The 110,478-nt window shown below is 41.0% G+C and overlaps 1 protein-coding gene and 1 long non-coding RNA gene across 2 annotated transcripts; both read left to right on the top strand.

Moving 5' to 3' along the window:
- Window positions 1–2,581: 2,581 nt before the first annotated feature.
- Window positions 2,582–83,189, top strand: arhgap35a (Rho GTPase activating protein 35a). Its single transcript, XM_086035029.1, has 7 exons — window positions 2,582–3,266; window positions 49,467–53,316; window positions 60,949–61,090; window positions 70,706–70,783; window positions 73,009–73,140; window positions 76,140–76,245; window positions 78,507–83,189. The coding sequence occupies exons 2-7, from the start codon at window positions 49,579–49,581 to the stop codon at window positions 78,982–78,984; spliced, it is 4,674 nt and encodes a 1,557-aa protein (XP_085891155.1). The 5' UTR covers window positions 2,582–3,266; window positions 49,467–49,578; the 3' UTR covers window positions 78,985–83,189.
- A 2,877-nt stretch (window positions 83,190–86,066) lies between these two features.
- Window positions 86,067–94,682, top strand: LOC147144985 (uncharacterized). Its single transcript, XR_015087372.1, has 3 exons — window positions 86,067–86,247; window positions 93,297–93,422; window positions 94,598–94,682. It is a non-coding gene; the product is annotated as an uncharacterized LOC147144985 (long non-coding RNA).
- Window positions 94,683–110,478: the final 15,796 nt, after the last annotated feature.

Here is a 110,478-nt window from a genome sequence, read left to right as displayed (position 1 = left end):
CTGCTTTGCAGCAGATTTGTTAGCAGGTCCATGACTAGTGTCAAGGGGTCATTCCTGGCTGTTGGTGACTTAACATTTTATCAGACAGATGACATGTTAAACCTCAAGGAACTGGTATTGGTTGGGCTCAAGCACCCCAAAAAAGATAAAAATAACCAAAACAAGGGACCAAACAGACATGGGTGGGGGGTCCCCCCTACATTAAGATTGTGTGTTTTTTAAAATTGTAGTTTACTTTCATCATAATTTAGCCTAACATGGGGAGATTTAAGAATAGAACGTACAATACCAGTCCAATCCATCTTTATTTATAGAGAGCAAAAACAACAACATGGTTTATTGAGTGTTTATCACAATGTAACAAAGAAAATAAACACACAGCAATGCACGAACAATACATACATTAACATAGATAAACAATACATTAAAATAGATACAATATATCATAAATAAGAATTACAAACAACATTTCAAACAGAAGTATGAGGAAAAAAGAGAGGAAAAAAGGTTAAGATCCTACATTTACACACACACGCCCCCCCCCCACACACAAAAGGCAGACAGAAAGTTTACACTCAAGTCACATACATATGATGTCACATACACAATATGGATTCATGGGAATTTGTTTTTTTTTGCTATAGAGGGCAAAACCACCACAGACAAACACGTTGGAAAGCAATATTGGACATACAAAGTAAATTATATTCAAATAAATAAATCAATAAAAATGACTGTTTCCTTTGACATACATTTATATTTAGAGAAACATTAGGTAAATCCGTCAATAATAATGATGGTGCATTTCTATTCATTTACATTTAAATTGCAAGTATGTCTCTTCGGTCATATGCGCCCAAAAAACAAGTCAAGTACTGAGATATTATATAGGCCTTATTTTTCTGTGTGTTCATGTTTGAAGTAAGACCACAATCTATGATTAAATGTTTTCACAATGAATAATTTTATGATCTTTAAGCAAAATATTAAAAGTGGGACAGAAAAGCCACAAATACCTAGAAATGACCCATAAGTGTAAGTGGTAAAGGTACTACTTACTTTAATTCAATAATCATTGTAACCGTGAACCATTTTCGATAGCGATTGTCCTTATATTTGGCTCACGGGTGAGGTGGAACCTATCCCAGTTGGGCGAGAGGATTCACAAGATCATGCAAACTCTACAAAGAAGGACCCCAAGCCAAGATTTGATTACAGAACCTATCTATTGTGAGGCAGATGTTTAACCGCTTCCATACTGTGCTGCTCGCCTGATTATTTTGCAAATCTTCCAGAATTTGATTAGATGAATACTCATAGATGGTTAGAGTTATCATTTTATGACTTATCTACTCTCTTTGTTTACTTTAAAGAATGTGTGGCTATACTGCAGAATCAAGGCCTCGGAATTGCTAGATGGTCTGGATGGGCACCAAGTTCAATCGGCCAGGAAGCTTGGACAGCATTCCCGACTGAGCATTCATTGGAATTAGACGGGGTGGAGGAACTGGGACTGTCAGGGATTGCACAACATTTGAGTGGAGGAATGTGTTGGCCCTTGAGACCAAAAAATATCTCAGATGCAAGTCCAGAGAAAGGGATGGGGTGAAATGGATAGGAAAAAATACAATGGAGAGGAAAGCTATCTTAAGTATTAAGAACATTGTTATTGTAATGGCTTTTCTAATTCAAACTAATAGTTGACCAGTGTTTAGGCCAACGCAGAAAGAAAAACAAAACTGATGAAAAACAGAGACAGATTATTTGATCAGAAACTTTGACCTCTGTTAATCTTGCTTTGTGTGACTGGGTCGTGCAAATATTGCTTGACAGTGACACGGTGTCCGATGTGATTGGACATGAGCTCGTGTGTTTATTCAAGCAAAGGTCAGTGCACTTTGAACACTAACTGGCTGTTTATAACGAAAATGTGTATATTGTTAGCTATCAGGACTCCTACATTGAATTACTCCCACTTTCAAAAAACATGTACAGTAGTGTGTTAAATACACCGAAGACTAATAGAGACAGGCCTGTGATTGACAGGTGATCTTCAGGGTGTATTACGCCTTTCGCTGTAATCCAGTTAGGAAGCACCCCATCTTCTTTCACACCGAATATATATATATATATATATATATATATATATATATATATATATATATATATATGTATAATGTTATATATTCTTTAAATTTTCTTCATTTAATTAAATTAATAAAATAGTACACACATATATATATATATACACAGTATATATAGGCACATTGTGTTCCATTATTATTATTATTAATTAAATATACATTTTCGAATACGAATCATTTTCATTTTTTTTCTCCGTTTTTAAATAATACAGTGGATTTCCCATTTCCTTCATTAGTTTGTCTCACTATGTGTCTATTAAAAGAAATATACGTGAATAATCCTTAATAGTGGATGGTTCTGACTTGTAAAAATGTCCTAAAATATTTCCAAACTGTTGAATTCTAAAGCTATGTGAAATTGAACTGTGACAACGCATTCTTCAACAGTGTTGATTAGAGAACGCGTGCGCCTTGTAATGGTGTGCATGAACCACTGGGCGAGACTGTCTCTCTGTGTTGGCCGCGAAAGAGGAGGAGGGATGCTGCCAGGAGTCAGGAGAAGGGCCGCCGCCATTATTGGGGAACTGACAAAAAATAGGACTTACCACACACCGTCACACATTTTTTTTTTTACCCTGCCAGCAGCTCAACAACACCAGCGAAGGAGACGGGAATCCAACCTTTTTTTTCTCTTCTCTCCGCTGGGATCATTGAATACAGCTCGCCCCTTTTCCCTCTCCTGGCGAATCTTTTATTTTGGACATAACAAAGGAAATAATAATTGCTCCTAACAACGTGGTGTCGAAGCAAGAAAGACAAGACTTCCGAAAGGACGTTTTTAAACCAGCAGACCCTCCATTCCCCCCCCACCCTTCCTTGTTCACAGGCGTGTTGAAGACGACTTTGTGCGGCGTTTTTTGGTCGCTTTTCCCCCCTTAACTAGGATTCAGTTGTTGGTTAGCCCCCCGGCACACGCACACACACATACGCAGAAATGCGAATGTGAAAACTTCAGACGTGAGCGTACCAAGTGACAAGAAATGGACTCTTAGACTCTTTTCGGTCCCTGGAAGCGGATAATAATCGATCAGTGGTGTTGGCGGGGAGTGTTTTTCTGTCTTTTTAAACACTGTGCGAAAAGGGAAAGGAGTGGACGGAATCCGGAGAGGAAGGAATGTTATGGTACGTAGACTACTTCCTTTTTAAATCTTCTCCAATCTGGAGTGTGCTCTGCCAAATAGTATGTGATTATCCTCGTTTGTGCCACTTGTTTCACAGCAGTTTGCGAATGTGACTGGGTGTCAGCCCTAATCAACCCCCCCCCCCCCCAAAAAAAAAGGCTTGTGTGACCCAAACCCCTTTGTAGTAATGATCACAATTCGTCTTATTGAATTGATGCTTGTGTATTAATTTCTAGCTGATTCATGGGAAGTTTACAGAGGAAGGCGCTCAATAAGCATGGACGTCATCCAACCAAACATTCAAACAATTGTTTGGAGCACAACACCTGGAATGCATTGGTTGTGTCAGGCCTGTAGATAAACTGCCCAATGTGTATTGGGTTTAAGGAACAATCAGAGGAGGGATTGCATTTAATTAACTCATGCTTGTTGTTCATATAGTCCAAACTGAACCACAAAGTGAATATAAGTAAGGTGTTGTTTGGTTTTAAGTTGTCAAATTAACCATTTTGGCACCAAACATCAAGAACTGAAACTGGTTAACCTGAATGTTATTATTATTAATCATAACAATAATAATGCATCAGATTTAAATAGTGCTTTTCAGGACAACCAGGCACTCAAAGCGCTCACAATGGATACATTGTTCATGCACTCACGTTCCTATTCTTATATTATATACCCACACCCCCCAACTTGCACGCATTTCATATCACATGTGAAGCTATGTGGATCCCATGTTTTATGATGATGTCGTGGTAGACTTGTGGGGGTGACCCATTGTTCACATTTAACATAGCCGTTAATCTATTTCCATCCCAGAGCCAGTCAACCCGCGTGTCAGGCTTACTGCAAAGTGGTCGTTGCCCCCGCCAGCCACTCCCTTTCAGCGTCCTCCGCTGGACATCTGGTCACTTAATTCCAGGAGACGTCTCTCCTACTGCCACACTGGATTGATGCTGAAAGATTTCAAGTGAGAGATCGGTGGCAGGTGCGGGCGTACACTGCTGTGTCATTGCCGAATCCGAGAGCGAAACAGGAACTTTAATAGCAGATGAAGATGCCAGTGTTGTTTCCCTTGTTAAATAAATCAGTAATCGACTAGAGGGTTATGATAACCAGTGGAGGGTTTGAATAGTGTACAAATGTACTTTGTGTGTTTACGTCCTTTCTGTAATGTGTCCTAATAACAACTCTAAATGTAATTTATTGCTAAAATGATCTTAAATCAAGTGAGTTCCCAATTTAATGATGATTCACCAGAGCATTAGCATATTTTCCAAACCTTGTTTCCTCAGATAGTGGCTTCCAATGCTCGAATGACTTGCCAGATGCATTTATCCACTTGAATAAATTAACACCACACCCCAAATAGATAAGCCACCGTTCTATATCCACATATTTACGATGGATTTAATTGAGCTTTTTTGCACATTATAGAAGAATAGTAAGTCAATACTCACTGAGGAGTCACCTAGATGATGTATAGTGCAGGGTTTGGGCTCAATCGATTAATTGTTTAATTCATCGTTAAGAATTCTGTTGCTCGTGAGGAACTAAAGCTCCTATCAGGTGAGATAGGCTCGAGTTTTCCTGTGAGCCTTATGAGGACCGGTGTTTTAGAAAATGAAGATATTCGTTGTGGAGTGATTGTTGTTTGATTGTGTGTGGAAGCAGTTGAGGTAAAACGATTTTACTAGATTGCTGTCTAGAAAAGAACAAAATTCACACAAGACTTTGCTATGGCACAATTCTAGGCATGCTCAATTCCAATTTTTCAGACCGATACCAGTACGAGTGCTCAACTCTTTGAGTAGTCACCAACACCGATACCTAGTACCGACACCACTCGTACTTTTGATACATAAAATTTCCCCCCAAAACAATGATAGACTAAAAAAAAAAAACGATATATGCCAATATAGCAGAGTAAAATGGCCATAAGAGGTCGCGAGTTCTGATACTTTGAAATAAGGCCGGGTACCAATACTAGGTATTGGTACTTGGTCATCACTACACAGCTCCTTTAGGCAGCATTATTCTGCTCAACATGACACTGGCTTGGAAACCAGACTTCCAACCTTTTATTGAATGATCCCTTTAAAAAAAAAACCCAAAAAACAATCAATTCTATATGAATGTTCCCCTTAGTCAATGAAGAAATTTTGTTGAATGCCAATTTTTATTTGAGAGCTAACCGAGGTGAAATAGAGTGCAATCGCAGTTTTGTGTTTCAATGGCGTCATTTGAGGGGCAGTAGACCAAATTACGTCACAAATAGCGATGTGAGACTACTTATTTCGAGCCTCGCCTCTGTACAAAAAACTGCTCGAGGCATTTTTTCTTGCCTCAAGCGCCCGCTTATTTATATGTACACTGTCAGGAAGAAGTCAAGCTAACAATTGTTCATGCTGTGCATGACAATAACACGCCACATCATTGCCTTGGTACGAGTTTACGTTGAAGCTTTTCACGACAGCGTGTCGCGATTTAACGGCTGACCTCATGCGTCTCGTCTTCCAGACTGTGTTTCGGGCGCTTATTGCCGTGACAAAGTATTGCTACCACGTCAAAAACACATTGTCCTGAAATAATGTTCACGCGCAAAGTAAGGATGCTAAAAAGAAAAGTACAACCAATCATGACTCACCTGATTTCTGAAGCAGAGCCATAATTGGCTGTTTCCTGAACGCTGAGCAATCATTTGCAGTCGAGTGACAGTGACAAAATGGCCGCCCCATGTGATGGATATGTGTGGATTTTGCTGCTTAATTCATATTTCACAAACGCAATATTAATCAGAATATCGTGTTTAGACTAGTGGGGCTGCAAAGAACGTATTATTGTAAAGAATTTGGGTCGCTTTAAATTTGAGTATAAAATGTTGATTATCTGAAAATGAAAACCAGTTGGCCATTCATTATTGCGTAGATGTTTTATTTTGTCTTCTGTATCTTCAACCAAGCATCAAATACTCATTTTGATTTTTATCTGAATTTATCTTATTTTCAGTAGGCTATCCGAATAGCAAATTATTCAATATCTGCAGCCTGCAGCCCTTGAATAGTCTGCTATCTTGGCCGCTTCAGAGCGCCTCATTGTCGGCCGTGAATGTGCACGTCACGTCGAGAGAGAAGACAAGATTGGGGTGGGGGATAAAAGCTAGTGGGCTGGTGTAGCAGCTTTAGAGCGCCTTGTTGTCAGCTATGAGTGCACGCACGTCACACAGTGCGGACGTTTATTTAACGCTGGCATTGCCACTTTAGAGCGCCTCATCGTTACATCATGGAAATGCCAGCAACGACCCGGTGGGATACTATACATTCCAGATACCCGAGGCTTTAAGCGGATGTATTTTCACCACTCAAACTTGCAGTTGTGTGCAGGCATGAGAAAGATGCTAGACAATGTAGCATCCACTTTCTCAGGTTGTAGCAGTGGTACAGTATTTGATTGACAGATGATAGTTGAGCGGGGTCTGCACACAACACGTTTTCATGTTTTAAAGCCTCATACTGTATACTTGCCTTTTTTTTTTCTTCTTTTTAAAGCGGAAGTCAACGCAAACATACTTTTTTCAAGAATATGTTCTATGCAAGCCCACTAGTTGAAACAGGGCATTCTGATAAATATTGCGTTTGTGGAATAAGTGTTAATCCACTCATTTTTAGCCATCTCTGGGGGCGGCCATTTTGTCTTCTGTCGACTGAAAATGACATCACAACTGCTCACAAGGACCAATCACGGCTCAGATTCAGAGAACAGGTCAGCCGTGATTGGTCGTTGGGAGCAGTTGTGATGTCATTTTCAGTCGACAGAAGACAAAATGGCCGCCCCCAGATATGGCTAAAAACGAGTGCATTTTGCTGCTTAATTTATAGTCCACAAACGCAAAATTAATCAGAATGTCGTGTTTCAACTAGTGGGCCTGGTGGGAACATATTCTTGAAAAAAATATGTTTGGGTTGACTTTCGCTTTAAGTCATTTAAATTTGGCAGGGGTCTTAACACTGCTCTCTGTGCTGCATGAAATTTAGAAGACTTTTCATTTTACTTTGCAGGGAAAATATTGTTAATTTAATTTTCCCCGTGGTCGAGCAAGGAGATGTAGTGAAATGCCCATGTTTGGCAGCATTTTTTGATGAGTCTCCCTTTCACTGTGCTTAATCACCTACCTTGGAAGTACAGTGGTTAGATACAATTCAACCCGCACAATATTTTCATAGCAGAACAGTCATCTCTTTGCTCGCAGGTAAAGTGTCGTAGCAGCTGTCGGCACTTCGCCTGATTGGGCTCATTGCAGCACGGTGGTCACACATCCAAGCGGTGTGCTCGCGACCAGCGTGCCTACTCACCCTTGTACCGTCTGCCATCGGGTCGTGTCGATCGAGTCTTGGGATTAAAGGGAGGCTGACTCTGCTTGTCAGGCTGCGGGCCAAACATTTGGATGCATACTCCGATTAGGAAACTAGAAGTGAGATTAAGTCCCTCGTTATCTGGACGGCTCAAAGTTTGGCAAGCAGGAAAAGCGGAGGGGTGTGCTCCCCTCGGATGTTTTCTACAGGATGAGAAATTGTGGTGTGGAGCCCTTTTAAATTCACATAGGTCTATTGTGAACAAGGTTGTTTTAGATTTGACTGTCACTCCATTTGAAAATTGACCTTATACCATATTACCGTGTAAACCCACGCTTTTGTTCTCGGCCTGTCACCTGTTCATTTGCGCGTTTCCTCCACATGAGCCTACCTGTCAATGCCATGCAACTCCATACGGTGACGGATCGCTTCCTCACTCATCAAAAATTGTGTCTTTTCCCTAAATGTCTCACCCTCTCGCTCTTGTTTCACAGCAGAAGCTTGCTTGTAAGTCAGCGAAAGCCTGCGTTTGATGGAGAAAGGAGCTAATTATAGCAGGCAGCTTTGCAGTTTGGTGGTCCAGATTACAGTCACTCTTTGCTCAATCGTGCCTTTGTTCTGGTGACCGATTATTAGGCAGAAAGAGGTGCATTCTGGGATGATTGCATCTGAATTCTGAATTAGAAAGTTTGACTGCCTAGGTTGAAATGAGGCTCTCTTCTCTCCTCAGTGTTCCAGCCTCTTTGCATTATACAATTTTGATATAAAGACCTCTAGTTTGTCCCCTATTCTACTTTAGAGGTACTTTAACAGAAGAGCTGAAATATGTGCCACGGACTGACCTCAATTCAGCAGTTCCACTTGTGCCTCTTGTATACTCCTTGGAACGAAAATGACTGTTAAATAGTGTCGAAACTCTTTGGCTTTATAATAAATTGCTCACCGATGACCGTTAACAAAAATTGCATTTGCCCTATACCTAGCCCACCCTATAATGGTATTGTTTTCCAATTCATATGGCATATTAAGTGCAATTGCTTGTAGTAAGTACGGCTTTTAGATATGATTAATGGTGTAACGGGTGGCTCCAAGGAAGTGAACACGATTAAAGTGGTCTTTTAAAGAAGACCCCACGGTGACACTGTTTCCGTGGTGGCCTTGGAGATATTAGACCAGGATGTAAGGTACGGAGTTGAATAGCGATTCCTTGATGTGAGAAGCCTGGGAACGATGGAATAATTCGAAGATTTCAATTCCAAAAAGGTCAAAGCAAAGTCTGTGCCTCGAAGCTTTGCTAGCATAATTTTTCCTCATCGACTAATTTTACTGCAGTCACACGCATCAGTCCTCTCATTGACATTATTGTTTACTATTGCAAAAATAAATTTTCATCTGATTATCTGTGTTTTTATCTGATTTACCTTGATTCGTTGATGGGATAATCTGTAGAATTCAATAGAGGATTGGCCGCCGTCAATGTTAAATTGACATTCTTTGAGTGGGAAGAAAATCAAATAAGTTCCATTAAAAACAAAATTACGGTCGAGTAGGGAGGAGCAATGCCAGCACACTGGACAGTACGGTGTCACATAATTTTTTGTGGTTGGTTATTTAACAATTTCTTTGCTTTCTTCTTCCTTGTATTGTGCAATGCCACATCGTTTGATGCAGCCATCGCCCTCCCACCTATACACTCTGCTCTGCAAACGCACACCCAGTGAGGGGTTACCTGATCCGTGCCACACTGAATCTTGATCAACCAAACTTAACTGTACCCTCTGGTGGGAAATGGCTTTTGACAAGAATCGGAGCAAGTGTGATTGATTCTTGTAGTTGTAAATCGGGGACATGTTGAATCATTGTGCCTTTCAGGAATACAATGCCTTGTGCAAAGTACTTGGGTGGTTTTGACTGCTTTTGTTCCCTTGATGCTATTTTTTGGCCCTGGAAAGGTTCAAATAGTTCCTTGGGGTTGAGTAATTTGGCCCTGGACGGTTTGCGTAGATTCTACCTTGAGGGATCCACGTGGACTCTGATTGTACCCCAGTCGGCTAGTCAGTTGTTGGAAAAAGAGAGAGCACGAGCAAACTGCTTTTGGTTTCTGCTTCAGGGCTCTGCTCCTGGTATGTGCCCTTTCAGCTTTGCACTCCGGGATCAACCAATCAATGACGGCCATAAGTAACTCTGCTGCTTGGCTATTGGCCACAGCTGAATTCCATGACTCAGCGTGTCCGTAGATAAGATGTTATGATTGAGCTGCTGCCAGCGAAATGAGGCCACTGACTGGAGTTCACTAGGTTGGACTTTCGCTGCTTTAATGGGTCACGGAGACCCCCTCAGAGATTGCTATGTGTATTTATTTATTTATTTATTTTGCAATGAACATTATGAGTGTATAGTAGTTGCTTCGATGCTCTGTACTTGTATTCAAGGATATTGTTAATATTGGACACATGTCTTATAGTGTTTCTTGTAAATGCTGGTTCCCATCACATGCTATCTTTAAAGAGTACACCTGTATGTTTTAGGCTGCCGTCATTTTATTCAGGTAGGAGTTGTTAGAAAGCTATTATGTGTAGCATAATATAACAATTTCATGTTCAGTAGGGAGGAATGCACTGATAACACTGTTTTATTTTAATTTCTTTCAAAGACCAATTTTGAATACAAACACAAATACTTACTTTGGAATACTTGCCGATACAAAGTACCAATTCTTGATATTGCCAATATGTCTTGCTATTGTGATGATTTTTTAAAATTTGAATTAAATATTGTTGAAAAACACGAAACACATGTTTTTTTTAATTGAAGATAATATACATTTTTGTATATGATATTGTAAACATAGTAAAAAATAAACATAAAGGTAGAGAGCGGTATTTGAGCCCGTGACACAAAGGGGGAAAAAGCAGCACCTGTTGATGAATGAACATTCCACGTCCTCTTGGAAAACTGCTAATTAAGTCAATCTTACGATAAATCCACTTGCATTTTATGATTTATTGAATATACCTGAGTTGTGGCTACTAGTACCATCACAATGTGACAAGAATTAATGCTAATTTGAAAGTGTGGGATACCAACCCACTATGAGGTGTGCTCTCATTGCTATCAGAATAAATGGACGTAAGTAAGTTATCTCATCATGTGTAATTTGCAGCACGGCATAACATTGAATTTCAAACAATAAGACTTGTCTTAATAACCATAGCTATAACTTACGCTTAGGAAATGCAGAGTAATATATGTTAGGCTGGTAAAGTATTGGGGTGAATGAACTGGAGTATTCGTACGAATGTGTGTACAGATGCAAAGTACGGACACTGATACTCGTATCAGCATCCCTTATTTTCAACATATTTACCCGCTGCCACTTTATTTACACTAAGCAGAACTCACAATCCATGCTGCCGGCATGTCCAAACCATATCCTTTGTTTTGATGACTCACAGTGACTGCAAAAAAAACCCCAATTGAATCACTGTTTTTGGCTGTCTGTTTTGGACGAAAATACTGAAATACTGTTTTGTCCATTTTCCCATGTCCTTTATCATATCTTGTAGATTTTTCAGGCATTATCCATAGGCTTGTGAGGTTCTATGATGCCATGCAGAATGTCAGCCAAAACAGATTAAAAAAAAAAAAAAATCCTGATTCAGATTGTGTGTACATACACTAATCAAATCAAATCAAATGTATTTATATCGCACTTATCATACAAAAAAATAACACTACAACAATCTAGATGAATTCCATTCAAATGCTTCTTTCGTCATTGAATATGTCGCTTTAACTACCTCAGGGTAATTAAAGCTGGTCACTTTAGTCACAGACTGGCAAACATCTTACAAGAAATGAGCTGCTGATACCAGTTCCTACAGGCCTGAAAATACCTCAGCCGACCCCATGCTTTCACATTTCTCCTTTTTTTTTTTCCCTTCTCTTTTGTTTCTCACGTCATCATCAGCTATTATAATTTGGCCATTTCGAGGGCATGATGCAGTGTAATTGTCAGTTGTGGTTAAGGACACAGAAGGGCAGCGCCTTGTCACCCAGTGTTTGTCTCAGATGCCACTTCAGGGGTTCTGACCACAGTATTGGCCCTTGGCGTGTCCCTTGCAAACACGTGCTGCGACTGTCTTGCACAAACACACAAAACCCCTTTTTTTGCTGTCATTTGCTTTTCTGAACATTGGTTTGACGCAGGCATTTTAACTTAGGAACCTTGGCGTTATTTTTGTGCTATTTATGGTTGATGCAAGTAACTTAAAGGAGAAGTCAACCCTCAACATATTTTTTTTCAAGAATATGTTCTATGCAGATCTACTTAGTTGAAACAAGGAATTCTGATAAATATTGCGTTTGTGGAATATGAGTTAAGCAGCAAAAGCCACCCGTTTTTAGCCACCTCTGGGGGCGGCCATTTTGTCACTTCTGTCGACTTAAAATGACATCACAACTGCTCAGGGCAGCTCACCTGTTTTCTGAAGCTGAGCCGTGGGGCTCAGGTAATGACTGAGATTGGTCGTTACCTGAGCCCTGAGCATTTATGATGTCATTTTCAGTCGACAGAAGTGACAAAATGGCCACCCAAAGAGATGGCTAAAAACGGGTGGATTTTGCTGCTTAACTCATATTCCACAAAAGCAATATTAATCAGAATGCTATGTTTGCAGTGGGCCTGCATAGAAAATATTCTTGAAAAAAAATATTTGTGGGTTGACTTCTTCTGTAAGGGTTGGTAACTCCATAGACAGGGGTGCATATAACTTATAAATTATTTTTGTAGTATTTGTGGTTGAACTTGGGGGGGTTGACACCACAAACAGCAGACACTTTCCCATTAATCAATGAGTTCATTAATCAATCAGCAAGATTTGCAAAAGCCTGATAATGAGTCTGATGATTTCAATCAGGTGTGTTGCCGTAGGGATAAACCTAAAACCGGCTGGATTGTGGCTCTTGAGGACCGGACTTGGCCACCCTCGTACTACATTGACTTATACATTGCTTAAGGCTGCAACTAAAGAGTACTTTAGTAATTGATTCATCTGTTGACTTTATTTCTTTTGACAAATCAGTGAATCGGATACAATTTTTTTTAATTCTTAAACCTTTATTCGAAAACAGGACATTATTTCAATTTGACTTGGCCGAAATACAAAAACATAAACCGATTATGATTCCGTTACGTTTTTGGTCAGTAACATGTTGAAAATAGGCAAAGATGTTGACAATTGTTTTCCAGAGTAAAAGCAGATGTTTCCAAATAGCTTTGATTCAGTACAAGAATAATCAGTCTGCTTTCATGGAAGACTAAAGAAATATAATTACTGTTGAGACTCGACAGGTTGAAAGTTGGAGGATTTGGACAATTTGAAGTTAAAACTAGGTCTCTAGACAGTAAATTGATTCTCAAAATAGTTGTCAGTTAATTTGATAATCAATGAGTTGTTGATTAATCAATTAATTGTTGCACTTTTACACCGTATCGCACAGCACTAACGGTGTATTTTCTCCAGTAGAGACACTTATTGATTCAGTATCAACAAATTGCGGTCTAAAGAAGAAAAGCATGACGACACTGGCATGGAAATTGAAATTCAGAACATTCAAAATAAATATTTAAGTCCCGGCTAAATCAACAAATCTTGACAGTTGAACTGCAAGAAAAAAAATGGAAAAATTGCCTGTTGCTGTACTGCTTGATAGAAACTGGTCAAAAGTGACCCAGTAAATCTGACTCCCCAGTATAACTGTCAAGATTGTTTCTGGCATCCGAGTGGTGGTGTGACAGTGGACATCATATCCTCCTTAAAGGTGGAAAGATAAGGTGGCTGCACATAGCTATTTGATATCACGGACCAGCAAAGCCTCGACACCTCTACATCGCTTATCTGACCTGGTCTAAATCTGTGGCCCCAGGAAAGGCTTACGCAAGCTCTGGCCTGATGAGTAAGCGCCTCCCAGGCTGCGGATGTTTGAGCCGGCCTTTATCGATCGCAGCGCCACTGCCTGTCGCCCAGCCACCACTTAGCTAATGATGTCCATGCCATTGTCTCATGGTTGGGAAAAAAACCCGACCATAAAACACAGCGTCTAAAATAAAGATGGAGGAATTCACCGAAAAAGCTTTGACCCAAGCAGTGTTCTTTCATTTGGATGGTAGAACTCTATTTACTTCCTGCACTCTCTCTGTCTCCGGCCCACTTTGTGTACTGGCAGCCGTCTTTGTGGTGCTGGCGGGTCCATCTGGATGAAAGAAAGACAGACCACAGTTTCCGACAGGCTGCCAGTCTCCAAGTTGGCCTGACTTTGACCTTGTGTCTCCGAGTCTGTCTGTTGTTGGACAAACAGCACATGAATGCTCCCAGTGATGACTCACCTGATTGAAATGAGAAAAAGGTTGTTACGGATACCGTCAACATTTTATTTCATTTTAGTGGAATGGAAATAGGCCCGAGTTAGGCTTGCAGGGTACACCGAGAAGTATCTTTACCACTGCTTTTACGGTACTGGTGTTTTAGCTTTTTGCCACGGTATCCTTTTAGTATCATAACAAGGGACTTTATGAACCATGAGTGTTTTCACATTTTTTGTATATCCTTGTTGCTCCAATTTACTTCTGCTGCAGTGCGGAGGGAGACCACTGCGAACACGCAGATCGCAGACGTGCTTGTATGCGTGCGTGTGTGGCTCTTACAGCCACTCTGACGGCTACCGCCCCAAGAATAAACAAAGTGACATATTTTGTAATGTAAAATTAAGATATTACCGCTAGATTTGTCAAAATATTTATAGCTTTGGATTATTTGGTTACTTTGTGACCCATACCATTTTAGAAGATGATTTTTGCCACGTGATTGGAACCAAATTTCGATCACAACAACTCCCATGCCGCCCTGCACCCGTTCAGAATGACTCCCACTACTGCTCTCATTTTGGAGCTCAGCTACATTTTAAAACCCAATACAGTAAATGTATTCCTCTTGGACTCTGTCGTCTGCTCACTCGCGGGATACCCCGAAAAAATGTCAGCCTCCAGATTGGATCGGGACATCCATAGTATCAAAGACAGAGTTTTGGTATCGTGACATCCTTACTCTGATTTGAGGTTTCGTGAGAATGACTCGGAGCTGGCCCCTACCCCACCCCCTCCCTCTTAATGCCAGAATTTCCCAGGATGCACCAGGGGCCCCAAAAGTCCATAGTTCTTATGTCAGAGTTCATTTCCTGCTGTGGGGCGATGGAAGATCCACCATTTAGTTACATTCCTGAGTCTCAGAAAGCGTCTATTCCCCTATCCTCGACCACTGTTACGTGCTTACTGTCACCAGATTCTGTCCCTGCTACTGCTGCCTTCCGTCTTCCGTTGCTGTGCTGACTTGCAAGTGTGTCAGAAGTTGTAGAGATAAAAGTAACATGGGTGAAGAATGTAAACAGAGTTGTTTTTGACAAGACGACCTCAACACACCACGGCTCGCGTTAGTCACAGTTGTCGGAGAAGGGAGAATGCAGAGTTTTTTTCTTTTATCCAATGAGGGAAAAGGTCATTGAGAATGCAGTTTGTCTGGTCAGGACGAGCTGGGCCTGTTGTAGCTGAAATCCACGTGACTGCCGTGTACGTGTGTGTGTGCGCGTTGGGGTGTGTGTGTGTGTGTGTGAGTTTGGTAAGTAAACGTCACCAGTAGTTCATTTCAGAAGGTAAAATCCTCATTTTATTTGTGCAGTTGATGTAGTGGGATAATTTCAGATTTTTCTGTTTGCAATGAGGCATTGTCAGTGTTTATTGTGCGCGTCTAAGAATCATGCAGTCTGTCAGTCAGTCAGTCACACAAACTGTTCAAACACTATTTTGTGTGACTTTAGAGGCATATTTTAAATGTCATTTAAATGATTAAAAAGCCTCATAGCTATTGAGATTTCCAACATAAGGTAAGATTTCCACAGTAATGAATCACGTTCAGAGTCATTGCCTACATTCGGTATATCACACAATAAGTCTTCATTAAAGTAAACATGAAGTCTATGACTAGTTATTGCTCTTTCAGTAGCAGCGGGTGGGAATGAACAATAGCTTGGGTTTTTTTTTGTTTCGTTTGTGCCGCCAATTCATGGTGAGTGCAAACAAAAGCTATGCACAAATGTGTAAATCCTTTTCTGGCCTTACATTTTGTCAATGCATATTCATATATTTTTTAAAGGCTCATTCCTCAAATCAGCCTGTAACCCTCATGTTGCATCGCAAATACAGATGATGGCGGGTAGTTTAACATATGTGAGATAATTTATTGCGATTTCTATCATGTTGGGATGAGCTTTTGTCAAAGTGTCGTTGGATGGAAGTGAAATGTGCGGCAAGACTGTTGGGGAAAATGTGCAGTTGCATGATAAAGACTGTTGTCGTTTCACTTGGGTGCAAAATGATTGGGGTGGGAACTAGTACTGAGAGTCCATTCAAAAATACAATTACAAGAAAACAATCTGGGTCTTTTTTAGCTGAGGTGTGACAAGCAGGTGGAGTAGATTGATTGCATCATGCTTCTGTGATTGGGAAGAATTTCTTGTTAGTGTGCTGTTTGCTTGAATGAACCGAACAAGTCGTCTCTGACTCGTTTCGCCTGCCCTTGAACTGCAGCTCCAGCATATGAGCGCACCTACCGTCAGACCCAAAGCAAACGCTGCGCGGTACTACGGAGACTCCATCCTTATTTTTTTGCTTCATAACTATGTAAATACATCCTCTACTTGTCCCCACTCAGTTTTTGACCATAAGAGATCCAATTCTGGGAAATTGTGCAACCCCGAGAGCATTCACGCGCAGTTTTCATCGAGGCCTGGACCGTTTCCTGCTCCTGTCTGTTTCTCCAGGGTTCATAGTTGACAGGAGTCATGGATGGATGATGTCAGTCCTCTCCTCATGTGATCACTATAACTCCCCCATGCCCCTCCCCCGCCCCCAAGGGTGCTTTGCGGTTGGGCAAAAGTGAGCACGGGAAGCGTTAATGGCAGAGGCTGTGGGGTAACAGCTCGCTGTTGTTCCATTTTGTTTGTTTGTTTTTGTCATGTCAGTGCTAAAGCCAGAGACACAGGAAGTGGATGTTCGAGAACAGTTCATGGCTTGAGTATGCAGTGTGCTTGAGCACAACACACAGTGTTGAGTTTGAAAAACATCTGTCCCGTGTTTCTTTGTTAGCCAAGGAGGTTATGTTTTCAGTGCATTTCATCATTAACAGAATTGCATAAAAGTCACAGATGTTCACAAAGCACTTTTGGAGGGGTAGTGAAAGGGCAAAGGATCCATGCTTGGCATGCAGCAATGCCACTGTTTTCACAACAAGTACTTACATTTGAGTTCTCACCGATGCAGAGTCATGGTACTTGATAATGCCTTTATGTCTTGCAATTGTGACGAAAGTTTTATTTTGACAAAAAAAAAAAAAAAATTAAAACACTAACCCCTCTTGAACATTGCGTATATTACACTAATCACCCTAATTTTGGTAACTATTGAAGTCACGATTATTGAAACGATCATTTATTTTTTGGCACAAAACAAGGAAATGTTTAAACATAAACAACAAATCAATTTCTTTGAAACACTATCATTATGTGCAAATGTATAAATTCACGTATGATTTCCTTGTTTGTAAACAAACATAGTGTATTGTATATAAATGCATATTCATATTTTTTTACGATTATGCCCATTTTGTAATCGTGGACTGTAATAATCGTAAAATGCCCTAAAATGTAATCCACCCTCCATATGTATGTTGCGTATGTTGCTTCACTCCGTTCACCAGACAGCAAGAGAAAATCTGCCGCCTGCCTTCTCTTCTCTGTCATCCTTTCATCCTCTCCCTCTCACCCATTGCCGGCTGCTGATTGGCTGGACAGAAAATGAGGGATGAGGTTTTGTCGTCTAATCTGCCATCAGATCGTCACTGATGGGCTTGTGCAGAATGGCTTTAGTAAATTACTGTTCCAGGGTAGAGCAAATCCTTTCTATCAGATAGCATCCCTCTCTTCACTCCAGCCTCCTTTCCAAGTCTTTCTCTTGGCTACGTCCATCATGCTTTGACTTTACCACTCCATCGCTACCTCGTGCGCCGTTCTGTTTTTCTGTAGCTATTTTGCCCTTTCCTTTCCGTTTGAATGTTCACGGGCTTTCATCATTTGAACACCTCCACTTGTGCTCCCATTGACGGGCCGGCTGAGTGGAGGAGGAGTTGTCAGAAAATAGACGCTCAGCGGATTTGGATCAGATGCTGTATGAGCCTAACAGACCATGTGTGACCAGTTTTTCAGACACCCTGGTGTGTTGGCGCTTGTTAACAAGATGGACCCGTCCTGACGGCGGCCATCTTGCCCACTCTGTTGCTACATGAGGCAGTGCTTTGGAAACTCCAAATTCGAAGTCACTCCCAGAAGGTTTTCAAGAAAGATGCAGCAAAACTGCCATCATGTGTGAAATCACGCAGGAAATCCTGAAATTTCTGGTGACTTCAGCTGATCGTGCATGTGTGTTTTGGTTAGTGTTTTTTGTGATATCACCACAGAAGAGTAACAGTAATGGCAAAGTAAATTATCATCATAACTTGGCTGGAAGTTATGGGGAAAAAATAGTTGTGATTTTGATTGATACTGAAATCATGATTCCTAAACAATTATTCATTGATTTCAAAACGTAGTATTTATTCCAATACCCCATAAAAAATCTATTTAAAATATAACAAAACAGCCAGAAAATAAATGTGTAATAAAGTAAAATAATATATTAAAATAATAGCAATAAAAAACAGCACCACACACGCACATGTGCATGCACACACACACGCACACACACACCCCGACACACACACACACACACACACGCACACATTAGGCGCAAACATTTAATATGCTTAAAGCTGATCTGTTGTTCGGGTGGTATTTCAGGAAAACCTATTAAAGGTGCATTTACAACACACAGACACTCTCACTGTGTTTCCACCATTATTCAATCCCATTTTAAAGTGTTGGTTGGTGCAAATAGGTCCTCGTAATACAACAAAACACTCTTAAAAAACTGTTAGCAGAGACACCTTTTGTCGGCTAAATACCAGTCAGTGATTCCCGCTGAGTCCCTTCCCCCAAAGGCAACAACCAGATGTTAGAACATGTTTGTGTGAAGTTATTGTCCAGTTTTAGTGGCTGCAGGGACGTGGAAGAACATGCAGCAGACCAGAGAGGTGATGAGTTGCAGGAACACCTCGATATTTCACCACCATTTCTATTTTTTTTTTTTTTTTTCATAGAATTATATCTTCTTGGCATTTCCACAGATGGTGTTTCAAATAAAGTAAATCGTAAAATCCACTAGAAATGTTTGTTCCCATAGGAAATAATGGAATTACAAATCAATTTCAGGGTTGAACTAGGTATTGAGTTGGGATTTACAGAGGGTTAAGAAATTTGTATTAATGGAGGTCAGATGGTAATGACACCCAAATACACCCATAGGCAAGTTCTTCTTTTGGATTAATCTTTATAAAAAAGCCAAAGAAAAGGCAAAATATGCACAGACAGGAGTCAATCCTTTGACACTTGTTGAGCTGACTTGCATGCCATATGCGGTGGCCTCGCGTAATGTCATGCATGACTGCGCTCCGTTGTATGACGTGCCAAAGAAAAAGCTAGTCCTTAAACGTTTTGAAGTCTGATGTGATATGTGTGATATCATGCTTGGATTTCAAAACTCAGAACTTTTGTGTTATTTTAGAGGACCACCCCAACCCTGAAAAACATTACTTTCCCTGCTGGCTGTTGGAATGCTACATTACACATATGCGACGCTAGAAATATGCCCGCCAGTGGCGCTCCAAATCCCTTTCCCGCAATATGGAACCCAGCTGTCTCATTTACCGGACATTAAGATGTCTGCTCATTAAAGAAAGCTGACCTGGTTGTTTGCGTGCATGCTAACATGCAGGGTCTGTTAATGTGGAGTGTAATCCAGTGGTGGCATACCACGGTGGTTTTTTTTATGTTTGGCGAACCCCACCCTTCTCCATCAAGTCTCTCTCTTGATGCCGGGAACTAAACCTGCTATCATCGCTAATCTCTCCCCGCGGTAAAGGCCATGCAAAGAATTTATGTCGGCCCGCCACAGGAAGAAAATGGGAAGTGAAGAACCGTTTGAGGAGGTTGACAGATAAGGCTCTTGTGCTTTCTGTGTGGTGCTTTTTAAGCCGTGTTAAGATGCTTAATTAGACATAATCTACAGGCCCCAGACTGAGGCGGAACTAATGAAGTTAAAAGACTCAAATCCCAAATCCTGCCATCACACTCTCCTCTACCCGCCACCATCCAACTCATAGCGATGCTTCCCGTTATGCTGCCTGAATCCACTGTCTTCCTTCTTTACTTTTTAACACCCGATGTCGTACACTGCACCATCATTATCAAGTACTTTATCTTAAACAATTAAGCTTAGCTTCGGTTTATTACCTCAGAGAACTGAGGCAGTTTTTGATCAATCAGTCAGCAGAGGACGTCGCCAACGCTGCTAGCCTTGCCCATCAAAGTCTGCTCTCATGACGAGGCCCCAACAGGAGGAGAGATTTTAGTACAGGATTGTCGGTGCAGAGTTTGAGACCCATGCTTTCATACAGGGGTAGGGAACTTCGCTATTTTAGATCTCTCCCTCCTCCATCATTTCAGGCTTCTACAGATCTTGCTAATGAGCTGATCATTTGAGTCAGGTGTGTTGGAATAGGGAGACATCTAAAGGCCTAGATAGAACAATGCGACGTTGGCCAACTGTGACAGACGCTTACACGCTGTGGCGTCGGGCCAGCTGTCGGCACGTTGCGCAGACAACGGCGCTGACAATTAAAGTACCTCGCACTTGTGAGATGTAATACCCCTCCGTACCATCAGCGGCGGTAGTCACTATTCCACATGGTTAGAAAAAAAACAACTGGAAAGCCATTGGCCGGGAGCAGATTATAAAAACGTAAACAATGCATTCAGCGATATTTTTCGCTTACGATGAAATCCCATGCGAAGCAAAACTTCACGCTCTTGACACAGTACTTAACATTGTCAACCCTCGCTCCTGCACTTGTAAGAAGATTAAGGCAGCAAAGGAGTGCTCACTGTTTATCCGCATTTGTCACTTCGTGTTCTTGCCCCGTGCGCTGATTCGCTAGCTAATAGACAATCAGAGATACCCAATGTCACGACTCATGACGCCGATTCAGCATGCTGAAACGCCCACCAGATGCTTCCTGACGAGGTCCGATGTTACGACGGTGTCCGCTACATGAATCAGACGGCGCAATACGAAACCCCAATGCTTACCGACGTTCGACGTCGGATTGGTCTATTTAGGCCTTAAAACAGGCAGGATATAGCTCTCGAGGAACTGAAGTTCCCTAGCCCTTCTTTAGTACATAACGAAAGTGAACAGCTGTGGTTAAGTCATCTTCCAAAACTCAATTTCAAAGGTGTAAGAGCCATAAGTGATGCAAAAAACAAAACAAACAAAAAAACTATGAGTTGACTAGTAATAGGTGGAAATTAATTTCCTTCATACAGTCATGTTATGGTGATTGATCGGCTTCCTTCTGAAATGAAACATTACAGCTCTAGATTTTGAACAAAACAGGCCTACTTAAATGCATCTAACGTATTTTCATTTGTATTTGTCCAAAAGACTTTCAATCTTGAGGTCACAATTATGCTGCGAGCCTCCCACGTACTCAAGAAGAGGTGATCTTGTATGACACTTTGACCGTTGATGTGTCCAAGAGAAAACACAGATTGGCCAGTAATTTATACATACATAGGTTTCTACTCGATAGTGGCCGTGTTTAGATGAAGGCTGTTTTGTCATTTTGATTGAAATAATTCCAAATGGTGATCTCTGGTCACCTGTTTACATGTGGCGTGATCTATTCCTGTCTTTCGTTTACATGCTCCACTACGTTAATCTGACCAGCTGTGTTACAGCCGTGTGATACGCGGAGATCGACGTAACCATCACATAATTTTTCAAGATGGATTCGTTTAATTTATTCATTCATTCATCTACTTAGCACGGTAGCCGTGATAATTTTAACGATTTTATTAAAGCAACATCATGATTAGAAACAACTGACAAGTGCGTGCGCCGGTCGCAGACGAGCTCTGCTAAGACGCTGCCATTTTAAAGTTACGATTTTGAATACCATCAGACACACAATTGCTGATTTAGAAAATGCTAAAGATGTACTGTATGTACTATTTTCTTGTCAGCAAAACCAGTGGCAGTTTGTAATCAATTATCCTCAAACATTCCCAGTTTATGGTTAATTGTTAAAGAATTTATTTGAATTATGAATTTCAGAACAAGAACCCTATTTGTTGTATATATTTGTAGTAGCAAAAGTCAACCAGTTTTCCTTGATGATTCCAATGACTGATGAAATGTTCTCCTTCCCATGACAATCTTATTACAACCGTCGTTTGCTACCCGTGTAGTGACCTTTTGTAAAAAATCATCGGCACACAGATGGGCAATAAATGTAGTGGAAGATGTCTTACTCAGTCGCTGAACTTGATGAAAATCGCACACGCATGCTACACAAACCAAACAAGCGACGATATAATGATGGCTTTGTCAGGCCAAGGCGCCTCATCACCGGCTGCTGCAGCCATGCAAATTCCTGACTCAGAATGTTGGGAAAGTGGTGAGCAGTACAACAAGTTAATTAAAAAGTTTTCTGCCTTTTAGCACATTTTGGTCTCTGCTGCACTTCAGCTTCCACAGTTTCTCTGTTGTCCTTGTTCTCAGTTCCTTGTATCTTCCCCATGTATTCAAAAGTGGATGTGTGTTGTTTGGTGACCCAATTTCCTTCCCTAATCTCACCATGGGGATATACACACTCGCCAGACACTTCTTAAGATGCATCTGTATAATGACTGCTGTATAAAATGTCTGCCTTTACAAAGATAATGGTCAGAATGTGTATCCAGTATGGCAAGAACAGTGATTTAACAATACAGTACTATTACTGTGCTTTAGGATTTTTTTGTTTGTAGACCACCCTAATGTGATGTTAGTCGAGTCGACTTCAATTAACTGATGGCATCATTGATCTTTTTTGGAGTTGTCAACACGCTGTGCTCGTTCACTCTCCCCGTGATCCTCGGTTGCACAGGACTCGCACCCTGACTCTCTCATCCGTTCGCATCCCTTCACTGTCTTGTTGTATTTGTTCTTAGTTGTTTTTCTGTGTGAAATTATCCCAAAGACTGGATATTCTCTGTCTCACCCTTTCCTCCTTGCTTGCTGCCATTTTGTCTCTACAAGGAGTGGTACTTGCATCTGCAGTAACATTAGGCGATGAGGAAAAATAATTTCTGCAAAGCTTAGAGGCTGAGATTTTGGGGTAACGAATTATTGAGGTTGACACACAAAAATTTGCTTTAGTGGGCCACATTTAATGACGTGGCTCCTGCACCTTGAGTTTGACACTAGTGTTTTTGATGCTCTCTTAGCTCAAGTTTCACATGAAATAACTGTGGGACTTCATACGCAGTGGTGGTTTGAACTTCTTTTGTGTGTATTTAGCAGAGCTGGGCAGTCCGTCCCTGGGCCGGACCGGTCGGACCCTCTAGCCCGGCCGGATGCCAATTTTTGGGGCTGAGGTGTGGTTGTTGACAAATTTTTAAAAATGACTGGGCTAAGCATGGCCGGAAGTTGATTTTAGTCCGGCCCACTAATCGGCCCTCATGCGTGTGACGTGCCCGCGAGGCGGCCAAAAATCATGAAAAGCTCGGTGAAAGGCTTCTTTTTAGGCTTCTTTCTACTCCCGCGTCGGCGCGGGCGACAACTGCTGTTATAGGGATTGTGGTATTGCGACCTCTTCTTCTACGACTCTTCTCTATAATTATTGGACGCAAATAATTATACAATACGACAAATCCAACCCCGGGGCTCGCAATGCAAGGAAGCACACAGTTAGGTAAATACTACTGCCGCATTTGAAGCGTGTCCACAGCGGGTTCGAATAGTGAATTAGCCAGCTAATGAGCCTTAAAAAGCCTCTGCCGTTAGCGTCTCTCCTGCAGCGACGTCAATCAAGGGCGCTTTTTATTTATTTATTTATTTTTGGGTCGGGGGGCGGAATGGGGCGGGGGTCAACAATGTTTATGAATATGGCCGGAGGGTCGCGGCCGGAAGGGTACCCAAGTCAAGGGTGGAGGGTTGCGGCCGGACCGGCAAAAACTGGAAAAGTGCCCAGCTCTGGTCTTTAGGAGCAGATACTTCAGCACAATTACAAGATAATGAAATTATTGTAAGAACTACGAATTGTAGTTCAATTCTTCATTCGTGCGAGTAAAAGGTTCATTAGGATCGAGCAAAGGTAAACATCGGCCTACCTTAATTTAGTTTATCAGCCGAGACTTTTAAGGAAATGTATCTCTGTCCACATGTATCATGCCTATTAGATTCCAACTTTTACTTCCCTTCTGCTATCTCTCCTTACTTGCCTGTCCCTCCGTGGAGGCTTGCCACTCGCTGTGATCACTTCCCCGTTGGAGGCGATATGGTTGTGCTTGATTAACTCTCATATGATGCTGTACGTAGCTTTGTTTAGTGCCTGAATGGGTGGTTGCACTGAGGGCATAGTAGTTGGAAGGATGAGGACGGAGAGGACATGGGTGTTGCGGTGAAGAAGGAAGAGGCGGATGCTGAATGAGAGAGATAAAAGCCAGGGGGAGGACATGGGAACAGGTGGGGAGGAGATAAATGAGAGGGGAGAGAAAGAGGAGGAGGAGGAAAGGTGATGGGAGGACAGCGGTGTCGAGAGGAGAGGTGAGAGAAGGAAAAAAATAAATGACCTTTCCTCCTGTGCACAGTGAAGATAACTGTTTAGAAATGCTGAGGTGGACAGAAGGCATATCTTCCACCAGTAGAGCATCTTGTGCTCACCTGCCTGCCTGCATTTTGCTTCTTTTTCAAAGGCAGACTTTCTAGTTTCACTCGTCTGTGTGGGAGTTCATGTTCACACTGTTAATGTTTTATTTCCCACAAATTGTTTTTCGTGTTAATAAGAGAATTAGAAAGGAGATCAATGCATTACAGTCTCTAGGTTGGCTGACTTCATTCTACGTTCCAAATACATGCACGTTTGGTTCATTTTAGACTCTCAATTGTCCATAGTTATGATCTAAGGCCAAATGTTGTTGAAAGTGTTCTGCACAATAAGTTTGGATTTATTGACATAAAACGTGATCTCATCATGGTCACCTCCACAAAATCAAAAATACCGTGGTGATTGCTTCTCCACTTAGACAGGCTGGAGTGGAGAAGAGCATGAATGCACACACGAACCCCGTTATATTTCTGACATTTAGCACGCTAAACCCGTGTCAACTCTCAGGAGGCAGACGGCGACTGGCAGCGAGGCAAGCAAACAGGCAAGCATGGATCTTTATGGATCTTCTTTAATCATAATGTTTCAGAAATCGGAATTTTGACCTTAACCCTAAACTTGACTGCATGTAAACGTAGTCACTATGGTGCTGGGGACAAAATGACGGAGGAGGCACAGGCGTCGTAAAGTCAAACCGTCGTAGGTCACGTACGTCGTAATTCGAGGACTTCCTGTATTTGTATTTCCTGCAAAGTGATAATAATGTTAATATTTAACAAATTCTGTTTTTTATAATACCTTTTGCCCCTTATTCCATGATATGCGTTTTTAAAAATTGGGGGTGCACATGAATTCATCACAAATTGACTTGTAAAGTAAATATTCACATTTCCACTGATTTTCCCCATGTTACTGATAAATGGGCGGAAGAGTGGAGCAGAGGTTTGTCAGGGAAAAAAAAAATTCCAGAATTACAAAAAAAAAAAATCTCTCTATCTCTTGTGAATGGTGCGCTCCACTGTGTCTGGTAAATGGTTAGACAAGGTTCCAAGTGTCTCAAGCTGTTACCATATGGGTGGCATGGACCAGGTGCTCATTTGGGTGAGCAGATTTGAAATTTCCACATCATTTTTACATTTGCAAATTCACACATACTCATGGTAGCTTATGTTGTTTGTCTACAGTCTAAAATTACACAATCTGACGCACTCTAATTTCTTGCTGCTGAGTTTTTTTGAATAAATGGTATGTAGCAGCTACATGTTGAGAAGTAAATGCAGGAGGCCCTCCATTGTTGCTGTTTATTAGCCTGTCTCGTTCCAACTAATGCGCCGTGGGTTTTCGTCCAGAAAATGTGGGTTATATTTTCATATCTATGCATGAAAAAACAATAAGTGTAATGCTATTAAAGCGTTTCTTCATGCCTTGCGAGATTGTGTGAAATTCTCTTCAGCCTGTGCCAGCGCATGCGTTTGGTTTTGTGGAAGCAGACTGCAGATGGAGCCGACTGAGTGTTGACAGTGTTGTCTTGTTATAGCTGAAGGGGTGCATGAGCACTGAGTGCCATGTGTTTGCAAGGGGAGGTGGATGCACCGTATTTTCGTTGCACTGTACAAGCAAATGTCTCCTATAAAATCAAGGTTGAGCACTTGCATGAAAATATGACTTGATAAGACCCTGTCACCCTTCCTTGTACGTTCTGTCATGCTGCCACCTAATAAGTGATTCGATTTCTGTCTCCTCTTGTATTTCTGGGTCGCTCAGACGCTCTCGCGTATTTTGTGTCTCGCTGTCTCCCCGTCTTTCCACTCCTCCCTCTCCTTACAAATGGTCTGTTTGCCAGACGACCGGGGAGAACACACACGTCTACACATCCATTCACACAAAAGCGGTAGGCAGAAATAAAGAAGGCCTTATCTCTCCTACCAGGGACACTTTGTTCATGTGATTGCGTGCTGATGAATAATATATGTGCGCGCACACACACTCCCACGAGTCACACTCTTCGATCGGTGATGATGCTGACATGGGCCCTTGTACAGTGGTGTGTGTGTGTATATGTGTGTGTGCGCTGCAGACTGTTGTCACTGTGCGGGGATGAGGACTCTCCAGGGATATGCTGATGAATGGCAGTGTTGTCACCAGTCAGGTCCAGCTGCCTTTATGCTGCAAGCTCTGCATTTTTTTATGTATGGCGTGTAGCAAGAAGAATGTAGTTGAAAATTGTAGAAAAACCCAAGGATTGCATTATGTATTAATGGGACTATTTTTGTGACAGTGGTGACTCGACCCCCCCCCCCCCTTCCCAGAGGGGTGCACTCAAAAGAATGTCAAATTCTGCTCTAAATGTAGTGTATATTTATATTTTTTGCCATAGAAACAGATTTTACCAAATGGTTAAAGCAGAAGTGGCCAAACATTTATTAAAGAACTTCATACAGAAAAATTGAATGCTGCAAACCGGCTAAAAACAATCTACCAGTGTAAGTGAAGATATGCTCAGTAATTATATATTGTTTTTATATGTAAACTTTAGGGTAGATCCTCCATTGTGTAGATGGTAAACACTGTAATGCAATGCTGGCAAACAACACGGGCTATGTCAATTGTGAATTGTATCAGATGATGCGAGCTGCTAAAAAATGGACAGCTAGCTGTAAAAAAAATCTAAATTGAAATTCAGAGTGTTTTTGAAAGAAACATGCCTCGACTATCCCCAAAATTTGGTGTTGAACACCACGCTGCAACTTGTTTTATTTTATGGTGACTCATCAACACCAGAGTAGTTCTATTTTACTTTCATATGTGTTAAAATGTGCACTGCATGAGTTTGACACACTACTTAATGTTATCTACTTTTCTGGCTCAGAAGTTTTTTTTTTTCTTACAAATATTTACAGATACTACGGTGGTAGTTTATGTTTGTAATAGACTACAGCAGGGGTCCCCAACCACTAGGCTGCGGCACGTTACCACTTTGGACCGGAAAAAAACCCAAAAAAACTTACAGTACTTCGGGTTTATTTATTGTCCGAGGCTGAAAAATATTTTATTTTGAAAAGTGACCGTATTCTCTCCATTATATCCGTCTATGACTGACTCATAACGCATGTCAAGTTGTCTCCTTCGTCTATGCTAATATTAAATGTACAAGCTAGCAAATATACCGTATTTGGAAAGTTTATTTGCAATGGGGAAAAGGCCCAGTAAGAATTCTACTCAAGAGCCTATGCCTAAGAAGAAAAAGAGAGGTACACTTCACAGACAATACCAGAAGACCTACTTGAAATATGAATTTACGGCGACAAGTGATTCCCACGCAGGAAGGAAGTCCGCCCTGCACAACATGTGCAGTCAATGCAGACTTCAAAACTGATTTGTCAACAGATGTAAGTGCCTTGAGAGTGTCATACTTGGTGGCTAATCGATTCGCTAAGGCTAAAAAGTAATTCAGTATTGGTAGGGGGAGGGGCACTGCGAACCCCGACAACCCCAACACACACACACGCGAATTATACACACACCAATGCCCGGAACCCTGCCCCGAAAGATGAATAGTTACAGGGCCGTGAAGACTTGTTTGAACCAGTCTGTGGCAGAAAATAGGTTGGGGACCACTGGACTACAGCACATTCTCTGACTTATTTGGTTTATGTTGTCGCTGTAGGAACAGAACCCCATGATAAGCCAATGTCCTTTCACCCAAAGGGATAGGCTCCAGATCGTCCAGGAAGAACAAGTGGCAGAGAAAAAGGATGGCTGTCTTGTCATGTCTCTGTCGAGTGGCTGTGCACCTGTGCACTTGCTTCATGCTTCAGTTGATGCATGCGCTGTGTTCATTTAGCTAATTGTGTGCCAGTAGTAGTTAGCGCAGGGTGTCTCCTGCATATGTTTCAGCGTGTGAAAAAGAAATGCTGTCACAGCAGCAGCTAAATAATTTTCCAACAGAGGCATTTGTGATGGGGTGACGTGTGTGCATTAATTCAGCCCAGCAGAGCGGCTGTACATTTTTAGTGTGTGTGATATCACAAAGCCCATAGGTCAACTGCTGGATTTTCATCTTCTACCTGCTGTTCACTACTTGAGTATTGGTCCCAATGGGATATGTTGTACAAGACAACCAGAATTTGTACTACAGAGAGACACACTTGGAGGTGCAGACGTTACACTAAGTCTTCCTTTGTTGTGTGTACAGTAGTGCTGCAATACTCACACAAACCCTTAAAGAGACGCTTGGGTGAGCTTAACATAACTTATATGGCACTCATATAATAGGTTTGCATGTAAAAATAACATCAGTACTTAATTGCCACCCCCCCACCCCCAAAAAGACTCTGTCGTGATTTAAGGTCTTTTTTGGGGGATTATATTAATGACATATTGCCCCGCCCCCTTTTGGGGCATGGCTTATGTTATGTTGTTTGGTCTCAGCGGTCTACGCCACGGGATGGAGGCAAGCGTGGTAATATTGCTCACTTTGTCAGTTCTGTTGTCTAAAACGGTGACCGATCGCCACCAAAATGCAAATGCACATTACTACTCTTGTCCACTTCAACCTGTGAAAGTATAAAAGTGTTCTGCACAATAGTTTGGATTTATTGACATAAAATGTGATCTCATCATGATCACCTCCACAAAATCAAAAATACCGTGGCGAGTGCTCCTCCACTTTCACAAGCTGAAATGGACAAGATCATGAATACGCACACGAACCCCGACTATTTATATTCCGGACATTTAGCTACGGTAAACTTGTGTCAACTCCCAGGAGGGAGACGGCGGCTTGCAACAATCAGCAGGGCAGGCAGATTGGATCTTTATACATGTAAGAGAAGCAAAACAAAACGTTTTGGATTTAAGGTTAAATAAAAACAAAATTAAAAAACAATACAATTGTTTGGTTAAGTTTTATTTGGCAGAGTGCTTTTCTCTAAATTTACTCATATGATTTCACTCTCTTGTACATTAAAAAAAGGCTTGGTGCCCAAGAAAAGTGAAACATGTTTACCAGTATTTCTTTTTTGTTTGTTATCAATAAGTGTTTGATTCATGTGTTTTTCATGGATCAGCAAGCTACCATACTCCAAATAATGGCCCTTCCCCACAATATTTTTCAGATAGCGTAAAGGTCAGTTGTTGGCAGTTGAGCCATATAACTCACTTACAATGCTTAATTAACCCTCAGAGGCGCAATTTTATTTTTTTAATTTTGATGACAGCGCTGTGACGTGAGTTTGATATGACTATAGCTCAGTTGTTCATTTTGAGGAAGCATCACCCTAATTACAGTGAGGTCCAACACATTCACACCAGTAACGTGCTGTCAACGCCACATGTGTCTGCCGTGATCTAAATGGGAATTTGACTCGAGGTTAGCATGTCAGTGTGCAGAGCAGCCCGGCAAACACACCTCCTGACAGGCCAATTAATGTGGACGCGATTTAATATGCCGTGTGGAGGGAATGAACAGGACAATATTTACCAGTGTGGTCAGGGCTCAATCGAGTTTAGATTGGTCTCGCCGTTTCTCAACGCGCCATTTGTCTTCTAATTCGTATGATTTAATTAGGCGCTTTCGTTATCAAGCAATTGTGCCAAGAGTTTGATTTAGCTTCTGTCTTGGATTGTTTCGAGTCGGGCGGGAGCCTCACTTGAGAATCCAAACATCAGAGTGGCTTTTGGGCCGGGAGCCAGGCACAGTCCGCTGTTAGTGCCATGCTTCGCAGCTTGTGATTAATGCCCACGTATGTTTAGTTCATTAATTAAAAAGCTGTAAAACACTTCTGCGAGGTGAATGGATGGATCGTGTAGCTGTAATTGTTCCTCCAGAATGCAGTTGCAAAAGGGCTTTATTTGACATAGTGGTCGGGTCAGTTATTTACTTAGCTGCTGAGCTGCAAGCGTTTCTTAGGTTCGAGGTCTTCACTATTTGTTTTTAACATTATTAAAGTAGAACTTTAGGGATAATATATGATTGTTATGTATGCATTTGTGTGTGTATGTGTCTAAGTGTATGTATGTGTGTATGCATGCAGGGTTTTTCCTGGCTCAAATTGAGGCAGAGGTGGTACCATTCTGATCATGCACCATGACGTGCATGTATTCTGTAAATTCAACTAACTCACGTTCTTTTACAGGGAACAGAGCAACTAACGTATGTGCAAATGTGTGCACACGGCGTGCAGCCCCTCCAGCCGCCGAAGCTATGGCGCGGATGTACGGCAGGGTGGAAACATTTCAAACATACAGGATAGGGCTCTGGCACTCCTGTTTTAGAGTGAAAGCTACTCTTTGACAAATGCATGAAGTACTTTAATTTTTGCTGTGAATTTTCTCCCATATGGATGCCAGCCTGCCTCAGTATGAGTAGGTGTTCCAAATAAGCCTACTCAAGGTCATTTGGTCAGACTGCCAATCGAGGTTATTCCTGCGTCGCTCCCACATACAGTTGTCTTAGGCCTTGTCTACACGTAGCCGGGGGTTTTTAACAACCGTATACCCCCCGTCGCCTGCGTTGGAATACACATCCACGTATCCACACGAAACCGCAGAAGTGCGTTTTTCAAACCAAGCCTCTGGGTGGCAGTAGTTAGCCAAATACTGTCCATTCAGAAGGAACTTCTGTCCTTTGACGTCACTTCTACGAAACCACAAACACGGCGCCAAACTCGTTCCGGAGAACCGACGTCGGAATTGCTTTTCACCCTTTCAACAAGAAGCAGCGGTTGGTTGCGGACAAATAAGTAAGCAAAAAGCGCATCGAGAATGGCTATAACCAACGCAGCGCCGTGAGAATCCATGAAAACACGCGCAAGTGACGTCAAAGCATTGTTGTCGCACGGTGACGACGTAAATTTCCGGGTGTAACCGTCCACAGCAAAACGCTAATCTGGAGCTATCCGCAAATCTCCACTGCGGCCGGAGTTTTGCATTTTCACTGAAAAAACTCCGGGTACTTGTGGATGATGGGGCTAACCGCAGGCGTATATCCTGCATTTTCAAAAACCCTGGCTATGTGTCGACAAGGCCTTAAACACCGACTCAACCTTTCTGTCTTTCTCACTATGCTCCCCATGGAGACTTGGAAGAAAGGAAAAGGTGTAAGTGATAAAGAGAAAACAATAAACCAAAGTCCCCTATGTGTGTCGAGTGGAGTGAGTGCTGACAAAAATGATCCCTTCTATACATACAACAATCGTACTAATGACCTCAGCCTGGTTATCAGTAGACAGACCTGTACATTTTTTGGTGTGCTCTTGAACATGTGGGACATGCAGCACTACTGTGTGCATGTGAAAGCACCCCTTTCCTTTGGGATGAACGATTAGGAAGGTTTCAAGGTGGCATGTGGTGCTGTGTGTTTGGGGAACGTTAATGGAAGTGACCTCAGCAGTGAAAGGATTTCTGCATTAAAAACTAACTCGTACATGTTCATGTAATGTTGGGTTGATTTCAGGGGTAGCTTTTGTTGCTAAAAATGAGGGTTTGTTGTAGGGCTGCTGGATTAAGCAATTTGAACCGAAACCAAATTTTCTGGATAAAACGATGTTAAAAACGTTCGATTTTTTTATTTGTGGCGTATCTAAGCCACCGTAATTTCCTCTGCATTTCCGCTTCCTCCTACGAGCGCGCAATCCGAAAACAACAACAACAATAGCATCCATGACTACCTACCGGCGATTCTGCTACCTTTGCTCAGGCAAGTGAGCGTTAAGTTAATAAATCAAGCAAAAATAGATCCGTAGTGTAGTGGGTGCCCCGCATGTACAATACAACTTGTGAGCAATTAACTCAACGTCTGAAAGGCGTCCCTTTTTTTTCTCCTCTACAACAGACCTCTGGTGCCGCCGGACTATGCATCCGTAGTTTATTGGGGCCCCGTTTTGCACTAATCATTGATTTATGTTTAAGTAAGACCAGAGAGAAAGGTGAAAGGCTAGTCACTAGCTGGTTGCCAAAATGACTTCCTGACAGACTGTTTGGTTTACAGACTCATGTTGATGATTTCATTTCAGATTGTATATGCACTTTCTTCTTTCATTATTGGTTTGATTAAGAACAGATCTGAAATCTATTTTGTAAGTAAAATGCTGTTAATCCCAATGGATTGTTCTGTGTGTATTAAGTTAAATTGACTGGCATTTTGAGTTCAAATTAAGTTTAAATAAAAGACATTCAAAATACTTCATTTTTCATAATTTTTTTATTTTACATAGAAATCGTAAAATCGGGTTGGAGAGATCAACCAAACGCATCCCTTTTTCATACTTTTCTATAATCTTTTGCTTTGTTTGTATGGACAAAAAAAAAACAATTTTCTCCTTTTTATTCTTTTCCTCGTTTCTAATTCACGTCAAACTATCGGAACACCTCATGGCCCGAGGGGCGAATGATGAGGACGCTGCATAGACATATCTATCGCATATATATCTATCTACCTGTCTATCTACACACATAGACACATACGGTAGCGGTCCCTCTTAGCCAATGGGATGCTAGGTAATGGCCAATGGCAGAGAAGCTATTAGTATGTTGCGTTCAGGAAACTCCGGAGCTGCGAGTAGCAGGCCATACTGTATTTTTACCTTTCGTGTCTTGAAATTTCTTTAGCAACAAGAGGCAAAATTTTCCTGTTGAGGCGTTTCGTAACTGTACTGTACCCAAGAATATGGGCTTAGTACTTATTTTTGAAAACTAACCAGAGAACAAATAAAAATGTACAGATTTAAATGAATGTTTTCACATTTTTCCAAGACGAGGAACTTATTTTTACTTAATCAGTGCCAAAAAGAAATCTGTTATGTTTGTGGAATTTGATGCAAGTTGATGCTCAGAGAAAAACGTGGCTGAAAAGAATTTGCTATAAGGTGCACAGCTGCTGAGACACTTGTCTAGTACGAGGAGACAAATTAGGTACATAAAGTGATTGTGTTTGTTTCAGTTTAGTTTTCAAATCAAGGGCTTGCTTCCCTACTCGGTGAGACTTGTCAGGCAGACAGCAGTAAGAAGTGGATATGAGTGATGGGTCTGCCAGTGTACCATTAGCCAACCACAAGTGCTAAGCACTCAGTAGAAACTGCCAGCGTTAACCTTCTCATCCCTAGCTGCCTCTCATCTCTTCCACTCCCCTTTCAACTCACTTTGCTGGAAAGTCATCTTTCGCTGTGTTGGTTTTGCCCCATTCATTTAGGCTCTCACACTTCCACCCACCCCTGCCAAGACTTTCTCCCATAACAAAGTCATTATTTTCTTTTGCTCGTCTCACTTGAGTAGTGTGTCCCACTCAGGCTGCTAAACGGCTTCAGCTCCTATTAAAAAATAATTGTTGCTCACAATTTTGAGCGACTCTAGCATAACAAAAAAAATCCAATGTTGCTTTGGTATAACAAACAATGCCTGTATTCAAAGCTAGCTGTTATTTTCAGATCCATTAATTAGCTGTTTCTTGCAAATCATTTGAGTCAAATTTATGTTCAGACATGTGTCCAATTAACTCCACCAACAAAGCAAGCACAATTAACCCCATTTATCGTGTTGAATATGTTCCAGACCATCCCACTACAAGTGAAAAAAACACATTATACATATACCAAATAAAAACGTTTTACCCCCCACATGCTTTAAACCAGTGATTCTTACCAGGGTTTGACTGTGTGTCAGTCTCAGGGGTTCGAAAGAGTTCAAGACAGTGTGTTTGTCCGTTCTGTTCACCCCATATGTATGAGTTATGACAATACGCAGGTTAATTTTTTTCAACAATTGTTAGTTTTTAGCAGAGCTGGGCATTTTACAAAAAATTGAGCATCCATCATCCGTCATTTTTCCCAGCCAGAAAAAAATAGTACCCATCTATAGGCCAGTCCGCCTCTATTTTTAAACGACCGTCCATTGGCGACGGTGTAACGGTGTTACATTGTATTTGTTAAGGACAGTTGAGTTTTATTTAAGTTAAATTCAACACATTTTCATTTCATAATCTTTTTAGAAGTGCTTGTTTTTAAACAACATTTTGGTACAATGTCAGCTCTAATGTACCACGTTTTGATGATATTTACTAGTATTACTACTATGATTTTGCTATAGTTTTGATTTACAGCAGCTGTGCTATTTGAATAGAAGTTGTCATCGATTTGTGTATTTTTTTTGTCTTCTTTCGCAGTGACAGCCTATATCAGATTTGTCCACTTATACTGCAGTTGGGCTGCACGATATTGGAAAAACATGTGATATGTGACATAGATGTTGTTATTACGATATTTAACATATACCTAAATAAATGACATTTTTATTTAATGATAGAAGTACCGTACTTTTGTTTTCATGCGGCAAAATAAGCAAGCTCTGTGTATTCTAAGATAATGAATTGTAATTCCCCTAGAAAATGTTCAAATATTGGATGGCGATGTGTATTTAAGTTTGCATCTGATTTCTCAAATTAAGATTAAAAGCATATAATTTCATCAGAAAATTATTGCGTCTTTGCGATATGCATATTGCTAATGTCATTATCGCAGTCACATTTTAGTAGGGATAAACTTTTCAGTATATTTTCTTGATTGACTATGGGGAAAAGTCACATCTTTTTTTAACATTTTATAGGGATGGCAGATTCTCTCTGAGTGTTGTAATGACAAACTGACCCATGTTTTCATGCACTACCCATAACTGATGTTATTGTCGGTATTTTTAAGACTGCAACTAGTTGAGACTGATGGAATTCTCAACAATCAATTAATAGAATAATCACTACTGGGCCTCCCTGATTGGCAGATATCTGATTCATGTCAGATTTTTATCCACACTTGATTCCTACTTCATTTGGATCAATGGAAATCAGTTCTTCCATGCATTTTTTTTCCAATCCGATGCAATCTGAAAAGGGCCAAAAAGACATTGTCACCTGAATCATGTAGTGTACATCTAGCTAATCAAGTTGTGCAATTTCACCCATTTTGTTGTAGTTTGTCTTTAACCCTACTACTCTGCATTGCAGTGTCTACAAGTTCCTTGCTGCTTTTATTAGCCTTCATCAGAGCACATAAGGACTGAGCCCACTCAGTGGAAGCGGCACCTATTGGGCATTGTGTCGTCTTGTGCTTCTGCTTGGATGAGTTGATTCTGTTGAAATACAGCTGTCCAAGCCCGTCCAGATTGCCCCAGGCCTTCTTATACACGAGAATATGACTAGAACAGGCCCTGTGCAATGGTGGTGGTGGCTGACAATCTGGCAACACTTTTCAGAATGCACATCCTTCGAAATGGGTTATACTATCTCTCATTTCCCTCGAGGCTGACCCTTGTTCTCTATTTCTCTTTTTCACATTTAATTGGACCCAAGACTCAGCAATGCATGCAAATTACTCATAGTGGAGAGAGTGAAGTGTCTTCAAAAAAAGCAAAATTTATTTAAACTTTGCCTATTTAAGCAGAGTGCAGACAGGGCATGTGTGAGAGGAGTTGAACACACAGCATCTCCATCTGGGCATATGGCGCACTTGTAGGTTGTTTTGTGTGTGTGTGTGTGTGGGGGGGGCGTGCGTGGGGCTGCGTGTGTGTGTGTGTTTGGACCATCTGTCCTCTCAGGGCGTGGCTGGGTGCATTTTGAATGCAGCATCACCTTTTCTACGCTGTGAAGAAACTGAATGTGTGAAAGCCTGCTGCTTCCAAGGCCCATACAAGAAACGGTTCTAGCATCATTGCAGGTTAACTGTACTTTGGTGAGTGGTTATCAGAGGTCAAACGAATTAATCGCTTCAAAATCTATTAAAAAGTGGAATGCTTGGCTGTTGTGCTCTTACAAAATCTGTACTGTATAATGAGCTGGATAAATATTTCTATCATTACCCTTTGCTTTGGTTACCTTATTTCAGTGTTTAACAGACACTTTGGTTAGCTTGATTATGGCTTTCATTACTGTGTAAGACAAATCCTAGGAATATGAAATTTGATTTGAATATTTTGAGATATTTTACTGCCTAAAGCATAATATATAGTGCTGTGTCTAAAATTCAGACTACACATTCTATTATAAATTGTAATTCAGTGGTAGGCCGTGGCTTTCATATGCAGGTTTCACAAAGGCTAGGTTCACACCGCAGGGAAACGCGACCCAGATCACGTTTTTTTTCCTGTATGCATCCTGTATCAGATTTTTTCTTTTTATGAACGGCTCAATTCCGATTTTTTTTTTTCCACATCCAACCTCGGTCGCTTTCATATGTGCTTGTAGATTGGCTGAGTAATGGCATTGGCTTTATATTTAACTTTAATTTAATCCCATATGAAACATGAAGCATAAAGTGTACATTTGTGATGATAGTAGTAGCCACATAGACGCACACACATCTGAACGCCCAGAATCCCGGACGGTGACTATTTACACCTGCGAAGGGTAGACTTATATGAACTGGTCCATGGCAGAAAAAAGGTTGGACCACTGCTATAAGTGACTCCATTACGAACTGGTCCATGGCAGAAAAAAGGTTGGACCACTGCTATAAGTGACTCCATTACAACATTCAACTCAAAATCTCTTCACTAAAGTGTAACAGAGCACAATCATTATCTAATAACATGTCATAAAAATATAAAACTTGGAATCAAATACATCATACGATGGTCATTATTGGTAGACAACTACCATCTTGTTTTGCTAGTAGCAGTGTGATATGTAGAGCTGCGTTGTTATGTGGCCACTGTGGTCGAGAAAATAATACAACAGAGCGACACTGAAAGAACACAAAAAACAGAACTGATTTAGTCTGTTATCGCATGTCAGCCAGGTGAAAACTACATCGCCAAAGTATATTATTAGGTATTTACAATATCAACAATGTTGTATTTGTTTGCACTATTTTTTTCTTTTTTAACCTCTTAATTATCCATCAACTTAACCATGTGAAGGGCTCACAAAACCCATTCAAAAAATATGTTTTAATTTTTACATTATCTTTATACAGTATTGCAATACTGTTACTGTGAAGGGATTCCATTTATACCATGACATGGGATTCTCCGTTTAAAGGCACTTTTTTTTCCTGTCAATTTTGGTAAAATTCAGAATTGTGCGAGTCTAGGGGCGTGTAGATTTGGAGGTTCCACTGTATTTGTCTTAACACATTAGGTCACGCACTTAACAGACAAACAAATGTGTTCAAAACGAAAAATAAAAACTTTCCTAGATTGCATCCAGATGTATGCATTCAAGGATATTAAATGGCTTTCCGTGGTTCAGTGAGACTAACCGTCAATCCAATTACACATGTACTTGGCGACTCATTCAGGTGGAGCCTTTCAATCCCCTTCAATTTAGAAGAACTTGTCATATGAAAGCACACAAGTATGTACGTGCTTAGTGTCTCCTGCAGGTAATTCTATCTGATGTACGTATTTGCATACATGCGTTTGTTGCTGTTAGAGATGTTGAGGTGCACTATCATCATGTGAGACCGGGAGGACACAATTTGCTAATGAATGTGTCTAAGCATATATTGTTTTTGTGGTAAAACATTCTGATCAAATGCACTCTAATCCAGCCATCAGACATTCTGCCAGCTGGTATTGCCCAAGAATGTAAGATATAAATGTTGACGGGCATGAGTTTGTGCTTGAGAAAAACACTGGAATTATCTCATATCTCATCTTGGATGTACATATAGCTTGTGCTTACAAGCCTGCAAATCCATTCCCAAATGACCTATTGTTAAATGAATACCTTGTTACGAGTGTCAAAGGAGTTTGCTCTTGTAAACCTTCTGACGAAAAGTTCATTCTTGTGAATGATGGCTAACAAGTTGTCTCCAAACTTTTAAAGGTTGTTCATAATGTCTTGGAAGCAATTGAGTCCCATAATTTCCGCTCTCTTGTCGTCCACTCAGAGAGAAATGGCCTCCACGTTGAAGTAGACTCCACTCCGTCACTACTTTCGGATGATTGCGCGACTCTGAGAGGATTTAAAAGGCAGTAGTTTGAACTTCCAGCTGTCATAGTCCACAGGCACATAATATTTAGCGGTGTTATCAGCGAGACCTTCTGCTGCAGTTGAAGAGGTTAAACCACCGTTACACACACTTTCTCTGCCCTCTTATCCTTACCCTTCTCCAAATAGGCTGTTCATTATTTCACAAACCCCATTTCATCTAACTTAGAACCTTGCTCTCCCCTCCCCTGTGAACGTGGTTGCCTCTCGGTTCTTGTCTTGCATCCTGCATTCTTAACTTGTTGAGTGTGTGTTTGTTTACGGTCTTTGTCCCGCTTATCCTTTTTTGTACCCTCATCCTGCATCCTTCCGCCCTCTGTCCGTCTGTCTGGGGCTCTCCTCGGGAGGTCTATCGGTGTCCGACCCTCTATCGCCACCATGCCAGGCGGGCGGGGGGAAGAGGTGGAAGTGAGCTATAAGTAGAAAGGTGCAGATAACCAACTTACTCTCTGTATGTTCTCTAAAGTGGTGCAGTAATAAATGTAGGATTATGTGCTTTATGTCCATATGTGCCGTGCGGTATGACAGATATTGAAGGGATTTGTTACCATTTGCCCGTAGTTATTTTATCACCGTGCGATCCGATCATACCAACGAACTGACAGCACCATTTGTGTAAATGCAAATATCTTTAGCTAATCCACTGAGTATCTATAATCCCACTTACAACTCTTCTGGATCAGACCATGGATGTGTGATGGATGCTGCATCCCTACGGAGGGAAATTGTTCCCTCTCCTGTTTTTGCATGCCATGATTTCTCAGTAAAATAAAAGAGACACGCCTGAGGTGTGTAAGAAAAGTTCCAGGCCTGGTGTCACAAAAGATATATTTCAAGTTCAAACTATAAGTTTTCCACGTCAAAGTAATTCCCCTGGAGCCTAAAGTCTGGTACACATGGCAGGATAATTCGCCCGATTTTAGCCTCGATTCTCTCCTCCCGACAATCGTAATGATGGGAACTGTCGGATGCTTGGGGCCGTTATGAGCAGGCGCGTTGTCATGATGAAGCAGCCATGAGTCGTCCTCCCTCAATACTTTTCTCGCGCACTGACCCAAGCAAACACTGCAGGATCTCTTTGAAAATGAAAACTTCTAGTTGTGGAATATCTTTTGCGATGCTAGTCCGAGAACTTTTCTGACACACCTCGTATATATCAGACAATCAGATTTAAGGGATTCACAGTTCAGGTCTCTCAAACAGAATTACTATGTGGGTGAGCAACCCCATGCTGTCCACTACATGCTACAGTCAGATAAAGCATATTTACTCAAATAATAGCTTTGGCTAAAATACATGTTTTCCCTCCATAAATCACTGGGTGCATTTTCACTTGAACAAATAAGCACCACACCTCAAAAAGACGCTTCCTTTCTTCCCTCTTCAGGAAAACAAACAGATACCAGATACCAAAGAGACACACATCTGAAGTGTATAACTAAAGTTTACCATACGTTGAAGCAGTAATTTTTTGTGACGTTTTAGCGATTACAAGCAAGTCTGTGTTTAAAGTTGAGTGCCTTCAGTGTAGTCCTAGTGTATGCCACAACATGCTGGGCAGCGCTGAGGTCTACTGAAAGCGATACAGGAAAAGTAGGGATAAGAAGAGGCAGCTAAGGTTGCCAACTGAGCTTCAGTAACAGACATTGTTCCCACAGAAAAATCCGAATATATCCCTCAATGTATTGTTGTACAGTATGCTTTGTGTGTTGTTACTCCGTATTTATTAAAGTAGCAGTTTTTTAAAGGTTTATAACCCTATAAGGAATGTAACATCTATGCAAATTTCGGTTAGCCTGTCTGTTGGTTTTGCATTATGTTAGCATTCAGCAAGCAGACTAAAGGGTTAAGGATTTTGATGTTTAAAAATGCATTGTTTTATCATCTTTTGTTTTATGTGTCAGTTTTATAGAACACTTTAACTGTCAGTGTCAGGTTGAAGGCTGAAGCAAGCATGTTTTGCCTCATATTTAGAGAAGTACCAAACAGCCGCTAATGAATACTTAAATGTGTGCTTTAATGAAGTTAAATGTAATAGTTTTAAGTTAACATTTTTTAAGGTATGGTGCCTATATTGTAGATTTTCATCACCAAGATGTCTGGAACGTATTCCCTGTTACGGCACTTGATTTGGGCCCATCTACCGGCATCTTTACTCCCCTTTCAGTGTCTAACTCTCGTACCCTTTCTATACATTGGTGGATTGGTCCCCTGCTCGTTCCTCATTGGACTGGTCTCCCACTCGTTCCTCATTGGTGGACTGGTTTCCAGCTCATTCCGCATTGGTGGTTTGGTTTCCCGCTCGTTCCTGAGGGACTGCCCAATCAATCAATCTCCACCTGTCGCAGCTGGGACCATAAAAGCACCTCTGTTCCGTTGCTCGGGGTGACTGGGATTTAGCAGTGCAGCTCGCGTCTTTGACTGACAAGTGTCTCTCGTTGATTGTGCTTTGGTAGTTTGTAATTGTATTAGACACTATCGATTTGTGAATTCTGTGTGAACTTGTTTTGGACACTTGTGTGATTACCTTTGTTTTATTTTTGTTGGCTTTTGTGCTAAAACCTACATCTACCTTGAAGAAATTAAATTAACTCTCCTTCAACCAAACAACATCCTGGTCTATGTTACTTCCCCCCTTCCCTAGCAGAGCTGGTCGTAAAATTCCCTATGATAAGCGGGGGTTCACTTAAATAGATAAATTGTGATATACTGTAGATTCTTTACATTTTCAGTTTGATTCATCCAGTACCCTCAGAAGTTTTGTAAATAAACATCTTGGATTTCTGTATGAGAAAAACTCTATTAATAATCATAAAATTAGTTCATACATGCCTACTATTTTTAGTTAGTCCATGGGCACAGGAGTGGTAATGAATCACCACATCATTTCAAAGTGGGAGCACATGACAATCAGGAAGTGGTAACAGTGCAAGGAGTGCCAGTGTCCGTCCCCACAGCTTCTATCTCCTGCCCTCAACCTCCTATTTCTTACTAATGGACAACACATCCCCCGAGACGGTGGTATGAATGGGGAGGAAGAGTGTGGGAGAGGGTGATGGTCAGAGAGACAATCTTGACTGATGGGGATGGGAAATCTATAACATGAAGATATTAGTGGGGGTGACAGCACACGAGCAGAACAACAATAAGGGCGAGGTGGGAGGAAGTGCTTGCACACTTGCATCATGCAGAAGTGGAAGAGGGAAAACATGTTTGCACCAAATGGGAGGGGAAAAAAGGCAAGAGGTAGATTTTCCCACTGTTGCCTTTCTGTCATCGTCATCACAGTCGCACTGCTTCATGACTATTTCATGACCTTGTCAATTCCCAGCCCTCATAAGTGGATAACACTGTACTAGCAAAAGGCTGGCGAGGCAATCTGGCAAGCGTGATTCTTCATTGAGCACATTTCATTTCAAAGTATGTGGCAATCAGCAGAAAAAAATCAAATGCTGTTGTCATTATGGAAATGATTTACCTCAAGGAATAATCCAGGGATATCTGGGGTATTAATCATTGATATTGTCAGTGCCCGAGACGTGCAATGTTCCTTTTCAGCAACTAAGTTTTCGTTTTCAGGGATAGTTGTCTTGAATTATTTCCTTCTCATCTTGTGGTGTTATTTCTTTGCACGTACTTGGCATGAGCTTTGGCTAGTTCTTTGCCCTCCTAAACTCTTGTTAGCTGTGTAATGAGAGGAATGTAACTACCATGTGAAGGCTCGTACATGGGCATTCATCCTTCTGGACAGTGAACAACATCTTTTTCTCCCCTCGTTGGCTTTTGTAGCACATGTTTTCGTGAACTTCACTCCCTGGACCACCGGTATCAGTGCAGATAATTGTCTTTTGTACAGTAGTTGTGCTTGTAAAAATGCACTACTACATCACCGATATAGGCTTCAATAGCCTGACGTATGCCTTCCGAGTAGAGAAATTTTAACCCATTTAGGGGGGAGTGCACAACCAAGTTTCTACCACTAAAGCCGGGAGAGTTTTTGCATCTTTCTACCTTTTAGAGCCGGGAGATACGTCGTTTTCTTTCTTTCTTTTTTTTTTTTTTTTAAACCAATTCCATGTCTCTTAGCCAATGAAATGCATCAGAATATACACCTGACAGGGTGGTGAGCCCTCGGAATTTTTTCGAGCAGATAATGGTGGACGCAGACGATCGCGGGAGCTCTGAAATGAGTGACGGTAGTGATACGAATGACACGCTTGTGGACGTCAAACCAGTGGAACCAGTCGATAGTGATAAATGGTTAAGACATACAATGAGTATGGAAAGTATTCAGGCCCCAAATTTTCCACTTTTTGTGTTATTGCAGCCATTTGCCAAAATCAAAAAATATCATTTTATTTCTCATTAATGTACACGCAACGCCCCATCTTGACAGAAAAAAACCTGAAATGTAGAAATGTTTGCATATTTATGAAAAAACAAGAATTGTACTATCATATGTTCTGTATTCAGACCTGTGTCAGTATTGAGTAGAAGCACCCTTTTGAGCTAGTACAGCCATGAGTCTTCTTGGGAATGATGCAACAAGTTTTACACACCTGGATTTGGGAAGACCCTGCCATTCTTCCTGGCAGATCCTCTCCAGTTCTGTCATGTTTGATGGTGAACGGTGGTGGACAGCCATTTTCAGGTCCCTCCTGAGATGCTCAATTAGGTTTAGGTCAGGGCTCTGGCTTTGCCAGCCAATAACTGTCACAGAGATGTTCTGAAGTCACTCCTTTGTTATTTTAGCTCCGTGCTTGGTTTCATTGTCCTTTTGAAAGATGAACCTTCCTCCAGGATATCTCTGTACCTTCCTCCAGGAAATCTCTGTACTTGGCCGCATTCATCTTTCCTTCAATTGCAACCAGTCGTGCTGTCCGTGCAGCTGAAAAACACCCCCCCACAACATGATTCTCCCACCACCACGTTTCACTGTAGGGATTGTATTGGGCAGGTGATGAGCAGTGTTTTAACACAATCTCGGTCTCATCAGACCAGAGAATTTTATTTCTCATAGTCCTGGGAGTCCTTCATATGTTTTTGGGCAAACTATGAGGGCTTTCATCTGTCTTGCACTGAGGAGAGGCTTCTATCGAGCGACTCTGCCATATAGCCCCGACTGGTGGAGGGCTGCAGTGATAGTTGACTTTGTGGAACTTTCTCCCATCTCCCTACTGCATCTCTGGAGCTCAGCCACAGTGATCTTTGGTTCTTCTTTACCTCTCTCACCAAGGCTCTTCTCCCACAATTGCTAAGTTTGTCTGGACGGCCAGGTCGAGGAACTGTTGTGGTCGTCCCAAACTTCTTCCATTTGAGAATTATGGAGGCCTTGAGTGCTGCAGAAATTCTTTTGTAACCTCGACCAGATCTGTGCCTAGCCACTATTCTGTCTCTTTTCACCTTGGACAGTTCCTTTGACCTCATGATTCTCATATTCTCTGACATGCTCTATGAGGTGTAAGGTCTTATGTAGACCTTTCCTTATCAAGTCCAATCAGTTTAATTAAATACAGCTAGACTCCAATAAAGGAGCAGAACCATATCAAGGAGCATCAGAAGAAATGAAGAAAGAAGAAAAGGTCACTGCAAAGGGTCTGAATATTTGTGACCATATGATAATTCAGTTTTTTCTTTTTTCATAAATGTGCAAAAATGTCTGGCTCATTTGATGGAAAACAGCTCCTCGCGGATATGTGTACACCCCGTTGTCCTAACAAGCAAGCAACTCATTAGATATGACTGATATGGGTGAATTAATCACTGTTTATTATTTCATTTGCGCACGATGCTGACTGGACGTGACTCCTTGACCATGTATTGGATATTCAAAACATTGTGGTGGAATGATGTATTACCTTTAAATAGCCATATATTTTATGTAGGTTACATATCAGGGGTGTAACGGTACACGTGGGTGTATTAATACGTTTCGGTATGGCATATTCGGTTTGGCCCACTTGCGTTTGGTGGACCGACACTTATTAGCGCGGGCTTACGCACAGGCGCTATTGACTGTTGCATGCGGGAGAGGAGAGTGGCGGCACAAAAGTGAGAGCCAGAAAAGAGCCAGAGCTCGAAGGTCCCCCTGTACACTGCGGTCTCCTGTTTGGGAACATTCTGGCTGTCCTGTTAAAATCGCCGATGGGGAAAGGTACGTGGTTAAGTCCAAAGGTTGTGTGCCGACATTGCTACATGAGATGGGCGGCAGGTAGCACATCTAACATGCACGGCATCATCCGACTGTGAATGTTTCTTAGACGAGGGAGCAAAAACGTCAAACTTAAATAGCGAAATTTATCATATTGTAGCATCTTCCAGGAACATGCCGTCAGACGTAGTTTAATTTTCACGTTTTTATTAAACCAAGTACAACTGCTCGCGCTCTTCTTTCTCCGCTGCTCCACTCGCTTGCCGTACGATGCAGTCATGAACCTCGGACACATCACAACTCAGCAACACGCAAATCTGACCACAACACAGATAAGACAATTCGTTACAATATGCTGTTGAACGTTCAAAGATTTCAATGCCTAAAAAGTGAATACAATTTCAAAGACTTTTAAAATGTTTTTCATTGTAAAAATAGTTTTAATACAGTTAGCAATATTTGTAATTGTTATTGTTTGTATTTTTTTCATCACAAAAATGATAACTTGGCTTTAACTTGAATACTTAGATGTGTCATAGGCTGTTGCTGCTAAGTGTTTGTTTATTTCAGTGTCTTAATAATTTACAAAATTAAGAGATCTTTATTGTTAGTGTATTTTTTATTCTGGTGTAATCTCTTAGAATATCACCCGAATGGTTCGCTTTCGTTTATTTTTTCGAAAAAAAGCACAGTTTACTTGACATCTTTTACAAAAAAAATCTAAAAAATAAATCTTTTTTTTTTGTACCAAAAATATACCGAACCGAAATTTCCAAAAAAAACAAACCGAAACGTGATTTAGCGTACCGTTACACTCCTATTACATATTGATTTATGGTTTTATGAATTGCTATCAGACTATGAAAAGTAAAACTGATTTAAATTATTTTTTTTAACCCAGCTCTCTCTTTGTCTCTTTTCTCCTGTTTACATAGTACCTCCTGAAATGCCTTGTGTTACAGGCTACATTTAAGTGAAATGTGGGGCAAGACTTTTACAAAAACATACATTTGGATTTTAAAATGTCAGCAACTCAGCGTTGTTACTCTTGTTGCTCGGGAAGCTTCTACCATGTTCAAGAAAAGTTTTTTTGAACAATTTTTGATTAAAATGATATACTTGACAATGCCTAACGTCTTGTAATAGAGATGAAAATTTAGCATAGCAGATTAGTGCTTTTGTAAAATGTTTTGCAGACACTGACAGCATTTTTAAAACAATTCCTCATCCAATCTTCTAAGTAATAATAGTATACATGCAAGGCCAGTAGTTGGTGATGACACTTAAAAGGTGAATGAAGAGAGTTTTAAATAACTAAGTCAGGCCCCCAAACATCATGATTTCTCACAAAATGTCTTCCATTTAAATTGGTTTCTTGGGTAAATGGTCCCTTAGTGTTAGACCCTGAACCTTCACTCATCCACACTTTACCACGCCCTGCCCCTTCTTTCCTGAGGGGATTCCTCTGTGCAGCTCACATTGCCTGGGCCACTGACCTCTAGCCCCTTCCCCTCCAAACCATTCTTCTCCTTACCCCCATGCTATCCTTGTGTGCTAACTTCCCACCCTCTGCCTCTTCCCCCAAACAGCTCCTTGCATTCCTTCCTGCACTTCTTCCACCTCCTCCTACTCTTTCTCATTCTTCTTTTTCTGCTTACCTTCCACTTTTTAAGATGATGGGCAAAAAAGCAGCGCAAGCCTTAACCTCTCTCTGCCTTAACCCTCATCCCAGAAACATTGGTATGTGGCCGGACATGCGTACCAGACACCAGGCCTCAGGGCGAAGCAGCAAATTGGTTCTTTACAGCTCTAAAGCTAGTTCAGTTCAGACTTTGGTGCCTTCAAGGTCTACCCAAACAGGGGAAAGTGTTCTCCAAATTAATACATCTATTGTTTAAGAAATGCTGCTCTTAGCCTGCCTGTAGGCAGTATGTTTTTGAAACAGGCAGATTTGTGCAGGTTTACTGCCATTTATTTTCTATGGTTCTGTCATTTTGTCTTAGGCATGGCAGTCAGTCTCAGCAGGGGTTTACATCCAAGCATCTTGTAAGATGGAGTTCTGATTTCTATGTCTGTCTCTGTCAGTCAGATGTCATAAAGGAAAACTGCAGTTTGACTCTTCTTTTGACTTAATGTTTTTTGCCACGTGCACACAAGGATGGGTTTCTAATGAAGACCTTGTAGAAGTGCGAGTTTTCTCTGACTTTTTTAGTTTCACGTACAGACAACAATGATGAAATTAATGTGGAGATGCTCAGTATATATTTGGTTGAGAATTTGAGTGTCACTGCTCACAAAATGTACACTTTGCTGGAGAATCATTCAAAGTGCTAACGCTTGAGCAACTGCATCGTTTTTGGAAATTTCCACAGACTATGTTTGCATTTTACTTTGAATGATCAAATGTTGTTTTCAGTTGTTCGGAAAGACGGTTCTGTGAAAACTGCCCCTGAGACATACTTTGTTAAACGTAATGACACAAGTGATTCCCATACAAAGCACCACAATGTTCTACTTGGAACAAAGGTGGCATTGGGGCACAGATCCCAGCAAATTATCAACATGAATGTTGGCGCTTCAGTGGTGACAAGCTAAAGTCTTTCCTCAATAATCATCACAAGCATGTTACAAAAGGAAATCATTTGAGTGTTTTTTGTGTCAACATGCCCAGGCATGTTTGCTTACGATAATATACGTCAGTTGTCTAAAGTATGACATCCTCATGCCTATTTGTCACTCAGTATGTGATTTTTGCAAGTGCCATAAAAGTTCGTGCTGTTTAGAGTCTGTCAACCTCCTGACTGTGCTTTTAATAATGATAATAATAATGATGATAATAATAATAGGAATAATAATAATAATAATGCATAATATTTACACAGCGCTTTTCTGGACACTCATAGACATTTTACATTTTACATAGACATTTTAATGGATACATTATTCATGTTCTCTCACATTCACACTCTGGTGGTGGTAAGCTACATATGTAGCCACAGCTGCCCTGGGGCAGGCTGACGGAAGCGTGGCTGCCAGTGTGCGCCTATGGCCCTTCCGACCACCACCAAACATTCACACCCAGCCGTGCACCAGTGTGTGTGGCACTGGAGGCCAAGTGGGTGAAATGTCTTGCCCAAGGACTTGACGACACATGACTCAGACAGAGTGGGATACTAACAGTCGACCCTCCAGTTACAGAACGATCCGCTCTTCCTCCTGAGCCACGGCCGCCCCAAATTAAATCGATCCGAAGTTTGTTAAGACAAAAGGCAAAACTAATAGACTGATAGGCTATAATAACATACATATTCCTGTTGATGAAAAGACCATGAAGTCTAGATTTCTATCCTCTTTGAGGGAGACTGTTTGTTGCTGTAACACTTTGATAAATATTTCAGGCATATTCCTCCTAACATAAAAAAAGACATTCTATTTGATAATGATTTCCTCTTTGTCTCCTACCTAGCAAATCACTGCAGGGAGTATTCTCTTTGTAATTTAGATTTATAGTCTTGGAGGAATTATAGAAATACAGGTAGTAAAGGCTTTGCTGTAACTGTCAGCTTTGAACTTTGATTAAGCAAATGCCTCTCTGAGAGTTTTGAAAAGAAACAGGAAATCCTCTTTATATGCCGTCGTTGACACATGGCAGTTGTGTGGTTGCATTATGCAGTTGGTTCCACTGTGTTTTAAAAAAATGTTTTCAAGATTTTTTTATTCTTTTTTTTATTTGTATTTTTTACTTCTATTTCACCACCACATGCCCGTTGAGAACAACAGATGTATACTTTGAAGTTCAATGTTGAAAGATGAATGTGCATCCACGGACTTGCTACAGTTGCGGTGCAGCCTTGGTTTGTTTTTACAGTCATTCTAACAGGCAATTCATGCTGAATAATAGTTTTCATATTTGTTTTAGTGTATTAAATGCTTATGTTACGACATGGATAAGAATTGTCATGTTTGTGTTTGGCTAGCAGCCTTGGAAGCATTTTGTTCTTTACAAATTGTACTGTCAGCAAGGATTCTTTCATGAAGAGCATTGATATATTTTTAGACTGTGTTTCATGAAAGGATCCATTATATGGCGATTGAGTGATTGATGCCAACACAACACTAAATAGTTGCATCTACTGTTGGATGGCCGTTGGCACATTAGTGATTTTAAATCAGTTATATCTGATTTGTTTACCGTTGGAGAAAAGTAGGAACACATGCTTTTGATTTTGAGTCAGCAAACAGACTTTTCTGCTTTTAAAATGCAGATGGCTTTCCCTAGTTGGCCAATTAGTAACTTGCATGCTTTCATCTATTTGTCGTGTGTGTCTTTCGTTTGGGGTGATGGGAGTTTGATGTGCTCGTTTCCACTACAGTATGTGTGTGTGTGTCATTATGCTGATAATGTTTCCTTTGAAAGCAACAAGACCACAACTTTTTTCACAGTAAGAACCAGATTGTTTTAAGATATCAGTTAATAGCTCACAAATATTGTGTCTCAACAATGAGGATGCCCCCATTGATCACACTGCCATCCCGTTGAAGGGGGCAATTGTCTTTTTCTGTGCTACAGCTATGTTAAGTAATGCACTGCATCCCAGCAGCTTTGCTATTGACCTCAATCTTTCCAGGAAACATTCATTGAAGGAATGGGATCACAAATTAAACATGACTATCAGCAGTCCGTAGTAATTAAGATGAGAGCCTCTGTAATGCCACTAATGTAGTTTGTCATTTGAATATGTTTTATTTTAGTATCACTTGATTAATTATGTTTTTCTTCTTCCTCCCTTTGTCTGTCTTACAGGGTCAGATACAAGTATAGTGAAATCCTCTTGCATGGGATTCGTGTGTCCTTGGCAGCCTCCGTCTCTCGCAAGAGCTTGAGGCAAGCATGACAGGATGAGCTTCTGCCAGCGATGATGATGGCCAAAAAGCAAGATGTCCGGGCACCCACCTACAACCTGGTCGTGGTTGGGCTGTCCGGTACAGAGAAAGAAAAGGGCCAATGTGGAGTGGGAAAGTCCTGCCTGTGCAACCGCTTTGTACGACCAAGCGCCGATGACTTCTACCTGGATCACACCTCAGTTCTCAGCACCAGTGACTTTGGAGGCCGCGTAGTGAACAATGACCATTTCCTGTTCTGGGGAGAGGCTGGAAGGACCATGGAGGAGGGGCCAGAGTGCCGTATGAATGTGGTGGAACAGACAGAATTCATTGATGACCAGACCTTCCAGCCACACCGAAGCACTGCACTGCAGCCATATATCAAGAGAGCTGCCTCCACCAAGTTGGCTTCAGCTGAGAAGCTAATGTACTTTTGCACAGACCAGTTGGGGCTAGAGCAAGACTTTGAGCAGAAACAGATGCCTGAGGGCAAGCTCATGGTAGATGGATTCTTACTCTGTGTGGATGTTAGCAGGGGCATGAACCGCAGCTTTGAGGATCAGATGAAGTTTGTTACAAACCTGTATAACCAACTTGCCAAAACTAAGAAACCCGTGGTACTGGTTCTCACCAAATGTGATGAAGGAGTTGAGCGCTATATTAAGGACTCTCACACCTTTGCGCTAGCCAAGAAAAACCTACAGGTGGTCGAAACATCAGCACGCTCAAATGTCAATGTTGACTTAGCCTTTCTGACACTTGTTCAGCTAATTGACAAAGGTAGAGGAAAGCCCAAAATAATCCCCTACTTTGAAGCGCTGAAACAGCAGAGTCAACAGATTGCCTCAGCCAAGGACCGCTATGAGTGGCTTGTCAACCGAATTGTGAAGAACCACAACGAGTTGTGGCCCACTGTTAGTCGCCGCATGCAGACAGCTCCAGAGTACAAGGACTATGTCTTCCTTGAGGGGACCGCTAAAGCAAAGAAACTCTTCCAACAACATGTGCATAGACTAAAGCAAGATCATATAGAGAAACGCAGGAAGGCATATCTAAGTACTCTGCCACAGGCTTTGTCTACACTATTACCACTGTTGGATGAGATAGACCACTTGAGCTGGTCTGGAGTTCAGAAAGTACTGGAGACCAAGAGAGATTTTTCCCATTGGTTTGTTGTATTAGATGACACACCATGGGAGACCACGTCCCACATTGACAACATGGAGGATGATCGTATCCCTCAGGACCTCCTTGAAACTCGCACGGCTGAGGCTATTTATGAGACCCATCTAGAGCAGCTCAGGAGTGACCGCAAACGGGCTGAAATGAGATGGGAGTTCAAGGAGAAGCTGAGTGTGTCTCCATTCATTACTCCAGGCAAACCGTGGGAGGAGGCTCGGAGTTTCATCATGAATGAAGACTTCTACCAGTGGCTTGATGAAACAGAATATCTGGATATCTATAATAAACACCAGAAGGAGATTATTGACAGAGCCAAAGAGGACTTCCAAGAACTGCTTCTTGAATACTCTGAGCTTTTTTATGAACTGGAGGTCGATGCAAAGCCAAGTAAAGAAAAAATGGGAGCAATTCAGGAAGTACTGGGTGAAGAACAAAGGTTTAAAGCCTTACAGAAGCTGCAGGCAGAGAGGGATGCTTTGGTATTGAAACATATACACTTTGTCTACCATCCGACAAAGGACACCTGCCCCAACAGCCCTCACTGTGTGGACTCTAAACTCGAGCAGATACTTGCTTTCAGATTCCCCACTCGCTATGCATCACCAGATAGTTCAAGACTGGATGGGGGCAGGGCGGAAAGGATAAATCTGGTGATACTAGGGAAAGATGGGCTTGCCAGGGAGATGGCAAATGAAATAAGGGCACTGTGTACCAGTGACGATAGGTACGTGTTAGATGGAAAGATATATGAATTAGCCCTACGTCCCATAGAGGGCAATGTACGTCTGCCAGTTAATTCCTTCCACACACCAACCTTTGCACCCCATGGTTGCTTGTGTTTGTACAACTCAAAGGAGTCACTGTCATATGTCATTGAGAGTGTAGAAAAGCTCAGAGAGTCAACTATCAGTCGGAGGGACAGAGAAAACATTTTGGCCCAACTCCCACTTTTCCTCCTGCTTGTGACTAAGCGTGGGGTGGGTTCCATAGGGGATATTGGAGGGGAAACAGCTCAGAGTCTTATCCAGCAAGGACTGCAGGTGGCTGCAAAGCAGCAGTGTCGTTACCTAGACCCAGCCTCTCCCGGGATGGGCTATGGGCGTAATTTCAATGAGAAGCATCTCAACCAGATGTTGAGAGGCCTCTTAGAGTCTCGGAGAAGCCAACGTAGCAGCTCACCACCCTTACCCCCTTCGTTATCTGCCTTCAGAGACTCTCAGTCCCAACAAATTGTAGAATCAGACCTCAAGATTGTCATGTGCCTCATGTGTGGAGACACATATGATCTAGACCAGCTCCTTGCTCCTTTCTTGTTGCCCCAGCATTGTCGTCCGACTAGCAACCTCAACAGTGGTACCTCTGTCCTGCTGGATCTGAGTACAGGTGGTCAGAGGCAAACTATTGAGCTGTCATTGCTGTCCTTCCATTCCTCATTCTCCCTGCGCAAGACTAAGCTGGTCCATGGCTACATTGCAGTTTACTCTGCTCGCCGGAAAGCCTCTTTGGAAACTTTATGTGCTTTCCTGTGTGAGGTTCAGGACATCATTCCAGTTCAATTGCTAGCAGTTGGGGAAAGCCAGATGGAGCTTTCAGACTCAGAATCAGCTAAGGAACAGGTCAGTCAGGGAGAGGAACTCGCTCATGAAATTGAGGCAAAGTTTAACACAATAATATGTGGGCATGGGGGAGTTGTAGGCGGGCTTCATAAAATAGATCTTTTCCAATCTTTTTTCAAGGAGATAGTGGAGAAGCGAACTATTATTGAGGCTACACACATGTATGATAATGTGGCTGAAGCATGCACCAATGAGAGCACCAGCCCCCGCTGCGGCTCCCCCAGTCCAGTTAACATTCTTATGGACTCAGAAGATGATATTGACCCATCACCACCTTATCCTATCCTGAGGGAAGATGGAAGTCTTGGCTCCCATCTGGTGGGCTTCAAGTTACCAGATCTTGATTCAAGTGATACATTTTCTGTCATTTCTGAGCTCAGCACTTTTGAGAGCAAGCTGAACAACAAGGTGCCACCTCAAGTGAAACCCAAACCTGTCCGCAAAGTCAATCTTGGACCTTACGTGGACCAGCAAGTTGGCACCAATCGACGCTCCCTGCCCCAAGCTGTCACCTGGGCTCCAGGTAGTGACGGTGGCTACGATCCCTCGGACTACGCAGAACCCATGGATGCTGTGAGCAAACCTCGGCACGGAGAAGAGGAGAGCATTTATTCTGTCCCTCATGATAGCACGCAGGGCAAGATTATCACCATTCGCAACGCCAGCAAAGGTCACTCCAATGGGAGTTCTGGGGGGAATGGGTCAGACAGTGAGGCTGATAGCAGCTCACTGGAGCGCAGAAGAAAGTTGTCAGCCATCGGGATAAAGCCCAAGCTCTACAGAGATAGATCCAAACGGCTTGGAAAGTTCAGCAGTTTTAGGACGAGCTTCTCAATAGGCAGCGACGATGAAATGGGGGGGCCACCCAAGGCTAGCCAAGATGACGTAGGAGCCCAAAAGGACAATTCCATTGAGGAGAGCGAGGATCCTAAAAAGAGAAATATCCTGAAGAGCCTGCGCAGAAATACAAAGGTCAGTGTTTCTACAGATTGAATGTGACTGTGTCAAATTAATTGTGACAACATACAGAGTTTGTGGTATATTAATCTCAGAGAATGTCACCTTCAATGCTGTTCAACTCAGTTATGTTGGATAGGGGAGTACCTTTTATCTTGTGACAAGATATAAGGAAAATGGGAATGCAGAACACTGCTCATAATACAGAAGAAATCAATCACATTCTCTTTAAATCAGAGTGATTACAAAACACAATCCTCACAAAGATATACTTTTTCGATCTAGGCTCACCTAATGAATTGCTGAGTGATTTATTGTGTCAGCAAAGCGATTCATAAAGTGTTCATTAGTCTATAGCGTTGCATATTTATTATTAAACAAGTACACCGTTCTTGTAAGTCATTTAAGAATAAATAGTGTTTTCACAACAGCCAAATCATCTCTTTACTAGTACGTCCATACCCTAATGTCATTATCCTCCATTAAACGTGTGACTTGTTGAATATTTTGTTCTTGCGCAGCAATACAGGATGTTTTCAAGCATTTGTTTATGCTTGGAGTGGAAGTTTGATTTCTTGTTGGCTGAGAATCAACACCTGCTTCCTTTTGTGGGTAATTAATCACTGAAGTTGAAAACTAATTAGTGTAATCTCTACTTTCGGGCAGCCTTGCACAGTGAAAACATGACAGACTTTAGACGATTTTCCTAAAGCATTTCCTACATTGTCCCTGATCGCTCTGTGGGAGCTCTCCAAAACAAGCTGATTATTAGAGGCAAAATAAAGACTCTAGTCATTAAACTCTGATTTCAGATGAAACTTTCAAAGAATACACATATTCATCAGTACTTTTATTCATGTCAGTCAGATTTTTCAAAATGTCACCATTTTGTTCAGCATATTAACTAACCCGTTTATTCCAATTGGCAACATTAGTCATGTGTGACATGGGTCAACCTACTTTCAAAACAACATTTTTAATTGTGATTATTATATTTGGAATCATTCCAGAGTTGAAGCTGTCAACATCCAAATCTAAGGAACTTGTTCACAATAACCTTGTCAATACCCGCTGCACCTGAGAGTAGAAGTTGGAGATATGGGCACAAAAAAACAATCCCTCTCTCTTTTCAAAAATCTTTGAACGATAATTTGATGATATTCCTAAAAAAATAATGTAAATATGCACTTGCTTCACAGAACAATTATGGAGAGCCAGCGTTTCCGGACAACAGTTCTTGTTTATATTTTTAATTCCTCCCTATGTCTTCTGCAAAAAAATTGTACAATATTCGATGGCAATATTTTACACTGATATTTCAAATTACCATATTTTACTGATCATTGGACACACCGTATTATTAGTCGCAATATCAATAAACTGGTCTAAAAAAAAAAAAGTCATGCATAAAATGCACCGGGTCATAAGCCGCATTATTTTTGTGAAGGATTGAAGATGAAATAGTTGATTTGAATTATACCGTATGTTTATTTGATAGATTTAGCGCTTTTATGCTACATTTAGATCGGATCAAAAAATCGGGTAGCGCCGCGTGTCCCGCTTGCTTTTGCTCACCGTGCAAATACACAGGGGTTGCTTCGATGCCGCGTTTAGACTCGTGAAGGTGCATAGGACATATTATTCCAACTGAATTTTTTTGCGTTGACTTCCCCTTTAAGACTTAAATAAGCAATGCAACTATGAAAAAGTCAAATAAACTGGTCAATATAAAGATTAAATGAACTCTTATTTAAACATAATGTGCTTAGTAGGGCTGGGCGATATGGCTGAAATGTTTCACAATATAGTAAAGTATTACATATCAGTCAATACTGATAATTATTGTTTTGTTTCGCATACACGCGTCATTGGTTTAGCAGCTTCTTCGTTGGTTTAAATGCTTGTGTTTGGAGGTTGCTGCGCGCTGCCTATAACACCCACAATGGCGCGGTCGGGGTATGCTTTCAGATTTTATCGATGATTTTCTACTGATATCAATCACGTGACTGTCGTGATACAAATTGATTGCGATGTCCAAAATATAACATTTAAGTCATATTGTCCCTCCAAAAAGCTTTTAAGGTGCTCAATGGATTCAAATTCGAAATGTCTTTTGTCTTCTATCCTGATTTTTGCCTTAAACCTGGCATAATTGGTTCGAGGCGTAAAGGATTTTGCCTTAGTGATCAATGACAAGGCTCTTCTTGGCGGTTTACACTTGAATCCTTTGAATTTCTAGTGAAGTGTTTTTGGTAGGTATCCCCCCCCTTCAGTCTACTCCCACAGCCCTGCAATGACACTTTTGACCTTTAACTGTTTATCAGTCCTGGTATGCTGTTCATTCTCTTGCACTGCATGGTACAGAAGGCTCATGTGTCTATGTTGCACTTGTGTGATAATTACCATGCCTTGGTAGTAGGGTGGAACAGGTTTTCACACATTCAATGGCTCATTTTTTTTTGTTTTTTTACTTTTGTATATTTGATTCATTGGGCCCTGTTCGCATGCCCAGCGCAAGTCTAATACAAAGTGCAGTCTAACTGTGAGCATAGGTGGAGTTTCTTTCTTTTGGTATCTTGGTAGACGGGCACAAGCAGAACGGGATGTTTTTGCCATTGTGGGGGTGAACACAGCCAACTTGCCAGCCATCCAATGGAAGCGGACTAAATGGCAAAAGGACTCACTTGAGTCCATGAATGAGATTGACACGTGCAAAGTACATTTAAAAAGAACTGCAAAAAGACTATCACTAGTGGATGATGTTAAGTTGGCCGCTGTGGAGTTAGCTCGTAGAGACAGCCTTCAACCCCCGATCATCCATCTTTGTGTGCTCTATCAGCCTGCGCCTCAATCAAACCCACCAAACTCGCGTTAACACCTGTGCCACGACTGAGACATACTTTTAGGTAGTCTAAAATGTAGTCTATCTTTGCTCACCAAATTGACAGATGTGCTAGGGGCATGCAGTAGAATATGCCAGAACGCCTATAGAGAAAATTCACAACCAAATTCACAAACACATTAAACTAGACTTGCCCCGGAACGAAAATTGAGATGCGCCCATTTTTATGCAGAGCGCGGTCCACTTTCTGCCTCCAAATTGCCAGGTGTGCCGGGGGCGAGCCAGCTCCGTCTTCCGGAGCGCCCAGGGAGGCGCGACACGGTCTGCCAAATTCCTAAGCACAGTAAAACTAGACTTTCTCTGGCATGGAAATGAAGATGCCCCCGTTGTTACGCTAAGCACACGGGCGCCTGTCTACGAAAACAGGGCCCATTATGCACATCAACAGCTTGAGAACTGTAAAGCCAGATTGTTCACTAGCCACACTATCATTGCAATCGCCCACAGTCTGTGACCTACATAAGCAAGGTTGCAGGCTCCAGTAGTCTGACCTTTCCCTTGAACCGAGAGTTCTGTGACCCGTACCTGGAATGGTGGGGGTGCAGATCAATAAATGTGATTTTGCATCTACATTGTATATGTTTCAAAGCAAATATAATCCTGTAGAGTTTGAATCATCGTTTTTGTTCTAACTAGTGATTCTCCAAGAGCATGTTTAGATATCTGCATTAAAAGCCATTGTTGCAGTAAAAAAGGATCATGTTCCATCATAGTGTTTCCAACGCAGCTGTCCCCACAAAAAAAAAAAAAAAAAACTCCATTTACAATCTGCTCCAGCCTGGAATCCCCTCAGGGTAGCCGACTGTGTGGATACTTTTGAGTTATCCGTTCATCTTGGGAAGTATACTGTGCTTTGACTTTTTAAGCAGTCACCACATCTGAGATCCGCTGTGAGCCTGAGGGTACCGTCAACTCTGAGTTATGATGGTCGGTAACAAATAATTGAAACGGCTTTCTGAATCCCATTTTAACACCGCCCTCCGTTTACCTGAATGATCACAACCTGTGTGACTGTCCTGCTCTTCCTCCCTCACTCAGCAAGACGCCGGAAACATTACCCTCCGCTTTGTCCTGTGGCTTTTTTTCCATTTGTCCTCAGCCGTCAAGTGGAATGTTTTGAATTCCTCTGTCACCTAGCTCCGATCGAGTGTCCTCATGCAAGAAGTAGGAGAGTGGGAGATTAGTCCGACATAGACAACACAATCCTACAAAAATATTAAACTTAGCTGGGGAATAATAAAGAGTGCAGATAGAGCTGACATTGCTCCTTTTTATTTGAATTGCTTGTTTTATGTCAGGACAGTGAGGCATCAAAATGGTTTTGGAACAGTGAACTGAACTGTATTGTCAATGTGCCACAAACCACAAATGCTGTCCTACAGAGCGATGTATTGTTAGAGTAGTACAATTTGGATGCTGCTACATGTGTCATCACTTATCAAAGCTTGTGTTAGGGCTGTAACTATGTAATATTTTTAGAATCAATTGTTCTACTGATTATCCTTTCAATTAATCAAATAATTGTCCTCCTATCCTCATCCTCATATACCACACTTTAATATCTATGACTTTGAGTGTGTGTGGCTTTAACCCATTAAGGACGGGAGCGCATAACCACGTTTCTACCACTCGAGCCGGGAGCACTGTTGCGTCTTTCTACCTTTAAAGCCGGGTGAGTGGATACGTCTTTCTCTTTTTCTATTCAAATTCTCGGTCTCTTAGCCAATTTAATGCATCAGAATATACATGTGTCGCGAGACCGCTCAGGATGTCCCGGAATTTTTTTGAGCCCTAATGGTAAGACGCCATCGATCCCGGTAGCTCTGAAATAAGTAATGGCAGTGGTAGAGACTGTGCGCCTGTGGAACCAGTTGTACGTGATACGTGGTTAAAAAATATGTTTGTAGACAATGACGATATCAACGTCTTTGTGACATAATAGAGGATGTAATTACTGCTCGATTTTATTTTTTTTTAATACTGTTTCTCTTGCACTGTTACATCTTCGCTTGAAACAGTAAATAATAATAAACTCAGGCTTGTGTGAAAGCCACATGTCTAAGTTCTCAAATTCCTTTGTAATTATGTTCTGCTACAGGGGCTGAGATACCAGTTACTCTGTAGGTGTTGAATTTCTGGAAGAACCTCAGGTTTAAGAAGGGTGATTCAAGAGTCGCCCTTTGGTTTCGGGGAGATGTTGAGTCAGGCGCTTTAGGCCTTTATGGTTCTGGCCTGGTGAGTGATGTGGGCCTAAGCAAATGAGAGTGCAGAGTTGGCTGTTGCGAGGTGAAGTTTGCGACTGACTGTTAACTGGCTAACCATTAGCCAGTCTACTTGTTGAGTGACTGGACGTTAGTTGCGGCCATAGCAGCTCGTGTATCAATCTGTTATTACATGTGTTATTTGTTATTGTTTGTTCCATGAAGTGAAATGAAACTGCACTGGCAGCTGTCTATACAATACGTTCTAACTAGTGGTGGTAGGCTCTCTTAAATGAGCTCACATTGATACATTGTGCTGGTGGTTGTAGATGTGCTCATGTGCTTGCTAAGTTATTTCTGCATTACAATAGACACATTGCACTTAGAAATGATTCCAAAATTTGGTCATTCTCTGTCTTTTGATCCACTCTTGTGTTGCGTGATTCTGCAATAACATTACTCTGTATGTAAAAAATCACTGAGAAATGTTGAGGCAGCGATTTGTCTTTTAATTTATATGTTATTGATTTAGGGCTGAAACTATTTAAATAATCGATATATATGTCGAGAATTTGTTGATTTAATCTGTTTAAAAACATGTTTCAATTTCCATCCATCAAAAACATCACATTATTTCAAATTGACAGTGAAGAAAATGTACAAACAAATTAACAATGATTCTAATACCAGTTTAGTCACATTGTTTACATCATTGTTTGCTAAAGTAAAAGCAAATGTTTTATTTTAATTCAACACAAAGGTAATCAGTCCACTTTCATGGAGGACTTTAGAAATCTGATATTTACTATTGAGAAGCTGACATTCAGAGCATTTGGACAATTTTAAATTAAAAAAATGTTTTAAATGAATAAGCAATTATCCATTCATCCATTATCCAAGCCGCTTATCCTCACAAGGGCCGTGGGCGAGCTGGAGCCTATCCCAGCTATTATTGGGCAGTAGGCGGGAGACACCCTGAACTGGTTGCCAGCCAATCGCAGGGCACAGTAATCAATTATCAAAAGTAATTATTGATTAATTTGATAATCTACCTGTTGTTGAAGAATGTAATTGTTTCACCTCTATATGATTTATTCGAGTGTTCAATATTTTTTTAAGCCCTGTTCAACACTGTGCAATGTTTTTACACTGAACGTGGCTGAGGCGTGAGGTGCATCTGTGAGATTACCTATTACATCCTCTTCATTCATACTTTACAGCGCATATTAATTTTAAGTGTGTTATTGTTTTTGAAATTATAGCAGTGCAGTGATAACTATATCGCCACTGTCCTGTGAAAAACATGTATGTCCCATTTTTTGTTTTTATTTTTTTACATGTTTACATTAATGAGATGTCTGTAATGCGAAATCACTATTCACGTAAAAATAAGAAAAATGAAATAAAATGGATGTGTTTTTCACAGCACAGCAACGATATATTACAGTACAGTTATTTAAAACATTGCCAGTACAGTTAATACAGGTTTTATAATGGTAATAGTTTCCTCCTGCAATGGATTTAATCCCTCTTCAAACTTTTGAGGTCGTGTTTATGTCAGAGCAAGAGCCCTCTTGACTTTCACATTATGGCTTTCAAGCTTCCTCAGCGTTGATGCTTTCCAGTAAGTCAGCCATTGTGGCTGCTTTATGTCTGCAGCATTTGTAGCATAGCAAGAGTGGTTAATATCTTCAAATATTAAAGAACTAGTGAGGCATCACTTAAGTCACTTTGAATAGAGGCTGGATGAAAGACAATCACTAACAATGGGTCCATATGAAGGTCAGCGTTGACTGTTGCGCTGTCAATGCGACAAATGCACAGATCAGCCTCTGTTCGTTTCGAATTGGAATTTCCTTGCTTGTTTCTCTGTTTATTGCTGTTTCACTGTGTGTAGAACCAGTGTGGAAAACCTTCAGTGTAGTGCAGGGAGGCCAGTATGTGGAGCAGAGGCCACTCTGGGCTCCATCTCTCTAATGAGCCCTCCTCCACTGCACTGTCAGGCCAACTCTGCTGCTACAGTCTATGTGCCCAGCCAACCATGCATCCCCGGCCCCACCGACCAGCCTGCCAGGACACAGCCTCGGGGGCTTGACAGACTTAAGAGAGATGCGGGCCTTGGGTTCCTTCAAAACATGCCCATCCAAAACCATTAATGCTCAGTACAAGTACTGCCATACGGAGGCAGGCAGAAAATGTTAAGTTGTGAATATGGGTGTTTAGGAATTACAGTTTGTGGAACAGTATTCCAATGAGGGGGGGCGGAGGGGGAAAGTATGGCGACGCCACAGTGATGTCTATCTTAGTGATATGCAGAACATGATGAAAACAGGATTGTACAAATGATTGCTTATCATATAAGCTTTGAAAGAATGTGCGGGATGGGTTTGTGTGCGCTCAAGTAAATACTTGCAACCAGAAAGCACAAATTGTACACGTTTCCACCCAATGAAAAGTCCTTTAGTTAGTGGCATCAGTCAAGCGAGAGAAACCCCTCAACTCTGATTCCACACACCAATCTTTCTTGTCTTTAATTTCTTTCAGAAACAGCGAGCCAAGCCGAGGCATTCCATCTCGAAACCTATTGAGAGCAACTACTTCGGAATGCCGCTGGTTACCGCGGTAACTCCAGAGAGGCCAATTCCTGTGTTCATTGAGAAGTGTATCCGATTTATTGAAACAACAGGTAAGAAAGAAACTGCACTGCACTGCACTGCATTATCTTTTAGGTCATTTTAAGTCACCATTATCTCTTTGTTGAGCCAAAGCAAATATTTGATGTTCAGAAAAAAAATCTCATGGCACACCATCAGATCAAATAGGTCACCAACAGTGGGTACACTGGTTAATTACGTGCCTCAAGCTGACACTATATTTAGCTGGCATAGACAGTTGAACAAACTTACATTATTTGAAGCAAATAATTTTCATACCAAATAAGTGGACGGTTTTCCCCTGCACAACTGATCTGTCACAGCAAATTCTTTCTTTTTCATTTGACTGAATCATCATTTTTCAGGATAGTCAAATCGACACATACAATCCTTACGTTTTACTCTATTACATTGCATTAGCTTTACTAAGGCTATGCCCGTATTGCTTGTTAATTCCAGTGTATGGAATGGATTTTTTTTTTCACTCCGCTTTTCCCCAAATCTGATCTTCACCTCTTTTGTATGTGGATATAAATCCAGTATGTATCTGATGCAACTGCAGTGTGGCCCTAAAGGTCATCAAAAGGCACAAAGCTTCACAATTGTTTGACAAAACAGACAGACAAACGCAATGGCGGACAAAGAAGCAGGAAACAGTCAATGGTGAAAAGAAGATAATTGCCCACACAAATAATCAACAGCCGGGTTTACATGGAGCCATGTATTCCGATTAGAAAGGATCCGAATGACCAATTGGAATTAAAATGCTTCATATAAACAGCCCAATCGGAATAAAAAGGCCAAATCCGAATGGAATTTCATTCGGATTCACAGGGGTGGTATATGACTTTTGCCATTCCGAACGTGCGTCATGCAAACAGTTCAATTGGAATGGACAGGCTGCGTCCAGTCTGCGTATGCGCTGTCTTGACGTAAATGCACAGTGGTGTCGTTGTATACGCACTTTAAAATGGCAGCGTCTTACCAGTGCTCGTCTGCAAGGTGAGAATTTTTTTTAAAGTACTCCTAACTTGTTTTTATCAAGATGCTGCTTTAATTCAACTGTTAAAAAAAAATGCGAATACTGTGCTAAATAGATGAATGAACTCCATCTTGATAGATCACGTGATGTTTACATCTATCTCCGTGTGTCACATGGCTGTAACACGGCTGATCTACTTAACAGGGTGGCGCAAGTAAACGGCCGATCGGAATAGATCATGTCACATGTAAACAGGTGACCAGAGAGTTTCATTCGGAATGAAATCATTCCAGAAGACAAAAGGGTCTCCATGTAAACACAGCTAATGTCAGTTGATTTGATATAGTCAACCACCGCTAGTTGGTTTCAATCGCTGTATTGAACAAATGGTAACAAAATAATGTATAATAAGCACATTTAAAACATCCGGGTGTTTAACATGCAGCCAGCCGCTAACCTGCATTCACAAGAGCCAACTCTCCACTCTCATTCACTGACTCCCACGTCACTCACCAGGCCCCACCTATTTTGTTTTTATTAATGCAAATTCATTTTTTTATTTGATAACTCGATTAATTGATGGGGTAATCAGTAGAATGTTCAATTCTAGAAATATTTGATTGCTGCAGTCCTTCATGCACAGTATGTCCTTTAAGTAGCAGCTGGAAACTTGTTGAATCATTGAATTTACTCAAGCCAAATGAATTATCCTGGCTGTCCTGCTAAATGTGAATACTGGCCTTTTCCAAATATTTCTAAATAAGCTTTACTTTTTATTCATGCTCTTTAAAAGCCCAAGAGAACGCAACCTGCATTTCAGGGTGTGAGTTCATCAAAAAACATTTTTTGGGCTGCTTACTGGCATTCCAGCGCATTTCGCCTTTATTCTCTCTGCTGTTAAAAGCCTGTGCGTGTGTGAATTACTCAAGACTTCCAAAACATCCACCAGCCTGCTGCAAGTGGAAGAGCGGAGGCATCTCTCCGGATAATGAGGAGTCGCGTTAGGTTTCACCTTGCCGTGTTCACATGTGCAATGAAGCAGTTACAATAACTTCTGAGTGGGGGAAAAAGAAAGGTTGAGTATTTGTTTGTGCACGTGCTCCACCTGAGGTGTTTCTATTTGATTTGCAACTTTATACCCTCCAGTATTTGATTTATTCAGTTTCCCCTCTTTGTCCTTCACTGACCTTGTTTCTGGACCTCTGATTCACTCCTCCTCCCGCCTCGGCCTCTTTGAGTACTTTCTACCTGTCATCTTTGATTTCCTTCATCATCTTCACCCGCATTTCTATTTCTCTGCAGTCTTATCACCTGCCTCCTTCTTGTATCCTTATATCTTTCCTTTTCCTCTACTGCATTCCTTTTATTGTGTGTATTCCCGTAAGTCAAAAATCATGATACAGGTTATTGAAGTGATGCTGCGCCTTTAATGGGGATTTTTACAAATTTTGACAAATGTTCAATATGGGCACTGCAACTAACATCACACAAGGTTGACCTTTTTCGTGCTATGTCCAAAGCTACTATGGAGTTGGTGTATTTTTATTGGATTTACTCCAAACTCAAACCGACACACTTTTGTTTGACCGTGTTGGAGCACATTCTAACCTACAAAAGACTTTTCATTGCTTGTGAATATCATTTTTCACCCTCGGGCTACTAAACAAAAAGTAATAATAAATGAAAGTAACTCTGAATATAAACTGAAGTTCAGTTCTTTTATACTCGCTGAAATTTGAGATCATTTTTGCGAGAATCAGCTTTGTTGCTATGCCACAAACTGTAGCATTTTTGGGAACACTGTACTGTATATTCCAGGTGCACCTAATGAAGTGTTCATTGAGTGCATTTTGTTGACATACCAGCACATGCTTTTTACACAATAGCACCGCCAACACGGATGAGAGGGTGGGCGGTGGGGCGGGGGGTTTTGGGGGGCTGTCAAGTAACAATGTATTATGAGATTTTCGTCACTGCTGTAAGTCAGACTTACTTCTCTGCTATCTGTGTCTGCAATCTGCCGCTATTATGGTGCTTGCAGGAAATTACGATACAGTGCTGACACTGTGTTTGTCACCTTAGCGGCAGCTGATAATCAGCAGGCATTGTCAAGCTGACCCTGAGCACTCCGCTTTGACCCACATCCTTACCTTCTCATGTAAAAATAATGCAGCAAAGCACTGGCTGTTGTGTCTCCTTTTATCCCGTTTTATCTTGTAAAATATCTTCAATCAAATCGTATTTGTAAAAAATGAAGGCAATTCTCATTATGACCCCCAGCCAGATCTAATCTGAAGAAGAAAGTGATTTGACAATTGTAACCGATTGTTCACATTTTCTTAACAGAGGCTGTCTTGGCAGTGCATAATAGCTATTTTATTTTATTTTATTTTATTTTTTGTAGACATCATAGCATGTCCTTCGAAATAATGGTTGCGTTATCTTGCAGTTTTTATACACACGGTTGTATAAAATATATCCATGTCAGGTTGCTGTTTATCTGCCACGAGCTCTGGCTTTCACTCAGCGTGATAGCCTGTGTCTTGCCTTTGGGTGCCGATTTGATATGGGCGAACGTGTACGGGCATATCTGCCAGCCGTGTTAGCCTCTGCAGTGACGCAAAGGGCAGCACCCGCCGACACGGCTGTCGCCATGGTGAGCGACGAAATCAGCCCCGGGTGGCGAAGGCCATTGAGAGATTGTTTGTGATCTGGTCTGATGCCGGATCCGTTGGAGCGTAGTCCCGCTGTAATATGTGGCACGGGGCGCGACAAGTTAACCTGCAGCCGCATTAGTTCCACTGAGTTTGTGTATTTGCTGCTTCATAGGGATCACGTTTCTTCATATACTAGCCAACAATCAATAGCAGACAGGGCCAGTTATCTATAAGGGGGTAAGTCATTTATTATCCCTTTTCCAATCCATGTTCTGTACAGCTTATCGTCATTAGAGTCGCAGATGAGCTGGAACCTATTCGAACTCACCCTAGGCAAGAAACATGTTAAACTCAGACCTAGTCGACATCCAATCACAGGGTACATATGGACAAACAATCACTCACACTATCAAGGTCAAGGTAAACTTTATCATTCATACCTTTGGACAATTTGAAGTTTTTAATTAGCAAAACATGCACACTTTTGGAATGTGGAAACATGCACAGAGGAACATGCAAACTCCACACAAGACCGGTGATTCAAAACCTCAAAACTATGATGCAGACGTGATAACTACGAGTCCACCTTTTAGGATAACATTGTAGCACAGTACAGTGGAGCTTTAATTCTTTTGATTAATCCATTACAAAAATTCTGACTAAAACCAAATTGTAGAAAAGATAAATCAATATTTTTCAGAAGAAATCATAAATTCAACTAATCTGTTCCAGACACACCCAAAAATTACCCCAAAAATTCATTTTATAGGTGATCGCTAAAGTTTTGTGAAATAAATATCCTGTGTGGGGGTTTGAGAGTCACTGACCCCCTGTCGCACAAAAAAATCTGCCGTGCATGCAGACTTCCTGTACATCCTGGTGAGATCAGCCATGTAGATGGGTGCAAGGGAAAGAAAGACATATTGAATCAGTAGCGCATGGCATGGCACGTGGCATGTCGATTCCAGGAAATGAAGGTCAAGTCACACCGTTTTTGGTATGAAAATCGAGCAGCTGTGCAAAAGCTAAATTATTGTCGATAAAAGTAATTGAAACCAAATGGAATTGTGTGAAAACTAGGACATCTGATGTTTTACTGTACTATTATAGAATGTGAAATACTTTTTCACTAATTTAACTTGATAGACTTAAAAAACGTTTTCATGCTTCTAGGTAGGTGCTGCTATCTCGGTTAGCAACAGAGTTGTTTTTGACAATGCACCTAGCCACTCATTGAGAAACTGACTCTATTATTTGGCAGTTATTGGTCACTTTTCAGATAGACCTAAATGCATAATCCAATCCCAACAAACTGTCCACAGCATTTTATTGAAGTCTACTGGTTTTGATTTGAACCATTGCTAGACTTCTGAGCCCACCTTGTCTTCCTCCTGTCTGTAGTTAGAATCTTTCATCCTTCCGCCACACATCCATCCCCACTTGGGCACTCGTCCTTGGCTGTTTACTGTTCACGATCCCCCCCCACACACACACACGCAATCCTTCCCCCTCTTTCGCTCCCTCTCACCCTGTTTTCTTCTTATCTTCTTTGAAAAGCTTTTGTGGATAATTGATTGGGAGACGGAGGTGGTCGATGCTGTACGCGTTGACTGAAAGCACTCTTCTCTGCCTCACCCCTCTTACCTCCCTACCTACCTCGCGTTCTTCGATCGTTCTTTGTCTCTATCAAAAATTTTAAAGGACAATTTCAGCGATGACAGGCGCTTCTTTGCTTATCTTTGTTTTTTTGTTTTTTTTACAAAGCTGTTAAAATTATGAATCACAAGATTCATAACCCTACTTGGGCAGTTACTATTACCACACACTAAGCTGTGTTCTTGTCAATGGAGAACATCTCCAATCTAAGTCAAAGTATAACTAAGACACAGTTGTCTTGATTTCACAATGGTACCTCAAAGTTTGCCCAAGTTGTGCAACTTTTTCAACAATATTTTTATGAAGGTATTTTCATGAAGGTATGAAATCCTCTTCATGCATGGTGCTAGAAATTCAGTGTACCTCACTAGGATTCAATTCAGCCAGCTATCACTCAAAGCAGGGGTCTTTTTGCAACGAAGCATCTCATCGATCCATATTAAAAAAAAAAAAAAAAAAGTGAATGTAATCCAGCGGACCTTAATATTTTCACTTCTTATTGTCTCAAAAAAAAAAAAAGGAAAACAAAACACTACACGGGGAATAGGAGCGGCCATTACTCTACTCTGCTTCCGCAATCTGCATTGTGCCGCAAACACTTGTGAAATTGTACTTTATTTGAGTATTTGTTATTTCCACTGCTTTAAATTGTCTAGAATTGCATAAAAATTACAGACAAAGTTGGGAGGGACCATTAGAATTGGCTTGTGACCATATTTGGACTTCCGACGTTTTCGGTCGTCAGCGACGATATATCATTTTATTTGAATATTCAGAGATCACAGTAATCTTACAATTAAACAAACGAACACAAATAAAATACTTTCCGATATTGTCAATTTTGGTGTCGCTGGGCTTTTCGCCCATGTCGGCTGCCTGCTGACACGTCAAGTGCTGTCAAACGTCTCTGAAGAAGGCGAATGCTGATGGCAGAAATTGCACAAGGTTTGAAAAAAGAAGTTAACAACTTTGACTTACTAAGAAGAAATGATACACGTTTTTGAGACCAATAACATGCACTTCAATTGGACACTTATCTATTTTCCCAAGCCACGCACAGCCTCAACATAAGGATGAAAGAGCCGCATGCGGCCCTTGAGGTAGCCACTAGTGATTGCATAACACCAGATTTATTTAAGTCGACACTAATGGGATTTCTTCGCGTACGTTCACGTCTCTCTTATGTCAAGTATATTTTTTTCAGAACAGCACTATGATTTAAAAAAAAAACACAGGAGATGGGAATGCTTTGCAATAATCTATATTTACAGACAACACTCAGCTCATACACTAAATGTACACAGAACATACAAGTTTGAACACGAAAGCATTAATGTGGCCTGTGTGAAGATTTACTTGCTGTCACATGATATTTTCAGCCAGGGAAAAGTTCTTCTCTCTCTATGTGCTTGTTGCTGGGACAGCCAGGTAACATTTTGCGTAACTTGACCAAATGTGGCAACGTGTCCTCGTTTTAGGCCCACTGCAGCAGTGGCTTTTGCATGCTTGGAATTTGCGGCGCTACCAAATCACAAAAGCTGTTCAAAATCCTACGTGAGCCATTTACCCTTTACTGGTTCTACCTCATTTACCAGATCATTCAGAAATAAGTGACAATTTAAAAGGTGACTATTTTCATTCAGTGCACTTGTCTGCCTCCTCATCAAGCCCCAAAAACGTGTTTAGGGACTAGTCGATGTCACGTTTAAATATCATTGTGGAGTAGTCAATCAACTACCCTGTAAAACAGTTACTAGCTACTATTATGGCTTGTGTGGTATTTACTGCATTTACATGCAGTCAATATACCTTTTAAAACCCAAATATTGGCAGTATTCAGGTTTTTAAAAGCCATGTAAACGCACGCAATAACCCGAATATGCCCTTTTTCTGTTTTTTAAAATTCCGAATATCATGCCTGGGTTACTCCCTTTCCAACCCGAATATGCATGCATGTAAACTGCGATTGGAATATCCCAAATGCACGGGACACTCTGCGCATGCTCTACCGCAAGGAATCTTGGTCTTTGTAGTAGAGGAAGTGCTTGTAAGTGCGGCATCCTCGCCGTAGCGAGCCTAACTTGAATACAGTGATTCCTTTGCTGTGATTTCACAGTAATTTCTGTTTCTACGGCAAAAGTAACAATTTGTGTATGGAAACATATATGTGGTACAAGTCTGTATGTCTGGCGCGCAACTCGCCAGAAATATACAAGCAGAGAGGTAAACCATCATGGCAAAACTCAGTGGCGCAACATAGTGTCACACTTTTGGAATACGTAGGAAACCGACTGCTTTATTCCTGTGGTGAGTGACATGAATATTAGGTTTGGGCATCGTTTGAATTTGGGCGATTCCGGTTCCTCGATTCGATTCCAGTTCCGAACGTGATCCAACGTGTTTATTATCATAATGGAAACATGTTTTCCTTGTGTAATGGAATTCTTGCTTTGTTGTCCACGTGGGTTCCAACATTATGCCATTTATTTAAAAAAAACACATAAAAGAGATTAAATGATTCATAAGTAAAATATACAATGCAGGCCTATGATAGAACTGGAGGTCAACTTCCCAGAACAAATGTGGTGAAACATGAGCCAAAGGATGAGGATTCTACTTATTTTTGCTCTTGATTTATCTTCGTTCTTTCGTTCATTCTTTTCATTCATCCATCCATCATTTGTTTTTTTTTTGTTTTGTTCCTGGGCTCGCACTGCTAAAGAAGCGAAGCTAAACTTCCTGTATTGTTAGTTAACACTGTCTTGAAATGATCATTTTTAGAGATAGGCGAGTACCGATACCAGGTATCTGGGCGGTCCCAGACATATTTCAGGATATCAGGTACAGTATCGCTGAGTACTTAAGAGTGAGTACTCATTCTCGTATCTGTCAGGGAAAATGGTATTGAACATCCCTAATCATTTTAGTATATTGCAAAGTTTTTAAAGGCACTGCACACAACTCTGTTAGCATGGAAGCTAATGTAATGAAAAGTGTCAATACAACTTCAGGAATATTGCAAACAGCTAAAGAACCTACCTACTATATTTTTCCTTCATATTACTGCGTTAGATAGCTAAAACTGACACTGATCGTATACTACTTGCCCTGTATGGAGGTGATAAAAATGGCTGCATTGAACTGCCTTTTACCTTTTGTTCTATTAGTAATAGGTGAAACACAACATCAATCAAATGGGTTAAAAAAAATGAATAAATAAATAAAACGTCAACACTGCCAGAGTACAGCCTTTCATGTTGTCCGGGATGCTTTTCATGTGCTGTCAGCAGATAAAGCCCAACAGGGGCTACCTTAGCAAGCACTTAACTAAAACCTCAAGACATCACACTTGACTGCGCCTTTTGTGTGACGTTAAAAGCCAGGTAACATATCATACGAGCGCTCGGCGAGGGAATCCAAGATGGAAAATATTAGTGAGTGACGTTTTCTTGCCGCTGTTTTTTTTTCTTTTGTTTTTTTGTTTTTTTTCTTTTACACCTGAGTTACCACGGTGACGCCTAGACACAAATCTAAATATGTCTCTAATCTAGAGCATTGAAAATGTTCTAGTACTGCAAGCAAGGATGTTTGAAAAATGTGCACTTTCATTTGTTAATATGTAGCCGTCGGGCAGCCTCAGTTTGTCGTCAGCTGCCTTTTAGTGGGCCTTCAACAGTTCTTCATGGGCTTAAAACGGAAGTCAACCCAAACATATTTTTTTCAAGAATATGTTCCCAGCAGGCCCAGAGATGACTAAAAACAAGTGCATTTTGCTGCTTAATTTATAATCCACAAACGCAAAATTAATCAGAATTCCGTGTTTCAACTAGTGGGCCTACTGGGAACATATTCTTGAAAAGAATATGTTTGGGTTGACTTCCGTTTTAATGAGTGTTTATGGTGTTGTTAAGAAGGACAAGTGATGTAACAATGCGACATTAGAACACCATGGACCTGGATTTCAAGAGTGCCTCTGTATATAACGTACAGTGGCAGGTTTCTAAATGATGTCGTCGTCTTTGCTCTTTTCTAAACATGGGGAGGCAGCATTTAGCTGTTATGCTGCAAAAAGTGGAGATTAAATTTTCACCAAAATGTAGACACTTTTAAATCCAGGTTAAAAAGATTTCTGTTCTCATGCGCCGATGCATGAGATATGCACGGTATTTTTCATTTTTTACTAATCTTGCTTTTAATCATTTTAATCTAATTATTCGACATGATTTAGATTTTTATCATTCTTAATGTTTTATTCATCGTTCTGTCATGCTTTTGATGTTTTATGTAAAGCACTTTGAAATGTCTTGTGCATGAAATGTGCTATACAAATAAATTTGCCTTGCCTTCACCAGGTTTGAGCACAGAGGGCATCTACAGGGTCAGTGGGAACAAGGCGGAGATGGAGAGCATGCAGCGTCAGTTTGACCAAGGTATTTATTCTTTCACTTGCAATTCTCTCCTGTGGGACAATGCGAGTACAGAGTGACCACAGTTTACGACGGTCCCAAAATTGGCAGCTTCAAGGTTACCAACGGCACGCAAGCAACTAGTTAGCGCAGCGGCGTAAGAATACATTGTCACACGGCACAAAAATGATGACGTACATTCCTGATCGTGATGTACCGTATATGCTCCGCTACCCCCCCAAAAAAATCAATGCGACCTGGTACCAAATGGCTGGCTGCGGACCAGTGGTTGGGGACCACTGATGTAGTGGATGAAAAAAAAAGTTACCACTGTAACATTATGCATAGTTTGGATGTTTAATTCAGTCATTCTTTTGCGTATCACTAGTGGGAGCTTACGTACGAGTTGGTCGTAATTCCTGAGATTCCCAATTTAATTGCTATCCTATCAAGACATTTTTGGAAAATTCAATGCTTTAAACGTGGTGGGAACCCAGTGCGCAAGACCTTCTCTGTTTCGGTATGACTCTGCCCAGCACTGTGTGTTATGCCTTTTCTCAGGTCTCACCTCTCTCACATATGATCTTCTTTGTTTTCAGCCACACATCCGCTTCAATATCCCCAAAGATTCTTCCCTGAAAATTTTCATAGTCAACCTTTTCTTTTTTTTTTTCAAATTAATGACACTAGGGAATAGACTATGTAAATGGTAGCTGTCTCCTCAGTTTTCCACTTGCTTGCAATGTGCATGTGTGTGTACGTGCATGCCCATGCATGTGTCTTATAAGGTTAGGGTAGTTCATTATCTCTGGATTGGTTTGTTTAATGAAGCATATCATGGTTAAGATGGATAGCGGAGTAAGATGGTGTCAGAATGCAAGCGCATAAACATGCAAATGAGGTCGAGTCCAACATGGGGAAGCAGTTCTGAATAATTCAAGGCAAGTCATTTTGATTGACACTGTCAGGGAGTTATTCAGTAACATTGTGTGTTTGCAGTGCTGTTGAACTGTACTACATTAGACTGAGAGCTGCTGCTAATATTTAGATTCCCTCATTTAGCTAAACAAGTGGGGCAAAATATTCCAGATGCCTCGCAAATGATGCAAGTTTGACGAGCCAAAAGTAAACATCAAAGATGTTCATTTTTAATAAACATCAAATATGTTCATTTTTATCCATAATTGGACTCCAGTATATTTGTATTCTAAAGCCCCTAAAGCAAATTCTTGGACGTACCATCTGCACACATTTCAAATGAAAACCTTCAGTTGCTTGAATTGGGTGGAAAAAAAACAAATATTTTATTTCATACTCATATAGTGTATTATTCTATTAAATATAATAGAGGTGCCACAGTTGTGATTATACAACAACTAATCAACTATCAAATCAACTATTTTGATAAGGAATTCATCATTTAAAAACCTTGCTTATCGGAAAATTGGCCAGATCCTCGGAATTTCAGTCTCTCATCAGTAAATATTGTGAGATCTCTGTAGTCTTCCATAAAAGCTGATTATCTTTGTGTTGAATCCAACCAAGACATTTGTAAACATCTGCTTTTACTTTAGAAGGTAATGATCAACATTTTGCCCATTTTCTGACACGTTATGGACTAAACCAGTAACTGAATCATAATCAGTTTATCGGTGCATTTTCATATTGAAATAATGTCCTGTTTTTGAGTAAAGCGATGATTAATATTAATATTAGTCATTCTTCACAGAGAAAAAAAACAATATATGCATGTGTTACTGCACAGTTATTGTTCAAATATCCGTTGCTGAAAGTGTTATAACCCCACAGTACCAATGCTATTCGTTATCCCGTCTACAGCGTTTCCCAGCTCTAAAGCAAAGTTATGAGGCTCTTACACAACTTGTAATTCCCTTTGTTATGTTTATCTTGATAGTAAATTATAACTGGGAGTGGCTATAAGCAGCGTGAGGCCTTTAAAAAAAAAAAAAAAAATTGACTGTCTGCCAAACTGCTGCCTGAGTTGAAGTGTCGCCATACAGCATTCGGATAAATATACTGTATAACATGCATAAATAAATAAATATTTGGAGAAAAACATTTAGTATGCAATTCTTTTCATTTGTGCAATTAATGTCTGATGTGTTTCTTATTTGGGGTGGGGGTTTCAAAAGGATTGTTGAGATTCAGATGTACATTATGAATATTGCAAAGGTAAGTACGTTATCTAGTGTTATGTGGTTAAAACTGTCATTTCTCCCTTTTATCAGATCACAACCTGGACTTGGTGGAGAAAGACTTCACTATTAACACAGTAGCCGGAGCCATGAAGGGCTACTTCTCCGAGCTTCCCGAACCTCTGGTACCCTACAGCATGCAGGGCGAGCTGGTGGAAGCGTTCAGTAAGTCCTGCGGTGCTCTTGTAAAGTAACGTAGGTTGGTGGGAGGAGGAGGAGGAGTAGGGCTTCTTTAAACCCGAAGTGTATTGGATTCTCCTTGAAATCCCTTATGCATCTTTTAAACCGAACAAGCACAACTCTCACAAGGCAAGTCCATTCATGGGGAGAATTGGATTTACCCCAGTGCGAGCTGTGCAGAATAGGATGGAGGCGAGAATATTTTAGGCTTGGGGGTGGTGGTGCAGGGGAAGTAAATGTGGTGATGACGGCAGGATGCAGGAGAGTTTGGTCTCCTTGATGAAGTCGTGGCTGAGATAAACGAGGTCGCTCTGCTCTTTTTGTCTCCCTGCTTCCACTCAGGAATAAAGATTTAAGGAAGCGCTTTGACTTGCTTCGTGCCAGATATTTAGCCCAAGGCCGCGTCGCGCTGTCACCTTGCTTCCCTCACACATACACTCAGATATGCGTGTGTGTTTTTCATTTTTTAAACGGCCCCAGCGAGACCCCTCAGCCGTGACAGGGACCTGATAAGGCTCCTGCAGGCGCTTCCACAATAGTGGGACTGAACGCTTGGAAAAAGAAAATAAGTGCAGTCTGAAAGCTTCGTTTGGTAGAAGATTGCCAGCTAATGCAGTGCTTTTTCAGAATTCCCCCTCTTGCTGGATTTAAAAAAAAAACAACAACAATTTAAAGCGGAAGTCAACCCAAACAGATTTTTTTCCAGAATATCTTCCCGGTAGGCCCACTAGTTGAAACAGGGCATTCTGATAAATATTGCGTTTGTGGATGCTTTTAGCTATCTCTGGAGGCGGCCATTTTGTCTTCTGTCGACTGAAAATGACATCACAAGTGCTCACGACCAATCACGGCTGAGATTCAGAAAACAGGTAGCCGTGATTGGTCGTTGTGAGCAGTTGTGATGTCATTTTCAGTCGACAGAAGACAAAATGGCCGCCCCCAGAGATGGCTAAAAACAAGTGCATTTTGCTGCTTAATTTATATTCCACAAACGCAAAATTAATCAGAATGCCGCGTTTCATCTACTGGGCCTGCTGGGAACATATTCTTGAAAAAAATATGTTTGGGTTGACTTCCGCTTTAAGTTCATGTTGCTATGTTTGGTTCAGATTGTATGTTGCATTTACTCTAGGTTGGGTCATTCCTTTTATATTGGTTAAAAAAATGTGGAGGCACAGATCAGGGCCTGTATGTATGACACACCTACCTGTATACTGTGGATCAATAAATGTTTGATCATGTCAGTTTTCTGTCAACAACTAACAACTTTACTCATCCATCCCTTGTACCACAAACAGGCTGAGCTGTCATTCACATGCACCTTGCACAACGTGTGCGTGCTCTGAGCGTGAGATAGTGTCTGTCTGTCTCTTTCTCTCTCTCTCTCTCTCTCTCTCTCTCTCTCTCTCTCTCTCTCTCTCTCTCTCTCTGTCTCTCTGTCTCTCCCTCTCTGTCGCTCTGTCTCTCTCTCTCTCTCTCTCTCTCTCTGTCACTCTGTCTCTCTCTGTCGCTCTGTCTCTCTCTCTCTCTCTCTCTCTCTCTCTCTCTCTCTCTCTCTCTCTCACACAAAGTATATTCAACATAAATTGCTATAAACAGGTATTCCACAGCAGGCATTGTAGGTAAATGAAACAACCACATGGCTTAGCTTTAGAGGAGCTGTAGGCGGCAAGGAGAGATGCCAAGAAATGTATATGCTTCCTGTCCCACTACATCAAACTTTTGACTGCGGCCATTGTGTTAGGCTGTATTACATACATACGTACATACATACTCCCGCAGATTTGCAGATTTTCTTGTAAGGTTTTTTTTTTTTTTATTCCCAAAAGTATTTTGAAAAGGAACGTTTTTTTTTTTTTTCATTTTCCCAACGCATTTCTGTGGCCGTCAATTATACGTGGATTTTCACTATTTGTGGGCCGGCCTGGTCATTATCCGCCGCGAATAGGTGGGGCCAACTATCAGGTATTGTTGCGTTAACCCCGTTCTGCTATGGCCAACTAGATTTTTCATCAGACCTTTGACTGATGTCGCACGTTTTTGGACAATTTAAAAATGTGAATGGGAACCCAAGGCAATTGTTTGCCCATTCTGTCACACCGCGTTGACTCACGACCATCCTGTTTTGTCCCCGTAGACTAAAATGGGTCTGCCGCGGCTGCCAGGAACATAGTGTAGACTTAGCTTTGGTCCTACAAATGTTGGTTTGCTAGACCGCACATCATTTTTAGACTCCACACCCAGCAAGGCAGCCAATCAGCGTTTTAAACCGCAGGGTGCTTGACAAGAACTGCCAGCAACAAATAGAAACAAATCAAGTGTTAGCTTGCTCGCCGTGTCCAATATGTGCTGATGTCAATGTAACAGAAATGTAAGAAATCACACTTTGGTCACAGTTGATGGATGCGATGCCGTAGGGAGGCGGTTCGCTGCATTGTGATTCCACCTAAAATGTGGTTTTGATCCGTTGTGACCTCAAGGCGGGAACGAGATTCCAATTCTCTCCGTGTAAATCATGTGTGCTTTTTGGACAAGAACATCTGCTGCTTTGTCCGCCCCGCTCACATATACAGTACACGCGGGATCGACTGTTAGATGGGTGACGTCAGCTTTTCTGACTCACTCCTCACTGCCATCAGTCTTAACACACCCTGTATGTGCATGCTCATGTAGTCTCCAGTGGTCGTCTGTGTGGTATTTTTGTTTTCTCCAATGTGTGTGGTCATTGTGTCACATTTTGGCATCCTTTTTAATCATGTGAAATGTGTACTGTTTTTGGAAGAAATCACTGTATCCTGCACGTATTATTTTGGAAGAGCCTTGCTTTTATTACCCTTGTCACACTTTTCCATTGTGGTCCGCTTATCTTTGCATTGCTCCCTCGCTCCATGACATCTTATTGTCTATTCTCTTTGACACTTTCTTGCCTCCTCCACTAATCTCACCTCTCTCTTTTTTTTTTTTTTCTCTCTGCCACCATTCAGAGATCAACGATAGGGAGCAGCGCTTCCAGACGATGAAGGACATTCTTCGTCGCTTCCCTCGGGAGAATTATGAGGTCTTCAAATATGTTATCAGCCACTTGAACAAGTGAGTGACGAGGTCGGACACATCCTTTGATGGCGTTGATGACTACACCTCTTTTTATGCTCCTTTCCACTGCGCGGTACCTACTCTGCTTGCCCCCGGCTGCATTGAGTACAAGCGGGCACTCCACCAAATTCACATTTTGGCACAATCACCTCAAAGCAAATACAGTTTGGTAAATATTTTATAAAATTCATGTACTATATTTAAATTCATATAGTGCTGTCTTAGACTTTGTGGACAAACTTTGATGCTCATTGGCCGCATGCGATTTTTAAAATGATGGCCAGGTTAGTCGTTGGTGAGATTAAAAAAAGAAATTACAATGTTAATGTAAAATTGTATGTTTATCCATAAAAATAATTCATTCATGAAATGTATTATGTCTCTGGCGTCGATTGGAATCATCGTACCTCCAAAATCATCACTTTTCAGGTGCCCCCTAAAATAGCATGTTTGTTCAACCATTATCCTTGTATCGTCAAAGAGAACAAATAATTTTTAACACGTAAGTGTGGTCAATAATTTGTAAAAATCAATCAAGCAATAAATAAATAAATAGCACCCAGACATGTGGTTTGACCAATAGCATAGATTGTGAAAAAATATTAAATTATCAAATTGTGACATACAGGGTTCCGGCCCGACTCCACCAATTTACAACAATTTTCATAAAATAATAATAATAATAATCATGGCATTTAAAAATACAACAGCATTATTTTATTATTTACAGTCAATACATTCTTAGATGAGATAAAATACATTTTAATTACAACAAATATTGATTTGCCATACTATACCTGACATCTTGTGGGCTTTCGTGTCTCTTACTGGATTTCTTTACACAGCGTACTAGTTTTGACTTAATTAGCGGCACCGCTGCTTGTTTTAGCCAAATAGTGTACTGTACTTCGTTTTGCCTCTGTCACATCAAGATGTGATTCAGTTCCAACTCGTTAATGCAGTGTTTATTACCCTTTGTTTTGCACATGCTTTACTAAATCCCACGGCACACCTCCAAACAAAAATGTTACAAAAAATATGAAAAGTACTGTACATACATGTAATCCAAGAACAATCTGCAAGAAGCTGATGCCCCCCAAAAAGTTGATAAAAACCTATAGATGCCATGAGATGACCACTTTCCTATTAGACGGGGCTTTGGCCTGTCTGTAGCTGTCCTTCAGTTTAATCAACAGGTGAGATGAGCTTTTCTTTATTTGCCCATTGGTATGATCAGACACTGTGTGCAGTCATGTAGCACCATGAAAACAAAGTACAAATGAATAGGTCACAGGTCAGTGATCAAGACAAATTCCAAAGTACACAACAGTCATTTTTTATAACAGAGGAGTTATTCTCTTCCACTTGGCGAGGTCGCTAATCTAAGAGTGGTCACACTATTTTAGCTTTGTTTCCTTTTTCTGTTGTGTACATTCAAAGATGCACGTCTAGAAACATGAATGATGGCACAATGAACACATACAATTACATTTACATAGGTGAGATTTTCAGCAAATAACAGGATAGGTTAAAATGACATCTGCAAATTTAGGAGTGGCAAATGAAATATGCGTGGGAACACTGCTATACTGGAATTATGATCTGGTGTCAATTCACTCACAGTCTCAAATTTGGGGCTGTTTAGTTCAACATGAAACTATTATTCTGTTGGATGCATGATACACAGGTTAATTGTACATTCTGCCATCTTGTGGAAGGGCATTTAACTGTTCTGCCTGTCAATACACCGTGGAACCTCGATTTAACAGGGAAAGGACTCGTCTGTTAGAGCTGAGTGTCCATTACATCAAAGAACTTTTTTTCATGGCCTAAAAAGACTCAATACAATACATAATTGTTGTCCATGAGATTTGAAGGGACGATCTCCCCTGCTAACATAGCTGCCATGCCCGTCCATACTTTGTTGACAACATGGCCGCCCCACTGACTCAATTCTTAGCCTGCTCTAGTCTTCTGTAAAGTCTATTTATCTATGATGAGATGGCAGCACAAGCTGGAATCACATGGCCAGTCTCTGTATGTCGATGGCGACACAGCACCAGTAAACTTTAAAAAAGACTTTGGCAGGCACTGTCCAAGGGCGCATTTTGAGTGGACTGGATGCCATTTTCTGTTTGTTGGTTCCGGGTCCGTTAAATCGAATGACCACTGTACATCGCTGGCAAAGAATATTTTTCTGACTATTGTAGTGAAATTGGTTGGGAATCGCCACATTAATGGGTCACTGTTCTTCGCAGGGTGAGCCAGCACAGCAAGCTGAACCTGATGACCAGCGAGAACCTGTCCATCTGCTTCTGGCCCACGCTGATGCGGCCCGACTTCACCACTATGGACGCGCTGACCGCCACGCGCACCTACCAGACAATCATCGAGAGCTTCATCCACCAGTGCGCGTACTTCTTCTACAACCAACCGCTGGCCGACGGCCTGCCGGGCTCGCCCACCTCCACGCTCCTTTACGGCGGGGGCACCTCGGCGTATTCGTGCATGGCCGGCGGCTACACCTCCTCGCCGGCGCCGTCCCCCCCGACCCCTTACGTCCTCCCGGCCACCCCTCCCGTCATCCCGCATTACGGCCCTCCCATCCACCACCACCACCATCACCACCAGTCTCCGCCCCATTCGCCGCCACCCACCCCCCAGTTGCCCCTCCCCGCCCTGCTGCCGCCCTCCCTGCACCCCCATCATCCCCCTACGGAACAACACACACTGTGAAGCGCCAAGGGATCAAGGGAACCCTAAAAAAAAAAAAAAAAAAAAAAAAAGAGAGATTGAGAGTGCCTCGGAAAGAGATTTGGACAAAGGAACGGAAGGAGAAGCAGGGACAGGAAGTGGGAAGAGGACAGTTAGGGATCTGCAGTATGAACAGGGAGATGCTTTGGGAGAGGGCGTGTGAGCCTCCTGTTGTTGTATAGAAAGGTCCAGACTAGCCTCTTCAATTCCCCTTTTTCCCGTCTCGGTGTCAGTTCAACTGGGAACAACATGGCAATGACGAGTGACGTGTTGCCAGAACCTTTTAGGTGATGTCACGCTGGAGGGACGTCAACTGAGAACACACCATCGACACATTAGCAGCCCCTCCGCCCATTTTGCTTTTACTCAGCTTGAGCCCCCACTGCACACATTTGTTCACTCAAATTCTTATCACTACACATGCACAACAAGCCAGTTTCACTCAAGGCTCTTTGCCAAGCAACGTAGAAAGGGAGAAAACAGAAAAACTCAACCAACCGGATCGGCAGATCGGGCCAAAGGATCATGGCTGCACTCGCGCCTTTGGCTTTCTGTCTACTGCACGCTGCATTATGAAGTTACCGTAAAGGTTTTTTTATTCGGCCCACACCTTAAGTTACCACCTTTTCTGTTGCCAAACAGTCGATGCGTGTATGCGTGCGTGTGTTCTTTTGGCCTGCTGTGTGTGTGTGTGTGTGTGTGTGTGTGTGAGTCATTGCTGCAGTTTTCATATTAAGGACCTTGTTCAAAAAGCACTTTTCTGAGCACTTTGAAGGCACATTGTTTTTTTATATTGGAGCTGTGACTTCACTCTCACTCGCTCTTCTGGGAGCACACCACTGACATCTAGAGGAGCAATCGGAGTATTGCAGCCACTACATGGGCATTGCGCCACCTTCACTGCTTGTTTGCTTTTTTTTTTCTTTTTATAACAGCTTTCTGTTTCTCAAAGACTGCGTTTCCCAACCTCCTTGAGCCAAGGCACATACTTAACGTTAGGAAAAATCTCTCAAATAGTGGATACGCAGGATATCTCACATAGTGGAAGAGCATTTTAATTGAGACTGTCACAATGCATCGCTGGTGTAGATAGATGAACAATGACACCTTTTGTTGTAGTAGATAAATAATATTGGGACCAGTGAAGTGAAATTGGACAATTTGCCTCACACTATTGAGATTATTTAGCTCAAACCTCCAAAGCATGAGGCCGCATTGCAGTAATTGCTTCTCTCTCTCGATTGGACCATTAAAAAACACGCACACACATTTTCACATACCTTAATTGAGTGTAAGGGAATTTACAGTTAGAATATTGAGAGTGGCATCTAGTGGTAGCTCTGATGTGCAGTACTCTAGGCTAAAGCATTGGCATGTTCATTTTGAAATGATCAGCAAGCTGCAAGGCATATGAGGACCACACTGGGGGTAAAATAATAATAATGATAATAATATTACCAGAAAACATTCATAACATCACAAGAATGAAATTGAAAGTGCTCTATAAAAATGTTAATATTGCAGAAATCTTTATTTTTTAGAAAATACTTAATGAGAATAAATTCATATTTGTTTGCAGAAAATAAACAATGTTAAAAGACCCATCTTTTAAGTTTATTAGAATAAAGTGATAGTACTTCCTTTTCTTACACCTTAACTCATTCACTGCCAGACATTTTCAGACCCTCTTTTACTCTAACGTTTGAAAAAAATATAAATAAAAGATTCCTGAGATTGAATGGCTGGACTGTGAAAAGACAAATAACAATTTGTCTTTGGCACTGAATGAGGTTTAATTCTTCTGTTTTTTTTATTGCAAGGAAAAAAAGGTTGTGGTTTTATTAAAACAGTCTTAGTTTTTTTATTGTAATATCATGTTTGTCTTGTGAAATTACAACCTTTTTTTCCTCAATCCTCACAGTATAACAACTTTGATAAAAATACAGCTCGTAGTAGTATTCCGACTTTATACTTGTAATCTCAGTTGAAAAAGTCGAAAAAACTATTATGGCATCATGAGGAAAAAAAACAAGACGTTTTTATTTTGCTATTACCACTTGAGTCTTTTAGGATTACATCTTTTTCTTAATAGTTTGAGGAAAATGGCCTGATGGAATGGAAAAAGTGGACATGTTTTTTCCTTCTTTAGAATAAAATAAAAATCCCCAGTTTTTCTGACATGATCGTATTTGACCTTTCATATTACAGCTGTTTATTTAATTATCGATATACTTGTAAAATTAACTTTTACAGTTAACGAGTGTGCCATAATTATTAGATGAATCACCACTAAAAGTAATATCGGGTTGTATGTGTTAGTCTTTGTATTAGTCTCATAATATTACCACTCCATTCTTGCAAAATTATATTATTTATTTCTGAAAATAAAATGCTAATGTTATGGAGAATTTCTTTACTCCCAACTATTCCTTAAAATTACATCTTTTTTTCTGGTAGCATCGTGATGTTATGCTTTTAAACCAAACTAAAATAAAATTAACTCATGAACAACTTTTATGTAACATTACAAGCAAATCATGCAGGTCACTTTTACAAAATGATTTTTTTAATATGACTATTATTGTGAACTTGATGAATCCCTCAAAATAGCCTATTATAACTTTTCTCTGGTTAAAAAAGCATTTCTCTCGTATTGGTATTACTATTTGGTGAAATTTGAATTCCCATAACATTCAAATAAACTTTGTAGTATTTAAGAAAGTAGTCATAAATTATCTTATTGTAGCACAACTATTCTCAAAATTACAAAATAAAGTGGTAATTAACTGGGGGAAAAAAAAGGATTTTTTTGTTTGTTTGTTTGTTTTGTAATATTATGACTTTATTCTGATAGTATTTCAAGATTTACCTCACAATTCTAGAAATGTATTCTGGTCATTTCTACAAGTATTATTTCAGTGTGGCCCGAATATCCTTGCCAGCCCGATCAAGTGCCGCTGCAGATTTTTGCCACACTGCCCCCACTGGTGCCTTTTTGCCGCTACATCCGCTAGTCTCTCCCATCCAAGTGAGTGGCTCTGGTTGTTTTTTGCCAATAGAGACAGAAACAGACAGCCCATTCATCCGTCAGCATGACTGGAACGGAACATCCCAAATTCCCTTCCACGGCCTGCTGTTACCGTAGAAACCGGTGAGACGGGGCCCGCCGGATCCATAATCCCAACCGCTTTTGAAGTGCGCTTTTTGTGTATTGTTACGCAGATGCTCACCAAGGTCAGTGGAAGCATACTTGCTGGCCCCAAAGCTTTTTCAACAATCACTTAACTCTTACAGGAACTTTTATCACACGACACTACCTATTTACCCTTTTCTTGTGTGTGTGTGTGTGTGTGTGTGTGTGTATACAGTATGTGTGTGCGTTGAAATTATGAGTGTGTATGTTAGACGAGCTGTCCATGGCAGCATCGTGATCCAAACAAAGGTGTCGGCGAGGAATGCAGCTCTCCTCATGCTGACTGCCCCCGCCGGGTAAGCCTGTTTGCTCATCCACATTATTAGGAACACGGGGAGTGGGATGATTACATGGGGGAGAGAGAGAGAGAGGTGTCGACCACTGGTTGTGCGTGTGAAACGCTGAGTTCAATCTGTGTTGAAATGATTGTGAGGCAGCCAAAGACTGGGCAAAAAAGGTGACTGTGCATAAACAATTGACTATTAAAACAGAAACAAATGTGACTTTTTCCCCAAACAATGGTGACAAATGTCTGTTGAGTTCAAATGAAAACAATGGGGGTAAAAGTATATAGAATGAGGTTCTTTATGTTATGTTAAGGTGGGCCCAGGGTCTAACATTTTGCCCTTTAGTAAGTGGTGGTAGAAAAAAAAGTTTCTTTTTATGTTTTTATGTTAATAGTAAAGAAACATGTTTTGTTTTTGTTTTTTGCTTTTGATGCCCACTATAGTGCATGAATTCTTTCCTGCAAAGGAAGAGGAGGGCTTCACCACTTGGACTATTTAAGAGATGAAAAGAAAAAGAAAAAAAAAAGAACTGTTTCGGGGGGTGGGGCCATATCGGGAAAAAAAAACAAGTAATGAAGTACTGTAAACTAAAAAGATAACATGTCAATTTGCTGAGTCTGGTCATTTGTCTCAATGGGAATGGTGTATACAGAAAAGCCTTATTTGATCTGTATCATAGTTAATAAATGAAATCTTGTACAAAGGTGCCTTTGTGTCTCTTATGTTAAAATGTCAAACTAAGAATGTGGACACGGGCTTTCCAAGGTTTCGGGCACTCTCAATTGGCCTATACAGTATAGGTTACAACTGTGTTTAAGTTACAGCTGCTGTGTAATATCGGAGGGGAAAAAAAGTACCTTTAAAGCAATTCAGCAGTGGTTTGATTGAGATGTCCATGTGATATTTTGACTTAAGTACTGTCCAATTTATTTTTGAGGGAATGAAAATGAATTTGAAATTTTACATGAATAAAGTCAAAACGAGGCGGCACGGTGAGCGACTGGTTAGCATGTCCGCCTCACAGTTCAGAGGTCGTCAGTTCAATCCCGGCCCCGGCCTTCCTGTGTGGAGTTTGCGTGTTCTCCCTATGCCTGCGTGGGTTTTCTCCGGGTACTCCGGTTTCTTCCCACATTCCAAAAACATGCATGGTTGGTTAATTGGACACTCTAAATTGCCCCCAGGTGTGATTGTGAGTGTGGATGTTTGTTTGTCTCTGTGTGCCCTGCGATTGGCTGGCAACCAGTTCAGGGTGTCCCCCGCCTACTGCCCGAAGACAACTGGGATAGGCTCCAGCACGCCCCGCGACCCTTGTGAGGAGAAGCGGTTAGGCTAGTGGATGGATGGATGGATAAAGTCAAAAGATAACTTACAGCAACAACAAAAAACAAATACAATTTTTTCTCAAGTTAAGACCTTATTTTTGTAAAACATAAATTATGCTAAAACATTTTATTGATCGGCTAATGATGTACAAATAAGTTATTGTAATTTTAATCAAAACCATTTAAACTTGGGATGTAACAAAATGGTTTGAATCGGAAAATTGATTTTGATTTAAAAGATGAGTGCATCAAATCGAGCTGAATTGTATGGTTCCACTTTAAAATATTTTATAATATGACAATGTGTATCGAATCGCCTCTTATTAAAGAGATATATACTGTATTTGAAGGAAATGACACATTTATGGTACTGACAAGTTCATTCATACTGTAAAATGACAAGAAACGCATTGCATCGTATACCTTTTCGAAGTGAGCCAGACCATATCAAATTGGGATCCCACCGAATCGAACTAAATTGATTCATATCGCACCCCATGTATCAAGGGGTATCAAATTGTGTTTTACTGGTGAGGTGCACACCCCAAAGTTAAACATCAAACACTCCTTAACTGAATTCCTGATTTCCCTCACAGAATTTGTAGAATATATCTTTATAAAACACTTTGTTGTTTATGATCACAGTGTCGAACTTTGCTATTGTTTCTCATAAATTACCAAACACCCCTACCCCTTTGCAAATCTCAACAGGGTTCAATTTTGACAAGTATTATTAATGAAAATCCACTTTAAATTGATACTGCCCTAAGAGGAGTTTGAAACTGCCTATGAATGCCACAAGATGGCAGCTAAGCACTTGGATTACACGTTTAGATCTATTTACCAAAGTCTGTAACAACACATAAAATCATCATTAAAAAAAAAAAAAAAAAAGCATCAACACTAAGCACCTTAGCATGTGCACAATCATGAAGCCATATTATATAGACGACTACATTCAGCGGTTAAATTAGTCAACAAAGTTAATACAGGATGAATTTTAGCTATCCTAAATAACATACTAGCACGTACTGACATATGTCATTACTCATGGGTAAACAATTAAACCACAATGCCACTGTGCAGATGATGTGGAGGCCTGGCTGCCATTTGACGTGCCCTCGTCTGCCCTTTTCATTGGGTTGTAGCAAAGGAAATCCATGTGCATGACCTTTGTGTTCTCTCTCTCTCTCCCTCTCTCTCTCTCCCTCCTTCCCTCTCTCTCTCTCTCTCTCTCTCTCTCTCTCTCTCTCTCTCCCTCCCTCCCACTCTCTCTCTCTCTCTCCCTCCTTCCCACTCTCTCTCTCTCTTTCTCTCTCTCTCTCTCTCTCTCTCTCTGTCTCTCTCTCTATCTCTCTCCCCCACTCTCTCTCTCTCTCTCTCCCCCACTTCCTCTCCCTCTCTCTCCCTCTCCAACCTGGCACGTGAAAAGGTCAGGCAAGCTTACACACAGGGCACATGACCCTTCAACTTTAACCTTTAAGGTGTTGCGATGGACAGAAAGTTATCTCAGGAATGCAATGATGCATTTACTGAAAATTATTATGTACAGCTACACCGACAATACAAAAAATATATATGCCCTTTGCAAAGACAATTAAAAGATCAAATTTAAAATTGACACAAAAATATTGTTCTAATATATATTGGAAATTAAAGTGAAAACACATTTAATTGATTAAAAAAAAGAAAGAAAGAAATGACATTATGTTGCTCAGTTTTTGGATATTTAACAATGTTTGTGTGTGTTAATTTGCAGTAGTTTGAAACTCAATAGAAGGAGGGATTACTAAGATTTTGTCTGCCATTTAGAGTACATGAGTGGGAAAAAAATACTGTATTAGGAACAGCGCTCAATTTCATACATTGCATGCATTCACATCAAGATAGTAAACAACACACCAGTGCAACACAGTACTTAATCATCTGTATTCAATTTTACAATTCTGCACCGCTCAGAGACGCAGCATCGAAAATGAGCAGGGGATTTATTGTATAAGTTTAATTGAGAATGATATCGCATTTTATTTGTAGGCACCCTAAAACCTAAGATCAGGTCACAATACAAAGTACAATAATAATACACAATCTCAACGAATAGAAGGACAAATGTAATTGTGGTAGAATTACAAAATTTGCGTGGAATTTAAGCTTATATCTTTTGACATACTGCATATTTTCCCCATAAATACGGTTCTACTCGGTGTACCAAATCAAATTTCCTGTGCATGTAATGTATATTTTTTCCACTAGGGGGCTCCCTCGCCCCACACGCCTAAAACTAGTGTTTTGGAGGCCACTTCAAGTACTGTTGACTTCTTTCGTCCGGGCGATGGCCACAAACAGAAGCTCATTGATTGGCTCAAAGATGCGCAATTGAGTCGGTCCTGTCGGCGAGGCAAGAAGATGAGAACATGTCGAGGCCTCCGTCTAACTTCAAAAGGTGGGGCGAGTAACATAAAGTTCATTTGCAGTGGTTACCACAGAGTTCACACTTTGTACTTAAATAGACACTTATGTTAGACATAATGTACTGTACTGACCGGGTTCCTTTACCCAAATAAAAAGGGAAAACAGTACAGTCTCCATGTACTTAAGTACGAAAGTAAAAGCGATTTTTTTTATTGACAATTACCTGTTTTCATAATATCAGCAACAAGCTCGCAAGCTTTTTTTTTTTTACTTTCAAAAACCTGTTCCCATACAACAAAATCCAATCCAAATGAATTTATACAGCACATTAAAAAACAACAGGGTTGTCCAATGTGCTGCTCAATTCATTTAAAACACACAGGATATAAATCTATGTAACATTTCAGAAGATAAAATCAAACAATATAAAACCAATAAAACACAGCGTGCCAGAGTAGGAAAGAAAGAAATCAAACACCAGGCCTGCATCTCTTGGTGAGGGAGCACCAAGGAGAAAAAGTGTTTTTTAAGAAATGATCTTAAAACTGCAACGGTGGGGGTTAGTACCATAATTTGGGGAGTAATTACCACAAAGGCTCTGTCTGCTCTGTTCGTGAACAGGAGAGATTTACTGTATTCCATATTTTATCTGATGTTGTGGTGAACTGACTACAAAAACTAAAAATAGCAAGAAAACTGGAATCAAATACACTTGACCAAAATGTGCTTTTTCAGATTAAACATAGAGCTTTTGAACGCTAATTTTTATACACTTCCTGAATCAAGTCTCCACCTGTGCAGTCAGAGGGTGGAATCGTCCATTGCATGAGAAGGGAGGGGGAGAATACTCAAAACAATCATGATAGATTAGGCATTTTGATTTCGTTTTAAGTGACTGATTAAAGCCTAAAACCATAATCATTGTTTAAATGGAAGAAAACGTTTTTTGTTTTTTTGTTTTTTAATGAGATGTGCATTGGCCCTGGAAATCTTGGGGCCTCAGGCAGATGTCTGAGTTTGCCAAATTATAAGTTTGGCCCTGTGCACACCAACACCAGCAGACATTCCATTAGCGTCTTTCTCCTTGCCATTAATTCTTAAACAGTTGACTCAGAATTTCATAGTGACACTTGCCAATTTGCATTTTTGTGGTGTCATTATTGCCGTTTTCATTTGTGTTGCTCAGTCACACTGCGTCAGTTACACTTCGTTGTTGATTAGTATCACAGCACCCGTGGACACAATACTGGATATCAAATTAGACTTTTTGGCCCTTGAAAACTTTTTTTTTTAATTCACTGGATTGCATCATACAATTTCAGTTCCATCTAAGTCGCAACAAGTCCCACAACTGTTAATTCTTCCCCCCTGTACTCCAAGGCTTTCAAAGAAGCGTTGAGAAGGGAGGAAGGCGACACGATGATCCACCATGACGAGTCGAGGCACGTAGCCGTGCTCAAGCGTGTCTTTGTGCGACTTGGAGCGCGCAGCTGTGCCGCCTATTGAATTGTGATGCGGGCCGGCCACTACAGGTGGAAATGCTCTTATCAATACGGCCTGTCCGAGGCTGACCGCCGGCCGATCCGTCTCATTGATGATTTCAGGTGCCCCTCCCCCCCCTTCTCCCCCTGGCTTCCCCCGTGGGAGTGCCATTGATTCATGTCTGGGACATAGTGGTGCTATTTCCATATTGATACCTGGATGGATGACGACGCTCCAGGAACAAGCTGCTGCTATTGAGCTGCTTCGCTTGATGGGTTTATGCCCGCTGCTCATAATAGCTCTTCTTCTAGGACATTTATTTATGCAAATGCACTACAATGATGGGGATTATTTAGTGACTTCATGTCTGATATTTATTGATACACAAGTAAAAAATGGAACTGTGTTGTGAGATGGCACTGCATACCTGTATATAATCATTAGGTAAAGGGACGGAGCCACAATGGAATTTTTGTGAGTAATTGTTGCTCCCTTAAAAATGATTATCATTTCGTTTATTAATAGAAAAGACTTTAATGGCATTTTAAATTATATCTTCAAACATTGCTGCACCCAGTGCTGGTTTCTGATACTAGTGGGAAACTCCCTCTGGCTACGACCAATGTCGCAGTTAGCGCTACAGAGACTACGTGTGTGTGTGTGTGTGTGTGTGTGTGTGTGTGTGTGTATATATATATATATATATATATATATATATATATATATATATATATATATATATATAAAAAAACCCGATTTATGTGGCGACATGTCATGACACAAATAGACGTCATAAACTAGGCAGCGCGGTGGACGACTGGTTAGCACGTCTGCCTTACAGTTCTGAGGTCGTGGGTTCGATCCCGGCCCCGGCCTCCCTGTGTGGAGCTTGCATGTTCTCCCAGTGCCTGCGTGGGTTTTCTCCGGGTACTCCGGTTTCCTCCCACATTCCAAAAACATGCAGGTTGATTGGACACTCTAAATTGCCCCTAGGTGTGATTGTGAGTGTGGATGTTTGTCTATGTCTCTGTGTGCCCTGCGATTGGCTGGCCCCGCCTCCTGCCCGAAGACAGCTGGGATAGGCTCCAGCACGCCCGCATCCCTTGTGAGGATAAGTGGTATAGAAAATGGATGGATGAATAGTTTCTACCATCAATAAAAACATATAATGTTCATGTCACTGAACACAGGAATAGGCTTGCTCCAAAAGTGTACTTTTGAGCTGCGTCTCTGAGCTTTGCCATGATTGTTCACCTCTGCTTGTGTATTTCCAGTGAGTTGCCCACCAGACGTATGGAGTTATACGCACGTATATCTATATACACACGTTCATTTTTGCCATAGAGACAGAAAATAATGTGAAAACGTCATGGAGAAATCAATGTATTCAAATTAATCTCACTGCGGCGAGGGTGATGAGCATAAAAATACTTCCTGTACCACGAAGACTAAGATTCATTTGCAGATCACAAACCAATAACGCGTTCAAAGGTGGTAACATGATCCAATATTCGGATGAGAAAAGGGGTAAACCAGGGATTTTATTTGGGCGTTTAAACACCAGAATGAAGAGCATATCCAGGTTTTTGCGTGCATTTAGATGGCCTTTTAAAATCTGAATCCTGCCAATATTCATGTTTTAAAAGCATTATTGATTGCATGTAAATTTAGTCGATGGTTAGCGCTTCAGTATTTTCTCAAAACCTTTAGATCTGTGCAGTGACAACAAGAATTTCAAGTTTAGTGATGTTCCGCTCAGCCTTTGTTTCCACTAGTTTTGATGCTGTGTTTAGTCCTAGTTTGGCGAAACTATGGTAAACCTAAACAGACATGGGCATTCACATCTTTTCTGTCCTCTCATGCTGTCAACCACAAATCAAAAATAGATGTTGTTGGATTTCCGATTGGATGAGAAAATCTGCGCTTGAGAACAGATCAAATAAGCTTTTTCACTTGATTGTTTTGATACTCATGGCAGAGAAGAAATATTTTCTGTAATTATGACTAGGGATGTCAATAGATTTAAAAAATTGAGAGATTAATGATCTGCAATTAATTGATCTAATTAATCTATGTTTTAATCTCACTTAAAAATTGCTGAGAAAAGCCCCAAAGCCTCCCCAATGTCTGTATGCATGTAACTGTATTTATTTAAGGTGTATATCTTTTTTTCAATTACCAGTTGCCACCTTGAGTCGTTTTCGCATTTATCAGCCAAGTCCCTGGTTTCTGTTTTCACCACAATCAGTGCAAAATGCGTTGAAGTTTCACTCACCATCAATAAAGTGTGCAGTCACCTCCAAATAACCGTGGCTGCGAGTTGAGGCCCAGTGATCTGCGGTTATAGCAAATTAGTCCAAATCCTCCACCAAAACATCAAGCTTGCTTTTCTTTTCACCATCATACATCTTGCTGATTTTAGTCATCACTGCAGTCCTGCACGATGGTTTGCGTGATGGGTCATTGGACGCTGTTTGAAGCACCTCAATGAATCCCTTGTCTTCAACTATGTTGATCGGCCTGTAGTTCATCGCTGTTCACTTGGCAAGAACATTCGTCAGCCCGTCGGTAGCTGACTTGCTCATACGCGAGCTGTTCTCGAGTTTAGTGTGGTGAAGAGCTTTGCAATGGCTCGCTATATTAGCATCTTGGTTGCTATCATTAGCTGTGGCTTTAGTCACGGCTGGTTACTTTGTATTTATGTGGTAGGCTTCAACTGCTTCTTTGGTAAGCAAAGTCTTTCTTACAAAGAAGGAATATCACTTTCCCTTTATCAGTAGTGCCGTCAGGGCTTTATTTAGATATACCATTCATCAGACCAACAACTCTCAGATGCTCCTGCATTTTCACGTCTTCTCTCTGCTCCTAAACATGCCCTCCCACCTACAATAGGAGCCTAGCCCCAAGCATCAAAATGGATCTCATCATCATACAGAAACAGTAAAGTTAGAGATTAAAAATGAGATCAATGCGATTAAAAAAAAAAGGATGCTTTAACTCTGACCTGTAATTAATTGATCGCAATTAATGCACTAATTCTAATTATGACATTACTACTGTGTTAGCAGAGGTTTCTCATAGACTAGAATGCGCTTGGACTTACAAATTCCGGTTACTTTGCCGCCATAATAGGAATGGAACTCCCTCATAAAACAAGGGGCCCCTCTAGTTCTTCCTCAGACTGCACTGCATTATTGATAGAAACCAAGGGCATAGAGGACGGGAATAGAGGCTGCTCATATGAGTCGGTTACACATCCAACGCCATTGTAACTGTTCTCTGTTGACAGCAGCGCGTCTCACCCAAGGAAATTTAAAAGGCCATCTCTTAAATAAATGCCCAGTACGTTCTGCATCCCCTGACAACTATCCATTTATTTCTATATCGCTTATCCTCATTAGGGTCACAGGTGAGCTGGAGCCAATCTCAGCTGATTTAAGCAAGACGTTGGGTACATCCTGGAGGGGCTCCCGCCCAATTACAGGGTACATATAGACAAATGAGCATTAAGAGTCACATTTACGCCTCTGGATAATCAAGAGTCTCCATTGAAGCTAACATAAAGCGGCATGTTTTTGTATTGTCGGAAGAGGCCACACAAGCAGAACGCAGAATAGGAAGGCCCGAGATAAGAGTCGAAACCTGAAACTCAACCTGTAAGTCAGACATGCTGCCCACCTAAGCACTACTTCAGAAAAGCCTTCAATGTTGTTCATTGGTGTGAAACTGAAATCATCATGCTACAATTTTTGCCGCTCAATACTCTATAACAGTTGTGTCAAGCTAATATTTCTCACAGGCCACATTGTAGTTATATGTTTTCGAAGAGGGCCGTTAAGATTGTGAAACCATAAAAAATGTATAATTGCCTCATCTTGTCGTTACAAGAAATTTATTGATAACCGGATCTGAAATCACACGTCGGTTGTTTATTCACCTATTGTTCAATTTATTTTAAAATAGGTTTGCTTGCAATATCTCTGTGTTAGTGAAAGCGAATACACAGTGCGGGCTAACTGAGTTTTTGTCATTTTTTAGAAGAGTCATTTAAAGTTTCATGATTGCTGCCCATAATCCTTTAGTGCAATCAGACGCAGAGTTTTGCGGTAACAACTCTCACCCTAACATATTGCGGCACATTTTGTGTTGATGCTGTTGAGCTGTGTATCAAAAATGAAAAAAATTTTCATAGCAGTGCAATATTTAATACAATACTTGAAGTCAGCATTCATCAATTTTTTTACTTTCACACCTTAGCACACAAGCAACATGACAGAGAAGTAATTGTTTATCGTACCATACACAGTCATGGGTTCACAAAAATAAAATGCACACCTACACCGATTTTGCCCAACATGTGCATAATACAAAAAGAAAAAAATCTTTTAGAATTGTGAAAAAATATGAGATTGTTCTGTCATTGCGCTTCTTAGAAAAGAGTTGATTGAAAGAGCCGTCGATCTGTCTGGTGGCTTGCGAATCAGTGCATGCGGTACAAGTACCAGTAGACTATGAGATAGTACACGAGCAAAGAAAAAGGCATTTTCTGCTAAATGAATCTCAGCAAAACATTGCTTGTATTATGAGTGTGTTGTTCAAGGTTCTGTATGTGCGTGCGCATTTTTCTGCCCCGAGTTCTCTGTGGCTCAATTTACGATGTTGGTACAGATTTTGGCGACAAACATAGCCCGCCTCTGGCCCCCCGGCCTTGAGTTTAATGCCTGCGCTAACCAATTAAGGTTCCCACAGAAACATATTGGTGAGTAAACACCTCGCTGGCAGCGTCTCTGAGTGTATCTTAGGTAAAGAGCGTTGTGTGGCGACTTAGATGTCTTAGGTCGGAAAATTAAGGGCGTGCCTTCGATGAGCCCACAGAAACACGAGAAGGAAATGACCTTTTGTTCTCCGTACAGAAGCAAAGGCAGAATGATATTAACATTTAAATCAGGTCAGCCAGTAAAATGTGCCACAAGGTTGCATGACAATCAGCATCGTTTGTCAGTCAAGAGTTTGCCGATCGATACTTTGATAAAAGTGCTATAACCCGCAAGTGTCCTGCCTTGTTTAGCCGTGACGCTACTTTTTTTTTTTTTTTTTGCCGTGTTATCCGCAGTATGTCTTTATTTTAAAGTGGTTACTATGTCCTCTCAATGGCTCAAGTGCACACCCTGCATAATGCGCAACAACTCCACCGAGAGCTCCGAGTTGTGAACCCAATTTTGAAGACATCCTAATTTAAAGGACAAGGAGACAACAGCAGGATTCAGCGGGACTAAAAAAAAAAAAAAGAATAAAAGAGCCCAACTGCTCCCCCCTTGCGCTTGTAGGGTCACTGCTTTGAGACAGGGACATGGGCTGGAGGTCAATGTGACGGGGATCAGGGGCGCCAACATATACACGTGCTGATTACCTCCCCTCAAGTGGAAAAAAAATGCAAATAATAAATGTATGAGCAGCGTGCTTGTTTTTGTGCTTGATTAATTATGCCGTTTAATTCCACATCCACCATGCTGCTCCTCCATATAATTTCCCAGTGGTCTCGGCTGTTTCTTCTCTCACTCTCTGCTCCTTCCTCCCTCCACCCCCCTCTGCTCATAGCAAAATGAATCATGGAGCCGACCGTGTGCACCCATGGGAGTGCGGTGAGCCGGCGGAGCCAGGCTGACCAATCGCGGGCATCGGCGCAAGGCTCGCCGATGGAGGGAATCTCCTCCACAGGTTAAAGTGTGTACACACGTGCCAATTTTTAACATCTTATCTGAAATGTGGTCAATCTGTCACGGCGAGGGTATGATCGCCGTGCGATACTTACCGCTGCGATAAAATGCGTGGTAGGCAGGGCTGTAGTCAAGTCCACCTTGATCGAGTCCAAGTCAAGTTCGAGTCACGAAGGTCAAAGTCCAAGTCAAGTCCGAGTCCACAAGGTCCGAGTCAGAGTCCAAGTCCAAGCACAGATGAGAACAGGAATAAATCTTAATACAGAAAAATATGACTTTTACGACCACAAAATTTGGGAAATTTCATTATGTTCAACACTCAGCTTAGATGGCATGGAACTTTGCTTTATTAACCGCGTGTGCAGATAAACAACAAAAACAATTACTGTACCTCTTTTTGTGGTGCCGCTAGAGGGTAACAAAGTTCAACTCGGTGCCTAATGTGTCCGAAATTGTCTTCTTACAAGTTGCTTCAGGTTTGTTTTTTTTTGAAGACGTCACGCCAGTTCTCAATGGTTGGTAAAACCAAATTTTGTAACCTCGCTGTTGGCTGACAACTCTGCGCTTTGGTGCTTAAAGTCATCTTAACCAATCAGATGCCTATTTTGATCATCTCAAAAATGTTATTTTTGACTCACGTCTGGACTCTAACACTTTTTTTTGTTGTTTTAGACTTGATTCAGACTCCTGGGCATTTGACTTAGACTTGTCTTGGACTCAGCGACTGGTTTCGCAAAATATTTTTATAGACTCCTTAGACTATGTTTTAATTCCTGAAAATTAACGTCCTTCTTCAACAATATAGTCATTCAAACATTCAGATAAAGCCCTCCCCCCTTTCAACGGCAAAGAATTGGCTAGTTTTTCTCTCTGTTGATGAATGAGGTAAAGTGTTTTGTTGCAGTCGTTTGTTCCTGTCAATTGGGGCAGAAAAATTAAAGAAATATCGAACAAATTATTACAGATCTTGGGAACAAATAGATAAATAAAACTGCTGGAATGGGGATTGCGGGTGGTGGTATGCATGGTGAGCAGAAAGTGAAGAAAGGTTCGGGTGGTCTTGCCAGTGAGTGTTTTTTTTTTTTTTTTATAGATAGTGATTTTATTGTTTTATTAATTAAAAGATGGACGAGTAAGAATACAAGTAAAAGCCTAATACATCTCCATGTTCTTGTTCTACAGTTCCCCCGCTGCTGTGTTTTTAGCAGGAAGCCTGATGGGACCCTGACGGCGCTCGTCTTCCCAGCCCGGCCAACCTCCTCCTCAGCCTCTTGACAGTTCCAGGTTAGAGCCTCTCTCCACTTTCCCCCTTGGCCCTCATCTTCTCTGCCCTCCCGCTTTCCTCTTCGAACCTCCCATGGGGCCGCCCGTAGAGAGCGCCGCTCAGATCCAGAGCCCCCCGCCAAAGCCCGCCCTAATCCTCCCCATCGATCGCCCTGAGAATTTCCCTTCCCGGCGCAGTGGGCGCCGCTCGCCGCCATTCGTACGCCTCGACCGTGAGCAGCCAGCTCTTTTCATTTGGAGACAAAATGGGTGCAGGCACATTACCTGCGTCCTCTCTCATCTTCTTCACGCCGCTTGATGAGGTGGTTATAGCAGGCGGCGTGTTGCTCGGCTCTTTCTTCAATTCAGTCGGACGTGACTAGTATCCCTGTAAACAGTTTTCTCTAACACCACTTACTCCGCATCGCAGGGATCTCTTGTGTAAGTGTACACCAGCCCAAATTACACCATGCACTGCAATTTGGTACAGTGCAATTTTTGGTGCCTCCACTGCCAAGGGGAACAAATGAAGTTATCTAAAATGGACTTTTTTTTAAAAACCCTTGTATGGTGTTCGGGTCTGTGGGACCCATTTTCAGTTTTTTATTCAAAGACAAATGACACAAGGATCTCTTCTTCTTCTCCTCCTCCTCTTCAATCTAACACACTGTTGTGGATTTTTCTTCTCGTTTTTATTATGTTTTATCTTTAAAAAAAACGAGTAGCACATAAATTCATAAATGTGATCTAACAAAGGTAAAGTAAAGTATTAACAATGTTTGCTTTTCATATGACTTGCAAATGGGATGTAGTAAATATCTGCTGAGTATTTGACCAGAAAATGATTTGATTGCGTTGTTTTGAAAACCCAAAATTCTAGCGGGTCCGCCAGATCCATGAACACCGGCTGAGTAACAAAAATACCAACACCATACAAGGGGTAAATCAACCAGGGGTCACATTTAAATGGTATGGTGCCTACAAGGGGCATTTGATAGCACATCAGCATCACAGTTACCTTAAACAGGAAGTCAACCCAAACATCTTTTTTCCAGAATATGTTCTATGCAGGCTCAGTTACAAAATGAGAGCAAAAAAAAGTTCAAACAAAATTGAGAAAAAAAACGCAGCGGGTCTCCAATTTTTTAAACATTTTATTTGGTTCAAATGGAATCAGCACTTAAATTTCTGCGTATGAACAGTCACATTTGCAAACAGAGGTAATTAAACCAACCAACCATTTTTATTTTCTCGTGGCAAAAGAGCATCATTTATTTCTCTCAACTAGTAAAACAGACGACACTCCGGGATTAATTTGGACATGGTGTCGGGGGGACAGGGATGAATACTATGGATACTACTGTTTTTTGTTCAATCTTCAGTATGTTCAGCATTTTGTTACAGCTGCGATCGTTTTTAAAGTGCTCTATAAGTAGTAGTGGTAGTAGTAGAAGTAGATGTGTGCAGCTAAGGTGCAAAATGAGCATGCATCATTACTAGAGTCCTCCTGGGAAGAGCCCAAAACCAACAGTCTATCCTGTGTAACATACTTGGTCATCATTTATTTATTTACAAGGCAAGCTCACCCGCACTTCTGTTGTGCGTGTGTGTGCGTGTATGTGTGTCTTTTACCATCAGAGTGGATGTGTTTCCTCCCTCTATTTTTGCCGTGTGTATATGAACAAGTATCGGGAACAATAGATGATTAAATCTCATACTTTATTAACACGTTGGCTGCGCTGGCGGCATACTAAGTAACTGTCGGGGTTCATCCCAGGAAGAGTTTATACAGAAGCGTGGGACCGCCAAAGTCAAACGCCTTGGAGCTTTTAAAAATTTGGAGTTTAACCAGAATTTTGTCAGAATGTTATTTCAATTTTGGAGCTCATGCTGGCAACAGCGCACCTCACTAGACCTCATTTAAGATAGCATTGAAGGATCAAGTCTGCGTATGATTTTTTTTTTTTTTGACAATATTATGTTACAATACATTAGTGGCTGATTTGGTATACTTGTGAAACAGTTCATAAAAAAATCGTCATTTGTCATTGAAGTTAGCTAGGCAATTTCAAGTGTTTTATTGTTTCTAGCATGAAGTTGTATGACAATGAAGAATGTTAAAATCTTGCGTAAAACATTGTGTGTGAAGCTTGAGGTGAAATAAATGAACATTTAAAATCATGATTATCGTGATCAAAATGATTGCTATTGTCGCAAAATTCAACGTTTACTTTCCATCAGGATACTACATACACAGATTAGTGTCAATTTTAACAAAGCACCATTATAAGAAAATAATTTCAAGCTGCATTTTGCGCTGACAATATTCTTTATCATACACACATGCTGTTTAAGTTGCTTGTTCAAGCTTTTACAGGATGTTTTTTTTAGGTGTTCTGAGGTTCTGAGAGAGTGCTACTGCTACTCAAGGGCAGAAGTTGGATACCTGCCCTATAGCATATATATATATATATATATATATATATATATATATATATATATATATATATATATATATATACAATATTTGTCTTAATTCACAATCCTCAAATACACATCAAATGCCTATTCTATCAAGCTCGTTTTAAGAGGTCCATCCACCCTTCTCATGAAAATGGACGAGTCCATTTTCATACTGTACAGGTGCAGACTTGATTCAGGGTATCAAAACTAAATATGTTGGGACAATGTGAGGAAAATTGTTATGCCAGAAGAGAAGGTGAGAGGAAAACAAGTACTTTTTATCCAAACTAGCAAGGGTTTCACTTAGGGCTGTTCGATTTTGCCTAACAAGAAAATCCGGATAATTTTCTCTCAAACCCCGATTTTACGATTAATAAATCAATGATTAGTGCAAAACTGTCACTCAATAATACAATGCACTGTCAAACTTAAGTACGTGTGCACCGGCTGGCCAGAGGTCCGTTGTAGAGGAGAAAAAAAGTGACGACTTTCACACGTTGAGTTACTTGCTCGCGGGTTGTATTGTACATGCGGGGCACACACTACACTACAGATCTATATTTGCCCGATTTATGAACTAAACGCTCACTTGCCTGAGCAAATAGCAGAATTGCCGGTAGCCATGGATGCTGTTGTAGTTTTTCCGGTATGCGAACTGGTGGGAGGAAGCTGAAATGCAGAGGAAACTAACGTGGCTTAGATACACCAAAAATAAAAAAATCGAACGTGCCGATTTGAAGGTTTTTAACATCGTTTGATCTAGAAAATTTGGTTTCGGTTTAAAATCGCTTAATCGAACAGCCCTAGTTTCAGTCCTTTTCGTAGTGTCATTCAATGTGCCTAACCGACAGCAGCAAGAGCCAGACAATTCTTTGTTTTCATGCGATGTGTATCACTCATACAGTTAACTAGCCCCTGCTTGCTCCCTCGCTTCCAGCGACCGTACAGCCAAGCACATTACACTAATTAAATAATTAACGCTAATTAAAAATTCAATTCTGAAATTTGATCACTTTCTCAATTGAGCAAACCCCCATTTCTCGCAGGTGAAAATCTGCAATATAGAGAGACAATGTACATAAAAAAAAAAATTGATTAACCGCTAAACATACAATTAAACATCTTTAAACACACTTTTTAAACATTGTAAATGTATTTTGGCACAGAAAGCAATGGCAAGCATAAAATGCATAGAAAATACTGCAGTATTGTAGTGTCCGTGTGCCTTTAAAAATGGCCTGGTGGGGCATGACCTCGGCGAATCCAAGTGTGAGGGTGTCTGGTTGTGAGCTGCGGTCGACAGCAGCTACTGTGTGAGTGTGCTCAATGTGTGCTGAAAAGTGCTTTGGCGACGTCGGTTGACTGTAAAAAAACATTTTAAAAAAAGATAGACATAAACTGCAGATTTCTGCCATATAGTAGGGATTGCCATGATAGACAAGTTGATAAAGACAAAAATATTCAATGTAGCTGTGGTGCGGTAGGGGAACTGCAATGTAGTTGGGAAAACCGCAAATTGTTTCATCCTGATGCATATTCCAAATACTAAGTGATCTCAATGGAACATTTTAATACTAAATGTATGTGCAAAAAGAGCTCAGCACATTTATGAATTAGCCCTAGATTTGGGAATTTTTATTTATTTATCTTTTTATTATTATCTAACAAAGCCCTTCCAGCTAAAGCTCGTCCGTCCATCATCTTCAAGCTCCCTTGGTTTATTTTTTACCTAAAGTGAACACACAGTCAGCCACAAAGCTTTCACCCCCTCAGTCCTAGCCCTCCATACTTCACTGCTCTTTTCCTCAGTCCTCCCCACCCTTTCCCCCATCACCCGACTCTCTGCTCCCCACCTCTCATGTCCGCAACAACCACCCCCAGCCCTCCGCCTCCCTCCCCCCTCTGCCGCTTTCTCTTTATTAATTTATTGGGTTGTTATTCTCCTTGCCTGGCTCCGCTAATGAAGGCGGGATGCAGATGAGGGCGAAGGTCGTCTCCGTAGCGATCGACCCTGTCGCCCCGCAGCATGGCACTCTGACTGGCATGGGTCAGTGGCAGCTGTCAATCAAAACACGCACACACACACCCACACGCACACGTCCACACACACACACACACCTGAGCATGCATATATGCGTTTTATAGTTGGCCACAGTATATATGTGCCATCACTTTCTGATCCTTAAAACAAAGCAGAGTCCATATCATTGTGCTCTAAGCAGAACAAGACTTTTTCTTTTGAGCTGGATTTACATTACAGAGTAGACCCGAGTGCCCAACTCTGATTCATTTCAAGTGATACATATCCGATGTGGCTGCATGTACACTGTAAATGAAACGGAAGTCCAAAATAATTTGAGAGCTTTAAATATGCGGCTTTCACACCGGCCCGTGTTTATTATTATTCACTGTTTCAATTGAAGATGCAAAAATAAACTGTCAGTGCAAGAGAAACACTATTTCTAATTTTTAAAAATCGAGTGGTGATTACCATCCTCTATTCTGTTACAAAGACGTCGATATTGTCATTGTCTAGTCTACAAAAATATATCTTAACCATCACGTTCGACTGGTTCCACTGGTTCACAGTCCACAAGTGCGTCGTCTATATCACTGACGTTACTTAATTCAGAACTCCTGCGATCGTCTGCGCATCCGCCATTTTGGTTGAAAAAAAATTCTGGGACATCCTCTGAGGGGTCACGACACCGTCACGTGCATATTCTGATGCATTTCATTGACTAATAGACGGAGAATTGGATTAAAAAAAGAAAATGATGGAAACGCTCTCCCGGCTTTTATGGTTCTCTGCTCCCGGCCTTAAAGGGTTAAAGAGGGAGTCAACCCCAAATTGTTCTTTATTTTTCTTTGTCTTTTATATGTTCTATGCACCTCCAATAGTCCAAACAGCGCATTCTGGTCACCTGTTTTCTGAAGCTGAGCCATTATTGGTCATTACCCGAGGCCTAAGCAAGTGTGATGTCATTTTCAGTTGACAGCAAGTGACAAAATGACCGCCCCCTGAGGTGGACAAAAACTGGTGGATTTTACTACTTAACTCATATTCCACAAACACAATATCAATCAGAATGCCGTGTTTAGAATGGCGGGGCTGCATAGAACATGCTATTGTAAAGAACATTTTTGGGTTGACTTCCCCTGACCATGATCAGATTTTGGATTCACCGTCCTCAATATATTAACAAACATAACAATTACCAAAACTAGAACTAATGTCTGACAAAAGTTCAAAAGTAACAGTCTCAAGAACGGAGTTCGGTGCCTCATGCATGGAGACTGACGATTGTTTTCCTGCTTTCCCCTTATATTCATTTATTTTTTGTCTCTTTTGGCCACATGGGCATGTCATCTGATGGCTTCACTACATCCTGCATAAATGAGGCACAAAGGGCCCCTTCTTCAACTTCTACTCCTGCACGCAAGCACACCCTGCGCAAAGACAGATAGTGTAACTATCTACCACTCCAGTGGAATGCTCCTTGATTCATCAATTCAATACAAATACAAAACTATGTTCGTCCCTGACCTGTACAGAATAATTTAATCAATCAGCCGGTATACTATGAATGCATGTTAAGCTAAATAAAGTACACAGATCACATTTAACATTAGCTAAATCAAGTTGAAACAAAAAAAATCCCTCCTCCAGCTTCTTTGCTCCACAACGTTGGAACGTAAATTAAAGATTTTTTGTTTTCACCATCTTGTTTTTATTTTGTGATTTCATTAACACTAATCAATGGTAGCTTTTAATCATTATTTCTGAAGCAGATTTAAAATAATGTCTTTAACTTGTTTCTTGCACATCAGGCCTTTGAGATATGTTCATTTTGTTTTTAAATTTGACCTATAAAAGCTTGTGGAATATGGATTTTACCCTGCGTTGTGATTTACAGAGCTGGGCATACCGCCTATGTGACGGACCGGTCCGCCTATCCGCCTATGACGGACGTCCATTTTGGCGGCGATAAACCATTAACGGGAAACGTATAATAGAAATAGTTGGACTAAGAATAGTCGGAAGCCCATTTTTTTGCTCCACTAACCCTAACCCTCCACTCCAAAGCTCCACTTCTCTGCTTTCAGAATCTGTTGGAATTACGTTGCTAGCTTAAATGGTTCATGAGTTACCCTGATATGAAAAACGTGTCTCATCTCTGGAAGGTGCTAAAAGGAGATGCATTTAGTCCCCGGTGAGCCTGTCAGTCTTTCGTTTCAAATACAGTATCGCCAAGCGATTAGTTTCCCTTTGGAATGACTTTCCATTGGATGTTAGGCAAGCCCCCTCTCTGTCCATTTTTAAAACCCGTTTGAAGACACATTTCTATTCGTTGTCTTTTTATCTGACCTGAGACTGACACATTTTCGGCTGTTTTCTGGTGTCTATTGTATAGAGTGTTTTGTGTTAATTTATTGATTTCACTTGTTGTATTATGGCTATTTTTGTTGTTGTGTGTGAAGTGCATTGTTACAGCTGTAGCTGTTGTGAAATGGGCTATATAAATAAGATTGTATTGTATTGCATTGTATTGTATTTTATCTTTTCATTTATAGTTGAAGGAGTGTCAGGATTTTATTTTGTTTTTGATATTTTCATTTAATCTTTTTTTAGTCATTATTTCTTCACCCAATGATAGTCACACCTTCAGTGTATTATACAGTGGTGCCTTGACATACGAGTGACTTCACTTAAGAGTTGTTTTTTTTTTAAAGATATTTTTGAGGTCTCTCTCCACCTCATTTACACTGTCATGACACAAAGCCAAATTGTTTCACTTAAACAATGCAATGTGAATCCAACATCACTTTCTTAAAAAATACTTTTAGAGGTTGGAAAGGTTATAATCATATATTTTTCCACATCATACACAAGTCTGCCATCTGTCAAGACAACATAATGCAACATGGCAGCCATGAAGTCAATTCCCGTAAAATATCTTAACATAAAACATTTAGCACATCCATCAAAGAAGGATCCATCATCCCGCCGGTTGCATTGGTTTAATTAATGAAGTGGCCACGGGGGTGTTTTTCTTTTAAAATTTTTTTAAGAAGCCTCGGTGAAGTGCTATCGTAATGGTTAACTGCTCCATGTTTTTCATTATTATTTGAATCACACAGACACTGGTGGGTCCCTGACTTTGATTCTGAGCCACCAACAGGTTAAATCTCTCACTAATCCTCTGAAAAGTCATCACTATTGAATACATTTCTTGATGAGAGACACCCAGTTGACGAGATTCGTAATTTGCTTGATTCTAAATGTTGGAATGGTTTCTGTTTTAAATAACGCTGGGGAAATAAATTCCCTGTGCTTCAGTATGCATATTCAAAGATGTTAGCATAAAGAAAGACTTGTTAAACAAGAGCAAAATACGCTTGTTCAGCATTCAGCTCAAAATTCACCCGGCACAGAATTACAGACTGGCTCTCGAGCTGTATTTGTCTGTTTCTTTATACATCTGTCTGTCAGTCTCGTCTGCTGGCCAAATGACTTTTCCGTCTCTCCAGCAAGGTAGCAAGTTTAGCTAGTATCTCCTGTAGTTTATGCTGTAGTTCTCTGCAGCTTCACCGGTCAGTGTTTCTGTATTTACTGTACTGAATGTTACTAGCATGCTAGTCCCGTTTAAGTCTTCTCTGTTTATAGCTTCCTTCCATCTATCTGTCCGTCAGTCAAATAGTTCTTCTATCAGTCTGTTTAGTTTACAACCTTACAACCTTCTAAATTATACATTAAATCATACATATATATATATATATATATATATATATATATATATATATATATATATATATATATATATATATATATATATATATATATATATATATATATATATATAATGTATAATTTAGAAGGTTGTATTGTCAACCAATCAGAATTTTCACTATTTGTTGCCAAGGGCAAAGAGTTGTCTGTCTTGGCAGGTACGTCTTTGACTACTGCAGGGTAAGACGCCGAGCAAGACATGTCATAGTTGAGGCTCAAAATCAGTTCAGCAGAACATTTGTTTCATATATTTGTCCACTTACTCTTCCTAAAAAAGAAAAATAATCTAAACAATTGTTACTGTTTTTTTTTAATATATTACATATTTTAACTTTTATATGACTTATGAATATTTAACACTTTAATTAACTATATTTATAGTTAACTATATTTATAGTTAAAGTGTAGTATATCAACTGCCTGTACAGTAAAAATGATGCATATCTCTTTGAACTTGTAATAAATGTAAGGCTGTGTGTAGTCTTTATCTATTATTCATCAATAGATAAACATATACATATCTATCTATTTAACATAATTGTCAATCAATTGTACTTGTTTATTCAACCCCAAAACTATTATATGTTATTTCTCCATAAAATGCTAAGATTCATTGCACATTCGTTGTCATATAAAGGGAACTGTTGTTCAATAATTCCATCGACATTTTACAGACTATTTTTGATTCTCACGATATTACGGGACAAAGTGCGTCCCTTTACAACTCTATACGGGACGCGTACTTATATTTCTAAATACAGGACGATTCCGTTTTTCAAGGGACGGTTGGCAACCCTAGCTCCAGCACACTTTGGGTCAGCTGAGATCAAGTACGTTTGCTAACCAGCCGTGTATGCGTTTATGTGCAAGGGTCATAATAACTTTGTGGGTAAGATTTAGGACTAAGTAATTACTTGGGAGGCCCATGACTTATAAGCACTGGTCTGTCAAGAAATATGCACGTTATGCCACTTTGACGTACACAGACTATTTGTTATTTAGCGTATTAGTGCTCTCACCACCTGATTCATCTTCATCTCTCTCATGGCATGCCTGTGAGTGTGTGTGTGTTTGTACAAAAACTCTTGTATCCATGTAGCGCCTTGTGTACATGTCAGTATTGCTCACAGTTTATTGTGCTGGATGTATTTATGGACTCTGACATGTTCATGAGTCTTCTCACCTGAGAACACACACACACACACACACACCTATACGCACACGCACACACGCAAACATATCTCTATTAGCAGTTTCATAGTGTTAACAGTGTGATGCCATGCGTGAACCTTCCCACCTTTCCCTCATATCTATGCAAAGCTGGGGTCTTGTCAATCAGTCACCTTGGTGACACGGAGCCCCACCTCCCCAATTAGAGCTGACAGGGCAGGATTAGGAGGGGGGCGGGCCCCCGCCGACCTGCCTACGTGTCAATCATGAGCCGGGCATCGGCGAGCCTGTTTACTGTCAGATCCCATCTCCGTCTGTCAGAATGCTGGCAAGCGTCGCCCAGGGAAGTGAGGCGGCGTCGGCGGCGGTAGAAGGGCAGCGGTGGGGAGGAGGTGGAGGATATCTGATCGGAATTAACTATGCCTCTCCCCACAGAGCGGTCGTGCTTTTAATTCATGAAAGGCACGAGAGGAAGAGTGGTAGAGGGAGAAGAGCGTTTAAAACCCAGAGCAGGGCCTTCTTTAGAAGTTTTCACACTGATGTTCCGTCTCTCCTTGACAATCACTTTCGTGCGCTCGCCGACTCTCCCTCCCGTTGTTCTGCCTCGACATCCCTTTCTCTCTTTTCCACGACCTGCTTCCCACACGCCTTACACTTGCCAGCATCATCAAACCTCCCTCTGAACTTGTTATTCCTCTCTATTTATTTTTCTTTTCAACTCTGCCAAGTCAGAAAGTGTAAAGGTGAGATGTATCATCATTGATTGCTTATTAGGAGTACGCAAAAACTTTATAAGTGACTTTATGAAACTTTAGGGAGAAGGTTGCATGAAGTTATCCCATTAGCTTTTTGGATTTACATTACAAATATTTTAGGATATGGATATGCAATACTAATATAGACACAATATAACGTCATGATTAGATGCCACGGATAAGGGTTTTAAAAATACAACGACTGAATACTGTAACAAAAATAGCTTGTTAGAGAGACATGTACACTACTCGCTCCAGGAATAACCCGAGGTGTGCATCGTCCATCCGTCACTTTGTTCCCGTCTGTATTTCTGGCCGAACCACGTGGCCCCAGTCCGTCCCTCGTTGGCGACGGCCAATCGGCCTCATGAACATAATTTTGATGTCACACGCCGCCAAATAAAGAACAAAATATCAAATAAAACAACAGACACACACACACACGCACAGCGTGGTGATTGGTGAAATCAAAACAATATGGGGCACATGTCATTGCGTCTGTGGGACCGAAAGGTATACAACACTATTTTATTTTTACTTATTTGGCTGCATGTCAGGAGTGCCGCACCTGCGTGTGACGTGGTACCAGTAAGTCCGTTCTCGATGCTATTTGGCTGACTCGGACCGACCGGCCTGAAATACAGACGAGAATTCGCAGATGGACTAAAGCACTGACGAATGCCCACCTCTGGTAATAACAACAGTCATGGATATGAATGGCTCCTAACGACAAGCTCCTTTTGAGCTGCGTGCCTACAGTGATGCTAAGCTAACTATGCTTCCATACATTTGATGGGACTCGTTTCCCCGCCAACATGGCCACCACATTGGCGCCCTTTTTATCCTGCTCTAGTCTACTGTAATTGTGTTTATCTATGACAAGAGAGCAGTGCAAGCCGGAAACACGTGACTGTCAAAACCATTTTCTGATCGTTGAATCTGGGGTCTGTCAGTTCCAGGTGCTTTAAATCGAGGTTCCACTGTAGTTTGTAGTTAGTGACTACTTCTAATCATGTTTAGGATAGCTGTTAGAATAATTGTACATGAATTACCCCATATTTACTCGTATGAGTATTGTAAGGCATTGATTCAGCATCATAAACTTGTTTGAATCATGTATGTCAAAGTTGTTTGTGAAGAAAGTGGAATCTGAGAAGGACGCAGCTGCAAAATAGGAACGATGCTCTTATCCAAGAGCATCCCGTGGTTAGACGATGAGTCCTTGGGACACAATATAGCAATAACAAAGAACTTTCACACACACGTCGTCTTCGAACTGTTTGTCGCGATGATACATGTTCCCCCCACCCTTTAGAGTGGCAATTTCTATGTATACAATGAGGGACGACCCAAGAAAATAAAAAGCGAGGAGGCGGAAGGACTGTTTCAGAGCGCTGTGAGAAATTGTAATTGCACAGGCCCCTTCGCTTTCCTCGCTTGTAAAAAGACAATATTGTGTTGAGTGTCTTCTCTCCTCATTGTGTGTTATTTATAAAGAAGTAAATAAATAATAGTAATTAGTCTGCTAATATATTGACAGGCCAACATTTGCATATTTTTACTTGTGTTAGAGGAATTTATGATCGGTTTGTGCCAATGGTACAGTCCATATGTCTGATATCATCCTTCGTCAACCGCGAAATGCCCTGTTAACACTCGGACGGACAAACAAAATAAATACTGTATTTTTCCCATTTTGGTAAAGCAGTTCAACCTTGGTGGAGGTCTGCATGCTACCGAGTGTTGTTATACTTTTAAATTGCACTAATATGTATTTGTCACAGCGTTAAGGTCAGTGTTTATTTGTGCACGTCTCCGTCTGTGTTTCCGGACGTGTCTGGAGAAGAGGTTAGTGCGTGCACATACAGTGTGTGGAATACATAATGCTGTTTAGCCCTCAGTCTGTGTCATGTGTCCAGGGTTCACACAATGTGTGTAAATGTGTGCGTGTGTATCCCTGCCCCTGAGGTCCATGGCGTGTTTGCATTTCTTCTCTTTTGGGGTCTGTGGCGCCGGCCTCACTTTGACCCCGGTGCCCCTACTCTAATCCTTTAGCAAATTAGGGGTTGTGTGTTTCTGAGGGGGGTGTTTGGGGTCTGGGCCAAGCCACGGCTCTGGGATTAGAGGAGTGAAGGTCTCAAGCTTGTGGAGGATGAAGTGGAAGGAAACAAAAGGTTGTGGTGGAGGGAAAAATGAACGGTATTGTCAGCATTCTGCGGGCCGTCAATGCTCATGTGGGATATCTCATTACCTCTGGCAAGACAATTGTATTTTTCGGTCCTTTATGTTTGCAGGATCAAAATCAAATTGACAGATTTCGAAAAAGGGCTAAATTGTTATTTTTATGTAAATGGTGTTCAGTACTTCTTCTGTGGTTGGAATCTAAAGTTAGCTGTCAATTCTGCTTCTGCTGTTTATTGCACATGTTCTACGCTGATGATGTAAGCCTGGTAGTCGTTGTTCTGGAGTGGATATGCACTAAAACAACAACATACAATCCTACACAGTGTGACCGAGTGGGCTTTGGGATTTGTTTATTTTTTACTCCATGGATTATTTCACATTGTTTATTAATATCTATATTGTGCAAAGTGGAAGTTATCATGAATAAATGGCAAGAGGAACAATTAGAATAATTTTTCGAACACGTCCATGTGGCTGTGAATTGACAAGCCATGGCCTTTATTTCCCACTTTGTGAGTAATTACCATTCAATTCCATTATACTTTGAATAACTGATTAGTAACACCTGTATTATATTAATCGTATGACAAATCTACTTTGCACACGCATGTGCCCCTGCATGCCTAGCATTGAATCATATCTAGTCGTCCTGTTTATTTCTACTGGGCAGGGGTTGCAGTTGTCATGAATAACTGGTGAGAAGAGCTATCGCATTGATCTTATGATGTGTACATTGCATGCCTAGGCTATAAGGCTTTTTTTAACTTTGTCGATTACAGTGGTGCCTTGAGGTACGACTAGCTATACTCATTTTTATTTTTTTTTTTATTGCTCTGACTTGCAAACGCTGTATGATGCCATTGAATTCAACTCAATTCATCTCACTTCCCAACGAGCAGCAGCTTTCCAGATAAGGAGCAATTGTTACAAAAAGAGACTTGCCACTCCCAGTTGAAGTTCACTGTCAAACTAAACAAACTAAGAGAATTACACTTTGTGTATTTAAAACAACCACATAGTTTACCTTTCAGTCCACAATCTTAATGCTAATGTTCAACATATGTTTCCATTCTATGTTCTTTAAAGCAGTGGTTTTCAACTGTTGTCACCCCGGAACCCGCAACTTGCTATTATTGCAAAGTCACAATCTAGAAGTTAAGAACAATAAAGCATTTTTTTGGCTAAAACTGGCCTCTGAAAAAAACTGTAGAGAATTTAACATTTTTAAACACAGTTTTCACATGAGTCGAGGCCAAAAGCATATTCATACATCAGGTCTCCCCCCTTTGCTTTTAAATGTCTTAAATCATTTTCTTTGTAAATGCCTTGAATGTTGTATTTTTAACTATGTGATACACATTAAGTTATATAAATAAATTTGCCTTGCTCACCCAATATTTTATGTTCTATGTGGGAACTTCTCAGGAACGCCTGCAAAAAAAATCTGCACTGTTCTGAAGGAAAAAAAAAAACTGAACACAAATGCATTTAAATTTTGACTAGCTTTCCGAGTCTGCATCCCATTTTTGGGTCCCAACTCACCAGTTGAAAATCGGTGCTGTAAAACAATGGATTGAACACAAACTGTGCAACAATGCATGTAGACCAGGGGTGTCAAACTCATTTTTGTTGCAGGCCACATCATAGTTATGGTGTCCCATCCCAGATCTTGCCCCCGGGCCTTGGGTTTTGGGACCTGTGATGTAGACATATGATCAAACAGTACTCACCATCATACATTCTTTATCCTCTGTGAAGAACAACTAATATTAATATTAGTGCTGTTCCGATGAGTTTGGAGGAGCTGACACATCTCAATGAACGGTACATCTGTCTTTCTGTCTTGTTCTGCCCCCAGGTGGCTAAGGCTGGCACACCAGAAAGAGCAGCACAATGTCTGTTTTATTGATGTAATGTGACAAAAATGTTTTAATGCTATTCAACTATGTTATTAGTGTATGTTTTTATGAAGTACAATATTATGCGGTGCTTTTTTTCCTTACTAAAATGCACATTACATTTTTATTGTTTCTCTGGCACCCGTCTGGGATTTTAATTAGTAATTTTTCACCTTTGAATTTCTACTCTGCAGTCTTTAGTATAAATATCCCGTTCATATGGATTTTATTTGATCCGTTTGAGTGTCAAGGCAGTGTAATGAATTTATAACCAGTGAGCATTTTGCTAGTCCATACGCGCGGCTGACAAGCTTAACACGCATGCCGTCACGTCCGCTGATTGCCGCGCGTTTGCAGCAGGTGTCGGTTGCCGGGGAAATGTGGGCGGAACATGTTTGCGCGTGTTTGCATTAGAGATGCATGGCGTGTTTGTTGTCTGAGAGGCGGCTCAGGTGTCTGTTAATGTCTGCTGAACGACCTCGCTGCAGGGTACGGGCTATCAGGCTGAGAGGGAGCCTATCATGTTAATTACTTTACACACACCCCGACAACTACACACACGCGCCAAGAAATCACTCATCTTTCTTTCATTTTGTCATTCCTCCGCATTCTTTCTGTTTGAAGGTCTCGCACGTCAATTCCCCTCTGCGTTCAAGAAAGATTGTTTTATATTCTAATCAATTCAAGTCGGTCCTGTGAAATTAATTGACATTCATTCAGTGATTCCGGATTCCTCCGAGGCTGCTTTTGTTTCCGCCTGTCAGCGAGCTGCAAGTGAGATTGGGCTAAATGTTTTGTCATCTGGCACTCCCGGGTAAGCCCACTCCAAAGCGTGAGCCTGAGGTCAGCTTAACCTCCTCACAATCCTGTCTTTACCACTCATGATCGAGAGGAGGCAAGAGGCGGGGAGCTAACGTCCTGGGCCAAGATCATTCCTCTGTGACAGCCTTCTCATGTCTCTGAACCAAGATATTCAGAGAACCAATCCAATATGGGTTCTTTTTATGTATTTTTCTTCAAATGTCAAACTAAATTTCAACTTGAAACCTTCATCCATGAGGCCAGAAAATCCGAGTCTTCTAGAGCAGTTTGTTTTCGTTTTTAGCATTTCTTCTGATCAAAGGTTGGTAGAAATATACATGTGCTACATTTACTCCGTTGAATTGACTTGAATCGGTTTTGGGGTGAATTGTACTTGTCAGATTAGTTTTAATGTAACATATGGTATGGAAATGGCACTTTTACTCAGTTACATTTGGCTACAATTCACTCACTATTCTTATGTTATTTATCAATTATTGCTCATGCTAGCATGCTAGTTTGTTTTACTAGAATGATTTCTGCATCATGTGCGGTCAAATGACTGTTTCACCAATCACTAATTACTAGGCACGTTTATCTGCGGCCCCACACGGAAGCAAAGTTTCAGTAAGTGATTTTCGTGAAACCTGTTAAAAACAGAGAGAAGATCATATTGTGCTGTTTCATGAATTGAGAGCAAAGAAAGTTAATTGAGGCAGGATTTGCCATCCATCCATC

This window comes from Filicampus tigris, chromosome 7 (genome assembly GCF_054856515.1).
Source record: "Filicampus tigris isolate MCC_2025a chromosome 7, RoL_Ftig_1.0, whole genome shotgun sequence".
NCBI classification, from domain to species: Eukaryota; Metazoa; Chordata; class Actinopteri; order Syngnathiformes; family Syngnathidae; genus Filicampus; species Filicampus tigris.
Note: the sequence above shows the minus strand (reverse complement) of the source record. Positions and strands in the feature narration are given on the sequence as shown.

What these genes read in the sequence shown, in the direction of transcription:
- arhgap35a (XM_086035029.1), top strand. Translation starts at nt 49,579, where the DNA reads ATGATGATGGCCAAAAAGCAAGATGTCCGGGCACCCACCTACAACCTG. An exon ending in GCCTGCGCAGAAATACAAAG is followed by an intron (nt 53,317 to 60,948) that starts GTCAGTGTTTCT and finishes AATTTCTTTCAG; the next exon opens with AAACAGCGAGCCAAGCCGAG. An exon ending in GTTATCAGCCACTTGAACAA is followed by an intron (nt 76,246 to 78,506) that starts GTGAGTGACGAG and finishes TGTTCTTCGCAG; the next exon opens with GGTGAGCCAGCACAGCAAGC.